The sequence below is a fragment of the Mirounga angustirostris genome, unplaced genomic scaffold, assembly GCF_029215605.1.
Source record: "Mirounga angustirostris isolate CCGP_5_RB_7025 unplaced genomic scaffold, mMirAng1.0.hap1 SCAF_6, whole genome shotgun sequence".
In the NCBI taxonomy this organism is placed as follows: Eukaryota; Metazoa; Chordata; class Mammalia; order Carnivora; family Phocidae; genus Mirounga; species Mirounga angustirostris.
Genome location: NW_026991714.1, coordinates 130063940 through 130178922, shown reverse-complemented (window position 1 = coordinate 130178922; position 114983 = coordinate 130063940). Strand labels below are relative to the sequence as shown.

General features: G+C 44.5%; 2 protein-coding genes across 4 annotated transcripts; one reads left to right on the top strand and one right to left on the bottom strand.

Moving 5' to 3' along the window:
- The first annotated feature begins 1448 nt into the window (after positions 1-1448).
- Positions 1449-52619, top strand: COL17A1 (collagen type XVII alpha 1 chain). Of its 2 annotated transcripts, XM_064595243.1 has the most exons (57): positions 1449-1720; positions 7100-7162; positions 9337-9381; positions 10804-10908; positions 11904-12035; positions 15493-15540; positions 16684-16719; positions 17817-17864; positions 19238-19381; positions 20672-20830; positions 21420-21491; positions 23043-23114; positions 23843-23911; positions 24979-25140; positions 25505-25585; positions 26674-26718; positions 27626-27814; positions 28333-28554; positions 28837-28866; positions 29051-29077; positions 30459-30485; positions 30587-30649; positions 31431-31535; positions 32238-32300; positions 32931-32966; positions 33516-33569; positions 33819-33854; positions 34325-34360; positions 35045-35107; positions 36304-36339; positions 36601-36672; positions 37452-37478; positions 38358-38393; positions 40367-40402; positions 40598-40678; positions 41744-41779; positions 42306-42383; positions 43262-43315; positions 43453-43494; positions 43649-43702; positions 44353-44412; positions 44747-44773; positions 45052-45084; positions 45172-45225; positions 45518-45568; positions 46061-46186; positions 46908-47045; positions 47757-47822; positions 48169-48273; positions 48573-48662; positions 48763-48873; positions 49285-49431; positions 49642-49998; positions 50696-50833; positions 51074-51136; positions 51300-51380; positions 51721-52619. In XM_064595243.1, the coding sequence occupies exons 2-57, from the start codon at positions 7111-7113 to the stop codon at positions 51771-51773; spliced, it is 4473 nt and encodes a 1490-aa protein (XP_064451313.1). In that variant the 5' UTR covers positions 1449-1720; positions 7100-7110; the 3' UTR covers positions 51774-52619. The 2 variants fall into 2 exon arrangements, with proteins under 2 accessions (XP_064451313.1, XP_064451314.1); XM_064595244.1 differs by lacking the exon at positions 41744-41779.
- Positions 52620-54331: 1712 nt separating this feature from the next.
- On the bottom strand, positions 54332-114348 carry SLK (STE20 like kinase). 2 transcript variants are annotated; one of them, XM_045878769.2, is made up of 19 exons: positions 113587-114348; positions 93045-93209; positions 91283-91331; positions 90599-90748; positions 84365-84437; positions 84007-84201; positions 83120-83201; positions 81607-81735; positions 79889-81262; positions 77810-77940; positions 77455-77578; positions 74955-75134; positions 72490-72582; positions 65099-65228; positions 64279-64403; positions 63146-63334; positions 62466-62591; positions 61196-61309; positions 54332-58004 (listed from the first exon to the last, which is right to left on the bottom strand). In XM_045878769.2, exons 1-19 carry the CDS (start codon positions 113734-113736, stop codon positions 57858-57860), a joined length of 3726 nt encoding a protein of 1241 aa, XP_045734725.1. In that variant the 5' UTR covers positions 113737-114348; the 3' UTR covers positions 54332-57857. The 2 variants fall into 2 exon arrangements, with proteins under 2 accessions (XP_045734725.1, XP_045734724.1); XM_045878768.2 differs by lacking the exon at positions 72490-72582 and having other exon boundaries at positions 113587-114347.
- Between the last annotated feature and the right edge of the window lie 635 nt (positions 114349-114983).

Genomic DNA, 114983 nt, shown 5'->3' with positions numbered 1-114983 from the left:
TTTCACAACTGAACTCTCAACATACAGTTGAACGCCTGGCTCCGAGCAGGAGCCAACATGTTTTTGTGTAATTCATGAATTAGTGAGTGAATGAATGAATGATGCAGGCTTATGTCAATTTTATGCTGAAAGCTCCCCCTCTTCTAGATTCCCAGTGCTCTTCTCCTAGGAGATTGACAGCAGATATGTTGAGTAAGTATTTACTTGGGGTAGGCAGGAACATCCCAGAAAGCAAGGACCCAGTAGTGTCCCATTCTAGGTCATCAAAAGGCTTCTGAAGTGCGCGACTTCAGTGCAGAATGTTGGGGGCTTCGGAGTGAGACTCCTACAGGTGGTGCTCGGTGGTCCGCTGCCCTTGCACGTGGGGCGAGTGCCCACAGGAGCAGGGCGCAGACACACATTAGTGCTACACTGCAGGAATCCTACAGCTCCCCTCTGGACTGGGAATACCACCAAAGTGAGTTCCAGGGTCAGACTCCCCATATTACCAATACCAAGAGTCTCAAGCTAGTCTCTAGGGGTCCTAGAAAGCCAGATCCTAAGCAGGTATTCATTGGTGTAAATCGACCCTTTAGGGAAGACTAATGGCTCCAGGGAATGAGCTGAGGCTAGAGAGTTTCTGGGAGTCCACACATGTCTTTGGGTGTATGGAGACTGTGTTTGCCTGATTTGAACGGCAAAAAGGTCCTTAACCCTCCTCAGCAGTATCTCTCCGTTACATGGTGGCTAAGCGCCTAAAATCTTGTCACTAACACATCCCTCTTTGGAGTCAACATCACTGTATCTGGCTGCCCCTTTTAAAAAAATGAATCCCTGGGGTGCCTGGGTGGCTCAGTCGTTAAGCGTCTGCCTTCGGCTCAGGTCATGATCCCAGGGTCCTGGGATCGAGCCCCGTGTCGGGCTCCCTGCTCAGTGGAGAGCCTGCTTCTCCCTCTCCCTCTGCTTGTGCTATCTCTCTGTCAAATAAATAAAATCTTTAAAAAAAAAAAAAATGAATCCCTGTGCCATCAATTGTCCCGCATTTTCAGTCACTAACATCTTATTCTGAATGAGTTCACCCCTTTCCTCCAGGCGGGTTTGACCTGGCCTGAGTCAGAATGAAGGAACGAGGGCAAAGGCATGTGTAGGAGAAACAGGTCTTGAATGTAAATCCTGCCAACTTCACAGTTTTTCTAGGAATCGAACACTCTGACCACGGGCCCCCCACAAGCCTGGCCACACCATGAATCATGCACCTTAGGATTTTTACTATTCTCTGGCCACAAGGAAAGGGAATACCACGTTGTGGCAGCTCTCTGGTTATGAAAGATAAGGAAAAGTCCTCAAAGGCATTTCCTTTACCTTTGTTCATTTATCACCACGGACCCATAAATGGTTAATGGGCCTACCCTGATTGGAGAGACATTCTGCTTCCTGTAAAGTTTTGATTCCTGGAGGCAGATCTTTTCTAAATGCTGCAAGTGTCCAATAATTGGAAGGGTGGAGTAACTGTAAACCCGACACACCTTTGTCAGGACTTGTTAGGGAGCAAAGAACTGAGAGAAACAAGGGGGAGAGCAGGAGAAGTGAACATTTTTGGAAGATCACTCAGCTCTAACACACCTGGGCTGGGTCTGGATAAAAAAAGTGGGGCCTGCAAACATCTTGGAGAAAACATCAGGAGGAGAGAAAGGGGGGTTTATTCGAAGTTGTTTCCAGTCCCTTCCAAATCTCAAAGAAGGTAAGTTACAGGAAGGATTTGTCCTTTTTCTCCCTTCCTCTGGGATTTTGACTTGGCATTTGCTATTTGGAATTTGTTTGTTGGAGAAAATAAGATGAAATTGTTATGGTTCAAGCCTTGCGGTAGCAGCGGTTAATTGATCGCAAAAGGTTACTTTGCTTTCTGCATTCTGCTTAGGGCAGGTCTTTTAAAGGAACAGTAAGAAAGATTCATCTGTGGGAAGGAGAAGAAAAAGGCCGGTTAAGATAAATTGGGCTCTAGTGGCCAGTTGGGTTTTCTTTTTTGGTATTAGTTTCAGTATTGTAAAATGGCTTGTGTTAAATTGTTTTATTTAGAATAAGATAGAATTATGATTTCTTGAATCTCAGTCTCTTGCTCTCGCTCTCCCCCCTCCCTCAAAGGCAGAGACCAGCTCAGAGGTGAAGTTACAGCGTGGGTAAGTGGGGGCTGGGAGAAACAGCCCCTGAGCACCAAGAGCTGAGTTGCCACCAGGGCTCTGCATCAGCAGGTCCCGATTAAGCTTGAGAGGATGGATGCACATTGTTGTTTACCACGCTCTCAAAATACTGCCTCTAATCGAAAGTAAAGTGTAATATCTGAAATGATATAATTAATCCAGGAATTTCCTGGAGTCAAATTTAGAGCAAGAAAAAAAGAGGGGGGCGGGAATGTTTTGCCTGTGTACACACGTTTACTGGCAAGTTTTGCCCCCTCTCCCCAAATCATTTTGGGGTGAGAATGACCAACTTCAGTATCTCACTGGACAGCCTTAAGTGCTCCATTACAAATGACCACACGTTGCTTTTTGAAGTGTAGGCAAAGGGTCTGGCACATCGCTTCATGTGAGTAGCAGTTAATCAGTAGCTAATGGCTGGATTTGTTAATGTCCATAAAATATAGTGAGGTTTTTAAAAGATAGTCATTTGAAAAGCAGAACCGCTTCTCCTCTCCCCTGTCTGCTGTGTCTTTCTTAGACGTAAGGCACAGGTCTCAGTCAGCTCCTGATGGCTGCCCTTCAGAGAATCAGAGGCACCAGCTTTACTCTGAGCCCCTTCAAAACACCCACACACATCTGACCAGCATTTACCTGGGGACAGTAAACAGAGTCTTGCTTCAAACTTGGATAGAAACTCAGATTCGTGAAACTGACCCCACCTAAGAACCAGCCTCATTCTCAGATTATGCTTGACCAAAAGAAGACTAGGTTTGTGTGATTGGGCTCATTTGCTATTATTAACGGCAGCAGGGCTTCAAGAAACAGGGCTGTGAACAAGAGGCAGAATCATAAAGCCGGTGCCCAAACTACCCCAACCCTAAGCTATGGAAATCAAAGATGCCAAATGTAGCTAGGGGCACACCCACTGTCGAGGTTTGTAGAGACAAAAGCCTCTGAGACAATCCACCCTAGGGCGCTGGTTTTCCTGGCCCTCAAGCTGCTTGCCCTATCTGTGTTAACGGATGAGTAGTGCATGGTTTTCTCGCACTGTGACCATTTTGTTGTTTTGTTTTAAAATTTGGAAGCATACAGAGATGGGAGTAATAGAAGTTGTAAAAATTCTTGCGGTTCCTTAGCAGAGACTTGGGAGATGAATTCTTAAAATAGGAACTAGAAAACATTTAGCTTCTCCATCCCCTTCCTTACTGAAGACCAAGTGTTTCATGGGTCATTGTTTTTTTTATAAAGATTTTTATTTTATTTTATTTATTTATTTGAGAGAGGGAGAGAGATAGCAACATAGATAGTGAGAGAGCACACGAGAGGGGAGGATAGGGAGAAGCAGGCTCCCCTCTGAGCAGGGTTAGATCTCAGGACCCTGGGATCATGACCTGAGCTGAACCACCCAGGCGCCCCTCATGGGACATTAGATAAGGTCAGTGTGAGAGCTGACTATCCCTAACAGCAGTTTGTCCTTGTGTGTGTGCCATCATCGGAATAGTTTTAGGTGAATGTGACATCATTTAAATGCAGTGGAAAGAAAAGAAAATTCAAAAGAGTAGAAAAATGATTTTGAATTGTGTCTTCCTGCATAAGAAAATATCATGGGATCATTTTTTCTACATCTTCTAAAGCACATTAACTATGAATAACCATGAAGCAGCCCCTTAGCACCATGGATGGAAATTAGCATTATTCTGGAATTGAGAACCTCGAAACCTGCTCTTCCTTGGTTCTAGAGAAATGGCCTAAACATCAAAGAAGTTAAAATTAAAAAGTTAAACATTATGCTACTTGACAGTGCTTCCATTAAGTAGTGTTTTGGGAGGAGAGCACGAGGGTGAGCTTGGCGGGGAGAGGCAGGCTCGGGCATGTGCCCGGGCTTGTAACTTTCCTTTCCCTAATGTTATACTTCTTAAAACAATCCGCACCGAGAATGTTTAAAAAGGAAGTCCTGCAGGAATACCATAGGTCCTATGGGATGATCCCAGTCCAGGTTTGTACCTCAACCCATCACTTTCCTTTAGATGACTCACTTAAAAAAGTTTTCATCTTAATGTTTGGTTTAAACGAATCCGCCTCCCAGCACAACCCTGCCTATCAGACTATCAGTGGCAAAGTCAACAGAACTCTGGCCTGGGTATTCCGGGCCCAGGAAATCATTCTGCACAGCCTGGGACTCAGCCATCTCAGCGGCTTCAGGCTGAAAGAGAGGCAGAGGCCCATCTACCTGCCCCAGGCTCAGGCCCATTCTCTCCCTGAGCACCTTCTAGTAAGGAGCCCCCAGGCCCTGGAGGAGGGTATCTGATTTCTTAGCAGATGGTCCCTCTCCTTGTGCCTGCTGGAAGTTGGGGAACCCTTGGCATTTTGCTGTACACCTCAAAGCTCCATCATTACGACTTGAGAAAAAGATTGGGAGTGCCTAGAATAGTGGGTTATTTTTCTGGGTACAGAAAGAACAAGAAAACACTCACTAGGTTTGCTGCCTGGACACAGAGACCCTTATCAGTGGGAGCTATCATCAGCCTGCCTTGATGGCTACAAGTAAAAGAAACCCAGCTGAACCCAAATGTATGGTTTCTGGCTGCAGCTTTCTTTAAAGGATCAAAACACACAATAACGTGCAGGAAGTCAAAGCCTCCATTGCCTGTTATAAACAGTTCCTTTCAGGATAGTGTTTCACATCAGTTCAGGTACCACTGTAGGTGGCTCCCCACTAGCAGCCAGGTGCATTTGAGTGTTTAGGTTCCAAAATGCCTCCTGGTCCACAGCTAACGACCAATTAAAAAAAAAAAAAAAAAAAAAGCAGAGGGGCTTCAGAGGTACCAAAGGCAATTACTGCTTAAACAAAAGATTTCAAAGAGGGTGTCTGGTGGCATGTAGGTTTGCTTGCCAGTAGTCACGCAGGTTAGAGGCCGAATGCAGACACAGACACAGGCCAGGTTTGGCCTTCTAAAGAGGCTGGACTCCCTCGTGAAATGGTTTATGGAGCCCCTCTTCTTTGGCTCTGGGAAACATACCAGAGCCAAAGCCACCTTCTGTGGCTTCTCAGATCCAGTCACGAGTTTTTCCATGATGCCTCATTCCTTGCCTAAAGCTGCATTTAAGAAACTCCAATGAGCAAGAAGTTGGCACATTCGACCAGGCCCGGAAGCTAACTGTGCCGATCTCGGTTCATTCCACCAGCTAGCTGAGCAGCCAGTCTCCTGTGGTCTTGGTTTTCAGTGGGGAAGTCACTCAGGGCCACATTATGACTTTCGTGGGCTCTAGTTGCTTTTGCTTTTGTGGACCGCTTCTTTCATTTAAAAAAAAAAAAAAACTTAAAAAATTGTATTTTATAACTGCATTGAAAGAATACAAACCAGGTTGGATTGTGTTCATTTCTCCTTCTGATTTTAAAGATTTTCTTTTTAAGATTTATTTATTTATTTGAGAGAGAGAGAAAGAGAGAGTGTGCGTGAGTGGGGAGAGGGGCAGAGAGAGAGAATCCTCAAGCAGATTCCCCACTCAGCACAGAGCCTGATGCGGGGCTAGATTCCAAGACCCCAAGATCGTGACCGGAGCCAAGATCAAGAGTCATACGCTTAACCGGGTGCCCCATTTCTCCATCCGATTTTAAATTTGTTTAATTTTTATTTATTTATTTGAGAGAGAAAGAGAGTATGAGCAGGAGGGAGGGGCAGAGGGAGAAGCAGGCTTCCCACTCAGAGTAGAGCCTGATGCAGGGCTCGATCCAGGACCCGGAGATCATGCCCTGAGCTGAAGGCAGATGCTTAACTGACTGAGTCACCCAGGCACCCCTCTCCTTCTGACTGTAAAGAGAAATTAAAACACTTTCGTGGGCCCCCAAAAGTATGATAGGATTAGGCATTGTGCCTATTGAGAAGTCGACCCTGAAGTCACCAAGCAGGTAAAAACGTCTGAAAGGAGAAATCTTCAAGCAAGAGGTATCCTGGGCAGAAATGGCTTGCCCAGAATTCTAGAATCCAATTTGAACTGCATCCAAAAGAGGAAGGGAAGGTTAGGGGGAGGAGGGAGAACCACAGGAAAAGCCAGATTTCAAGTCCTCCCAGACGTGGGACTGGGAAGCACAGCAAGAACCCAGTTGGGATGGGGACTCCTGTTGTGCTCTTCTGTGTGTTTAAGCCTCACCCCCCACCCAGCCTCTTCTGTCAGATGGCCTCAGTCCATCTACACTTCAGGACACAGTGCACAAGATCTTAATGGTTTTCCCTTCCGGAAGCAATGAGTGAAGGGAGAACATAGATAACATACAAATATGCCTTTCCTACATATTTCTGTAGATTTTACACATTTTCTTCATATATTTTTCCTACTCGTGTCTGAAAATAAGCATAGTGGGGCTAGCTTGTTATGAAGGGAAAGTTCCATATTGTGAGAAGTGTTAAGTGCCATACAGTACCAACAGTACAATAATTTTTTTTCCGAGTTAAGTCCATCAAATGTCATTCTCCATCTAAACTCTAAATGATGAAGCATGAATGTCTTCTATTTATCCAGTTCCCTATAGAACACTGAACATTACGGGATGCAACAAAATGAGTTCGTTAAAAGCACCAAGTGCCTTGACAGATACCCTTCAGCTGTCTGTTACTTTGGCAAAGAATGGAAGTTTTACAAAGGTCAGGGCACCACTTCTTCCATGTAATCCTGTTAATGCTCAGCAGGGGGCAGCCTGGTCAATGAGATCCTGAAAAATGAGCTCTCCATACAGAATAGAATCCAAAGTGGAACTATTAGATGACTACCTCATAACTGAATCAAGTGGGAAGGACTCTGTAAAAAATATGCACGAGAAAGAATTATGCCTTGAATTCTGGGAGTCAAGTGTTTTTGGTTCTCAGCTTGCACAGTAGGGACCTATGCTTCCTAAAAGTGATGGTCAGAGTCATGGCTGATCATGGTTTCTGGATTTTCTTCAGGTGGCTATGGTATGGATGTAACCAAGAAAAACAAGCGAGATGGCACCGAAGTCACTGAAAGAAGTAAGAGCATGAGACATATCATTATAAAAGTAATAAAAAAAATGGAAAAGAGTAAATAATTCATGCCTGATTCCATCACAACTACTGTATCATTTCTAAATTATAGTTTTTCTTGTTTTTTTTTTTTGCTTTTTTTCACTGTGTTATTTAAAATGTTTTCCTAAGTAGACTTTAATCCTTCCCATAAGATAGTTTTTGTTGATTTTTATTTTAACATACTTGTAATCAAAATGTGTTCTACTTTTTCTCAAAAATGAAAATTACCATTTTGACATAGTTTTCATAATTAGCACTTTTAATAGCTGCATAATATTCTGTGGAATGAATCTGCCAAAGGCGTTTAACCATTTCTCTATTTAGAAGACAGGGCAACAGAAATCCGAAAGAATAACATCCTACTTACTGCAGGGACAAAATTAGAGTAACACTGGTGTCACAGTTGCAATCTACACTGAAACTGAAAACAGACACATTTCTTTTGTGAAACTGCCCAAATGATAAATTCAGAGACATTTAAACTGTCCCCGAAACAGTTCTGACTCTTTCATTCATCCTGTGACTTTCATGTATCTCTAATAAAAAAATCCTGGCTTCACAGACTTGGAACGTTAGATTAAGAAATAATTTATTTTTATGTGTCCAAGAATCCCAAAGGTCCACACAATGAGAGATTTAGTGAAGGCTGAAGGATTGTTATTCAAATTAAGCTGCCATTTTAGTCTGAAAAACCATTTCCTGTTATGCATGGAATGCAGTTTCTGCCACAGTTGTCACCCCAGGTTCCTGCCAGGACACGGAAATCAATTAGGAAAATACCCTGTGAGGAAGGAAAAGGGTGGGGACAGCAAGACTGGTGCGGGATGGAGCAGTGTCGTGCAGGACGGCTTAAATTGGCACAAACGATCCTGCACCTTTTCTCCTTTCACCACCCCTACCAACACACATGCGCACATGCGCACACATGCACATATACCCAGGCATGTGCACATACGCACCACACGTACACATACGCCTGGGCATGCGCACGCGCACATATACCCGGGCATGCGCACATACGCACCACACGTACACATACGCCTGGGCATGCGCACGCGCACATATACCCGGGCATGCGCACATACGCACCACACGTACACATACGCCTGGGCATGCGCACGCGCACATATACCCGGGCATGCGCACATACGCACCACACGTACACATACGCCTGGGCATGCGCACGCGCACATATACCCGGGCATGTGCACACCTGCGCACACCGCGCGAGTGTGCTATTAAAGATCCATGACCCGATCTAGGTTGCTGCTCCTTTATGTCCCACACAGAGGGCGGTGGTGCTGACGGTCACCGTCAGAGAACAGCGTGGGCCTCACTGTGGTTTTAGGAATCCGCGCACCTCCCCGTGTTGCTGCAGGGGAGAAAGCGGTTCAGGAAGGCAACAGGTCTTTCTTCTAACCGGTATTTAAAACATACTGGAAGCTTTTATTACCTCCATAGACTCACCGTCACTTGGGAGTCTAGAGAAACTCAATCTGGGGAGGCAGAGGCACTGGTTCTCCAAGTCTGTCTTCGATGTTCCTTTACCCCTGATTTCACCAAGCACCAAATGTCACTTACTAACCCCCGGCCTTCCTCCACCGCCCCGCACTCAGGGATGGCCCTGAAGATTTTAGAATGAATTATGTCCTTCAGACACCGCTAGTTGAAAAAGAAGCACAAAGTACTTATCCACTTCACAGTGAGATCAGCCAGGATGATGCACTGGCCCAGCCGGACTGGGTGACCACTCGGAAGGGGCAGTGCAGACAGACTGTGGCTCCACACACTTGAGGGTGACTTGAGGCCCTGGTCCTCCTTCAAAGGTGAATCCAGGCCTGGACTGGATCTAACTGTTAAATGAGAGACATGAATGCCAAGGTAAGTCATCCTTCTAATCAGTGGGTAATTCCATTTGGTTCCAAAAGGATATAAACGTATTTTACAGGTACATTAAACCCCATTGTTATTGCACATATGTTCATGTACAGAGGGTCAGAGCACATCCCTTAAAGCACAAGTATACAAAAATCCATGTTGAACCTAATTTAAGATGCTGAGCCCATGATAGATGTTAGACCTTGCCAAAATATAGGGAATTCGGTGTGTTAAGATATCTTTTTGTTGTCTTTTTCTAGTTATCACGGAAACAGTAACTACAAGACTTACATCCTTGCCGCCAAGTAAGTGACTATCAAGAGCTTTCTTCTCAGCAAGGCATGTGTGAAGGACTCCACATGTAACCTTTCCCATAGGCGCTTACTCTTCAGTTGAGCAAATCCAAAATATCTGAAATCTCTTGTTTAACAGCTATATAGACATTAATTTATATACCACAAAATTCACCAGTTTGAAGTATATATAATTCAATGGTTGTTAGTATTGTTAACCTTAAAAATAAAACTGCCCGTTATTTTACCAGCAAAATATGGGTTTATTTGGGAATAGCAAAGAATCACAGCCTGGAACAAGCAAGCTAAGACAGAACCATAGGCAAGTCCAACAAACAAAGGAGAGGAACATTATTTTATGGAGAAGAAAGAGGAAGCTGAGAGGTGTTGTTTAAATGAAAGACCATCAGAGAAAAGCAAGAGTTCAGGCTGTTGGATGGTTCCTCACTGGCCAAGTTGCAGGTGTAGTAGATTTCCTGTAGGAGATGCAATGTACACTTTCCCTGTACATTGGGGCCTGTAATTGATGACTCTTTCCTGTTGAGGATTCTTCTGTTATGTCTGTAATTGACATTAAGTGGCGTGGCTCCCCTTCCAACCTCCCCCTCCAGCATCAATTCACTTTAGCGAGGTTTCCTTTTATTAATTTTCACAGTATATTTACGGAGTTATGCAGCCATCGCAACAATCTAATTTTAGAACATTCCATCACCCCAAAAGGAAACTTCACGACCATTAGCTATTACCACCCCTCTCCCCAGCCCCCAAGAACCACGAATCTATTCTCTGTCTCTATATATTTACGTGATCGGACAGTCGTATCAAAAACCTTATCTAGCCTGAGCATGGAGGGTGGGAGAAGGGAACCAGTCAGGCTTCCGTCTGAGTCCACTTGTTTTCTGAGGGGGTCCTTAGGTTGAGTGGATTCTGTATTGGAGAACTGAGCCCTAAAGCTACCCCTGCACCTGCCAGGCAGCCTGGCTTACAGAGGATGGGGACGAGAGGTCAGAGCATGACAGGCCGCCATGCGCCATGAACACCAGCGACACAGAGCTGTCACCCCTTCAACAAGTCTAGTGGCTGCCATTGTCTGTGGCACTGACCAGGCAATTTCCACAAGTCAAGCCCAACCCACATCCTGGCCTTACAGAGCCTTTCATCACTCAGTTGCCTTTTCTAATACTTCAGTTTTCCTAATGAGCAACTTGCTATGCTCCATCCAGAAGACTTTCTTTATAAATGGGGTAGAATATTTGCTCTTGACATTTCTATCACAAACAAACAAATGAGAGTATGGCAGCTTGCACTTGCAAAGGGACCCCCAACCAGCAGGGTCATGGGTGGTAAGCCAGGGGTGGTCTCCACAGCGGAGGAGGAGAGGACCCCCTGGCCTGACTCCACCCATAAATTGTCACCTGCTTCTTGTTTGTGCAGAAGGGGGAACCAGCAACGGCTATGCTAAAACGGGCTCTCTAGGTGGAGGGAGCCGGCTGGAGAAGCACAGCCTGACCCATGGCAGCAGTGGTTACATAAACTCAAGTAAGTGGCTGCTGGTGGAGGGACTGGGAGAAAACAGATGGACAGGGCAGAGGGAGTCCTACAAGGACAGGGATGGTCACAACCGCTTGTCATCCTTTCCAAATGCCCCCAATTGTTTGTGTAACTGACACAAGATCCCAGCCAAGGTGATACTTTCGAATCCGCCGCATTTAAAGCCTCCTTACAATGGGGTCAATTTTCATTAAGTCCCCAATATAAATAACAATCCTCAAGAATGCTTTGTGGGGAGGTCGCTCTGTTCCCACTGAATCACTCCTTGCGGCCACTTCTTTTAGGGAAGGGTGTGTACACAAGAGGGTTTACAATTTGAATTAACAACAAAAACAAAAGAAACTTAACGACTGGGTTACTCTGCTCGAGGAGTCTAGCGATACACAATCCCGCACTGAGTTTCCACTGGGCAAGCATCCAGCACAGGCCCATTGTTCCCAATGAAACACTCTTTCACGGTGATAGCTTTCAAACCAAGACAGCAAGCAAGGCAAACAAAACAAAGAACAAGCACACATATAACCCCTGAGGCCGTTTAAACCATCTTGGATTGACACGGAAAAAGAAGACCCAAGACACACAAATAGCCAGGTTGACCAAGAGGCGTGGTTGGTTGCTGTGAGCTGTCAGGGAACACCTCGTCGGATTGTATTCTGGTCCATCCAGCAGTGAGCTGCAATTAAATGCCAGGTCCTCAAGAAAAATCCTGCCAGAGCCTCTCCATTGCCATGTGCAGCCATGTCCACAAAGGGCCCCCCCGCCTTCCTTCCATGGTTAGCTGGGCAAGGACACTGGTGATGATCCCACCTCCCATTTCTGAGCCGCCGCGGGAGTGCCCAGGTGGACCCCGTCAGCAGCGTTCTCAGAAGGTCCTCGGGGCCTTCCGGACGGCCCTCTTTTATCTTGAGCAGCCTGAGTGTAGTCAGTATAACTGCAGGCCAGTCTGAAGTGCTGTGAGAGTTGATGCTTTTCCCCACTCGCAGGTGGGAGCACGCGGGGCAATGCCTCCACATCCAGTTACAGGAGGGCTCACTCCCCGGCCTCCACTCTGCCCAACTCACCAGGCTCCACCTTTGAAAGGAAAACTCACGTCACCCGCCACGGAACATACGAAGGTATCAGTCCCATATATTTTATTTCATTTCATTTCATTTCATTTTAGAGAGCGAGAATAAGGGGGTGAGGGGCAGAAGGAGAGGGAGAGACAGAATCTTAAGCAGGCTCCACGCCCAGCGTGGAGCCCAATGCAGGGCTCCATCTAATGACCCTGAGATCATGACCTGAGCTGAAATCAAGGGTCCGATGCTTAACTGACTGAGCCACCCGGGCGCCCCTCAGTCCCACAGATTTTAGAACTACTCTCTCCGCCAAAAGAACTTCACTCATCCTTTGAGGATGGAATTATTGGCCACTCGTGTTTAGCTGTTTCTGCCCTCAACTTTCTCTTTACTTGTGTTTTGATGTGGTTTGGAGTGTTGGGGTCTGGAGCCAACAGCCAAGAAAGAATTCTCGAGATGCCTTTAGTGCAAAAAGTTTGTTTTATGATAGCTCAGGGACAGAACCATGGCAAGAAAGAGCTGCTGCCCTGGGATTGTGAGGAGCAACTGATTATATACTTTGGAGTTCGGGGGAGTAAAGACAAAGGGAAGTTCCAAAAGGGTTTTCATAATGCTGAAGAAGACTCACCGGATACTTGAGGCCTGGCTATTGTCAAGCTAAGGTTGTTTTTCTTTTTTTTTTTTAAGATTTTATTTATTTATTTGAAAGAGAGAGAGAGACAGCAAGAGAGGGAACACAAGCAGGGGGAGTGGAAGAGGGAGAAGCAGGCTCCCCGCTGAGCAGGGAGTCCGATGCGGGACTCGATCCCAGGACCCTGGGACCATGACCTGAGCCGAAGGCAGATGCTTAACTGACTGAGCCATCCAGACACCCCAAACTAAGGTTGTTTTTCCCTCTAGCACAGCACTGACAGTAAGACAGTTGAGAGCTTCCTGGAAGAATGTTATACTCTGCCCGCCTCAAGTATTTGTTAATGGGCTGCAGGTTATAAGGAAATTTAATTTCATCTACATTTCCTTCTGCCTTTGTTTCCCACATCAGTTTCCTTTCCTTTATGGACTCAAGTTGGAGATTTCATTGACTTACCCACCCCCTTATTCATTCATCCATTCAGTATTTTATCACATATCTACCATGTGTTTAACACTGTATGGAATGCCTTAGTGGACACCATAGGGGCCAAGGGCTGGCTGCCCCAAGACAGGCCACTCTGGCATGAACATTATTTTGAGTTAAAAGCAGTCAGAACCCAGCAGATTCAGGAAAAGCTTTCTACCTCCCCCTCAACTGCCTGCTTATACCAAGAAGAGAGCTATTAACAGATTCCCCTCCCCAAGACACTTACCTACATAAGGCAATCTTTGTTTCCAACCATCTCTCTCACCTTCCTGCTAATGGCCTTTCTGCCCTTTGTATCCTCAGACCCCTACCCCTCTCCTCAGCTCACACAAGCATCATGTTGCCTGTCTCTGGAATTTCCATGTCTGTGTGCATTCCCTGTATGTACAAAACTAAATTTGATTTTCTCCTTTCTCCTGTTAGTCTGTCTTATGTCAGTGTGATTCTTAGTCCCGCTCTAAAGATCTTGTAGGGCAGAGGGTACCCACCCTTCCTCTCCAACACTTAAATGAATTAGACGTGAGGCCATCTAGGGGGCGCAGTCGGTTAAGTGTCCGACTCTTGGTTTCGGCTCAGGTCATGATCTCAGAGTTGTGAGACTGAGCCCCCCATCTGGCTCCGTGCTCAGTGTAGAGTCTGCTGAAGTTTCTCTCCCTCTCCCCCTGTCCCTCTCCGCATGCACTCATTCTCGCATGCTCTCTCTATATATAAAATAAACAAATCTTTTAAAAAGGAGAAATGAATTAGACATGGATCTTGTCTTCAAGTTGCTTCTGGTCTAATAGATTAGCTAAGATGACAGGTAAAAACTATGATGTAAAGTTGAAGGGGCTGAGCGTTTCCAGCTGAGTGTTCAGGGAAGACTCTATGGAGAGGTGGCCTCTGAACGGGGCCTTCAGGATGTGTGACATTTGAGGCCTGGGTGGGGGGGCAGGGTGGGGCGCTCCAGCCTGCAGGGGGCGCACTCAGCACAGAGGGGCAGAAGTCAGGGCTGGGCAGCAGGCCGCTTGGTCCTGATGTGAAGAGAGCTGGAGGGGCTCAGATTCAGGGCTGGCCTGTGATGTCTGGACTCTATCCTGCAACACTAAGAAGCCACTGGGATTTTTGAGTAGAGAGTCGATCCTCTTTGAGGGCCAGGACTAGAACTCCGGAAGCCATGTACAGGAAGAACAGGGAGGAAAGAGGCTGAACATGGTGACAAGTTAGAAGATGCTTATAGTCAAGGGCAAACTTGGCTGGGATTAGGGCGGTGGCAATGGGAGAGGAAACAAGGAGCGGGAGATGGAATTGATGTTTGACAATTGATTAAATACGAGGGGAGAGGGAGGAAAAGGGAGTCCGGGCCACTGAGATTCAAGCACAGGTGGCTGGGTCCACAGTGGTGCCAGCGACTGAGAGAGGGGCGCTGGAGGCAGACCCCCATGTGGACGAGCTCAGTAATGCTCCCAGGTGGGGCTCCCAAGCAGGGAGTGGGAGCGGGGCGCACAGCACGTGAGCTCAGGGAAGCGGTCGGGCAGGATACCCAGTTTGGAGTCATTTACAAAGAGATGTTAGTAGAAGATGGAAGACTAAGGAATCAGCCAAGGAAGGGAACAGGAAAGCAGAAGGGAGCAAAGAAAGATAAAAGTGGGGATGAAACGGAAGGAAGAGCCAGAGGACACAGGAGGAAGAGGAGTCTGGGGGGGTGGGGAGAGCAGGACCCCGATAGAGACATGGAAGTCAGTGCAGGAACGCACTCAGGGTCAAGAAGCAGGAGGCGGGCGGAGGACATCTGGGTTCGGCTCCTAAAGTCCCCTCAGTGCCTGGTGACTGCAGAAGCCGGTTTGGTGGGAAACAGATGAGCCAGGCAGCAGGGGGTCTGACCGGGACTGGAGATGGGTCCTGGTGCTGGAGAAGCAGGACTGAGGGATGGGTTCGCCAGTATGTGATTTAAGACCCAGAGCTGTCAGGGGGTCTGGTGGGGGGGCGAAATCCAGGCTTGTGTCACCACAGTGCCGTGTGATGTGAGGCCTGCCTGGGGCCTTCATTGTACCGTCCGCGTTCGGGACGAGCTTCACAAGGTCAGTGACGCTCCCATGCTGACAGCACATTTACTTGACCAACACTGGTACAGGGGAAACCCAGTCAAGAGCTTAAAAACAAAAAAAGAAAAGCAAACCTGCTTTCCTGTGTTCCAACCCTTCGCCGTCTGAAGTAGATCTGTGATCAGGATGAATCTCGGCAGCTGGGTCCAGCAGGCGTGTCCTATTTCAAGAGCGAGCCCGCTGCCGAGCACCTACATCCTCCTGACCCAGGGCTGCCGAGGCTCAGAAGGGGGCACCCGGCACACCTTCCCCCCTCCGAAGCCCCCCGGCTCACGTGGCCATGGGTACTAAGTGTTTTCTCGCCCTGCAGGGAGCTCCAGTGGCAACTCTTCTCCGGAGTACCCTCGGAAGGAATTCGGTAGGTCCTTTCCTTATTTTCTGAAGGCACGGTCGGATGCGCTAGGGAAATGCCTGGGGTCAGGGGTGGGGGGTGGGGGGACACGGAGTTCAGTGGATTCTTCTAAAGGACTTTGACCCTTGCTGATCAGTTTTTCCCTTGCTCTTTATCCTGAAGCATCTTCAGGCCACAGTCAGCCACGTTAACTTGCTGCCATTAGCCATTGCTCCTGAAACTACCGAAATGGCAAGTTGGTCACACAAGGCTCAGACTTGGACAGAGAAGCCCCTAAGGCCAGGCAACAATTGTAGGGTGTGTCCTTCCGCAGGATGCACAGGGACCTCCCAGCAAAGAGCAGCAGGGGTTCGAATGCACACACACCACAAACATCGTAGCCCCCCCTCCCCCCCCAGGCTACAGCGGGCGGCAAAGGGGCACATTTATATGCCACGTGAAACCCTAGGCTGTCTCTTCACTTGGCCTTAAGTTTGTGGTCCATGTTCTTGGATTCTCATAGTGCATATGAATTGATATGATCATTGTACAGTGATTATAATTTTACTGCTTTGCTTACATCAGGAAGACCAAGATCTGGCCATTTTTTTGAATACATTTGGTCAGTGTAGACAGCCAGCCCCAATGACTAGGCTTCCAAATGATTACCTTAGTTAACACCCTAAGTGTGAGCCAATTTAACATCATTTCACTAACGCCCTAAATGCATCGGAGCCTTGCAGAACTCGCTCTGCCCTTGGGCTATGAGGTCATCATTATTAAGCGTCCACCATCGAACTCAGGTGCTTTGGGTTCACTGTGGGGCTAATGATTGAACTAGGGAAGCCAGGTGGACGCCTCCATGTGGACATGTTCCATCACCTCGTCCTGAAGCGGAGCTGTCTGGGCAGGGCTCCCAGGGAGGAAGTGGGATGCACAGGGCTTGAGCTCCGAGAAGAAGGCAGGGCAAGATACTCAGTTTGGAGTCCTTTACAAAGACTTTACACAGTATTAGTAGAGACCCAGAGGATGGCTCCCATCTGGATATAAAGTCACAATGAAAATAATCCTCCCCCCCCCCCGCCCCGCTCAAACAGATCTCCTTCCAGGTCAAAAATATCTAGTGTGCCACCTCTTCTGTGCCTAAGATTACTTTTCTTTGTTCCTCAGCATCTTCTTCAACCAGAGGAAGGAGCCAAACACGAGGTGAGCTCTGTGGCTGGGTTCAGTTCAGTTCATTCAACAAGTTTTTTCTGAGCATCTAATGTGCGTGCTCAGATTTGAGCCAGAAAATGGGAGGAGTAGAGAAGCCTAAATAAGGCGTGGTTCCTGCTCTCAAGGAGCCTACAGCGTCCTGGGACTCTTCGGCTGGCCCCATCAGGATGCGAAGGGTAGTTTGGGGCACCGATCTAACATGGAAGTGGAAGTAAGGGTACAAACACCCGGTAACCACCTGGGGACTAGTTTGTTCTGTGGATTATGAAGATGCTAGTGCCACATCTGGTTTCTCTTGGAGTCTCCTGGTTGACCTCAACAAGATGCACTGTAATTGCCTTTACGTAGCGAGAAATGAACAAAAGCCCTTCTTTTTCAAGTTAGTCCAGGGGACAGAGGGCTCCGTGACAGCTTTTCGTTCTGCAAGTCTGCCCATGGATAAGGCTCTAGGAGGGAAATGGGCTCCTGGGGAGGGCTGGCCCAGATGCATCTGGTGACAGTGGGGGCCGGGGGGGGGGGTGTCCGGGCTGTGCTGAAGGCAAAATTTTCACGGGCTCTGGTAGCTCTCCGTGATCACTCTAGACTTCCAGGGACTTTATTGCATCAGTAACTCGAAAGTTAGGAACACACAAACCACCCACAACTTTAGGCTAATAGTTGAAAGATGTCAATGGCCCACCTGAAGCTAACTGATAATGTCAAACCCAGAGGTGGCTCAAGTGACTAAGTAAAAGGTATGGGTTTTAGAATTCCGTCTCCTGCATCAGAAACCCAGGAGGCAGGAGAACAGCTTGGTTTGAGCAGCTAGGAGACGGGCACCAGGAAGGGGGTCGGTCATTGCTGGTGGTGATCCAGGCTCCTGCTCAGCCTGCGATCTCATCAGAGCATGTCCAGGTGCTGGGAGGTATGCAGTGGGCTGGTTAGGGTGTGGGGAGAGGATCCCTCCTTTTCAGCAGCACTCATTCTGGGCACACTTAGGTTTTCTGTTCCCAGGACAGATCTCAGAGCAGCCTACATTTCTTTCTGCTGCTCAGAGCTCAGGGTCGGGCTCCTTCATTTATACCTTCTTCATCTCTTCCCTTGTACAGAGAGTGAAATCCGAGTCCGACTGCAGAGCGCATCCCCATCTACCCGATGTAAGTGGTCACTGTCTGAAAACAAAGGATCCAGGAATCCAGGGTCACCATGGCGTGCATGCATGTGTGCGTGCATGGGTGTATGTGTGTGGTCAGTCACTCAATCATAATACATGTCGAAGGGCCTTCTGTGAGAGGGACCCTGGCTGAGGTGTCAGGGGTCAGGAGCTGAGAAACTCCTGTTCCCTGCTGCTGATAGGGAGATAGAAAACCATCCCACCATGACCTCTCAGGGAGCTGAAGGAGCAGGGAGCCAAAGAAACCCTCCTGGGTCAGCGTCCCTTAAAAGGAGACGGAAGGCTCCATGGGATGAGCTGGCATGAGACCCTTGAGGAACATAAGCTCAGACATTGGAGGAATGTTCAGTGTGGCCAAAGGAAAAGGAGCAGGAGGGGACCTTAAGGTTGGAGGAGAGTCAGAAGTAAGTGGAGTGTGAGAGTTTGAAGTTTATTTCGCATGTCTGGGATGCCCCAGTCCCTGTCCATTGACTCTGTTAGACTCCTGCTCTTGTTAGAAGGGACTGGACATTTTGAAATGAACCCAACTGATAGGACGGGAGCCAAGTACAAAGAGTAGGAGGAGAAAGAGGTTGGTTGACCCAGGAATCAGAGACTGGGGCTGGCCCAGAAAGCTCCGCACCCCGGGCCCTGGGGTCCAATGCTGTCTCCCCAGAGTCCTTCCAGGCTGGGCAGGGCTGAGCCAAGGTTGGAGCTTTCAGGGAAGGGGGTGCCTGGGCAGTCCTCCAGCACGTGTTGTGTGCAAACCTGTCTCTTAAGCACTGCCCTTGCATGATGCCTCCCTCCTCTCCTAACTTGCCCTGTTGGGAGGCACAGGGAGCTTGCATGTGACCTTGCTACAGGTAATAGTGGCCAAATGAACTTGAACTCACACAAAAGCAGCATACTGTTAAGAAGTTATGGGCCACAAATTCCTGTGACACTCCAGAGCATACAAGGTCAGGGACCTAGTATTCAAGGTGTCCTGGCAGGGGATGAGACCACTGTTGAACCATTTGTTTCAAGGGATCTGGTTCTCACTGCTTTGGGTGTAAATCCTCGAATCTCCCAATCTAGGATGACAGGGCCTTCTAGCCACAGAATTCTCCCTGTGGTGCCTGATGAGGGAATCTATACTGAGGACCTCCCCATGGAGGCGCTGTATTTATGAGGCCATTAATATTACAAAATGCGAGCTTGATAAGTGCTATAAATTGACAAAATGCAAAAATTAAAAGGCTGACCAAAACTATCCCAGCATGTGAAGCAGATGCCATCCCCCCCTCATATTCTGGATACCATTAATGTTCCTGCCACTGCGGTTGGACTCAGGAAAGAATCCTGGGCCCAATGGAAAATGCGGGGATTACCTTACAGGGACAGAATTGGATGATGTTAAGCGTTTGCTCAAGGGGAGCCGATCAGCAAGCGTGAGCCCTACCCGGAACTCCTCCAACACCCTCCCCATCCCCAAGAAAGGCACGGTGGAGACCAAGATGGTGACGGCGAGCTCCCAGTCAGGTCAGTCCCGGGGCCCCGGCTGCCGTGGAGGGAAGGGAACGAGGGGGCAGAGTTACCCCAGCCCAGGGTCTCAGCCGTGCCCCAGCAGGCCTTCCAGGTTGTGGCAGAGACCTCACAAGGCACTGAGCGTCCACGCTGCGTGCTGTGTGACCACGTGGGCTGCACCCTGTTGGCTCCACCATCCCGTGAGCGTGTGGCTGGGCTCCAGATCCTAGAGATTCTCTCCCAGGACCTTCTTGACCTCTCTCGGGAATGTGTTGGCCAGGTTCCCCAAATGAAGACTATTGGGGACACTTGTAGTATTATCCTTCATTTATTCAGTGAATATTCTGTGGCTCCTCTATGCCGAGGACCAGGCACTGAGGAGAAGCAACAAAGGAGACCCAGCCCCTCGTGGGGGCGAGGGCCTCTGGGGAAGCCAGACCAATAGCCAGGAGCTCGTAGTCAAGTAGGATGAGTGTTGTGGAACCCTCCGAGATCACATGCCTACCAAGTGGGCCGGGGTGGAGGAGGGCAGAACAATGAATAAGCAGATCCTCGGAGGGAGAGGAGGAAAGCAGCCAGCTGTACTGTGATGTGAAGCTTTCTTTCACTCCTGGAAAGGAAAAAAAACCCTTGAGATCATGACCAGGTCGTGACCTGTCTCTTGTTTTGTAAATATAACACCAAACCTCAGGGCAGTTTTTATGACCTGCATGGCCAGCTCCCCCCAGGGTAGTGAAGAGGCAGAATTGGCTTCAGATCTGAAGGAGCACCAAAGCCCCCTCCCAGGGGCAGAGTGGCCCTTGGGTCTGGTGGGCACGTAGGAATGTTTACGGGACGCTTACTGGGGAAGATGCCCTCAGCGCAGGATGGTCGCAGAGCCAGGCCTTTGCTGTCTGTGCCTGCTGCGTGCCTGGAAGTTGGCGTGGGATTTGCTGTTCCCGGGCATCTGTGGGAACAGAAGGTGGAATCAGCAAGAGACGGAGAGACCATTGGTCCCCACCACACCAGCACCCCGAGAGGTGGGGAGGGGATCTTGGAAAAATGGGCAGACCCCAGAGCAAAACTGACCTACTTGAGATTTCACCAAGAGCCAGCAAGCATTTCTAACACAAGAGACCAAGGTTTTACCAGCTCCAGGGTTTCGGATGGAAGTGGGCTGACCAACTTCCCTGGACTGAGGGAGTTCCCAGACATGGGACCTTCAGGACTAAACCCAACTGCGCTACACCGACCCGAGTGGGTTACCCCAGCACGGAGTGCCAGTTTATCTTTCACTGGGGTGTGGGCGTGCCTGTCTGGTTCCAGTGTCCGGCACTTATGATACCACCATCCTGGACGCCAACCTTCCATCCCACATGTGGTCTTCCACCTTGCCAGCGGGGTCCTCCATGGGGACCTATCACAACAACGTGACAACCCAGAGCTCGTCCCTCCTCAACACCAACGCCTATTCTGCAGGATCAGGTACGTGGTACAGGGCACTTCCCTTCCCGCCCCTGGGCCCCTTGCACCTTTACTGGCCCTGAGGGACCCCTCTGGTATTGACTCTCACCGCGGGTTCCCTGAGGGATTTTCTGTAGCCCCATGTCCCACGATTTTCCCAGCTCAGTTCAGTCTCCAGGTGTTTCTTTTGGTGGGTCCCCTCTGAGAAGGACTATAGCACAGTGTATCAGAAAAAAAATGTCATGAGAAAGAACACGAAAACAAATCTAAAGAGCCTAGTTTCACTCCACATGGATAAACTGTGCCCTTGGGTACATCAGTTAACTTCTCTGGGCTTCAGACGCCTTCTCTGCGAAGTGGTGACTCACCAGAGGGGCTTTGGCTGGACCCCGTGTCCACTCGATGACCCAAGGACCGTCCCTTGGCTAGGACCCAAGGCACACCACAGATGATTGGGTTCTCTGGTGCAAGGCAAGCGCCCAAGATTTTCCTAAAACCAGCAATGTAACAAGACCTAAAAATGCAGCTCTGCCCCTCCTCCCGGGGCTTCCGTACCCCTGCCTCTTCTGGGCCCAACATCCCTCTCACTGGTCTTCCTCCTCCCCTGCAGTCTTTGGAGTTCCAAATAACATGGCACCCTGCTCTCCCACGCTGCACCCGGGGGTCAGCACCTGCTCCTCAGGTCAGTGCTCGCCAGCTTGCATCGCCTTTTCTCGGAATGTCTGCTTAAAAAATTAGGGATGCTCCCTCCTGCTGAGGAGAACAGTGGTTTCCGCAGAAATGTCCTTTCTGCCCCCGAGCCTGAGGACTTCCATCAGTGCACACGGGGACGCAGGTGCAGGGCCCAAGGGGTGCCTGCCTGCAGTCGTAGGTAGAGCTCGGCCCCCAGGGCCAAGGCCTAAGGTGGAAGGGCCAGAAGCCTCACCTACCTGCTAGTCCTGTGTTGGTCCCTTTCTCTTCTGTGAGTGGTAGAGAAATGGGGGCAAAGGGGCTGAGTCAGCGCTCTGGCCATTTTCAGGTAGAAAGTATTGTTAGGTTAGAAGGATCTGACTTTAGAAATTTTTTTTTGAAGATTTTATTTATCTGACAGAGAGATCTGGGATCGTGACCCGAGCCGAAGGCAGGCACCCAACCGACTGAGCCACCCAGGTGCCCGAGGATCTGACTTTAGATCTTTTTATAAATACTGTAGTTCATTGGGGGCTCAACCAGGGTTACTGCTTAGTTCCCAGTGCAAACATGACCATTTTAAAGAAACATGTATTCACTCTATTTCCACATAACTGCCTGTTATGTAAATGTTACCAGCCCCCATATTTTTTTTTTTTTTTAAGGACTCTGCCTTCTCTCTCTGTTACTGTGATTAATAAATAAAATGATGTGGGCCTTCTTTATTTACTTGCCTGGTATATCCACAAGTGTGTGTGTAGCATTTTCGTTTCCACACCTCCATTTGACTAGAGCCCCACCAAACCCAGAAGACAGCGGGTTCACATTTCATTCCTTCTGCCTTTACCCTTCTGAGGAAGGTGGGCTGATCTTGGACCCAGGATCTGTGCCCCAAACACTAGAGACAATGGAATAAGGGAAGCTGTTAACTGGGGAGGAATAAGCTTCTGCACGTTATTTAAAGACCAACAATCATCCTCTGAGATCATAATGGGGGCTAGGGGAGTTGTATGTGTTTAAGTCTCGAGGAGGAAGTGTTCAAGGGAAAAGCAGGGGTATGCTAGGCCAGCCCTCCTGTGTCTGCGTCCCATGCCCACAGTTCCACACTGTGCACCAGGGCGCCCCAGCAAACAGGGACCCCTGGGATATTTTTAAGTAGGCTCCACACCCAGTGCAGAGCCCAGCTAGGGGCTTGAACTCATGACCCTGAGATCAAGACCTGTGAGCTGAGACCAAGAGTCAGACACTTAACTGAGGGAGCCATCCAGGTGCCCGGACCCCTGGGATGTTTTTGAATGTGCTGGGATACAGCGACATCTGTCAGACCCTGTGCAAATGACCACTCTTCAGTTGTGTGCGCTCACTACCCAGTGCTTGGAACTGCTGGTAGCTTTTGGCCTGCAGTGGGGGACCCCCGTGTCACTCGCAGTGTGAGAACTGAGCATGCTGGGCAAGGTGTCCTGTGCAAAGGCTTTCATCGTGGAAGTGATTTGGGGGGTCCAGGGGCTGCCTCAAGCTAAGGGCCCCCCAACCTGCGCTCACCTGCCCCCCCTTGCTTTCGCAGTGTTTGGCATGCAGAACAACCTGGCACCCAGCTCATCCGCCCTGTCCCACGGCACGGCCACCGCCTCCACAGGTCTGTATCCCAAGTGTGGCGCCCCCGGGCCCCGGGCAGTGACGCCTCTCGGCAGCTCTAACTCACAATCCCTTTTCAGTAACTGAATCGGAGGCACCAAAATGTCTCTCAAACTCCGTCAACCTTTCCCACCAAAGTAACAGCCCCCCACCTCCCAACCTAGAGATGCCAACTTCTGTCATGCGCTGGCTCGGACATGAGGGGAACCACGGGGGAGCCAGTACTGTGGCCACATGTATGGCCCGGTCTCACTGCACATTGATCACCTGGCTGATTTCCTGGGGCACCCCCTGTGCAGGCCTGGGGAGGGGGAGCAGAAGAGGTGTGACCCTTAGCCTTAGCCCTCAACTTGCTTACTGTTTACTTGGAGTAGAGAGTCTAATACACGTGAAACAACTGGGCATCCTATAAGACAACATGAATCCAGCTATGCAGAGCAGGTGTTTGGGTTGTAGGAGTTCCGAAGGGAAGGAATCCTAGGAGGACTTCATGGAGGAGGAGGAATTTTGGAACAGTCCTAAAAGGATGAGGATTAGACCAAAGAAAGTTCATCTATACTCATTGCTGCCCCTGTGGCTGGAGAGAGTTGCCTTCATTATTACTGTTCATTTTATTTATTATTCTTACTGTCCTCTTCTCACCTGGGGGGGCTGGTCAGGCTGCTTCTGAGCTTCGTGGAGCTGCCCTCTCACACTGGCCCCGCTCACTCAGCAGTTCCTTTCTTGCAGCGTATGGTGTGAAGAAGAACCTGCCGCAGAGCCCCGCTGTCGTGAGCACTGGCACGTCCACCTCTGCCGGTGAGCGCTATCCCCAGCTGCCGAGGGCAGGTTTGTGCAGGGCTCTACGGTGACACCCGCTATATGCGAGGAGATCGAACCCATTGCTGGTCTGAGGTCTGCAAACGTGACTCGCGCCAGAGTCCCCCCAGTTGCCAGGACAGAGCAGAGATGGGTGTGCCCCTGACCCTACCTGGGCCTTCCCGTTCAAGGGGTGGGGCAGGGAGCTCCACCCTCCACAGCTGCCTAGGGTCAGGCATTTGCACCCCAGCCCCCAGCAGTGTCTGGAAGCCCCCGGCCTGCTCCTGCTACGTGTTCCCCAGTGTAAGACCTAGGGAGCCCCTCAGAAGGTACCACCCCACCACACACACTTCCGATAGGATCTTTATCAACTTGGGCTCACCGCAGCTGGTGGGTTCTTTCCTCCTTTGCTCTGATCCTGTTGCTTCCTTCCATTCAACAATTTGTTGATTCAAAAAAGATTTACTGAGCACCTGCTTTGTATGAGACGCTGTTCTCAGGGCCCAAGCAGAGGCGTGAACAAGGCGGACTAGATTCCCACCTCACCAGGCTGACCGCTGCAGTGGAGGAGGCAGGTAGACAGGGAGACCAAGTATAGGAGAGGATGACCGAAAATAACACCCACTGGAAGAAATAGGTGGCTCGCTAGAGACGGGAGTGTGTGTACCTTAGATCGGGTGGTCCGGAAGGGCTCCCCCCAACCCAGGACGGGAACCCGTGAGGCCGAAGGTTAGAAATGAACCCACCATGTTAATTAAAGAAGTGCCTGCCTGACAAGGGGACTGTGGCCCTTTCGCTAAAGATCCTATAACGTCCAGGTGGGGAGGCAGCTTCAAAGGTCAGGCGCCCAGCGCCTCTGGCGTTGACCTCCGATGGCCAGGCCCAGCCGGGCAGGGGAGGGTGCCTTGGGTCCTGAGGAGGCTTCTTAGTAACCACTGTCGGTGAGAGCAGGAGGCCCGCAGACGTACCCGTTGATCTCTCCCTTTCCCTCCTTGCTCTTCTCTTCCTCCTTCTTCCTCTTCTGCTCATTTCTTCCCTCTCCCTTGGCCGGCTCCTCTGCTCCCCAGCCTGCACCACAAATGTCCAGAGTGATGATCTCCTGCACAAGGACTGTAAATTCCTGATCCTGGAGAAAGACAACACACCGGCCAAGAAGGAGATGGAGCTGCTGATCATGACCAAGGACAGCGGGAAGGTCTTCACTGCCTCCCCGGCCAGCATCACTGCAAGTACGAGGGGGCCCACACTATGCAGGTTTCAGAAGAAAGGCAGACCCTGTAGGAGGCCAAATGTCCCAGCAAGGTGGTTTGAGACATTTTAATAAGAAAACCACAGTCACCCCATTCAAATAGCCTGCCTGAATAGGGTGTTCCAGGGTCTGCCTTGAATGTAGATTAACATTCAGGAAAATCCTGGCAAAAGGCTCCCAGAGGGGTCTTTGGGCAATGGGAAGTCTAAGCACAAACACAGATGTGGGAGATTAACTAAGGAAAGCTGGGCCCTCTTGCTACCCGGTATCCACGCAGGAGTGGCTCTGGGGCAGGCAGGGAGCGAGGACAGAATACCCCGGATGATCATGGGTTGTGCGCACAGCATCTTTTTCAGATGACACCCTCAAGAAAGAAAAACAAGCTGCCTACGCTGCGGACACCTGCCTGATTTCAGAAGCTAATGGTGAGAGGAAATCTGAGACTGTCCCTCTGACTTCGGTCTGTCTGCATCTCATTTATTTATATTCTGAGACCTTGCTACTCAAGAGTGCGGCCTCCGGCCCAGCGGTGCGGGCGCCACCCAGGAGCCTATTAGAAATGCAGAGTGCCAGGCCCTGGCCCCACAGCTCCGCAGTGGTCTCGTGTGTGCGTGCGTGTGACTGCAGCGGATGCCTTCCCGGGGTGCGTCTGACGTCTACGGCAGGATTGTTTTTCTCCGCTTACTCCCTGTCCCATAATTTTCAGAACTACTAGAAAATGCTTCGCAAAGCACTTGCTACGTTTTTTTTTTTTTTTCTTCTCAAATATTTGGATTCTGTCCCAGATAACTGCATTTCTCTGCATGCTCTGGGCCCTGTAGACTCTCCCCAGATCACTGATTTCAGGGAGGTCAGTAAAGGAAAAGTTGGGTCCCAGAACATCTTTTCAAAATGCAAATGCAGTCCGTTACAGTCTTCGGCAGGCCTGACTCTAAGGAAATGCTTACTTTGAAGTCATATATTTTAGGGTTGGAAATGGGGCTGTGGAGACAAAGATTGCCAGATCTGATGAAAGCTGTAAACAGTATTCCCAGAAAACTTCATATGTGCCCACAAACACTCAGTGGTCCAATAGCAGGAGGGACTCCTGCGCTAGCCCTCCGCCCCTCTGTCCCTCCGCCCCAGGTGAGGAACGTGTTCGGAGTTCCTGAACCAAGAAATCAAGAGTCCTTTCTCATAAGCACATATATCGTTTGAATGCAAATGTCACCCCTAACGTGGAACTCCAAAAATGTCCTGGGCTTGAAAGATTTAAGGTCACAAGAAGGTTAAGACCCTGCTTTCTCCCTTGACAAGTGCTTGTCAAAAGCCATGTCTCTCTCGATGGAATTGTTGCAAGTACGCCATCAGCGAGGACTGAGGGAGGGAGGGTCCCCGCCCGGTGGCTCCTCCGCAGGCTCGGTCGGCATGTTTCCCTCAAGCTCTGCCCACAGTCCACTCATGGGCTGTCCTGTGGGCTCCTGTCATTGAAAAGCTTGGGTTCAAACCTGTGTCCTTGGTGTTTGCCTTCCAGGAGACGTGAAGACCGTGTCCACCAAGGGCAAGGCCGCCTCCGCAGGTGAGTGATGACAGCAGGTCCTGTGGGGACAGGGGGACAGGAGCTGACGGGGCTGGTGGTGATGGATGGAACAGATGACCCCCCCTCGCCTGCAGCTGGGGCACACAGGAGTATTTCCCTGAAGGCCCGAAGGCAGCAGGATGGAGGGCCAGGGGGTGCAGGCTGGGGGCTGGAGCAGGGCTGCCGCAGGAGCTCAGCTCGGGGGTGGGGCTCACAGGCCGTCCAGGGTCCCCCAGCCTCAGGAACCCCCTGCCTGGGCTTCCGAGGCCCCTGAGACCACATGCACATCTCCAGCCCTTTACACTTAGCTCCCTTGTTTCCACAGTCTTGTGAGAGTTAGGGTTATCAGGTTATCAGGGTTATCAGCCCATTTTAGTCAGAAAAACCCTTTTCACTTTAAAAAGAAAAAAGCTGGCCACCCCCATAGGTGCGGAGTGTAATTCCGGGCGCCGCAGGGGTTACAAAGAAGGAGCAGTGGGAATGGAGACGGGGAGCTGGGGACACTTTGGGTTTGGCCATAATCAAATGCGGAGCTGGTAGCAAATCAGCGGTCATCGAGATGTTTAAGCTCCGGGCCACGCGCTGAGTCCTGAGCTCACTGCCTTGCGTGCCTTATCGCCCTCATTCGGCAACCATCCTAAGAGGGAGGCAAGCTTTTAACCCCATTCTGTAAGAAAGGGAATGGAGGGGAAGGGACCCCCTGCGGGCCGCACACCCGGGCTGCTCTGGCTCTTCCCCAGCCCGGGGCCCTATGTTCCGTCCAGGAGCCAGCCGCCGCCTCTGTGGAGTCGCCAGCCCCGACCAGCATTCACTCAGGCCCCGAGCAAGGCCCCCAAACCCGGAGAATTCGGAGGGAAGAGGGCGCAAGCCTGCTGCATGCACCTTACCCTTCCTCTGTCTTCCGCAGAAATCCACAACTACAGCCACCGCGGTGGGGGCGGCGGCGGGGGAGGCGGAGGCGGCGGCGGCGGCCCGTGGGGGGCGGCGCCGGCCTGGTGCCCCTGCGGCTCCTGCTGCAGCTGGTGGAAGTGGCTGCTGGGCCTGCTGCTCACCTGGCTACTGCTGCTGGGGCTACTCTTCGGCCTCATTGCTCTGGGTACGTGACAGCAAGGGGCCCGGCGACAGGCCCCACTGCCCGTGCGGACGGCAGGAGTCGGCCCGGCCCAAGGATGGAGGGACCAGAGCGGGTGGGTGCAGACCCCTTGTTACTGCAGATGAGCACACTGAGGCTCCGGAGGCGGCCGAGCTGGGGTGCCCGTGTGGCTCCCAGCCCCGGGGCCCTCTGTCCCTGGAACAGCCTGCTAAGCAAGCCTTTGGCTGCCCTTACTAGCCAGGCCAGGCCTTGCCGTAGCCCCATGGCTTTTCCCCTCTCCCACGCCCCGTATGGGTCTCTGTGTGGCCCCCCGCACCCATGCCCCGGGAGAAGGGCCCCCCCGCGCTGTCGCCACTGCGCACCAGGCTGGCTCCCAGGCCGGGTTGTGTCGCCGCCCCCGCGTGCGGATTGCAGCGAGATGTCCCTAGAGTCCCAGGTGGGGCCCACACTGAGGCGAACCCGCCCAGCTGAGCGGCCTGCGCGCCCCTCTCCCCCCCCCTCCCCCCCCCCCCCCCCCGCAGCGGAGGAGGTGAGGGCGCTGAAGGCGCGGGTGGCCGCGCTGGAGCAGAGCCCGGACGCCGTGCTGCTTTACAAGGAGAAGGCGGAGCGCGCCAGCAAGGACAGGCTGCATGGCGCCGTGCCGGGCGTGGGAGCAGGCGCGGGGAGACTGGGGCTCGACGGCCACAGTCAGGAGGTGCTCTGGCTGTTCGTGAGGGACAAGCTGATGGCTGAACAGGAAAGCGGTGAGCGTGGCGCAGAGCCCTGCCCTCCCACGCTCCTCGTTCGCCCCTGCCCAGGAGCCGGGAGGGGGGGCCCGGCATTGCCATCCCATCTGACTGCTGGGAACACTGAGTGAGGCCCGGCAGGAACTGCCCCAGGTCACAGGGCTAGCACACCTTAGAGTCTGGGTGCCAGTCCCCGCCTCCGTTTCTTTCCCCATACCGCGGCGACCCCCTTGTGTGTGCGCGTGTGTGTAACACACACGCAAGATGTGCCGCTCACTCCACGTGTACCTTCCTTTGTAGGAAATCTCCGAGGAAGCCCCGGCCCGAAAGGTACTGGGTAGACTGAGCCCTGACCCTGCTCTCTTTTCCTGCCCTTGGACTGGGGTTTCTGGTTGGAAATTTTCCCAATTGAAGGATGAGCTTTGGAAAGATCTTACGGTATCTGTTGGGAGGGTTGAGAATGGCCCTGGGGTTCTCACCCCATCTCATAGTTTTCGTATCTTTCTGATTTTAGGTGACATGGGAAGTCAAGGCCCTAAAGGTAAATTAAGCGTGGCGATTTTAACCTGGAATATTAGTAAGGGTTGGTTTAAGGCAATCGGCCAGGGTCTGATTCCCGCACACCCCGTCATCCTGGCTAGCTCTCCTTGTGTAAGACCTGCAGACGCTTGGGCTTTTGGGGTCAGGGCGCTTAGTGACAGAGCAGGGCTCTGTGTCTCTGGGGCAACACTGTCCCTCGTCCCTCCTCACAGTTCTCAGGACTTCCCCAACAAGGACTCTGAATGCATCAGAGGCCTGCATCTCCCTCCGCTCCAAAGGGCAGCCCAGGGGCCTGCTACTCTACACAATCCTTAGGGAGATTTCTAGAAATACAGATTCCTGGGCCCTGCCAGGCATCAGATCCTCTGGGACTGGATCCCTGCTTCCCCCAGGTTAATTACGATGACCCAGGTCAGGGACGCCACTGCAGGTGAGTAGTCTGCTCCCAGGGGTCTTAGTTGGGGGAGGCTGGAGGTGACCCCCAGCAGTCAGAAACAGGGTTCCTGTGGGGGAATCCAGTAGGGGCAACACCACCTGCCTTTAGAGAGAGGGCAGTGTAGCAGGGAGGCAGGACATATTCACAGGAAAAGGGGCCCCACCGTGTTAGTTGGGCAACAGTCATGTGCTATCTTGTGTGACACATTCATGTGCCATAGGAAATATATTTCCTCAGAAAAGTGGTTTGACAGGCTCATGGGCAGAAGAGTTTTCCAATCCCAGTTGACCACAGCAGCACCCCTCGACCTAGCGGAGTGGGGTTCGCGAACTTCAGTATGTAGGAGAATTGCCAGAAGATGCTGGGCCCTGTTCCCAGACCTCTGATTTAGCAGGTGTGGATGGCACCCAGAGTTAGGGTCTTGCTCACCCGGGTAGTTCTGAGGCCAGGGGTGCGCGGACCACTCTGAGAACCACTGTTCAAGATGACAGGGCTGGCCCTCCATCCCCAGCTTTACCTCCCTTCCCAAGAGAGCCCAGTGCAGGAATGGGGGTTCCTCCACCTGATGGCCTTCTACTTCTCTTCCGGACTCCCTGACCCCCCCACCCCCAGCTTGGGTCACTGCATGAGCCCCCTTCCTGAAAGCTCCAGCTTGCAGGCCACACACCCCTTCTGACCACGCTAGACATGAGGATGCTTGGTCCTGGAGTCTCTGACTCTCTGGTTGCCATAAAATACAAGACATTAAATTTGAATTGCAGATACATCATTTTTCACTATGTCGCAAATAATTGTGTTAAACGTACTTAGACTACAAATGTACTCAGTGTTTATCTGCATCCTGTATATTTGCTAAGTTTGGCAATCCTACTTGAGTTCTACAGTGGCTCTTTGAGGTAATGGGCACGAGTCCTCTGACTTCTCGCTTTTCTCTCTGTCCCCACAGGCGACCGAGGGCTCCCTGGGACTCCAGGTGTGTAACCTCTGATGGCGTGGCTGGTGTCACGGGCGGCTCGGCCCTGGCTCCCGGTTCTAGGGGGAAAACAGGGCTGAGGTATTCTTGTATCTCCACAGGCATCCCTGGGCTCTTGGGCCACCCGGGTCCAGAAGGACCAAAGGGACAAAAAGGCAGTGTGGGTAAGAGCCTCTTGGTCCATTCTTTCATTTCCTTATTCATTCATTGATTCAATAGATATTGATTAAGTGCCCGCTGTGTGCCAGGCTCTGTTTTAGGAGCTGGGGAGACATTGGTGAACAGACCAGAACCCCCCGCTCATCTTTGGGTTGGGGAGAGAGACCACAGACATGACAAATAAGCAAAGTACAGAGCAGTGTTGGAGGTGGATCGTGAAATGAGAAAGACAGACCCTGGCAGGGCCCTGGGAGCGCGAGGGGGTAAATTTAAATATGGCTGTCAGGGAAGGCCTCACTGGGAAGGTGCCATTTGAACAGACTTGGATAGACTTGAAGGGGGTGAGGGAGCCAGGCATGGGGAGATGGGCGGTGGGGGCGGGGGGACACTCCAGCCAGAGGGAGCAGCCCTGGGCCCTGGGGCAAGGGTGTGCTGTGGCAAGGAGCAGGGAGGGGGTGGAGGGGAGGCCTGGCTGGAGCCAACCAGAAGACTGAGGTGGGCCTCTTGATCGTGGGGGGCCTTGGAGGCTGTGGCAGCCCTTCAGCATTTACTGCCAGTGAGTTAAGAAGCCATTTGCAGGTTTGGGGCAGAAGCGGGTTGTGATCCACTTGCATTTTCTAAGGGTCACTCTAGCTTCTGGGTTGAGCCTGGGCTATAGGGGTAAGGAGAGAAGGGGGAGACCAGTGTGGAGGCTCCAGGCAGGTGTTCTGCTGGTGAGATGCTGGCGCTGGAGCCCTGAGCCAGGGCACTGGGTCCTAACTCGGAGCTGGCTGTTTGTTTCTTTAGGAGATCCGGGCCTGGAGGGACCCATGGGCCAGAGAGGAAGAGAAGGCCCCATGGGACCTCGTGGTGAGCCAGGGCCTCCTGGGTTTGGAGAGAAAGGGGACAGAGGTAAGAGGCTCTTCCTCCTTCATTTCACTCCCCTTTGCTGAGCACCTACCTCAAGCCGGGCTTTGTGCCGGGCCCTGCAAAGACCATGCTCTAATGAGGGGATGAGGGCTGGGCTGAGGGTTCAGGGGTGAAGCTAAGAACCCTGCAGTGCTTGGAATCTGCAAAGAATTTGGTAACGGGGAGAAAGGGTCTTCCCAGGTGGGCAGTGCAGGGTCAAGGCTGAAGTGAAGAGCTCAGGGCAGAGCAGGGCCTGGCTGAAGGCCGAGTAGAGCGTAGGTCCTTGAGCCTCTCAGGGCTGGAACTAGGCAGGGAAGGAGACACAGGCCCAACCCTGGAGAGGTGGGGAAGATTTTACATTAGATTCTCAACGATGAGTCTGCTTTTATCAGGGTAAACCAAGCACAGACACCAGAAATGCTCAAAATGCCAAAAGATCATGGGCAAGAAGTTTATTTTTAGCTTCATTTTCCCTTAAAAATATTGTTTAACCAGGCAACAAAGATTGCCTACCTACCGGGTACCAGAGCTCATGGACTATAAATAAAGGCTCTGGGGGCAGAAGCTGAAGGTGTTCTGCAGATTCGTGGCCTCAAGGAGGTATCAGATGGATCAGAGACCACCAGCAGCCTGGGCAGTGTCCCCCAAATGACACTGCCTGACTGGGTGGGCAACCAAACTGAGGGGCCTCACCTTTCTCCCCAGGGGTTGCTGGTGAACCCGGTGTTCAGGGCCCACCCGGCGTCCCAGGTTCTGTGGGTCCCAAAGGTAAGTCAGGTGCCAGGACAGTACCCAGATTTGCCACGTCCAGGACGAGGATGGATCACAGAGGTCCGGGCACTGGGAATCCTGGCAGGCCTGACCTACTGCCCCAGACCTATGCAGGGACAGTGGGCCCAGAGAGTGTCCCCCCACAAAGGAGTCCCGGGGGAGGGGTCAGGACTGGGGCTCTATTTTTGGCTTCATGGAAATTTGGGACCGTCTTTGCATCTCTCTTCAGTGGTCCCGTTATATGGCCCCTAAGTGGGTGGATGGGTCAGGAAGTCCACAGTCAGATAAGTTCCTCACCCGACTGCTGCCCAGAAGCGCTCGTTCAAGAGCAACATGTCTGGACAGCTCGGGGCGAATAGGGCCTTCTCAGTTCGACGCCCATCTGGCCAACTGTCCTCCCTCCTGCCGCCGGGGCCCAGATGTTTTACTCTGACCGGGGAGGAGCAGGGGTCTCTCGATCCCACCAGCTGCAGCTGCCTCCCTAAGGAGAACTTTGCACAGGGGTCACCCTCCGATCCACTGACTTGGGGTCAGCTGGGAGTGAGCCCCCCCGCCCTTCACCGTGGGGTTGGACGTCCCTGGCCTGTGCCTTGCCCCTGATGGTGGTTGTCTCCTCTTCCTTCTCAGGTTCCAATGGCTCCCCTGGCCCACGGGGTCTCCCAGGTCAGTGTGCTGCGTACATCAATACGTGCTATTTCTGGGGAAAGGAAAGGAATGCCTAAGGGAAGAACATGTTTAAAGCAAAAGAAGTAGTTATAAACTGAGCCTTCGAGAGACCCCAAACTCCCGTTCTTCCGCGCGTCCCCTGAAGCCGAGGTCAGCTTCCCAGTGGGTCCAGTGAGATCCGTTGCGATCTGGCTCTGGCAGCTTCAGCAGCAGGCAGCCCCCGTCCCGCTGCGCCTGAGCGGAGTCCCTGCACCATCTCCTCCCGGGGGCCAGAGCCCCTCTGCCACCGCGGGCCTGGAGCTGCAGGCCATGCCGTGCCACAGGCCATTGTCTCTGCTCGTGGCCCACACGGTGTCCCCACCCCCAGGCCTGGTAACACAGGCAAGGAGCTGGCCTGAGACGAGGGAGCAGGGACATGGGGAGGCATCTGTAGAGCGCAGCCCTTGACTTTGCCCAGGGTGTGTGTGCACATGGGTCACATGTACACGCCCCTCAGCCCCAGGGCTGGGGCCACTCATCTGCCCGTGTGGTTTCCTTCGCTTGCAGGCCCTATAGGTCCCCAGGGGCTCCGAGGGGACGTTGGACTCCCTGGTATCAAAGGTAAGCTTGGGAGAGGGCTTGGGGGAAGGGGATGTCACCCTGTAGATGCTCCTCGCTCAAGGAGGAGGTCTTGGGGGCAGGGAGCACCTGACAGGTGTGACCAGAGGCCCATGCAGGCTGACAGGTACGGGAGCAGAGGGGAGGTCAGGATGGCGGGAGAGCCTGTCTGCACACACAGACCCTGCCCTTGCTTGGTCGTCCCCCCCCCCGCCCCAAGGTTCTTTATAGAGTTGTCTATTACCTTTCCAGGTGACAAAGGACCTCTGGGGTCACCAGGACCCAAAGGTACGTTGCTGCTCCTCAGACATCCCCATCATTGCCTGAGTCCTAGGAACCCAGCTAGGACCCCTGCCTCAGAGTCTGGGGGTGTATGTGAGAGCTCGTTCTAGCCTGGTCTCCCACCTGGGGACACTCGGGCAGGAATCAGGGAAACAGCAACCACATCACAGCGCTGTGGTTGGGTGGTCTGCAGGAGGGCCGGGACACCCCTCTAGCCTGGTTCTCCTGGAACCCGTGGCGCCCACTTGAGTGACAGCAAGGGGCTGGGGTCGGTCTGTGGGTGACCCTGGGGGAGGGCAGGCGTGCTCCTCGGTCCACCAATTCTCGCCCAGTTCTCACCAACCTCCTCCTGACCGTGGCTTGTGGGCACAGTGACAACTACTCGCAGCTGGGGGTCCCTCTCGCTGAGTGAGGGGGTTTTCCTGGCTCCCGACTGACGCTTCCTGCCTCTCTGCCCTGTCCCGTGTTTGTTGCAGGTGACCAGGGAGAGAAAGGACCCCGAGGCCTCACAGGTCAGTCCTGCACAAGCATCTGCAGTGATCCGTTAAAGACTATCTAGTAAATCCACTGGGCCCTGGAGGTGGAAAGAAATACAGAAGTGTGAGACAGACTTTCTGTCTAAAAACCTCCAGAAAACTTGTAATCTAAAAAAAAAACAAAGCAAAACAACAAAAAAACAAAAGCACAAGATAAAACAGTGAAGGGAGTGGAAGCCAGCATCAAAATGTATGTATAGTCCAGATGGTAAATGTTTGGAACAGAAAAGGGAGTTTCTGATTGTCTTAGATTATCTGGGGGGAATCCAGTTGGGAAAATGAAGCTCTTCCCAAAGTAGTGGAGCATTCATGCTCCTTGTGAGCCTCTCATCCACTTAACCTCCTGCCAGCTTGAAGGACTGAAGACGGAATCCGGAGCACCAGGGCGTTGGCTACAAGGGGCAGCCGTGTGGGGCCAGGGAGTAAGAATCAGGCCCGCTTCCCTTCGGTCCTGGTGTGGCTCTGGGCCCGTCCGTGCACGCTGCCTGGGGACGCTGACCGTAGCCACTAAGAGGCTGTGTCCCCAACCTCTGTCACCTCAAGCTCTCTGGTTGGGCAGATGGCAGTCTTGGGGGTGGGTGGGAAGGGAGGAGCATTCTCTTAGGTGTCAAACACGCATATCTTGGAGGCCTCCAGGCAGCTAGCCCGTTTCCTTTGCAGGTGAGCCAGGCTTGAGAGGCTTGCCTGGTGCTGTGGGTGAGCCCGGAGCTAAAGGAGCAGTAGGTGAGTGTTGCAAAGGAATGGATGCGGTAGGTCTGCCCCCGCCAGTCGTCATGGCCCGAGAGCTGAGAGCCTGCTTCTAGAGCTGCCTCTCCTGTTCTCCAGTCTGCCGGCCCCTGGCCAAGGGCCTGTGTGCATGGCTGGGCCTGGACAGTCGTCTCTGGGTTTCTCACTGCTGGGGGGGGGGGGTCGGTTGGTGGCCTATCCATGCTGGTCCCTGCCTCTGAGCCACTTGGGCCCATGGGGAGGACAGATGAGCATCGAGGTCCTTTGGGCCCTGCAGTGTTGCAGGCCCAGGCCTGGTACTCCAGAGCTGACGTCCCAGCCAGACCCAGGTTTAAGTATTTTGCTGATGCTTAGCATGGTGCTTGCCCAGCAGGACATGAAAGCTGGCCAGAGACCCTCTGAGGGTCGAGCATTTAGCACCAATTCCCAAAAGGGTCTAAGTACCACCAATGGGGATTAGGTATATTCACTTTCTCATTCATTTAACAGAGCAAGGAAGCTCTGGATGTACACAGGATGCCATGTGGGGCAAGTCAGATGCTTTACCTCTGAAAGGGGAGATAAAGCTCGTATAAGGTGACAGGTGCCCTGAAAGGTACAGAGTGCTATGAGGACACAGCAGAGAGAGAGTCCTTCCAACTAGAGGGATGAAGGAGGGGGCATTTCATCTGGCCTTAGAAAGTAAGGAAGATTGCATCGTGGTCAGTTTGGAAAATTCCACAGAGACAAAATGAGTGAGGAAAGACAAAGGGGGGGGGGCGCAGAGAAAGCGAGACATGGTCCCAGGAGGACACCCCTTCGGACAGAGGTTAGCGTAATGCCCAGAGCAGAGGAGATGAGAGCTTGGAGGACCTTGACTCCCAGGACCTTGAGTGAACAAGGCGGACACATACTGAGCATCTCGTGTGTGTGGAGTCTCACAGTAGGCCCTGGGGATGCAGTGAGGAGTTGCTGACCTGTTAATTCTCTGCAGGAAAATACACAATTCCTGGTTGAGGGGAAGAGGCCAGGGAGAAAGTGCCATCCAGAGGGGGTCCCAACGACGGGGCTTCTTCCGTGGTTGGTGGCTGTGGGAGGGGCCACCCGGGCTCCCCACTGGGAGATGACCTGCCGAGAGGCTGCAGGGCATTTGAGGGGGGCAGGCCCAAAGTCGCTCCTGGGGTAACTGATGAGCCGTGGTTCGGTTTTCCTAGGACCCGCTGGCCCCGATGGACACCAAGGCCCAAGAGGTGGGTCACTGCCCTGCTGTCCTCACACTCACTGCCGGGCCTGCCCCGCCCACGTCCCAGCAGGCAGGGCCCTGTCCCCTGAATCCTAAAGCCAGCAGGGCACACATCACGTGGACCCTGCGATGCCCAGGTCTGACTCCCCTTCTCCTTTCCACCTGCCCGCAAGTTACTCAGGAAACCCCCAAGAACAGAGGCTCAGAGGTGCTGGCTGGTTCAGCTTTCCTAAAAGGAAAACGTTTCTGTGTTGCTGGTGCTCTCTAGGTGAACAAGGGCTAATGGGGATGCCTGGAACCCGCGGCCCACAGGGGCCTTCTGGAGACCCCGGAAAGCCAGGTAACGGAGTGGGAAGAGGGAAGCACAGCCGTGCGTGCGTGTGCATGCATGTGCGTGCGTGTGCGTGTGTTTACACGCCAGTGCGTGTGCCTCATCCCATCTTCCTCCAGCATCTCAGCTGCTGCAAGGGCTGGCTTGCGCTGTGTACGGTGACCGCAGGTCCTGACGCCTCTGAGTCACCCATTCTGGTGATCTGGTGGCAGAAATTGACAACAGATTAACAGAGAGCGAGTTTTAGAAAGGAACAAGGAATGTCTTAAAAACTGCAAAGTCTAAGGCGATTGCCATACCTTGCCCCGTCCATCTCCCCTCTGGCCATCCCTGGACCCTCACCGAATGCCCCCCCCATCTGAGAAGAGGGGCCACTGTGGGGGTTTCCTCTCAAGGCCCACCAGGAGCCAGGCCACAGGGCCACGGGGTGAGACCAGAGCAAGCTGAGAGAGCTGCGAGGGCAAGGTGGCGATCATCAAGGGGCCTGCTCAGAGCGGGGGCCCCTGTTCCTTCAGTGCGTGCTCAGATAGGGAGCACCAAGGGAGGGAGTCTTGGGGGGCAGCACTGGGGGTCCATGAGTGTATGAGCTTGCTGGCTTCCTGGCTGTCAGATGCCGAAGGGTGTGACCCCAAGCAGGCTGCCAACCATCGCCTGATAGAGCAGTGGTCATGTCACTGCAAAGTCCAAAGAAATCTTTGTCCGGTGCTGGGAGGACCCTCGGCTGAGGGTGTGGCTCCTCAGCCCTTCGTCCATGTCTCTCTCTCTCTCTCTCATATTCTTTTCTGTAGGTCTCACAGGACCCCAAGGACCTCAGGGTGAGTCATGGGGCCCCTCCCACCTCCAGACGACAGCTGCCCAGCCGCCTCCTTCCGGCAAATGCCTCACCAGTCACCTTGGCGTTTCCTCTCCTCCCTGCACTACTGCGCCCCCCCCAACCCCACACACAGATGGGTTCAGGTCCTTTCACTGTGAGTCTTAAGAAACATCTGAGGAAGGAAAAATACAGAAAATCTAAAAAGACCTGAAGTTAAACCATGTGCCAATTCAGTCTGCCTGTCCCGGGGCGCAGGAGCCCCGAGAGGAAGCTCCAGGCCCAGGAGCTGCACTGGCCCCACAGAGACCCCCAGGGTAGGAGAGGGGGCTCCCCTCATGCAAGGGCCCAGTCTCCCTGGGACAGCTTCAGCGGCAGGGTCTGTCCTACAGTTGCACTAGCGTTTACCCCTTTGTTTTTGAGAAGCTGTCACCATGCCCACCCCCAACTCCTAAAGGAAATTGGGTAAAGATGTGAAATGAAGTCAAGCCGCAGGTCTCCCCCCAGGAGTTGAGTGCACGGGGCCTCCTTCTTCTCCTGGTAGAACTCAGCCACAAAGCCAAGGTGGGAAGCAGCAGCCCAGCCCCTACTCCCCTCCACTGCGGCAGGCGTATTGGGGGGCTCATAACCAGACCGACTGGGACCCCCCAAAGCTGTGTCCATGGGCCTCTGCCTCCCTCAAGCCCAGCGGTTGCCCCGTTTCCCAGAGAGGGAGATGGGCTCAGAGCAAGAGCTCCCCGAGGGAGGCAAGCAGGAGGCAAAGCCAGGTGGCCCTGCAGGTGGCACTGGGGGCTGTGCCCAGGGACGGAGCACAGTTACTGCCACAGGGGTCTGGAATTGCTGGCCCTCCATCATCCCCACTGACTTGTTTTAATCTCATCAGGACTTCCTGGTACCCCCGGCCGACCAGGAGCTAAAGGTAAGTGATTTTCCAATTCAGATATTCCTTCTTTTTACTAGCCATTTTTGTGGGAGGGGAGAGACTAGCAGGAGGGAGCCCCTCTCTGGCCAGACTCTGGATCAACAGTGGCATCTAGTGGCTTCAGCAGAAGGCAGTGAAGCTGGGGAGCCAGGGATTTGTTCTGATCCGCTGAGCCCTGAATCCTTGCTCCCCGCCCCCCCCCCCACACCTCTGGCCCCCATAGTCCTGAGCCTGGCCTGGTACCAGATGTCTCCAGGCCATTGTTGGAGGAGGAGCTGCAAGGGGGTGCTGCCTTGCAGAGCCTGTCCATCTCCTGGCTTGCCTCTAGAACATCCCTGTTCATGCTCTGTCTCCCTGGCTTAGACTTGGTCCCCCCCAGCGTGACCCTTCCCGGGGACAGGGACCACCTTCGTCCTTTTCGTTCACGCAGGCCTCCGTGTGCCTGCACACCCCACAACCTTCTCTGGCGGGGGCTCTGACAGGTGGGGAGGAGCACCTCGATGCCCCTCAGAGCACAAAGTCGAAGTTCCAAGAGGGAAGTCCTCTGCAAGGGTCTGGCCAGGGGAGGGGACACTCTCGTCCTGCTCCGGTCCTCTGCCATTGTCCAGTTCTGCAACCCCTAGATAGCAACCCCAGGCCAGTCCAGGGGTCAGCAGTGCTCAGGGACAGTTTTTCTCCTGTTCCAGTGACTCCACATTCCCGAATCCTGACATTCCGTGGAGCTATGCTGTCGTGAGCAGTCACGATCAACTTGGGGAGACTCTAGGAATGGAGTTACTACTTTCCAGAAACTATTCCCAGTGACTAGTTGGGCCAGGGAATTCTTTTGGGACAAATACATGTAATTCCAAAATAATAACTGAGTTCCTATATCCCAGGCAGACTAACCTCTGAGGCTATAGATCTGTTCATGGATTGATAGCACCTTTAGGAAGAGACTCCTAGGTTTGGGGATCCCTGAGGATACCAGACACCCTCTCCTTCTCCAGGGCCTGTGACTTCCTGTCCAAGAGGGGTTTCAGGCCCTTCCTGGGAGTGTGCGCAGGTGGTGGACAGCTCACCTAACGCCGTGTTGTGTTCCAGGAAAACAAACACCAGTGCTTTCTCCTCTTGACCTTGACCCCAGGGAATGGCAGATAGCAAGCAGAGAGCCGCCCTCTACTTCCTCCAAGGGGGAGTCATCCTCTCCGTCGTGGTGTGGGTGATGGACTTGCCCCCAGATCATGGGAAATGACAGAAGAGGCCCCCGAGGAGCCCCCAGGGGAGGGCTTTTCTGTCCTCCACTCTGTTCACTCAGTTCCCCAGAGTCCGTGCATTTCTAGTCCTGAGAGATGCCTCAGGCAGCGTCCAGTGGTCCTTAAGTTCAGGGAAGTGTGAACCCGAATCCCCTCGTTGGAAGTCCTCCACCCACATTTGCATTTTCGACCCTCTCAGACAGAGGCAGGAAAGAAATCTGTCAACCTCTGTGTAACTCAGGCTCTCCCACACTTACCAGCCACGGCCCCCCTTTCTACTCTGGTTACTCTCTACTACTGTCCCAGGAATTAGCATCCTGAGGGGCACTCCGGGGACCAGGCTCTCCGCCTCTGTCCTTTGGCCTCTTGGGACTCTTCCAACTGAGGCAGTTCCCAGCAGAAGCCTGGGAGGCCCAGCATGGGAGTGGGGATGACTCCTGGCCAGCCTGGAGAGGGAGACTCTCCCGCCTCCTCAGAGGAAGGCCCTCCTCGGAGTGCTGGCTGCTTCCAAGAGCTAACGGGGGCCAGGAAGCCGGAGGTGGCCCCAGGGTCTCTGGCCCAGAGACTGGTGCTTCCTGCATCCTGGGTGCTCCCCTGCGGTTCATTAAAATGCCTTTAGCCCAAGGGCTGGAGGCGCAGGAGTGGTTCTCAAACTCCATCAGAAGCCTTGGAGGTGATTGATGGAGCCGCTAATTGACCCTGGGAATAACCGTTCTCCTTCGCCTCCCCTCCCAGGTGAACCTGGAGCTTCAGGCCGGATCATGACCACAGGTAGGCAGGCCCGGGAGGGCGGACATCTGCCCCGGCTCTGCCTTGGGACCCTCGGGCAGTGCCAGTCGGGGCTTCTGGCAGCAGGGGGCAGGGCTCTCGGGTCAGAGGTCATGGGGAAACACCTGCCTGGCCTGGGTTCGCAGCGCCTCTGAGCAAGAAGAGTGAGGGTCCCTGTTCCGTGTGCTTTGTTTTCAGAGGGATCATCGACGATCACTGTCCCAGGCCCCCCGGGGCCTCCTGGAGCCATGGGACCACCGGGACCTCCAGGTGCCCCAGGTCAGTCGTTCTCTTGCTTTACTCTGAGGTTGCATTTAAGGACAGCAGTGTTTGCTCAAATCCTCAACCCCAGGGAGGAGCCCCCTCCGGCCCAGCCTAGTGAGCGCCCATCACACCCCAGCAGATACCCCAAGCACCTGGGAGGCATCGCCTCACTAGGCCCCCACAGCCCCCCGGGGAGCCTCAGACAGGTGCATGACTCCCCTGCGGTCACTCGGCTGAGCGGCCGCAGGGGCAGAATTTGGCCCAGCTCCTTCCCCCTCTGGAGCCTGTGTGTGACTTCAGTTTGTTGCCTTTTGGAAAACAATTTGATAAAATGCATTAAGGGCAACAAAAATGCTAGGAATCTGTTTGGAGAAACCGTCTCCACATGGTCCAACCGCAATGAGACGGCTACAGAATCACAGAGACTCCAAGCCGTTACTGAGAAGTGCGTGTCTTCTGAAGCTGCACCTGTGTTTTTACAAGATGAGGAAAAAAACATGCTGTAAGAAAACAAAATGCTTACAAATTAAAGGATTATAGGTGATACTTTTTCTATTTTTCCAAATACCTGTGATTTTGTTATATCTATTTTTTTCAGTTTTTTTTTTTTTTTTTTTAATAATTTCTACACCCAACGTGGGGCTGGAACTCATGACCCCGAGATCCAGGGTCACATGCTCTTCCGACTAAGCCGGCCAGGTGCCCCTATTTTTTAATTTAAAAAATTTTATGTATAAGTGAAGTAGGTGATTTAATACAACCAACGCAAATATGGGATCAGCCTTCTGTCCTGATGCACTCCAGCAAGAAGGGGATCCTGAGGGTGCTGAGAAGTCCCTAACCAGGGGGCGCAGAGAGGGCAGCCCTGCCTATCCCAAAGCACCGGGGTTCAGGAGAGGAACTCTCATGGGATGGACCACAGGGCTGGTCTCAAACGCTTATTGCTCTCAAGTGAGCCACTGGTCCATGCCTTGGGAGGCAGCTACGTGTCTCCCCGGTCACCTGCCCTTCCTTCAGTTCTTTCTAGAACTGTGACCCTAGATGTGTGGTAAAGCCTTTTCTTCTTGACTCCATGTCCAGGTCCTGTGGGCCCAGCTGGTCTGCCTGGACAGCAAGGTATGTCAGTCCTACAGGAGCCTAGGACCGTGGGCTCAGTGGGGAAGGCTTCCTTCCCAGGCTGGACTTGGGACCCCATCTTTAAGTGAGGTGACAACTTGCATTTGGGGAAGGGAGCTGAGGGGGTGACCCGGTGCTTCACCAAGGGCCTCGCAAGGCTTCAACTGCAAGGGGAAACACTTCTCCTCCTTCCCATGTTTCTGAGAAGATAGGAGTCCTCCAGACAGGGGGCCGAGGCTCTGTGGCCCCCTGGCCAGGGTCAAGCTTGGCTGTTTCATAAATGTCACGCCTCTTGTGACCAGACCCCAATCATTGTGCCACTGTCCCATGATTTATCCAAGCACCAAAACACGGGCTTAGGAAAAATTGGTCCAGTTGCTCCTGGGCTGTTGGGGCTGCGAACAGGAACGTTCACAGCCGGCTCTCCGCCCCGGCCCATACCCTGCGGGGCTCCAGGCCCTCTGGACAGAAAGCAGGTTGGGGTCGCTGCACATGGTGCCCAGCTGACCCTGTGTCCTTCTCACAGGCCCACGCGGGGAGCGAGGACTTGCTGGCGAGTCGTTCATGGGTAGCCACAGCTCCATCTCCGAGGTCCTCTCTGCCCGTGAGTGCCCCCGTGTTCTCTGGGGCGAGGTGACACCGGGGCGGGAGCGGGGCGGACGGCAATGCACTGGGGCCCCGCGGCAGCTGTCCCAGTGCGTCATCCTGGGCCCCGATGTGAGCAGGGATGACAAGTTGCTCTGAAAGGCAATGCCAGCCTCGAAGCAACAGCAGGGCTTTTGTCGCTCTGGGGGGTGAGTCACTGGTATGGGGCAGCTGTCAGAGGTTCTTGGGATTCTAGGGGGACTGGGGTCAAGTGGGGCCTCTGAAGTGAGCTGGGCACCAGAAGAATGGCTGGCAGGAGTCCTGCATCCCCCACTTGGAGCAGGGACCTGGGTCTGTGGGTTCTCGGCCATAGGCCCGGCCTGGGAGGGTGAGTTCTGGGTTCTTCTGTTCCTAGAGTCCTTTAAAGAGCCCACGCAGACATGCTGCTGGGCCTCCCCCGTAGACACCTGAATGGCGAAGACCACAGCCAAGCCTGGTCCAACAGTCACCATGTGCTAGACATGTGTCGTGGGACCTCCCTGGGTCTACACAGTGCTCCTGTGACCTAGGTCTTATGCCTCTGGTTTAGAGAAGAGCCAACAGAGGCCAAAAGAGATAAGAACTTGCCCAAAGTCACCAGCTGGAAGGAGCAGAGCAGGAGTTTGAACTGAGGCTGACAGCAAAGCCACGTCCTTAGCTGTCGGGGAGTTTGCTGGCAGCCCTGCCCTGCCTCGCTTGTGAGCAAGGAGCACCCCTAGCAGAGGGGGTCCAGAGCTGGCCTCTGGGGTGGGAGTGTAGCCCGGGTCCCTGGCACTGATGATCCTAATGAGGGGTGACACTGGCAGAGAACAGCCTCACGATAGTTTTTGCTCATTTCTGCATTTTTTCCCTCCACAGAAGGTCTTGATTTACGAGGTCCCCCAGGCCCACCTGGACCACCAGGGCCTCCAGGTGAGCATCTCAGGAATCATTGGAAGGTGGGGAATTGTGGGAGACAGGGCACTTAGTGAGGAAGCCGAAATCCTGATCACAGGGCAGGCCGGTTCCCTGCTGGTTCAGCATGGCCTCTTGCTTGCTCTCTTCTGTAGGACCTTCCATTCCAGGCCCGCCAGGACCCCGAGGCCCAGCAGGTGAGAGCTGAGCTCCCCGGTGAGAGACATAAGACCAAGGCGCCCAGAGCCCAGGCCTGGCTCTTAGGAAAGCGCTTCCCTGCCACCTCTCCCGGGCAGAGGGGTCTTGGCCCATAGCTTGGCTTTACAAAGTCTTGGTGGTTCTTTTATCTAGGAGAAGGCCTGCCAGGCCCACCAGGCCCACCGGGATCTTTCCTGACCAACTCAGGTAATGTTATAGAGTCAAGTCCCACCTGTTTTCCACCTCAGCCCTAGCTCCAGGACGTGCTGTGGTCACAGGCATGTGGTCTTCCTGACCTGCTCACCATGCTTCCTCCTTGGGACCCTCCACCACAGTGTGTTTGCATAAACTCCATAGAACGTAGAACGGGAGTTCTGCAGGTAGAACAGGAAAAATTGAGATCATCCCAGCCCAAGCACCCTGATAGCCCCTGCTAACCTAGTCGGAGGGAGGGAGCCGGTTCTGCTCTTGGAGAGCTTCTGGACTGACTGGTTTGTGACTGGGGACCTGGTTTCCATCCTTGGGAAGCCCAGGTCTGATAAGTAGGTGGGACACACACACATGAAAGGAGATAAATGTTGACTGTACAACATGGAAACATACGGAGATAACTTCAGAGCAAACATTAGCCCAGAACTTGCCCCTTGTGGAAAATCCACCCACCCATTTATTCGTCCATCCATTTGTTAGGTTTCTCTCTCATTTATATCTCTACCCAACCTTCCAACTATCCATCCATCCATTTATCCACCCGTTTGATGAGTGTGGATGGAGCATCTGCCGTGGGCCAGCCTCTCACAGATGGTGCTGCTCTCTCACAAATACCATGTCCACACTCAAAACTTTTTCCTCTGCAGAGACCTTCTTCTCTGGCCCCCCAGGCCCCCCTGGCCCCCCAGGCCCCAAGGGAGACCAAGGTGAGTAACGTCTGAGGGCACAGAAGGCTGTGCGTCCCTGCTTGCCCAAGGGGCCAGGAGGCTGGGCGAGGCTGGATGACCTGCGGCATTTGTGTGTCCTCCTGCCCTATCGCATTAGGGGCTCGGCAGTCTGGGGTGGGGAGCGGGGCGCACAGTGGCTAGAAGCTCCACAAGGAGTCCCCGCCTCCGCGCTGGCCTACTAGGAGGGGAGGCACGAGGAAGCCCGCGCCCTGGGTCCGCTCCATCACAGGAGCCCATCCCTCCCCCATGGGCCCCTTGAAGCCAGAGCACCTAGTAGGTGTGCATCTCACAACTGTCTGTCTGCTTCCCTCAGGCCCCCCAGGCCCCCGAGGACACCAAGGTACAGGAGAGCTGGCATCAAACAAAATGTGGGGTGGGGGGGGTGGGGCTGGCAAAAGCTGACCTTCTGGGAGCCTGGAGCTTCCTGTAAATGCATTTTGTCCAGACGAGCGTGGGTGGATCAGTGTGGGTGTCTGAATGGTTGGGACTGCGTGTGTGCACGCGCGTGTGGCAGCTTGAGGTTGGGGGGCCTTGGGAGGGAAGGTGGGTGAGGGCCTGGGGGGGAGGAGGAGGAGGAGGGGCGCGCCGCTGACTGACCCCTCTCGGTGTGTCCCTCAGGCGAGCAAGGCCTCCCAGGGTTCTCAGCCTCGGGTAAGTGCTAAGCCCCCGCCCCCACTGCTGGCTCTGGCCAGAGCCCCGGAGCCCTGGCTGATGGCTGTGTGTGTGGTTGGCTTCCAGGTGGATTCAACCTGCAGGGACCACCTGGCCCCCGGGGACCCAAGGGGGACAAAGGTCAGTGAGGGGAGCAGCCAAGAAGACAGGCCTGAGAGCAGGAATGGCTCCCAGAGTCTGAATAGAAGGCAGGCAGTGCTTGTGCCAAGGCTGGGGAGGAAGGAGGGGCTGCAGGGAGAGCGGGGAGGACGTGAGGACAGCCTCTGCCCGAAGGGAGCTCATGGTAGCCCTGCAGAAACGGAGGGACTTGGGACAACTGTTGAGTCATCTGCGGATAAACATAGTTGGGCTTAACCAGGGAAGGGTTCCTGGAGGAGGTGATGCCAACAGGGCTTCTCGTTTTGGATTCCAGGTGATCCTGGGGTCCCAGGGGCTCATGGCATTCCTGGTGGTCTCTCTCAAGGTAAGAACCAAAGGTGACCAAAGTCCTTCTCCCCCAGTTCAAGCAAGGACACTGATTCACTCATCAGTCCACCCACCCACGATTCCGTGTTGATCAGGTTGCTTCTCCACGAGCTAGGCCTCAGGGCGGCCCTTACGGTGGTTCTAAGTTGGTGGGGGTGGGAGGGAAGGACCCTGCGCAGTAAAGGTGGTTAACGATGCAAAATGATGGCGAACAGAACAGACCTGGGGGTCAGGGGCACGGGGGTGGTGAGCAGGTTGCTGGAGGGAGGGTCTGGCCTGGGCAAGCTCAACTCTGAGCCCCTTTCAGACAGTGGCTGCTCCAGGCACTCCCTTCCTCTCCTTTTGGAGGGACCCTCCTCTTTGCCACCATCTTCTTTCTCCCACTAAGAAAGGCCCTTCCTCCTCGGGCTGTGGAAGCAGGTGTCAGGGCCCTTCTTTGACCCTCGGGTGGGCTTCTCCTAGTAGACTCAGAAGGCTTTCCTTCCTGCAGGGGGATCGTCGTCGAGCACCATGTTCATGCCAGGCCCCCCGGGTCCCCCGGGCCCCCCAGGGCCTCCGGGCTCCATCAGCAGCTCTGGCCGGGAGATCCAGCAGTACATCTCTGAGTACATGCAGAGTGAGTGATGGGGTCTGTGTGTGTGTGCGTGTGCGTGTGTGTGTGTGTGTGCATGTATGTGTGCGTGCGTGCGTGTGTCTGCTCTGGCTCTGGCATCTCCAGTGCTTTCTGCAGCTCGGCTATTTCAGGAAGCCTCCAGTCTCCTCCTCCTTATGTAAATAAACAGGACAGATCCCATTGCCTGTACCAGTGGGGGCCGGTGGGGGAGGCTCTGGGAGTGGGTGGGAGCCGGAGGCGGCGGGCAGGGCCAGAGGGCTGTGCTTGCGTGTGCGTGAGTGCGTGCGGCAGGGGACAGCGGTCTGCAGGCCAGGCCTAGATCAGAAATCCACCCCTGGAGCCAGGATGCGTGTCATGCACGCCCCTCACTGAACCCACCTTCTCGCGGCTCCCCACACAGGCTGGTCCTCACCCGCACACGCACAGTCACACGAGTGTACACCCCCGACCTCCTCCCGTACCCCCCATACATGTGAGGGTGTGATTTGCAGGAATGTGGGCACAGAGCTTTGTCAAATGGGTGGCTGACTAGAGCCTTGTTGGTCCCCGGTCTTCGAGGAGCCCCTGACCCGGCACAGGCCTTGGCCTCAGTTTCCGTCTGTAACCAGGAGTCTAGGCTCCCTGCTGGCCCCGTCTTGGGCCACGGAGGTGGTGGGGAAGGCATCTCTGGGGGGAGGACATGCCCTCTCAGGGACAGGCTTGACTTTGCTTTCTTTGTTGGCAGGCGACAGCATTCGGTCCTATCTCTCTGGAGTTCAGGGTCCCCCTGGACCACCTGGTCCCCCAGGGCCTGTCACCACCATCGCAGGGGAGACTTTCGACTACTCAGAGCTGGCAAGCCGCGTCGGGAGCTACTTACAGAGTAAGCCTCGCCATCCCCCCCCCCACCCCTTAATGACCCCTTCCTCCCACCATCACTTTGTTCCAGAGCATTCTCACTTACTTTGCCCTTCTGGATGTGGAGTTCAGTTCTGGACTCATGGCTCTCCAGCCACTGGGTTCTGGCTTCCAGAAGGCGTTGCTCAGATTAAGAACAGAGGCCACACTGTAGAGCTACGCTGACCGAGCCTTCTTGCCATTGACAGATGTGTCCTAAGGGTGTGAAAAGGGAGCGAGATGGGCGAGATCTGGCAGGAGTTAGGCTAAAGCATACTCTGGAAAACAAACTGCATTTCTTTTTTTTTTTTTAAGATTTTATTTATTTATTTGACAAAGAGCGAGAGAGCGCGAGAGAGGGAACACAAGCAGGGGGAGTGGGAGAGGGAGAAGCAGGCTTCCCACTGAGCAGGGAGCCCGATGCGGGGCTCGATCCCAGGACCCTGGGATCATGACCTGAGCCGAAGGCAGACGCTTAACGACTGAGCCACCCAGGCGCCTCAACAAACTGCATTTCTTACCAAACAAAACAAACACAAAACCACCTTTATTTTTTCACGCCTTCACAATAGCTCCTCACACCCCCGTTCGCTCATTTCGGCAAGGGAACGGCCAGCCGGGTCCTGGTGGTGCAGCGGTGGGGAGGCTCTTGCTTCGGTCTTGCTAAGCACGTCACACAAGGTTTCCTTCCCCACAGCCTCGGGGTACAGCATCAGCTCCTCCACCTCCATCTCTGCTGAGGACATCGTGGCTGTGCTGAAGCGTGAGTGGCCGCGGCGGGCTGGAGGGTGGGAGCTCTGGAGGCCCAGCTCGTCCCCCATCTGAGCCCGGTGAGGGCTGCAGGGAGGGGGCGCCCCTCCTCCTTCCCGGCCACTTGTGAGTCCGGACTCACTGGAAAGGGGGCAGCAGATCTCCCCATCCCCAGGGCCAGGTAACCGGGCAGGTGCCTTGTTAGGTACCTGGAAGCTTGCTGATTCCCCCTGTGGACTGAGAACCCAGAACCTGGAGTGGGGGCAGCCTGTGGGGGCAGACCTAACTGTGGCCAGCTATGGTGGTGCGGGAGCCCTGGGGCCTGGGTGGGCCCACTCCAGCGCATCCTGTCCTCATAGGGGACGACGTGAGACAGTATCTGCGTCAGCATCTCATTGGAGATTGGACCCTCCAGTCTTTGGACTACGCCGAGCTGAGCAGCCGCATTCTCAGCTACATGTCCAGTGAGTGTCTGCCCTCCTGGCCTGCCCACTGCAGGCAGGGGGTCAGCAGGGCCCCAGAGGAGGGGGTGGGGGCTGAGCTTGCCTGCACCGGCCCCCGATGCTCCCCTGCCAGGTGGCACCAAGCCCAGAGGGAGTGAGCTGTGTTCAGAGCCATTCACATCGATGGCCCCAGAACAGGTGGCTGAGCCTGGCCAGGGAGGGCACGAGCGTCTGGGGCACTGTCCTGTATGGAGTTAACACACAACTTGCATACACATATGCAGTGTCAGTCTGTCGCAACTTGGGGTTTTGTTCCTCAGGCTCTGGAATCAGCATTGGGCTTCCTGGCCCCCCAGGACCCCCCGGCTTGCCAGGAACATCCTATGAAGAGCTACTCTCCTTGCTTCAGGGTAAGGCTGGTCAGGGGCCATCTGCCCATGTGGCTTGGGGTGGAAGGAGAAGGCCCTTGACCCGGGCCCCCACTGACTCCGTGCTCTTTGGGTGTCTCAGGGTCTGAATACAGAGGCATCGTTGGGCCCCCAGGTCCCCCTGGGCCCCCAGGGATCCCAGGCAACGTGTGGTCCAGCATCAGCTTGGAGGACCTCTCTTCTTACCTGCACAGTAAGGCACAGGGCAGCCATGGAGAGTTAAACTATTGGACCAGTCACCCAGTCCCCCTGAAGACATACAGGGCTAGGCCCTGGAGAGGAACACCCTTGTTCTTGAGGTGCTTTCAGCGATGACAGGGGGACTGGTTGGGAGAGACAGTGCTCCCAAGTGCAGCCGCTGGAGAAGTCCTGAGCAGGGTGTGATCCTGTGGCAGGAGAACGGGGGAAGGGGATGGGATTTGGGCTGAGTGAGGGTCCGGACTGGGAGCCGAGTAGTGCCTCCAGGGTGATGCCAGGAGCTGGGCCCCCGGTATTCCCTCCTCCCCTTCTTGCAAAGAGGAGCTGCACCCGAGGGCAGGCTGGGAACTCCGCTTTCCCAGCTGGGCCATCCCTAACCTTTCTCTTTCTCTGGCCTCCCATTCAGCTGCCGGTGTGTCCTCCATCCCCGGCCCTCCAGGCCCTCCTGGTCCTCCAGGCCCTCGAGGGCCTCCCGGGGTCTCGGGAGCTCTGGCAACATATGCAGCCGAAAACAGCGACAGCTTCCGGAGTGAACTGATTAGCTACCTCACAAGTAGGTGCCCCCTTCCCAGACCTTGCTCCTCTGAGAGGGCAGCTGGTGCTTGAAGGAACCCGGGCGGCCAAATATGTGAGCCCTGCTAGCGGGGAGAGCCCAGGTTCCTCCTTGCCGGCACTCCTACTCCAGTGCAAGTGTCCTGAGGTTCGCACCCTGCCTCTCCATCCCCAGACCTGAGCCCCACCTAATGCAGCCTCCTTCCTGCAGGCCCGGATGTGCGGAGCTTCATCGTGGGCCCCCCAGGCCCTCCAGGGCCGCAGGGGCCACCCGGGGACAGCCGCCTCATGTCCATGGACGGCTCCTACAGCCGGGGCAGCAGGTCCTCTCACAGCGAGTCGGCCAGTCGGAGCTCCTCCTACAGCTCTTCCATGGGCATCGGAGGGTCCAGTGGAGGCTCCCTCGGTGAAGGCGGGGCCTTTGGCCTGGACATGGGCCTGGGCCGAGGCTACGGGGGAGCGGTAGAAGGCGGTATGCACGGTGGTGAAGGTGGACCGTTCGGGGCTGGCTTCGCCGGAGGTCTGGACTACAATGAGCTGGCTGTTCGGGTATCTGAGAGCTTGCAGCGTAAGTCCTGACCCTTGGGCCTTGGTGCTGTGGGGAGGTTGCAGGCGGGGAGTCCGTGAGCAGCTCAAATTATAGACTCCAGAAATTCACCCTCTCGTTTTCAGAATGCCTAGGCTGTGGGGACAGCACCTCTAGAATCAAATGGGCGGGGACTGAAGGCAAGAGGCCCAGACCCAATTCACAGCCTAGTTCAGGAGCCCCAGTCAGGACAGGGCCTCTGTTGCAGGGAAAGGGCATGTTGGGGTCTTCGGACTTTGCGTCCCCAGCTAACCAGCTGTGGGTCTGAGAGGTCTTTATGACAATGATGGTTTCACGTGGGGCTGAGGGCGGGCTGTTGGTTAAGACACACCGGCAGCTGAATGGGAGGCCAGAGAAAGAGAAAGGTTAGGGATGGCCCAGCTGGGAAAGCGGGAGTTCCCAGCCTGCCCTCGGGTGCAGCTCCTCTTTGCTCCTCTCTCCCCGCAGCTTCTCAGCTCGGCTCTGCCGTCAGCAAGCCTCTGATGAAAGGCCACGGCGGCAGAGGCGCGGGGCCGGTTGGCGGTGTGGGGGTCGGGGGCAGGCTGACAAAGGAAGCCGGCGGGGCTTCTCCCTTGCTGCCACCTCATCTAGTGGGGTGTCTGGCAATCCAAGGGCTCTGTTCTGTGAAGAGGGGGCTGGGGGACTCTGCTGCCTGTGCCCACACCCTGGTGCTTCACAGGTCAGGGCCTGCTGCAAGGGATGGCCTACACAGTCCAGGGCCCCCCGGGCCGGCCAGGGCCCCAGGGCCCCCCCGGCATCAGCAAGGTCTTCTCTGCCTACAGCAACGTGACTGAGGACCTCATGGACTTTTTCCGAAGTAAGGGCAGCTCCCTGGTCGCTTTCCCGACACTTTGCTGCACGGTCTCACATGCGAGAAACCAGTCTCCCAAAAAACCTTGGGTTATTAACACTTGAGAGGCTGAAAAGCTGATAAATTCTGAACTCTGTTTTGGGTCCCAACTCTACCACTCTCTTCCTGTGCTTCTCTGAACAAATCCCTTTGCCTCCCAAGCTCCAGAGTAACCTCTTGTCTGAGGCCAGTCTTCTCCCCCTGCAGCTTATGGAGCCATTCCAGGCCCCCCTGGGCAGAAAGGAGAGGTGGGCGCCCCAGGACCCAAAGGTAAGTGGTGGCAGGGAAATAGCCAGCAGGATCCTATATAACCACGCCCTCTTGCTGGGAAGCCACCCCCTTGCCAGTGCTGTCTTGGGGGTGGGGGGTGTGTGTGTCCTCTCCAGACCCCAAGCTCCCACTTGACTGAGCACAGCCCTCTCTGTACTCCCAGGTGAAAGGGGCCCCGCAGGACCACCAGGTCGGCCTGGGCCACCCGGCCCTCAAGGGCACAAAGGAGAAAAAGGAGACACAGGTAAGCCTTGGCTGCCAGGTTCTGCAGTGCTGGGAGGCTGACGCTCAGGGTAGGAGGCAATTTACTCCCTGAAAAATTAAGGCAGATGCTGCCACTGACATCATTTGCATAACAACGAAACGACCAGCTAGGGAAAAAGGAAAGAGACTGCCAATGCGTGCAGGAAAAGAGAACCACTCGGTGATGAAATAGGGTAAACAATTTAAATAAATTGATAGTCTTACAAAAGAGTTCATCTTTCAAGCCCGTTTTGCAGTTGTCACAGTTGCTATATAATTGCCCAAGCTGAAGGCCACAGGCCACAAGGTATTTAACTTCCTCCTCCTCTTCTAACTTCCAGGTGACCAAGTCTACGCGGGGCGGAGAAAGAGAAGCATCGCCGTCAAGCCATGAGCTTGGAGGAACAGCCTCTGGCTGTTCTTGCCATGGCTTATGGTGCTCATGTCAAAAATCTCTCCAGAGGGCGGAAACTGGAGGCTCACTTCCTACTGACACAGCACAGCTAAACAGTTAAATAGAACACCTGTTTTAGTCTGGAACAATCTCTCTATACATGTATCATCCAGTCGAACCACACAACCTGAACCCCTGCACGGGGTGACGCTCCAGCAGCCACGGCTGTGGAACAGGACTGGCTGCTCGGCTGGCTCGCCCTGAGCCCCTTGGCTTCTTTAGCTCTCAGCTCCGGCCACAACCCAGGACAGCCCGTTACACAGAAGCTGGCTTAGGAATCCTTGAGCTTTGCCTAAAAATGAGCCAGAAAAGGGAAGACAGGGATGGGGTGTGTTCTGGTTATCACTGCAAGGCTCTGCTGTCTGCTCCTTCCTCCCTGTTGGTTCTGCATTCTCTAGTCATAGAAAGGACTTGGCTAAGAAGCAATTCTTGCAACTGAAAAAATTAATTCACTTCCCCTGAAGGTGGTGACAGGGTTTCTAATAGTCATTTCTCACCACATATCCTATTCTCACTTGCTTAGAAAGTCTGTCTGATTGTACCTATGGTCTGTTTCTACGGGGCATGCTAGCATTTAGAGAGGTATTCTACTGAACTAGACCACAGCAAGGGGGAGAAGAAGGGCAGTGGGGAAGGAGGGAAAATAGAAAACTCGATGCTGGGAAATGGCACGGGGGACTGGGCACAGTTGGTTTTTAAGCACTTCTCAGTATCTAAAACAAACATGTATGTTAGATGAAAGGTCATTTCAATTGCAAAATTTAGAATTAAAGTTTTTTCTTAATATTATGTGTAGTGTGATCCATCTAACCAAAGTGAGAGAAAGAATGAAAAAGAAAAAGGGAGGAACGGGGAGGGAGACAAAGTAAGAAAGAAATGGGGGATGCAGAGGGAAATAGGACAGAAGGAAAGACAAGAAGGAGACAGAAGGGAATGAAAAAGAAAAATGAAAGAAAAAAGAGGAAGAGAGAGAGGTGGGAAAAGACAGGGAGAGGGAGACAGACAAGGAGAGAATGAAAAATGGAGACAAGAATGAAAAAGGAAAGAAAGGGCAAAAAAGGGAAAGGTAAGAGGGGGGAAGGCTGGGGTCAGCCATATGCTGTGAACTCTTCACACTACCACCACCACAAAAAAGAAAGACTACTGTCATTAAGTTCTGTGATGACGCAGTGTTTTCCCAAGTACCCTACCCTCACCTCCACCCCCCACACCCCCATTAGCCTAGCACCTTGGTGCCAGTAGAGTAAGTGGAAAGGAGTACTATGGGATGCAAGAAGCTACTGGCCCAGAAGGGACAAACATTTGGAACCCAAATAGGATTTCCTCTCAAGTTAGGAGTTGCATCTACAGTCTACCTTCTGCAAGTCTGGATAGTTTACTTTCCAGGTGGGCTCTCCTGAGTACCGCACATGTGATCCTGGGAAAAACCTACCATTCGGTGAACTGCTAGCAGCAACACCAAGGGCGCACCAAGCATTCTGTGTGGTCCGCGGGCCTCCTGTTTCACAACCTGACCACTACCTGCTGTGAATCATCATGGGAATTCTGAACAAGGAGTTCGTAAGGCCTTCAGAATTTCAAACTTTTCACTACGTAATGAAAACTTCTTGGGTAAAATGAATGACTGCATCACACCTTTTAAAGTGTTTAACCTAAAAGCTGAATCAAGTTATTTTTGTAATAGTAGCTTCAGGGGCTCAAGTATCAGATCCCCTTTAATGGCTCTTACCTTTATTAATCAGACTTGATCCAAGTGTTCCTTAGTTACTACATTTGCCTCTCCAAGCTATCCGGAGTCTTCAGAGTCCTATGCGCAACTGAATTAGGATAAAAGTCCAAACCTGCTACCTTCTCTGGACAGAATCAGAAAGGGGATGGGCAGGCATGAGACATATCCTCAGCTGGATGGCAATGGGTCTGAGCCTGTTTCACTTAAAAAAAAAAAAAAAAGTCAAGAATGAGCTTGATAGTTGTGATGCTCCTGGGTTAGAAAAGGATACACTGTGCCTCCCTCCAGCCAAGCTGAACACTTGCCAAATGACGATGCCTAGTGTCTACTGACTCTTTCATGAACATACCAATGATGAAAAGGTTATTTTTAGCAGAAGTGAGGTCATATGGTTAAGTGAAATGTTTGGTGAGAAAAATAATCCATCCCAAGGGAAGAAAAATTAAAAGTATATCTATTTTTAATATATATTACATACATAATACATATATGTAATATATATATATACTTAATATATATATTAAATTATATACCCCACCCACAGGAGGGGTTTGTATGCTGAAAGACACCGCCCTCCGAGTTACCAGTAAAAACTACATTCTTGTGTGTGGTGATGAGTCAGGTAGGAACACAGGCAAGTCTGGAAGGGTCCGAAGGCCTGGAGGACTGTGAGGGTTAAAAATGAAACGAGGACCAAAAAATGCTGCAAAATGTTCTCATGAAGGACAACCCAGTATCAAAGATTCTAAATAAAAGACTGCTTCTCAGAGTAGATTAAGAAATAACTTTATTTTTCATTTGTCAATCCCATGATTGAAAAGACATGTTGCTCCCAAATAGACAAGAGGCATAATCAGAAACAAGTCTTCCTGAAAATTTAGCTCATGAAGTTATTACACTGCAAAAATCAGCAAAGAATCACCAAAAGCTGCAGCCAACATTTAAAACTGGTGTAACATTCTACTCAAGCTTAGCAGAAATTTTAAAGCCATATTGAAACCACGTCAGCCACAGACTAGCAACAATGGAGGCATTAACTGTTGTGCCTTCAAGAAAAGCATTTAAAATATCCCATTTCCTATAAAAGATCATCTCCCCAAAAAGAGTGATTTATTTCATCGGCAGACTCTCAGAACTGGTAAGTAACTCTCCTCTTCCACCCCAGTTCTAGGCTTTCCTTTAATCAACAATATCTAGAACTCATCTTGGACAGAATTTGGCTTCTCAGAAGAGTCTCTGTCATGTAAGCACAGTGTGGAATGGGAGAAAGTGTGTAGTTACCAGGGAACTAACAAGAGTACAAAAGACAGTCACTTCTGAACTCGCTGATGCTCAAGAAATCAGAGACCCTCCATTAAAGAGGGTCTCATATGCCTGAGAGCTTTGTGCTTGAGGAAACACTACTTAGAGGTAGCTCTGGTTCTGGTTTATATTTAATTACAATTTGCTGTATCCTGTCACAGGAAAGTTCTAATATTTTCAACAAAGTATAAGCACTCTCAATTTTCTCTTTATCCCCACCCCCCATAGCTTCCCCATTGAAAAGGGTAGGAAAAAGCTTAATTGTGACTCCATAAAGAATAGCAGCTAACTCAGCAATTCACACCCAACTACGACTGACAGGACAAGGAAAGGCAACCTGGTGCGACCAGCTCTGCGAGCTAGGCCTGCAGAAGTGCAGTGAGTGCTGTGTTCACAGCATGCGGGGAGAAGAGGGAGGATGTTGTCGGGCGCACATGGAGAATTTCTTTTGTGTGTTTCATAGCACATTCTGCCACAGCAACAAAACCACCACATCAGCAATGGATCCGATTGTACTCTTTCAAAGAAGTCTGTGCCCCTCCCCAACTCCCCACCTACACTTCATGCAAGATTAAAAAAAAAAAAAAAGAACAAATGATCACTATTATCTATTTGAATATAGGGCCCAAAAGAAGTGAGCAGAGATGGGTAAAAACAGCATATTCTGTAACAAAACACTTTTTGAAAAGATTTGTGTAACTTTAAACATTAAAATGAATGTTTCACCTCTACACATGTATCAGTTTGCAGTCCTGCCCCCACATGAATATGGTCATATTTGAAAGAGAACTCCAGCATGAACACTGAATCCAAAAGGCAGTTTTAAGGGTTTTCCAAGATTTGCTAATAAACTTACCAGAGTGTCAACCGTTCTACTCTGAGCCTCTTTTCTTTATTCAATGCTCTCATGTCAAGTTGAAAGGAATAAAAAGAATCAAATATTCAGACCAAATTAATTATGTGCCACAAACTAAGACACAGGATTATCCTTTAAAAGATCCTGAAAAAGTGTACACTACCTGAAATAATTTTTTTATAAAAGCCAATGAACTGAAAATTTCAAAGGAGAGATTGGTATGAGAACCTTCCTCCTCTCTCCCTCTGTATATAAATCATTAAATACATTGGGTAACATTATACTGTCATTTTTATCATAACAATATAAACAATTTCCATCATCATCCTGAATATTACTTTATAAAGATATATACTTTAAAAGGCTTTCAAAACATTTTCAACCCAGCATTTGAGAATAAAGCATTAAGAGTTTTGTATACAGTAACACATTCAATGTGATAAGTGTATGAATTTACAACCATATATTTTATATATATATATATATATATGTATATATATGTATATAAAAAACAAACTTGGCCAGAAGTTAAGGCTACCTACAGAGTTGTCCAAGAAATTATGCTTGTCAAAACAATTACAAAATTAAAATCACATGCATTTTCAGATCACCTAAATCACTGACAAAATAAGGTTTGCATTCAAAATTTTCAAATTAACTGCAAGAAAGTGCTACAGATATTTACATTTTCTTAATATGAATCAGTGTTCCCACAAAATTACACTTAAATTTTTCGCCAGCCTCAAATGTCAAATAACTAAAAACTGAAACGTCTACAGTTTGGTACTTAGTACTCTTAAAAGAGAACAGGTTGAAAATGGCAAACAGCAAGCATCATTTACAAATGGGCCATCTATTCAGCCACCAAAGTACATTGCATAATACTGTATGACCTGACTAGGACTTGGAATTCTGAGTCACAAGAGGGACCAAGAGTGAACATTTCATTAATAATTACATGTATCAGCAACCACATGATAAAGGTTTCAGGCTTTTCCCACTCAAATCAAAGTAAATAATTTAAACATGGGACTAAATAAAACCAAAATACAAATGACTTTCAACAACAACAAAGTCATTTCTGACATTGCCTAAATATTTTATTTAAATGCTTTTTTAAAAAGTATTCTGAACAAATGACTCTTTTAAGATTAATTTCAGAAAATACATTTATAAGTATAACAGAGCCTGCAGGCCTCAGGCAGAGTTTTCAATGAACAAAATGTGCTAGGATGGGAGAGGTCACTGAACCAGATCATGGATTATTTTAGGCAATAAGCTAGGAACCTAAGTCTATACTTCTTTTAATTTGGTGAGTGTTATATTTCCAATTTCAATATCTAAAAACTACTTTTTTAAATCTTTTCAACTTTGTACAACATATTTTTAGGATGAAAATCTCTATCAAATGGTAGCAAGATTTAAAACACAATAATGCTTAATGCTAAGGATGTTTGTCCCTGTTGAATCAAAAAAGGAAATCCTACTTTAGACTCAATTGAAATTTAGTGTTTTAGGCACTATTTTAATAAAATTAGCACCCTTATTAACTCATGACTAAACAGGTTATTAGACAAATTATTTCAATAATGTTTCTTTTTTAAAAGAGTCTGTTGCTATTTAAAGACAAAATAGATTTATTTATTCAATCAATATGGTATTTTGAGCAACTCAGAGCTTTGTCTTGAGAGCTGATTCACCAAAAGGAAATTATTCCAACTCTCTACAGCAGAGTTGCAGCTATAGAATTTAGGCATCACTGAGAAGTTAGGCCAGGTAAAAAGATATTCACTAATACTCAGTGGCCTAACAGCTTTAAAAAAAAAAAAAAAAACTTCAGACATCATACTAACAGTTTTTCAGGTAACAGTGTCTAAAGAACACAATTTTTAAGATTAATATACAAAATCACCTTAGGGAATTACTGCAAGATGCCACTTTGCCAACATGGCCCAGCATCTGTCTTGGTTCCTTTCATCTTTGCTAAACAAACAAACAAAATAAACAAACAAAACACCTAGAAGGTGAGGCAGGTGATTGTCTTCATAAGCTCTCTGATATAGATTGTGGCAGAAGATGAAGAGAACAGAATGACATATTTAAAAAGCCAAACCCAATCACAGAATGTTTCCTATTGTTACGACCCAGTGGAATGCAAGCTAGGAATAGGATAGAACTTGGAAATCCGGCTCTGTGTTGATGGGTTAAGGCATTCAGACTCCCCAGTCATTTTAAAGAACACCTCCTGTTCCTGCAGTTTCCTGGCAAACTCTTCTTCCAGTGTCTTAAAAAGGAAGGGAAAAAGAAATTATGTGCTAGTATTTCAAACAGAATTTACTCTGACAGCCAAGAATAAAACTATTTGCTCAAAACGCTCTCTCTGTATGCTATCCTAAGGAAGACCAGAGTGCTCAACAGTTAGATTAGGCTGTGCACAGCCCTAGATTGAAGCCTTTGGCTCAGCCATACGAATGTATAACTTGGGTCAATGACTTAACTTCTATTACAGAATCACCTCATTTTTCTGTTATAAAATAGGTAGAGTATCACCTACCTCACTGGGTTGCTACGTGAGGATTAAATCATGATGTACTTAACACCTACCAGGCACTCAATAGATGACACCGATTATTAACTACTACCTTTCTCTCCCACATGGCACTTTCCATTTTCTGTTTATTTTCATTTTTGATGTGCATGTCTTTTCTTTCACACTGAACTATAAGCTGTTTGAAGGTAAGCCCTAAACCAGATTCAGCTTTACACCCCCACAATACAGATGGCATATAGTAAGTGCTGGATAAACACTTGTATCAGTGATTTTACAGACAAGTGATTCAGGGATGCTGCAGAGGCACAAAGTACAGCAGAGGACTGAAAGATACAGGAGTGTTTCTCAGAAGAGGTGAAACATGAGCTCAGTCTTAAAGGAAAGAAAAGAATTTGATAGACAGGATGCAGATGGCATGCCAGACAGAGGGGGCTGAAACAATGCACACAGGCAGGAAACCACAGACGTGGTGTGCGTAATGGTGATTATATCCAATATCAGAATATGACCAGGGAACAAAGTGGCTTGTGGGAGATACTGCTAGAAAGTCTGACTGTGGCCAATGTACGGCACTATGACAGCCACAAAGTCAAACTGAGGCATTTCCACTTTATTCTGATAGAACTGAAGATTTATTAACACCACAATGCCAGTACCAGAGATGTTCCTGAATATAAATACTCTGGTGATGGCAGACAAGCAGGAAGAAAGGAGAAGGAACTTGAGATCAGAAGGCCCATTAGGACATTACTGAACATTTTTAAGCAGTAGAATGATAGTAATGGGAAAGAGAAATATTATAAAAAGAGAGTTAAAATTATTTGTCATCTCACTGAAATGGGATGTGATAGAAATGAAAGACAATTCAGGTTGTTAGACTAGATGTCAATTAGATGGACAGGGATGTCGGGAAGCACACTGATGGTGGGTGGGACACATGGGGGGAACAAAGTGAGATGGGGATGATGGAGAAAGGCTGTGAAGTTCAGTTTTATCTCCACTGAGCTTACAATCTTTAGTCAATATTCAATAGGTATGTATTGATCGTTACAATATGCCAGGAACTATTCTAGAAGCTGACATATACCAGTGAACTGAGAGATAACGCTCCTGCTTTCAAGGAGCATACATTCTTGTGGGAAAAGACAGACAATAAACAACTGTGTCTGGTGGTGAAGAATGTTATGAAGGAAAACAAAGGTGATGGGATAGGGAATGTCTGAGGTGGGTATGGAAGCTATTATATATATATATAATCATCAGAAAAAGGAACCTTTGGTGAGATGATGTTGGAACAAAGGCCCAAATGAAGTAAGAAGGAATGGAACATCCAGGTGGGAAATGGGTGCTTAAAGCACGAACCAATAATAACAAAACTAGAAACAGTAATAGCAATGGTAACTACTCACTGAACCCTGACTACAGCTCAGGTATTAGGAAGTGCTATAGATACACATCACTTCTTTTAGGTCTTAAAAACCCCAATTGGGTACCTAGTGTCATCTTTGTTTTACAAATGAGTAAAACTGGGCTTGGGAATGTTAAGTGACAAAATTAATCATGTCAGCACTGAGATCTGAGCCCAGATCTGTAGGACTTCAGAATTTGTACTTTATACAACCCCTACTGTACAAGTGCTGGGACTGTCCTTAAATATGCAGCAGATGAAGCCATGACTAGGCACAGGATCATCAAGGGTGTAAAGCTGTGAGATGTCTAATGTTTCAGGTGACTGGAAGACAAAGGAAAAGTGATAAAGAGCACAGAGAAGGAAGAGTTAGGTCATAAAAGTCGGATGAGAAGAGAATTTTTTTTTATAGATTTTATTTATTTATTTATTTGAGAGTGAGAGAGAGCACAAGCAGGGGGAGTGGCAGAGGGAGAAGCAGGATCCCCACTGAGGAGAAAGCCCGATGTGGGGCTCAATCCCAGGACCCCAAGATCATGACCTGAGCCGAAGGCAGACACTCAACCGAATGAGCCACCCAGGTGCCCTGAGAAGAGAATTTTAAGAAACAAGATTTCTAATGACAACAGTTAGATAATACCATAGGATCTGGCTGTTAGCAATTCATACTGTCAGTGAGTTCAACTGGGGAGTCTGAGGTGAAAGCTAGACTTCAAAGAGTTAAAGAAACCGGGAAAAGGCCCTTCTGTACCTTTTGAATTCCAATCCAATCCAGGAAGGCCAAGAGAAAATAAAGGTTTGAGTTTGAGAGCTAGCAAAGGGAGAGGATCACATAGTCATAGAAAAAAAAAAAAAAGAGTTGAAGTGGTTGACCAATTGGACCAGGCCAGCAGGGAGTCAAAAAGGAAGTACAAAATAGAAAGATGGCTGATAGCTAGATGGGGGGAAGGGAGACTTTCCTATTTTACTATCATACGAGAGCCTTATAATCTGGCTCCTGTCAACTTGTCCAGACTAAGCTGTCCTCCCTTCCTTCCCTCTCTCCCTCCTTAATGCCTACACACAGGCACACTCCCCCAGTGCCCCAATGGCAGGGAGCTACTTGCAATCCTGTACACATTATTTTCACCCATTCTCTTCTCTGTACTTACATTTCCCATCACACCCTAACCTGTCTGTATGCCTAGCAAGCTGTTACTCATCCTGAAGTCTCACTTGGCTTATAAGGCATCTTCTCTGTAAAGCCTCCCTAACTTCCCAGGCAGACTGAAGCACTCCTCGTCCTTGGCCTCAACACTGTGCTCCTGTCTCCTATCCTTACCTCCCTCACAGCAGTGTTCCTACTGAACTGTAATTGCTTGTCACTACATTCTGAACCTTTGGGGGAGAGGGACTTTGTCTCTTCATCTCTTATTTCCTATCTCTGACACTGTACCTGCCACATATTAAACAGCCAATAACTGGGTGGACAAATGGATGAACACAAATGTATTTTATCTAAAGCTTTTAAAATTACCTTTTTCCTGGGTCTCAATTTCTCTCTCCATTCCTTTAATTCTTGGCTGTGTTCCTCATCCAACTCCTTCAGTTTCTGAGTCTCATGCTCAACCAATAGGTGGCATTTTTCATTCTGAAAATAAAATTTGGATTAAAAATTTTCAGATCAACTAAGCAATTTTTCACAAATGTAATTATCTTCCAATAATAAAGCATTCATTAAACATCAAACTATTTTTTTTTTGGTTTAGATTTTATTTATTTTTTGAGAGAGAGAGAGATAGCGAGAGAGAAAACAAAAGCAGGGGGAGTGGCAGAGGGAGAAGCAGGCTTCCCGCTGAGCAGGGAGCCTGATGCAGGGCTCGATCCCAGGACCCTGGGATCATGACCTGAGCCAAAGGCAGACACTTAACGACTGAGCCACCCAGGCACCCCTAAACATCAAACTATTACTGAGGTTCAGGCTCTCCTCTGAAAACCAAGGGCTCAAATGAGTTATAGCTTCATTTCTGCAGGTTTAGAAGCTAGATCTCTTACCTACCATATGAAAAGAACTTAAATAGAATTAGTTTGATCCTGTTTTTCCTTTCTAAGAAGGTTTGCTCATAAAATTGACACTTCAAAGGACACCTTATATGGATTTTACCCACTGGTACTAGAATGTGGGATTAGGAACTATTCTACTCTAGTAAATTAAGCAAATATGTAGAGTATCCATAATGTTTACACTATCCATAGTATAATGGATAATAATGTTTACACTATTCTGAAATTTTAAACATTTTAGGCTATATAATAGATGGGCTGCATACTCTAGGTAAGGCCCCAAAACAGTCCCCCCTAAAGTAACCTTTAAATTTCTTAGGAGAAAGATTCTCATATATTTAGTTTATCACTTTTTTCAAACACCTAGAAGAAAATGAACTATTTCTCCCTAAATAAAATTTTAAATTCAGAATCTGATAACAAAACCATCTACCTCATTTTGAAAATTTTGTTCATTTTCTTCGCAAAAGAGACTAAAAATACTCAATACTGCTTCTGAAAGATTCAACTTCTTAGGCTATAATTTAGCCTGTTTATATTAACCATGGTTATATAAAAGCTAAATAAGTGCCTATGATACTAACCTGATCTTTATTTGGATCTATACGGAAAACAAAACCTCTCAATCCCAGCATTTTCATGAGTAAAGTACAGTTTATTTTGGTTAGCTACTGTTCTCCCCAAACCAGCCACTCATGCTGCCCCGTTGCCACAAGCTCAGTTTTCATGATCCTGTATCTGACCTGCAGCTGATGCAACTCGCGGACGTTGGCTTCACACTGCAACTGAAGATCCCGCATTTGATTTTCGTGTTTCTGATGCTGAGCCATTCTCTCATTTTTCTGCCTCTTTTCTTCTTGAGCAGCAAACTATAAATTAAAGAAAATATGGTTAACAAGCAATGTAATTTCTGCATCTTCCAAAGGAGTAATTAAGGAATTTAACAAGACTTAAAGTACAATAAACTAAAGTTGCAAGTAATAATAATATACTGTGACTTGAGCTGGAGTCTACATTATGGCTTCGGTGGGGAGAGAGGGTGCTTCTGATTAAAACCTTGTTCCTCCCATCTGCTTAGTGACCGTCGTTCATTTGTGTGTGGGACCTATGACTATAGAAGCAAAGTGAAGCCCTATGCTTTTCAAAAGTTGTCCAAGTCACCTAATTCCCAGGACTGGTCTTAGGACCAGTCTAGCCCAAGATCTGGTGTAGGGCATGGGGCGGAGGGCTTTGCCCTCTGTGGCCACCAACCTAGGAACACTAAGTTGGTATATGCCACATATCTAGCCCCAGCCCATAAAGCCAAAGAGAACATCAACAAGCCCAAGATGGCTTGAAATGTTTACAACATAATAAGTGACATTTCTAAAGGACATTCACATTTTTTAAATCTAAAAAAGAAGAGATTAACTGGCTTATTTACCTGTTTAATTTTGTCACGGTCCTGATCTGGTGTAGCCGTTGAGTTAATTCTCAAGCTTTTCTTAAACATGGCCATTCGAGTCTTGGCTTCACTGCGCTGAATCTTAGGCAGTCTTGCTCTTTCTTGAGTCTGTCTGTTTTTTAATTCCTCAATAAGTCGTTGATTGTAACGCTGCATTTGTTCTGTTTCCTAAGAAAGTATCAGAGGCCAGTGATGTAGATATAATTTATTTTATTTTTATTATTTTTTTAAAGATTTTATTTATTTATTTGAGAGAGAAAGAATGAGAAACAGAGAGCATGAGAGGGAGGAGGGTCAGAGGGAGAAGCAGACTGCCTGCTGAGCAGGGAGCCCGATGTGGGACTCGATCCCAGGACTCCAGGATCATGACTTGAGCTGAAGGCAGTCACTTAACCAACTGAGCCACCCAGGCACCCCGATGTAGATATAATTTAATACTCAGTACTCACATGTATGCTCAAACATGTCATTTTGTTGTTTCTCAAAATTGCTCTTTCCCTTGTTGCATTATCAACCAGCAAACTTTTACTCAAAATATAATTTATAATAAAAATATAGCTTTTAGTAATAAGAATCTTTTTTTTTTTAAGATTTATCTATTTATATTAGAGAAAGAGAGCACAAGTGGGAGGGGCAGAGGGAGAGGGAGAAAGAATCTCAAGCAGACTCCACGCTGAGTGCAGGAGCCCGACATGGGGCTTGATCCCACAACACCGAGATCACCATCCACAGACCTGAGATCAGGATCGGTCACCCAACCAACTGTGCCACCCAGGTGCCCATAATGAGTCTTATATTAAAATTCTTTTACTAAGTCAGGGAGTCCACATTTTTAAGATATATGAACCATAAATGGAGCCACAATAGCTACCTTTGAGAAACAGGATGAAAATTATAATGTAGAAGAGAACTTAAAGCACTGTACTAGTCACCTTCCATGAAATTCACAGAAAGAAGTTTGCAGTCATGATAGGATACAATTAATTACTCCAAACTTCCCAAATAAATTTTAGGGTTAAAAAAATATATATAAAATTCATTCTCTAAGAAATAGTTTCAGAAATAACTCTATAAACTTGAACAAAAAGTAAACCAATTTTCCTTTCATTAACCTTCTCATGACGCTTAAGTAGCTGATGTCTTTGCATGAAATACTGATCTTTAAGTTGCTGTTTGAGCAGCTGGTGTTTTTCTTGTAAGTGTCGTTCTTCAAGCTCCCAAATTGCAGCTTCTCGAGCTAGAAGAAGAAAGCAATTTTCAAAACGTCACTGTGTTCTTTTTACACATGTACTTTGGTCTTCATTTTAATATTTACATTAAAAGTGTTCTATATACACTAACTTATACACACAATGACATTCTGAACTATAAATGAAATACTACCAGTGCACAGGTAATATTCATCACCACTTACCATTCTGTTCTAATGTCTTATAAACAGAGAGTGTCCCACCCCGAACACCAAAATTCCTTTTAATCATCTTAATGATAAAGAAAAAAATCTTAGCTTTTTATTAAGGAAAATAAGTGTTTAAAATCCCATTCCATTGTGTAGCCATTAAGTATACCAACAATTATAAGGCACAATGAGTATACCAAAACTATTCAGGTAAAGTTCTAGCATCATCTGAACAAAAAGATGTTTTAAGAATTATATGTTTTTTTGTTTACTTCTCCTGTCATAAAGGCATTTATTCGATGTCTTACAGCATTTAACTTTATAAAGAATTTTAAAATTTTAAGTTCTTAAAATTTAACATAGTTTTTCCTCTTATTAACCTCAACTTTATCTTTCTACCACTCTAGCAAAGGAGAGCATTCAAATAATTTCCAACTATTTGATATTATGGGTATTAGATATATCCATATATCTCAGCAATGTTCTTCAGGTACCATTTTATATACACACATATGCTGCATAATTTCATATACCTCTCATGAGTTGCTGTTTGTTATTCAGGCACTCTCTTTCAATATTGGCTAGCTCTGCCTTCTGCTGTTGGATGATCTTTTTCAGAGAGCCATCTAATTCTTGTTGTTGCTTCTGAACAAATTCCTGTTCCTATTAGACACAGTTAACCATCAGTTAATAAGCATCTACTGAGTGAAACATCCATTTATCTATATGACTATATTAGTGGTTAACAAGATTTCTAAGCCAAGTTTCTAAAAAAAAAATCACCAATTATATAGCATATATAATATAAATGTATTAGTAACTCAATTCAAGCCCAGAAAAAAAAGTACGAGAATACAATAAACTCACTATTAAAAACAACACACAGAGGTAACCCCCTCAGGTACCCCCCCCCTTCAGGAGCTCTGTACTATCACTCAATAAACCTTATTAAGCTCTCAAACTTTGCTGCCCACCAGAGGAAAAAAAAATACACACAAAAGACTACAATTCACTCATAATTAAAATGCCTTATTACATGAACAGCTTTAGGAAAATAACAAATTTAGAGCTTCAAAAACTGACAATTCATTACACTATGGTGTGGATAAAACAAGAATAAACAAGAAATGCCTTTTAGGAAAAAGAGAATAAAGAGCAAATAAGTAAATCACATATCAGAATTTTAAATATCTCTATTTTTCCAAGAAATAAAGAGTTAGGAAGAAATACCATGGCTACACTAACAGAGAAAGATAGTTTCTATATCTAGTATTTGCCTAAAAATAACAATAGTTTGTAGACAATGAGAAATAGTACATTGCTAGAGAAATGTGAACTAAGAAGAGTAAAGTGAGTTACGTTTTATAAATATATATATAAAATTCCTTATAATCAGAGAATTCTACCAACATGTTTGGGATTCACTCGTTCATTCAACAAATATTTATTGAATACATACTATTTGCCCAAGTGCCAAATTTATGCTTAAAAAAAAAAAATCCTTCAATAACTGTGTAAGGAAATGTTAAAGTGACTTATGGTCTTTGTGCTAGATCACACATTTACAGAAGGAAGAAATACTATCCAAATTGAAGAAATATGTTGAAATAATACGGAAAAATAAGTTTTGCCAGTAAACATTTGGCTCTCCATCCCTCTTGGCAGTTACAGCAGTCTGTGATTAGCAAAACGGATATTCTGATCAATGTGAGTGTGGATTTAGAGCTTTAGGACTGAAGCAGCACTCCACCTATAATCCCTCCTCCTGCACATCCTAGAGAAGATAAAAGTCCAAGATCCATTTGGATCTATTCTTTGTGCCTTGGGCAGAGTCTGACAGGATCTGGATCACTACCAGCCTGGTTTTCAATACATGAAGAGTGAGTCTAGCTGTGTTCCTCAAGGTGCTTGCCTTACTACTATATCTCTGGAGGCGAGAATCAGGTTTTATCATTCGTGATGTCCTGTTAAAGTAATCTGGAGCTATAAATACTGCTGTCTCATCTGTGTCAAAGTTTGTACTTTAGCATAAATACAAATATACACTAGCAGAAAGACTAATGAATTACCTCTATAAAATACAACTGTGAATTGACTACAGTCACCTACATAACTTTATCACAGAAAAAAAAACCCACAATGAATATTTAATTTCAACTATTTAGAATAAGGCCTTTTGAGTTTTAAAGAGATGCAAAATCTCCATGCCTATCTTGTAAGCAACTATAACAAAGAAAGTTGCTTAAGCTTTATATTTTCCTACAGTAAATATCACCTATAATAAAAATTACATTGTTTCTCTAACTTCATGTAAAATTTCTATATGCAAACTTGTATAATAAACTTAATATAATCTGCAGCTATATCAAAGGGTTTTCTTTTGTTCAACATTTGTACCATTAATTTGCATAAAGGACTTTTAAAAAATATCTGTGTCGACAGAAACAATGGGCCCAATATTTAATTACTCTTAATATAAATATTACATTTAGACTCAAATCAAATGCAAAAGTGTAAGATGGGGGTGAATATATATTTATGTGAAAATTAAAAAGGGTAAATATAAGCCAGTGCCACTAAAAAAGTGAATGCAATTTCTTGTCAATTCAATTCTTGGTTATATTACTATAATATATGTATGTCTAGATTAAGCAAGATAAGAGCTGGGTTCAAAGAAAACCTTTACTAAGTACTTAGTAAATGTTGGATACTGTACTAGTTATGAGGTTACTAAAATTAAAAAAAGACAGTATTGCCTTTAAGGAGCTTCTAGTAGTTCCAAATTGGTTTTGTCTGTCCATATAGAGAGCGGTGGGCCCCTTCCCTTAGTATCACATTTTCAAAAGTTCAAAAGTAAACCATAGAAAACCAAAAGCTGGAATACAGGGTCTAGAAACCATGCCACACAATGAGCAATGGAAAGAACTACAGAAGTATGCAGCAGCTAATACATAAGGGGAAAAGAAGAGCTGAGACTATTATATAGAAGGAGGCAGAATTAGCATGTGCTGGTCCAGAAAGTAAAATAAGGATTAATAAGTAAGAGTCAAGGTAGGCTTCTGTATGCAAGTGCTTCCAACAGTGAGAGTTAGCAAAGACAGCAGTTGTCTTACAGAGTCACAGACTTAAATGATTAAGCAGAGTCTGGATAATTACATAGTCAAAAATACTGTGCAAATAATTTTTTCTCTTTCTTTCCTTCCTTCCTTCCTTCACTTATTCATTTATTTAAGTAATCTCTACACCCAACGTGGGCTCAAATTCACAACCCCAAGATCAAGAGCTGCACGCTCTTCCAACTGAGCCAGCCAGGTACCTCAAATAATTTTTTTTTTTTAAGATTTTTATTTATTTGACAGAGAGAGACACAGCAAGAGAGGGAACACAAGTAGGGGGAGTGGGAGAGGGAGAAGCAGACTCCCCGCAGAGCGGGGAGCCCGATGCGGGGCTCAATCCCAGGACCCTGGGATCATGACCTGAGCCGAAGGCAGACGCTTAACGACTGAGCCACCCAGGCGCCCCATAATTTTCTTTATTAAAGCTAAAATTTACCTGAAAGGTCCAGGTCCCTCACATACTAATTCATATATTTTATTACCTCAAAAGAAATGAAAGTTTAATATTATTGAGCTTTCATTAAATTTCCTAAATTTCATTAAGTTTCCTAACAAAAGCCAAGTACAATATATTCACGTTGGAATTTTTCATTAGAAATTACTTTTAGGATCTAAAAGGAAAGTGATCTTATATTCCAAAAAGATTGAACAAATCACATTTACCCTAAAAAAAAAAAAAAAAAAAGATGTAGTTGATCACTAAAAGTAACAAATAATTTTAAATGAACACATAAACTGTAAAATGAGCACCCTTTCAAAGTACAAGTTTAAATGCTGGTGAGAAATTTTATCATATTAATCAGATAACTACAAACATTAAAAATACAACTTTGGGTTCTAGAAAACTATAGGAAAGGTTTATGATATACTGGGCTATTTGTACAAAATTTGATTCTAACTCAAAAGAAAAGCTAAAAATGGTAATGATCAGAAAAGTGATCGTAATTCATAATTTCTCCCTCTCGTTAAAAAAAAATTAATGTTTTGCCTACTTTTTAGAAAACTATAGAGCCCAGCAGCTGCCAATAATAAAAAAAAAAGTTAAGTCTAATTTCAGGAGAGGGGAAGGGAGGAGTTGAAATCAAGCTGTATTCTATCTACTCCAGTTGTGTATATCAAACATCACAAACAAAAATTACAGTTAAATAAGCTAGTCACTTCCCTATAGAAACTGTGAGAAAGAATACAGCCTGGAATTCCAGACTTAATTTAAAACTACAGCAAGGAGAAGAGCAACTCACTATTCATTATGGACAATTTGAATAGTGAAAACTAGAGTTAAATGGAACTACAATCACTACTTTTAATATGGCTTTTCTGACCATATCCATAATTAAAACATATATGTAAACATAAATGCAATCAAAATGTCACTTCACACAAAGATAAAAATCTAATCACAGCATTCAATTTCTCACATGTGCAAAGCTTATAAAATACTACTGGGAAGGTATTTCTTGAAAAAGATGAAAATCTCAAAATTTGTGGTGAGGGTAGACAGAAAAAAGAACACTATTATAAATATTCTAATTCCAGCTCTACCATTAATGTCTTTTTTGACTTTAAGTAGACCACTTAGTCTTCTGTGCCTTGATTTCCTTGCCTGTAAAATGGACACACTCCATCCCTGTATTAGGGTGGTGGCAGTGTGAATCAAATGTGAAAACTCTTTGAAGAATACTATACTATAAAAAGTTCGTTTCAGGTTATTACTGTATTGTCATTACTGACATTATCATCCATCAATCTTCTAGATTTTAACAAATGAAGTGAACAATGAAAAGGCACATGTGAGCTGAAGAAAAAGCAGATAAAACAAGAGAAGGCAAGGCATCCTCCCACAGACACGTGAGACTTACGTCCTGCAACTGGGCCTTGAAGACTGCACAAGATGACAACTGAAAAGACTGAATCATGACCTGAGCGATACCCTGTGGATTAGAATACAATGCACCGCCCAGGTGAGAATATAGCTGATGACTTTTTGTAAATGGAAAGAATAATTATACAAATGTTGAGTTTCAGGAGGTGTAGAACAAGTTACTTAACAGAGAGGTCTCTTTCTCATCTATAAAAGGAAGGTTTTGAACTAGATCAGTGGTTTCTGAACTCTAGTTTGTATTGCTGCTTTTTAAACCAGTCAAATCCTCTTTTAAAAAATGTACCATAAAATTTATGAAACAGATGAAACATCGTGCTGCGTGACATGAAGCAGAAGCAGGGCCCTAAAGCCCTACAGTCCTCTCTTTCTGAAGGATTCTCGAGGTGCTTCTTCCAAACTCAAGAGCTCCTGGGAGTACAGCTTAAAAACCACTGAACTAGTTGATCAAATACATTCTGGCCCCATGACTATATAACTATTATTCACAAATTCTCAAAAAGTTTAAAATAGACTCTGCAAAGTTACTGTTTTAGCACCTTCACGAAAAGCAGTAGCAAAAGAGAAATACTTTTTAATTTGTTAGATTACTAAATTCTTCATTAAATTTACAAAAAGAAATTTACTATTGCTTTCAGCTTTAGTTGAAAATATAGGCTAGTTCCCAAAATTTTATGAAAAATCACCAATAAAGGTTTTTTTTTTTTTTGAAGATTTTATTTTTTGAAACAGAGAGAGAGAGAGACACAGCAAGAGAGGGAACACAAGCAGGGGGAGTGGGAGAGGGAGAAGCAGGCCTCCCACCGAGCAGGGAGCCCGACAAAGGGCTCGATCCCAGGACCCGGGATCATGACCTGAGCCGAAGGCAGACGCTTAACCGACTGAGCCACCCAGGCGCCCCACCAACAAAGTTTTATTAAAGCATAGGATCACCTAACTCCTTCAACACTAAATTCTCAATTTCAACTCTAGCATCTGAAACATTACCTTTTGGAATTTAAAAAGTCTGTATTTCTATAGGAGGAAAACTCATTATTGTTCTTGTTTGAAATCCAAGTTATCCAAAATTAGATGTGTGGCAAGTAAGGACTTCCTCTTCAATTACTCACAACATGACCAACAACCACTGGACTAAGCTGACAGGAGTTTAGATTAAACACAGAAATAACAGTTTAGACATGAGAGGCAGTACAGTGTGGTGGTTCACGTGTGCTCTCATTTCCTCCCCTGAAGAACAGAGGTAGTAAGAGTAACTACCCTCATATGTTGTGAAGTTAAATGAGTTCATGCAGGTGAAGTACTCAGAATAGTGCTTGACACATGGTAAATGCTGTGTTTGCTATTATCACTTTATTTTTTTTTTAAGATTTTTAAAGATTTTATTTATTTGACAGAGAGAGAGAGAGCAAGAGAGAAGCCGGCTTCCCCCTGAGCAGAGAACCCAACACAGGGCTCTATCCCAGGACCCTGGGATCATGACCTGAGCCGAAGGCAGACACTTAACCATGTGAGCCACCCAGGCACCCCTTACTTTAACTAGTAATCCCCACACTAGGCCAAGACAAAATTTTTCACTGGCTCAAACCAAAAAAAAAAGTACTCAATTTATTCAAATAAGCTAGTTTTGTTAAAATTTTAAATTCCAAAATATTTTCTTTATTTTTCATGGTGTTAAAATATTCTCTCCTTTAAAATGATGGTGACAAGTAAACAGCACTTTAAAATATCCTTCTGAAAATAAAATATCCTCTGGACAAAAAGAAAAAATTTTTTAAATGTTATTCCATTTGTCATGGTCCCCAGTGGTTTTTGTTTCTTCTATCTTTTTTCACAGGTCCGTAAAAGTTTGGGAACCACTTTTTAATCACATAAAACCACATTAAAATGATAATGGAAAACAGTCATTAACATATAATCCATGTCTCTTCTTCCTTTGACATATGTAACTACAAATCGAGCTCGCTTCTCTCTGCTTCCAAACTGAGTGCAAACTTAATTAAAAGAAAAATGATTCCTAGTATAAATGACCTTGCAGAGTCATATGAGATAATTCTAGAAAAATCTGCTTAAAATACTATCTTGTCTAGTTTTATAAAGAATTCACCCATCTTAATAGGCCCAGCCTTATCATAACCTAGAATCAAGTTTATACAGGCAGTATTTTTTAACTGCTGGATTCTGAATCAAAAAGAAAAAAACAACATACTTAATATTCAAAATCTGGTTTTAAGGTACTTACGTTGTTAATAGTAATAAACATTAGATCTCCATTTAACATTACCATTTACCACTGTTCTTTTAACTTCCAACTATATAAAAATAATGGTCTTTTAAATAGGCATTCTTTTTTTTTTTTTTTAAAGATTTTATTTATTTATTTGAGACAGAATGAGAGAGAGCACATGAGAGGGGGGAGGGTCAGAGGGAGAGGCAGACTCCCCGCCGAGCAGGGAGCCCGATGCGGGACTCGATCCAGGGACTCCAGGATCATGACCTGAGCCGAAGGCAGTCGCTTAACCAACTGAGCCACCCAGGCGCCCTTAAATAGGCATTCTTGTCATATGCACAAAGCCGATACACTCATCCTCTGTATTTTGTCATAAAGTCTTCTACCAAACACTGACTACTTAAAAATATAAGCTTCCATATGATTATAATAAGAATACAGTGGATTATACATTAACATACTTGTTCATTTCATCTGGAGTCAGCTTTCCAAACCTTCCACTTAATTTCATATTAGCAACTTAAATGTCACCATTAGTGTGATTTTAGTTTTATATAAAGAATGCCCTGGGAACCTTTGTATGAGCAGAAGTCAACATCATATAGTAAGTACAGCAGGAGTTTGCCCTTTCAACCATGGTTTACTGAGCTGCGAGAATAATGCTGCTTTCTGTTTTTAGTAGCATTAAGCTGCTGCTGTTACCTGAGCATGCTGGTTTTGTGCAAGCTCCTCTTTCCTGCGTTTCATGAGCTCTTTTCTCAGCTCTTTGGGTGCTTTCTCCACTTCATTTATAACCTACAGTGTATAAGCATGCAGGAGGTGGGGAAATAATACTTTCTCCACAGCAAGCATTTATGTGAGCAGACAGACTACAAGTCAAAGATTAGAGCTGTTAAAAAGTTCCTTTCAACATGCAATAGCGTAGGTGTTAGCTCGGTGAAAAAGAATGAAAGGACAGAACATGCTTAATCTCAGTGCAGAAAGGGACATCACACCATATAAAGGTTAATCAGATGCTTAATTATCCCTACATATTATTCTCTCTTAAAGATCCAAAGCAATCAGTAAAGGATTACTAGCAGCACTGATTATGAACTAAAGATGATAAATTCAACTGACCTTCTTGAAAGATCATAAAACTATAAACATATCTATTGACATTGTTTGAAACGCTGAAAATAAGGAAAGTTAATGCCATTTATAAAAGTGCAAAATTTCATAATTGGCTTGATAAGACCAAAGAAATAACTCTACATTCATTTAATGAGACCAAAAAAAAAGAAAAGGAGAAATAAATGGATACTATGTTTTCTCATAAAACACACCATGGTGTGATAAAAATGAACACATTTGATGATTTTGTGTTGGATCAGAACAACACTCTCCTTTGCTGACAATTTAAGCCAAACTTAATTGTCAATGTCAGTATTATAAGCACTCACAAAGTAACAGTTCAGTATGCTAGGATTTATTACACCAGATAAAGTATATAAGATGAAGTATAATTTAAAGCTCCTTCTTTTAATCATTTCAAAATCCTAGATATGTATTCCACCTAAGCAGATCTGTAGTCCAACTATGAAAAACAATCATGTGTTTACAAGTAGAAGCACCAAAAGCAATCAGATTCCAAATCACCACATGCTACTGATGGTCTGTGAAAGAGACTGATTTTGATTGAAGAGAGTGTATTTAAAATTCCCCATCAGTAATCCCTCATGAAACCAAATCACCATTAAAAGGAAGAGATTCCCCAAATGCAAGAAATTTAGCGACAGAGAAGGAAATACATTAATTATTTAAAATATGCATATCACGATTCAAACATGTTCACCAGCTAAAAATCTCCAAACCCAAAACAGTAAAAATAACTACAGACTTTTATATATTTAGGATTAAATCATATATTTACCTATAAATTTTTAAAAATTTAATCTGATATTAAAAAATAACCTCTCAGTAAAAACTATCCATAGTTTCAAGAAAACTGACATGGAGCCTCAGTCAAGTCATACATCATGGTATACAGAGCAACCCTACATAAAATATTCAACAGTAAGAAAACTAATTTTTAGAAATGGTAGCTACATCAAATAAAATTATATACCATTTCATTATTTACCTAAAAAAATTATAGAATGCATTGTATTAATGTTAGATCCTATGCTTTTAAAGTAGATCCTCAAGTTCAGCAATATCATTTCAGTTTTAAGCATAATTAAATGTTAAAGCCAACACGAACCTGGGTATTTTAGATGTACAACAAAAGTGAAAATGCATTTGTAGGTTTGGTTGAGATTTTTATTCCAATTCTAGTAGAACTAATCATACTTATTGTCCCTGGGGTCTTTTGTATCATGAAAAGGTAAATTCTTCCCCCACACCTTTAGTGTATTAGTATAAATCATAAAATCATACTTGCTAATATGTATAAAACTTTTATTTTAATGTGGGGGAGAAAAAGACATTAATACAATATACATATCCTCTTTCTGAATCAATGACAATCTTTCACAGTAAATAATAGCACAGATTCTATAACAAAATGGAACAGTTTCAGGAAAAATTTAAAAATTCATTGTAAAGAAACCACTTTACACAGATATTTTCCACATGTGATTCTTTAAGTATCTCTCAATTTGATGAATTTACAGATATAATTTCAAATTTCAGGGTACTCGGCTTTTATTTTGGCACAATGTTCAAGAAAGGCAATCAAGCTAACCAAGAAAAATAATTTAAGTATGAATTAAATATTACAAATAAATAATAAGATGAATTATTGTTGCCACCGGCAAACACAACATAGTTTTCTTCAAAGAAGCAATTTCTACAGAGGCCTTAACTATTGCATTAATAAAGGAAAAATGGTAGACTGGAAGGAAAATGAATTAGACTTAATTTGAAGACTTGGTTCAAGGTTTAGCTGGACATTTAATGGTAGTTTGTGAACTTGAACAGACCATTAAAAACCTCTTCTATTGCAGTCTTCTTGACAGTAAAATGGGTAACACCTGACCTTACTACTACCCTACATAACTGCTGGGAAGACCGAAATAAAGAATAAATGAGCACTATTTAACTCTCAAGTATTATTCCTAATTCTGTAGTTTTAAGTGTACATTAAAAAAACAGCTGTCGTAATTAAAAGCAGTAGTTACACTTACCTCCTTCTTTCGATTCTTTAACATATTCTGGAATTTGGACAACTCTTTCTCTTGTTCTCCTTTAATGCGTTTGGCTTCATCTCGTAAGCGATTTGTGTGTTCTTGTTCTAGACGTTCAATAGTCTGTTTCTGCTGTTTTTCTAGATTCTCAATTTCTTGATCATATTGTCGCTTTTTGCTCTGTAAAACAATGTTGCTCAATATCATTTAACTTTTCTATCATTCATATTAACTCATTATAATGATGATGTTTACTAAGAGTACATAACCAGCATTTAAATTTAGTGATGTGACACACAACATTTGCAATACCGAAAAAGTTGAATGCACTAAAATACATTATGGAATTTTTTTAAAAGGTGAGCATTTTGGGGCGCCTGAGTGGCTCAGTCGGTTAAGCATCTGCCTTCAGCTCAGATCATGATTCCAGGGTCCTGGGATTAAGCCATGCATCAGGGTCCCTGCTCAGCAGGGAGTCTGCTTCTCCCTCTCCCTCTGCCCCTTCCCCCACTCATGCATTCTCTCTCTCTTGCTCTTGCTCTCTCTCTCAAATAAATAAAATCTTTAAAAAATGAGCATTTCATTTTTTTCTAACACAGAAAATACTTCTTTCTATTATACAAGTAGAATGTTCAAAATTTTTAAACCATCGAGACAATATCCAGTTGCTATGAAGTACTAAAGTTAGAAAAATTTCAGTATTTATCCAATAAATGTTTGATAAATCAAAGGTCTTATCCAAAGTATACTTTAATAATGTACCATTATTTATCATATTCAGATTTACTCTTCCTCATTAAGATTCTTCTTTTTTAAAGATTTTATTTATTTGCAAGAGAGAGACAGAGAGACAGAGTGAGCAAGAGCACAAGTGGGGGAGGCAGACAGAGAGGGAGAAGCAGACTCCCCACTGAGCAGAGAGCCCAGCACAGGGCTCAATCCCAAGACCCTGAGATCATGACCTGAACTGAAGGCAGACACTTAACCAATGGAGCTACCCAGGTGCCCTACCGCCTCACATTAAGATTCTTAAACATCCTATTTCACTGAGACAAATCTTTTGAAATCATAAATCTGCTCTTTCAACAAAAGATTCCTACTTATTTTATACTTGAGTATAATTTTGGATATAGGTAAAGCTAAATATTTATAAAGGTATTTTAAAAACATAAGTAAAGGGGCACCTGGGAGGCTCAGTTGTTTAATCATCTGATTCTTGATTTTGGCACAGGTCACAATCTCAGGGTTGTGAGATTAAGCTCCACATCGGGCTCTGTGCTAGGCATGAAGCCTGCTTAAGATTCTCTCTCCCTCTCCCCCTACCCCTCCCTTCAGCTCTAAAAACTAAAAATAAAAAATAAAAAAATAAAAAGCAAAACATTTCAGAAAATATTTGGGGGGAAAAGAGATGCAATTTTTATAAGGTTCCTGAAAATAGAATGTTGAGTACTATAAAATCAATCAATGAGAACAAAAGTTCAGTATTTTCTTAAGAATTCTCAGTTATGGGGGTGCCTGGGTGGTTCAGTCATTCAGTGTCTGCCTTTGGCTCAGGTCATGATCCCGGGGTCCTGGGATCGAGCCCCACATGGGGCTCCCTGCTCCGCGGGAAGCCTGCTTCTCCCTCTCCCACTCCCCCTGCTGGTGTTCCCTCTCTCACAGTGTCTCTCTTCATCAAATAAATAAATAAAATCTTCAAAAAAAAAAAAAAAAAGGAATTCTCAGTTATGATCCAACAAATGTAATCAACAATGCCACACTTCACAGAAAACAATCCTTACTACTTACAATTATAAGAACAGCAAAAGAACTATAGTCAAAACATGAATACTATAACATCTGAAATGATCTTTTTTCTAACCTTCATTAAGCTAGATGTTTCAATAAATTACTAAAATTTTATAACACGTTACTTATTCCTTTTCCAACTTTGGACCCAAGGTAAAAATTGAAAGACTCTATGACAAGTACCCTTGGCTAGTCGGCACCAATTTCTCTAGCAGCTGTGAATAGGGATGTGGAAGCTTAACTGTAGGAGCCAGAGAAGCAAGCATGTTTTGAACAAGCCCCAAGTAGTTCTAATATTCAGACAGGCTTGAAGACAACTATTCTAGACTGCCTTAAAATCCTGGATCCTAAATATGAGAGGTCAAATTGTAACACTGAAAAATTATCCAGAAATAGGCACACCTAAGAACTTTACAGACCATCTACTGGCTTCATGATCCAGGTTTTCATGATAAATTTTAATCAAAGAAAACTGGAAGACACCCATCACACTGTAAGTCAGTGACAGGAAGACTGAGATAGAAGATCCTTTCATGCAAAAGGAAAAAAGACATACTAGAACACCAAACAGATAAAGGCCAGAAATACTAACAAAGCCAGAGAAAATCTTGTAATCAAAGAACCAGTTCTAAAGGTGGGGTTTTTTTTAAAGCACTAAATTTCAGTACTAACAAAATGGTACAAAATCTAAGACTTTACCATCATTTCTTACCATCATTTCTTGCTCAAAGCGCCGGAAAATTTGTTCTCGCTGTTGTTGCAGCTTGCTATTGAGCTGTTGTTGGGCTCTTTGCTCTTCTTTTTGAAGGAATCTTAACTCCCGAAGCTCCTGACGTCTGATAAAATTTAACAGCAATAATAATAGGGGAAGACAGCAAAAATTACACCTTTGAAGTAATGCTTTTTAAGAAAAAAAAAAACTTTAACAATAACAGTATTTTCAAATGATAAAGTAATAAAAATAATCCAAAATTAGCCAAGACTTTAGTCTTGTTTCTCTATTCTTCATACTTTGCAGAGACTGAAAGGAAGTCACAAAACCAGTTTTAATTATGTTCTCTACTCACCTAAGAAACCTCAACTCTTCAGTTTTGGAATCACTATCTGTAACTATCTTTGACGTTGTTACACTCACTTCTACACCATCAACAACAAATTTGCGTGTTTTCTTCAATGTCTTCTTTTGTCTTCTTGTTTCCTGAGTGAGATTTTATTTTAGTTAGGCTTTATAAGGAAAATACTGGAGACAGAAAACATTTTCTTCTTAACAAAACACAACACAGAACACAGAACTGTGCATGTATAATTTTTATGATACCACATCATAATTAGGCACAAGTGGTAAACCATTCACATAAATGTCTAATTAGTATAACTTTTACACGTTAATCATTTTTCTTCCTCTTTTGACCTTAAGTTCTCAGATACCTCTGCTTTTCAGTTTTAGAACCACTGACAAAACACTTAAAAATAAATGCCTGGGGCTCATCCCTTAAAGAATCTAAATTAATAGGGTGGCTGAGAATTTGCATTCTAGAAAGGCTCCCGAGGTAATTTTTACACACTACCAGGACTGGGAATCAAAATCCATTTCATCAGCAACAATAATATCAACAGCCCTCCTCCATCTCAGAAACAGAGGTGGACTTGTGATTTTAGAGTTATTAGAAAGATAACACTTCTACTGCTTGATAGCTATTGCCTACCATTCTCTATCAAGACCAAATTCCATTCCTCAGCTGGTATCCAAATGCTTTTTAAATCTAAATAGAAATAATAGAAATATAACATGCCAAAAAATACAGCTGGAATACCTAAGTATTGAGAATAATTACTTGGTTTTGATATGGGGGGAAGGGTCTGAAAGCAGAGGGAGCAAAAGTGGAATATGAAAATACTAAATTCAAAATGCATTAGGATTTTAGTTTGTCTCTGGCACTTTCCAATCACCTTTCTGCAACCTCTTAGTGTTCGACTCTCCAGGCTGCCAGTATACTCATGCTTCTCTTCCTAAGTCCTGGACTATGGCACCCTATCTAGCCAGGCTTCCCCTAAAATCTAAGGTGCGCATGCCACCCTGTAAATCCAAACTTTCTATTTCTTCAGTTCCTACTCAAGTATCTACAATTAATATCACCTTAATCCTCAAAAAAAGTATTTGGATTTTTTTAAAAGGCTATTAAGTCAGTTCAAATTAACGGAATTTAACTGAAGACAATCTAGGCAGTATGTGTAATAATTTGGTACAGACAGGCAGACTCATCAGTCATGCCCTGGAGTCTTGTTCCTAAGGTCAGTTTCCTAAGTTGTTCCTGCTTTGTACAGTCTTCTCTCCTGCTATCAACCCAGAGTATCTAAGTAGTCTGTGGCTCACCTGTATCAGAATTCCATGGGATCTTCTGTTACAAATATTGATTCTTGGGCCCTACCCCAGACCTCAACATAGCTCTCCCTGAAACTCCTTTTCAAAATAATTTATTCATGCTGAGTATACTTGACATATAATAAATAGTATATTAGTTTCAGGTGTACAACGTAAAGATTCAACATTTGCATGTGTTGGTAAATGATCACCATTAGCACCATTAAGTCTCGTTTATACCCCTGATCATGTAGACCCCTGGTAACTCTTCAGTACATTCAGGTTTGAGAATGGCTCTAAAGGCTCCAAGTGTTCTGTGTTCTAGTTTTTGATTTTTTGTTTGTTCTCCCACAGTGGTTCTCATGGCAGTATTAACTACGGCTGAGGAGGCAACAATGTATGGGCCACTGGTAAATCAAGGACCATTTATACTCTAAATGTGCTTAAAAAGAGATCATTCTTTCAATTCCTCAATTCTTTTATATATATGGATTCTTCCTAAAATATATCTAAATATGTGCAATAAGAGAACGCAAACAAAGTAACTTCCACTGTTTACATCAAGTTGGCAAAAATAGATAGGTATTGCCAAAAAATTGAAAGACTATATCCAGCACCTCTCTCCTTGATTCTTTATAGTTGATTGCCTTCATAGGCCTTAAGAATTTTATAGGGTTAGTACTACACTGATTTAGTGCTGTTTTATTTTCAAAATATCTGTTTCACATATACTGTAAATTGCCAAAACGATGAAAAACGCAAACAAGGACCCACATATACTTACTTGCAAAGATATTGATCCACTGTCTTTAGTTTTGCTTAAGAAGCTAGAAATGGATAAATTCAAGTCAATGCTGCTATTATCAGCAGTGGAACCAGTGCCTGAATCAGTATCATTTTCCTTTTGATTCTCGGATTCTGGAAGCAGCATGGTTTCAGTTCTTGATAAAACACCTATTTCCCCTTTATTTTCTGCATCTTCAGAGTTGATATTAATACTGGGTATTGGAACAGGCTGAGGTTCACTGGGCTGTGAAGAGGGAGTCACTTGAGGTTCTGTTTTAATTGGCACTTCACATGGGATTGCTTTTTGCTCTGTATCTATCTGAGCAGTGGCTTCTTGAGTATCCCGAGTTTCACTTCCTAAAGCCTTCTGGTCAGGATGAGTTACTACACGTCTAACCTCTCCTTCTTCAGTGCTACTGGACTCAGTAATTTCCTCACCTTCATTTGTCCCAGATTCCTCATTGGTCTTCACTATGTTCTCCAAACTGTTGATTAATTGTTCCTCATCTTTACCCTCCACAGATTTCTGATCTATCTCATTAGTTTCTACTACGTCTTTAATAGGAACTTTCTCAGTACCACCAGCCTCAGGACCCTCTGTGGGCTTACTTACTAATTTCTGGTCTACTTCAACCACTTCTTTCCCATCATTACTCTGAGCATCCTCAGCATTGTTTTCAACTGCCTTCTGAGCAACATCTCCTGCCTCATCTGTTCCTATCAAATGGCTTGTATCACTGATCACATCTTCTAGAATTTTGTCATCTTTTCCCAATTTCTCTTGGGTGTCTTCCTTTGTAAGCGCAACTTCATTTTCAACTGGCTGAATGTCTGCCTCTTTTTCTCCAGTCTCTTGAGAAACTAAATCCATTGTTTGAAGAGTGTCTTTAATTTCTTCAGATTTCATAATCTTATTTTCAAATATCTGTTTATTTTCCTGATCCCCTTCTTCTGCAGGTTTCAGAATCTGTTCAATATCTGTTTCTAAAGTCATCATTATGTTATTCTCTTTTCCTTCACTAACTGAATTAATGTCCACTGTTTCTTGGTCTTCTGTGTCAGGCAAATTTTCAAGCTTGGGTCTCTTCTCCTCTCTCCCATTTTCCTCAATTACTGTTGTTCTATTATGAAGTTCAGCCATAGCTTCTAAGTGAACATCATTAATATGTTCATTAATACCCTCTGCAGCTTTTTCAGGTTCATCAGTGATGAGTTTTTCATTAAGAACTTTGCTGTTAAATTTATCTTCAGAAGCATTACGTTCTGTTTTTTCTGAGACAGATTCCAAAATACAAGCATTCTGTGAAAGTTTATCTTCTTCAGAGCTGGCAATACTGAGGTCAGACGAGGCACGCTTACTTGCAGGTATTGGCTAAAAAAGATTTTATACAATTTTAGTGTTAAAACATAACTTCAAGATGGGGATCAAAACAATATATATGTTGTATCTAGATAAATATATGATTTAAATAATATATAATGATTTAGTATCTTAATTAAAATTTGATGAGGTTATAAAAATAATTTAAAGAACTGACAAATCTTCAAATAAATACGACAAAAATGGACAGCAAAGGGCAAACTTGTTAATCTTCACCCTTAAAATTAAATATTTTATACTGCTACCTCCCAATTAATCTTTAGACACAGGTGCAATTCCACCTCAAAACCTGACTCTAAATATTACCTAAATAAATTTCCTTTCTAAATACTGACCAAAGAATTTTCTGTTTCTTCATCATCATCTTCCTCTTTGCCATCTTCAACTTCTTCTGTTACTTCAGCCTTTGCCTCTGCAATCAGCTCTCGAATTGGTTTGTTGGAATCAACCGTAACAAAGGGATGCTGTTTGATCATTAAGAGCATACTTAATATCAGCTGAAATGCTTGCTTATAAAATTTCAAACACATAATACACATGTCATTATGTGGTAAAAATATAAACATGTGGGTAACAAAAATATAAACAACTTCAAATAATGTTACATCTGGGCAAGGAAGGAGGAGAAGGGGACTGAGCAGGAATAAGGCTGCCTGCAACTATGTACTTTTTAAGAATCTGAAGGAAATATGTCAAAAATGGTAACACATTTCTGGGTAGTAGGTATATGTACTTTTCTGTATGTTTGAAATTTCATAATCTAAATTAAATTTTAAAGCAAGTTTCAAATTGACACAGTTTTAGTTCTTAAAAAGTAACAACAATATATATAAATCCTGGATAAAGCCTCAATAAAAGAATTATACAAAGCTTTAGAGTTCTGTTAAAAGTGTCTGCAAATAAGGGCACCTGGGTGGCTCAGTCGGTTAAGCATCTGTCTTCAGTTCAGGTCATGATCCCAGGGTCCTGAGATCGAGTCCTGCATCGGGCTACCCGCTGAGCGGGGGGGCCTGCTTCTCCCTCTCCCTCTCCCCCTTGCTCATGCTCTCTCTCTCTCAAATAAATAAAATCTTTAAAAAAACAAAAAAGTGTCTGCAAATAACTGTTTTGACAAGGTTCTAATATTCTTAAGAATAAGAAGTCATTTTATTCATTTTTGTACACTCAGCAGCCTTGTCACAGACTAAGATCTTCTAAAGGAGGGGGTAATAAAATAATAAGAGAAAGTGTGTTCTAGGGATGTACCTCTTGCAGAGAGCAAGGCAATTTTTTCTGCTTTCTTCTGTGATAAACAGATCAACCTAAAATACTACAATGCAGGAGTTACAAAGTAACTCAATCTAACAGGTAACTGCCTCAAGATTTGTCATTCTGTTTGTCTACCTGTAATATTATTTAACAAATTTCTCTTTCAGATATTACAAATAGGTCCTGCTATAAAACAAAATTATCCAATCACTTTAACACCATTTTTCAAAAAAAAGTCAGCAGTATTTACTGAATATTTATCCTCACTGTAAGAGATATAAAAAAAAATGAATTAGCTCATGACCCCTGCCCCCAAGGGGCTTGCTATCTAGTAACTGGAGAGACAAACTGGAAATAACTAACAGAATAAAAAGAATACAATTAAACTGAATCAAAAAAGCACAAAAGCAATGCCTTAGAAGCTAAATGCCTTTTGGTAATGGCAGCATGTATGTTTGTAAAGCAAATGTTTACTACTACAATATATTCTGAGTTTCCACAGGGAAACTCAAGTGAAGAGAATACACTGAAATTGTATTCTTCTTAATGAGATGTTAAAACAATTACATGGTCACTGTCGTCATATTACTCTTCTCTTACCTGCAGTAGCTGAGATGTACTCCACCTAGAATCCACATTCTTTTCCAAGCATTTCTTTAGAAAGTCCTTAAAATTTGAAGACCTTCAAAATAAAATTTTAACAATGACATTTCTATTTTATTTCCTGTTATTAAAAATCAAACAACTCTGATAAGTTATGGTTGTGTTTTATTATGTATGTTAATACTATTCAACATAAGAAAACTAGTTAATGAGACTACTAAGATTTCATAATAATAAGATGAATATTAAGATATCATCTGTAAACACAAAATTAAATATATATGTATGTAGAGTCATAGTTTTAGACATTGAGAGACATAGTCATATATTCACAAGTATGCAAAAACTCACAGAAACTCTTCTACTAAATTCCACAAATATAAATCAATCACATATATACCTCACTTTCTTACAGTACAGAAAATACTGTATTATATACAGTTGTTTCATGTAGACCTCAAATCACTGATACTTTCAAATTTATGGGAAAAGTTAGTTATAAGAGATTATATGGTCCGTAAGTCTTAAAAAAAAATTACCAAAAATCAGTTTTCTACTCATACAGTCTTTGTACCATGTAACTAAATTTAAATACCCTTGAAAAGCTGGGAGAATAAAACATCAAGTTTTGCTTCGTAAAAGGCTTCATTTAGAATATTTTACCATTTTGGGGCGCCTGGGTGGCTCAGTTGGTTAAGCGACTGCCTTCGGCTCAGGTCATGATCCTGGAGTCCCAGGATCGAGTCCCGCATCGGGCTCCCTGCTCGGCAGGAAGTCTGCTTCTCCTTCTGACCCTCCTCCCTCTCATGCTTTCTGTCTCTCATTCTCTCTCTCTCAAATAAATAAAAATAAAATCTTTAAAAAAAAAAAAAAGAATATTTTACCATTTTGATGGCTGTGCTAATGTAGGGGGCTCTGATTTTGCTATTTTTAGCAGCACTCGCATTGGATTTAATTCATGATGAGGTGGTTCTATCTCAGCCATTTCTATTAAAGTGATACCCAGGGACCAAACATCAGCTTTGTAGTCATAGGGTCTGTCCTTAGATGTTTCACACATGACTACTTCAGGAGCCATCCTATGAAGACAAAGAATTAAAAGTTAAGATGTTTAACTTAAGAATAACGATTGCAAGCCACATCAAAGACAGTATAATCAATTATGTGGACAAAATTAATGCGTAATAGGTGATAAGAGCTTCTGACATAATACTATAAATCCATAAAAAGCTGAATACATACCAATATGGTGTGCCAATAAAGGAATCTCTTCTTTGAATTGTCCTTGTGTTTTTAGCTGATACTCCGAAATCCGCTTGAAATAAGCAATCATACAAAAGTATTAATAGTTTTTTAGCAAAGTTCACTGTATTTAACATAGGGAAAAGCATTTCAAGTCTTTAACAAGGCCACTCTTATTAAAACGTAAACAAAACAGAAAGAGTAACTTCTCTACCATCCTAATTTTGAACACACTCTTTCTACCACAACCCCCCCTCCAAAAAAACTGCCAAAGAAAATATCCTATCATTAATACACTTAATACTACCATCTTTATACATATTCAGATCATGAATTTTTCAGAATTGATAAAAAAAAATAGTAACTTTAAAACAGACCAGTCTACCCACTTTAAAACAAATGCCAACTAGTGATACATGCTATAATTAAATTGATAGACATAAACATTTTTTTCTGTAGTGTGAAAAGCAGAAATTACAAAGTAGCCTTTATGACAGCATATGTCTTGCTAATTTCTTCATAAAATTATATTACAAAGAAAAAAACCATATTTTCTGATTTAAATTATAGAGAACAACAACATTATAGCTTTATCAGTTGTCAACCCCACCTTTTCAGCTTAGAGAACAATTAATAGCAACACAAATTTGCTCTTGCTGCATAATTACCTCATACCATTTATACGTAACTTTTAGGTTTCACGTTTGACATGCCGTAATTCTCAAAATGAATAAATATCAAAAATCCAATATTTGATGCTCAAACCACAAGAAGTGGCACAGAATATATACTCAATAAATGGTAGCTACTATTAGTAGCCATATCTATAATTTTAACCTTTGTGCTCTTTTGTTGGTAGAACTCTTAAAGCTCATAAAATCCTGACTGTATTCTAATTATTTGTGTCTATTATATGGTGGGGGTTTTTTTTGGACCACATAATTCTCCTACTTAAAAGATAGTGGTAGCTACCTATTGCCTGTGGAATGAATTTTAAGCTTCCTAATGTGGTGTACAAAGTCCTTTATTACATATTTCAGTAATGTTTTATAATGAAATTCATAAATGAGTAAGCAAATAAAACATACTAAACTTGGAAGATATATTTGTGGAAGATACAGTGTAAATAGATTTATTCAGGACTCTTCACCACTATCCATCCCCACCAACCCCCAACCTCCTCAACTTAAAAGCTTCTCATGTTTTGGGGAGGAAGGACTTGAAACAATTTAAATTCCTGCCAGAAGAGGTTCCGTACTCAGGTAAATTCAGCTCAGTACTTATTCTAGTGTTTTTCTAGAGCCTATTAATGCTCTTTTCAACTCTCTCCCCTCAGAATATGACTGGGGAAGAGAGGTCCAGAAACAGGCCTAAACAACAACTGTCCCTTGTCTACATTCTTATCTCTCTAAGCACCCGAGGTAAACTAAAGATGGACAAAAAGGCACCTTAATTGCTGTGCAAAGGGGAAAATTAAGGTTGCTATGTGCTTTGTAGTTCTACATATAATGATGCAGCATGTATATGTTGGTCTGTTTAAATAGCATTTTACACATTTATTTCCATTTGCAACAATATGACCTGATAAAATCATCATAAAAATTTTGTTACTGTAGTATATTAAATAGTTCTTGAGGATAGTATGGTTCTTTACAGCTGTGTACATGTAACAGGGTATCACAGAAATAGAAGGTTCTCTAAGTATTTACAAATTAATAAAACAAAAATTGCAACTGTCAACCAAGTCAAGACTATTTTGGCATTCCTAAATCTTCAATAATTTACTTACTTTTAAAGGTATGCACTATTTTACACAAAAGTATGTTCCTATATAGAAGATTCTAAATACATTTACAGAAAAACGTGCACCAGAATGGATCAAAATGATAATGTACTATTTTTAAATGAGCTACCAGAGTTTAAAAAATGATATAAAACATAAAAGAGTTAACATACATCAGAATTACAAAACTCAACTATGAGGTAACAGAACTCAAGAAAAATTAGAAAAAATCATTTTAGAAACAAAGACTAAACTAGGAGAAATGCAAGAGCAAATAAACAACAAATTCACACCCATTACCACTTTACATTCATTAGGATGGCTATCATCAAAAATACAGAAAATGACAAGTGTTGACAAGGATGTGGAGAAATTGGAACCCTTGTGCATTGCTGATGGGAATGTAAAATGGTACAACTACTATGGAAAATGGTAGTTCCTCAAAAAATTAAATACAGAATTACCACATGATCCAGCAATTCCATTTCCAGAACACCCAAAAGAATTGAAAGCAGGGAGTCAAATAGGTATTTGTATACCCATGTTCATAGCAGCATTATTCACAAGAGCCAAAAGGTAGAAGGTAAAGTGTCTGTCAATGGATGAATGGATAAACAAAATGTGGTACATGTAAGTAAAAGAACATTGTTCAGCCTTTAAAAGACCATTCATGGTCTTTAAAGCTACATAAATACAACATGGTTGAACCTTGAAGACATTATGCTAAGTAAAATAAGCCAGTCATAAAAAGACAAATATTGTATGATTCCACTTACATGAGGTACCTAGAGTAGTCAAATTCATAGAGACAGAAAGTAGAATGGTAGTTGCCAGGAGCTGGGGGGAGGGAGGAATTGGGAGTTAGTGTTTAATGGGTACAGAGTGTCAATTGGGAAAGATGAAAAAAGTTCTAGAGATGGATAGTGGTGATGGTTGCATAATGATGGGAATATACTTAATGCTACAGAACTGTACACTTAAAAATAGCTGAAACAGTAAACTTCAAGTATATTTCACCACAATTGTTTTTAAATGAAGAAAGATAAAAAGAATCTGGAAGAAAGTTTTTAAATATTGATGACTGGAAAAGCCAACAAACAAAAAAGTCCCTAAAAATGATAGTCAATGCAAGGGAACAGAACAAATACTCAAACCTCTAATTCCAGAAACCTTCCTGGAAAAAAAAAAAAAAAAGCCTTGAATATTATAAGAACGTATTAGAGAAAAGTCTAGTCAAATTATTGGTCCCTGAAGAAAAAAAATTCTTTGGCATCTAGGCAAATGAGCACATGACTTGAAAGAGAAAGAAAAGCAGATTATCATCAGACTTTTCAACAACAACACTTTATAACAGAAGAAAACAGAGTAACATATTTCAGATACTCAAGGAAAGAAATGTTAGCCAAGGATTTTCTATCCAGCAAAACTGACCTTCAAAGTATAAATATGGGTAGAACTGTTATCATTAGATAAGAACTCAGAGAGCCCCTCCAGAGTTATCTACCAGAGAATAAACTTCAGACAACCAACATGACCAAAGAGATAGCAACATAAGGACTAGTGGTGAGCATTAAATATAGAAAAGGGAACTAAAGTGAGTAATTATGGGATGTTCTAAATCTATCATCAATGTCCTTGAGAACCAGGACTCTCAGGATAGAAGGAGATACACATGTAATACCGAAGAGGTTAGGTTAAAAACAAAAACAAAAACAAACATCCTGAATTTGATTAGGAAATACATAGGAACTCATGAGAACCTAGCTCTGTCCTCTGGAAAGGCCTAGAATGATGGCCAATCCAGAAACTGTTAATCACTTCTAAATTCAGATGTAGTCTTGAAATACCATATCCTACTAAAAGAAACTAGGGCTTCTTAAAGAAATGGCTAAATTACAGGTTGGAGGCAGGAAATATATAAGATAAGCCTGAAACACCGCAACCTAATATATAGTAACAAAGAAGCTATCAAAGGTTACTAAAGTCATGTCAAAAGGATTAACATACCAACTTGAAGAGGCTCCCATTGATCAAAGATGGTATAATGTGAGCTTTAATAAGGATAAAAATTATAGATTTCAAATCTATAAAATTAAATTAAATTCATGAATTAATAATATTTTAAAAATACCGGTTACCAACTGAGGATGAGAGAGAACCAATTCATGGTCTTTAAAGCTACATAAATAAAAAGAAGGAATCAAGCATTTTTCCTCTCTTGTCCATTTGAACTATACTCCTGAGTAACCAAACAGTTGAAGGGAGGTGTCATCTTATATAATTATTCCTAATTTTACAATGATAAATAAAAATAATGAAATAATTGGCAAATAATTACATCAAAATTATAATCAAAAAAATAAATGAAAACAAAGTGATAGAATTCATTTTGCAACTCAAACCAAAGAACAGATCTAGGCATTAAGCATCAACAGCTGTAAACAAAAAAAACAAAAAAAAAAAAGGAAAAGGCAGACATGTGTCTCCCCAGTGAAAGGACACAAAACCACCTAAATATAGTCTGGCCAAAGAATCAAATTTGAGACTGATGAGGCCTTTGCATTTATCTGCAAATCTGAAGGAAATAAAATGATCATGAGTATGCAATTAGCAAAATGCAGGTTGAGGGAAACTCTACGGGTCCAACACCCAGGTCTCATAGTTCAGTGCTTCTCAATGTTTTTTTCATCATCATTCCCCAAGGAGCCTCTTTAGACATTTTTTCCTAATCCTCCCGTCCCCCATGAAATTTTAACACCACAGATATACTATCTGTTTGTGTACTGTGGGCCTTTGGAGGATTATTAAACACTGTAATATCTAAGACCTTTTTTGCCCCCTACGAACCAATTTTGGCCCCCATGAAAATGCATGCCATAAATAAAATGTAAAGAAAAGAAAGAAATGGGGGGAACCTATAAATTAAGAGACTTAGAAGAAAAATCAGGTTTTAAATATGGGAAAGTCTAAACTCTAAAGTCAAGAGATGAACACTGGATGATAGAGACATAAAGAAATGCAAGAAAAAAAAAAACTCAAAGAAGTGATCACTATAAAGGTCAGGATAAAGGTTACCTGTGGAGAAGAGAGGGACAGTGATTAAGATGGGACACATGGAAGAGCCGCTAGTTCTATTTCTTGACCTAGGGGGTAGTTACAAAGCTATCATCTACAAAGCTACGAAATCACTAAGCTACACAATTACTTGTGTGGTTTTCTATAACTATATTATTTCACAACAAAAAGGTTAAAATTTAGTATATCAAATTATACCTGTTTATTTTTTTTAAAGGTTTTATTTATTTATTTGTCAGAGAGAGAGAGCACAAGCAGGGGGAGCAGCAGGCAGAGGGAGAAGCAAGCTCCCTGCTGAGCAAGGAGCCCAATGAGGGACCCTATCCCAGAACCCTGGGATCATGACCTGAGCTGTGAAGGCAGACACTTAACTGACTGAGCCACCCAGGCATCCCAATTATACCTGTTTAGATGTCATGAAAAAAAATGAAATGATTATGATCAATGGTATCACAAGATGGCCTGTGAATATATTTTATCTTTTCATCCTTCCAAATTACAAAAATTTATTTATTTTTAAGATTTTATTCATTTATTTGTCAGAGAGAGAGCGTAAGCAGGGGAAGTGGCAGGCAGAGGGAGAAGCAGGCTCCCCAGTGAGCAAGGAGCCCGATGTGGGACTCGATCCCAGGACCCTGGGATCATGACCCTGGGATCAGACGCTTAACCGACTGGGACACCCAGGCGTCCCAACAAATTTAGACTTCATCACCAAATTTTTTTTAAAAATTCTTGTCTTGGATACACTTAAAGAGGACTGTATCTTCCATTTGTATGTGTACATTGGAAATTAATCAGTTTTCCATCTAAAATCTTTATCTATTTGCTCCTTATGAAGTTATCATTTATTTCCTCAGTATAAAAAACAAAATTAAAAATTCTAGTCCTTTATACTTATTTTAGACATCCTTTTCAGGCCCACTTTGTTAGTTTAGCCAGATACCATATTTATAAAATGGAGTATAAAACTAAACATGGGAAAAGAAAAGCACTAGACATGAGTTTTGGAAATGAAGATAAAACTAAGTTAGCTTTTTTATGTATTATCTCATTCTAAATGTATTACAAGTATTGAGTCTATATACAAAAATTTAGGAGTAAAAAGAATTAACCGGTCTTTCTAAAGCTTGTCTTTTTGAAAATGAAATCTATCCTTTCTTACCTTCTTTTTAAAGTGTCTTTATATTAGTTGCCTCTACTTGGGAATTCTGGGAGTTAATGAATTATTTATCCAAGGCAGTATTTTAAAAATTAACATGGAGTAATTTCTCCATGTTTTACACATTTGAGTCATAACAAAACAATATTAAGTCACATACATACAGGGGAAAATCTCAGCACAAATTCAAATGTTTTACTTAAGGGAAGAAACTTACCCAACTTAATATCTCCATCTAAGGTAAAAAGAATGTTGCCAGCCTTTAGATCTCTGTGGATTATTTTATTATCATGCAAGTAGTTCAAGGCCTCTAGAGTCTGTTTACAAACTACTTGTATTTGGGACTCAGTTAATGGTCTCTCGAGTTCTATAAGGAAAAGAGTAAACAAATATGCATTGTTATACTGTGAAAACACATCAGCAAGATGTATACCTTTATCATCAATGTCAAAGATCACATTTAGTGAATTATTTTAGAAGAACTAAATATCGACAAAGATTACTTTCTTCACATATTATTTTTTTTTAAGATTTTTATTTATTTATTTGAGAGAGAGAATGAGATAGAGAGCATGAGAGGGGGGAGGGTCAGAGGGAGAAGCAGACTCCCTGCTGAGCAGGGATCCCGTCGATCCCAGGACTCCAGGATCATGACCTGAGCCGAAGGCAGTCGCTTAACCAACTGAGCCACCCAGGCGCCCTCTTCACATATTATATTCAACATTTCATTTTAGAATTCTGTTACAATTATCTAAGAATATAAAATGTAATTAGGCTGATTTCTTAATTTATTGAGCTTCACCCAAGATACCTATTCAAGATATATATATAAGGTTAAATGTTTGAAATCCTTTGATTAAGTATAATTTAAGATACAAACAAAGAACAAAAACATGTTTACCAAGCATCACAGCATCCACTGCTCCACCTGCACAAAATTCAATGAGGATCTGCAAGCAAACAAAAAAAGCATGTGTCTAACATGACACTGAGTTTGAGTATTTTTTCTTCAATTTAGCAAAAAAGCTAAAGGAATCACTAGGCTATGGAAACAATATTATGCTGATATCCTTACGCCATAAAGATTTTCTGTCAAAAGAGTTAAGAGTCTTAATGATACACATTTTGAGAAAGCACAAAGAGAACACATTGTAGACATATGTGCATTTTTTAATCACCATTTTTAGTGTCCCTGCTTCTCTAAAATTACTAGGTACACAATTTTTATTGAGGACAGTATCACATATCCATTTCATCACCACCTAAAGATTTTATTGCACTCATTTTTAATGTAACTACTAGGATTTAAGTGACCAAATCTGTTTTTTAACTTTACTAATAGGAATAAATCCTCAAAACACTTAGACTTCTTTTAGTTAAAATACACACACCCCACACACAAAAGCTTCAGATCCTAGCTCAATTATCACATTCTGATGGATGCCCTCCCGGATCTCCCTGGGGCAAACCACCATGTACTTTTCCATCTTACCCCATCACAGCTGTAATTTTATATATATAATTCCTTGAAGTATTAATTATAGATAATTAATTCTACATCTCTCACTAGCCTGTCCCTCACAGATGTCCAACCTTTTATTTTGCAACAATTTCAAGTAAAGATCTTACCTGTTTACTGTCCAGGAGTTCACTTTCATTATAATCTCTGAGAACACTCTACTAGACCCCTGAACAACTATATTAGAGGACACCACACAAAAATAATTATTAAAAATTACTTGTCAAATTATATAGCTTGCTGCTTTTTTCCCCTTTGTATATACTCTATTTTTTATAGGTGCTTGTCAATTACAAATTATTTTCAAATTCATTATATCATTTGGAAAATAATTTGGAAGGTAGATCACTCATCTTATAGATGAGTAAACAGACTCAGAGGTTAACTGACTTATTCAAGCTCCTACCTAGTAGCACCAGGATCAAAAAATATAGGGCTTTCAATTTCCAAAGTATTACTTGCACTACACTACCTACTCTTCTCTCCTAACACTTCCATCATAACACTTTTCTTCAAGGAGAAAAACAAAAACTCCCATTTCAGGAAGGCGTCTTGGTTAAATTAGTGTCAGCAGAGAGCAAGTGACTGACCAGTTATAATAAATATGATTTTATCTCTATATGTATTTGTGCCTAATATTTTCTACAAATGAACAAAATTTATACATGCAGACTTAGCCACTCTATCATGCACCAAAGGTGAGTCTGATAATATAGAAGATAAATATTTAACATTTCTAGTAAGTATTCTATACTTTATTACATGATTTACAAAGAGTTTAGGGTAAGAAATTATAAACAATTTCTAAGAAAACAAAAGAAATTTCCAAAAAATTTTTAAGTAAATGCCTAAATTTAAATTACAAACAAGACCATTTAATTTCATAATTTAGGAAATTTAATATTCTTAACCAAGTTCTTCCATTTGGGTCCAATGTCAATCATGAAATACTGTAAAACTGGAAATACACATCGGAACATCTGTTGAAGCTAAGGATAATTATGTTGTTAATGACCCTCTCATCAGATAAATTCAAGTAACATAAGTAATTAAACAGAAGAAGTAACAGGTTTTCACAACTTAATAAACCTCTTTCAGACAATTAACTCATTTTGGCTCTTACAGATCAACAGAAAATAGTTACCCAAAGATTGTTCTCGTAATAGAAGGCATCCAGAAGTTTGACTATATTTGGGTGATCACAAGATGCTAATATATCAATCTCAACCATGTAATCTTCAAGTTCTTCTTCAGATTTTGTGTCAATCACCTTTGCAGCAGCTAAAACATTGGTCTCTTTATTCTGGGCCTAAAAATGAAAGCATCACAAGTGTCACACAATGCATACTTGATTTTTAAAATTTTATTTTCCATTTTTTTAAATAAACTTTATTTTTTTAGAGTAGTTTCAGGTTCACAACAAAGCTGAGCAGAAAGTACAGTGTTCTCATATGGTCCCAGCCCCTGCACATGCACAGCCTCTCCCACTATCAACATTCTGTACCTTAGTAGTATGCCTGCTACAACTGATGAATCTATAATGACACATCATCCCCAAAGACCATGGTTTTCATTAGGATTTACTCTTGGAGCTTACTCTATGGGTTTTGACAAATGTATGACATGTATCTACCGTTATATCATACAGAATAGTTTCACTGCCCTAAATATTCTCTATGCTCAGCCTATTCATCCCTCCCTTTTTCCTAAACCCTAGCAACCACTGATCTTGTTACTGCATCCATAGTTTAGCTTTTCCAGAACTCATATAACTGGAATCATACAGTATATAGCCTTTCCAGATTGGCTTCTTTCACTTAGTAACGTGCATTTAAGCTTCCTCCATGTTTTATCATGGTTTGATAGTTCATTTCTTTTTGGGACTGAAGTGTCCATCACATATAGATGTGCCACAGTTTATCCATTCATCTACTGAAGGCATCTTGGTTATTTCCAAGTTTTAGAAATTCTGAATAAAGCTGCTATAAACATCCATGTGTGGGTTTTTGTATAGATTTAAGTTTTCAACTTCTCTGGGTAAATACCAAGGAACACAATTACTAGATCATATGGTAAAAGTATGTTTAGTTTTGTAAGAAACTGCCAAACTGTCTTCCAAACTGCTATGCCATTTTGTATTCCCACCAGCAATGAATGAGAGTTCCTGTTGTTCCACATCCTCACATGCATTTCGTATTGTCAGTATGAATTTTTTTGTCATTCTAATAGGTGTATAGTGGTATCTCCTCTTTTAATTTGCCATTTTCTAATAACATATGATGTCAAGCATCTTTTCTTGTGCTTACTGGACACCTATATATCTTCTTTGGTATCTGTCCAGATATTTGGCTCATTTTTTAAATGAAATTGTTGATTTTCTAACTGCTGTGTTTTAAGAATTCTTCATATATTTTGAGTGACTGTCCTTTATCAGATATGTTTTGGCAAATATTTTCTCCCAATCAGTGGCTTCTCTTCTCATTCTCTTGACGTACTTATTCTTAAAAGATAGCCTAAACATATATATATTAACTAATAAATGCTATGCACTGTGGTAAGTGCTTTATATGCACATAGAATAGTGTTTCAAATTGCAGGCTCTACCGGGTCAGACTGTTAAGATTCAAACTGTAGTTCTACCACTTAATAACTGTGTTGCCTGGGGCAACTTACAAAATCTTTTAGTTTCCTCATAATAAGACATATTAGCATCTCACAAGTTTGTGAGAACTAAGATATTATTAGCTGAGTGAAAAAAATACATATAAATATTTAATAAAATGCTTGCCATAGACAGTAAAGATTCAGTAATATTAGATATAATTATTACTATTACTTAATCCTCACAACAACTACATGATATATTATTATCCTTAAAAGAGGATATACAAACTTGGAGAGGTTAAAAAGCTACCCCAAGGTCATGTAGTAAGAGACAGAATCAGGATTCAAATCCAGGTTTGTTTCCAAACCCCTTTCTTTATCTGAATCATTACCCTTTCCAGCTTTCCTACACTTCCATCAGTTATTATTTTTCTTTGCACTTAGTACTTTAACTTTTCCATTTTCTTTCTTTGGTAAATAACTTCTCATTTCCATTTATTATAAATGAAAGGCTTCCAAATACACTGTAGGAGCCAAGACCATTTGTTAAAAAGTTAAGAATCAGATCTTAAAAATACTAATTAGGTTTTTAAAAGACATTTCAATATTTTATGTTATCATCGTTTCAGCAAAACTGCATCTAATACCTTAAAAAAAGAAAAAATACCAAACTCTTAAAACCTAGTAAAAGTTTCAATAAATAAATTAATGTCCAAATTCCACTTTTAAGAATTTATCATAAGAAGAGGCACCTAGGTGGTGCAGTCAGTTAAGTCTCTGATTCTTGGTTTCAGCTCAGGTCATGATCTCAGGGTTGTGAGATTTAAGCCCTGCATCAGCTCCGAGCACAGTGTGGAGTCTACTTGAGATTCTCCCTCTCCCTTTGCCCCTCCCCCTGCTTGTGCTCTCTCTCTCTCTGAAATAAATAAAAAATCTTTAAAAAAAAAAAAACAATTTATCATGAGATAATTATACAAAATTAAAAATATGCATACACAAAATTATTCATCAAAGCATTATTTATAATAAGGAAAACTGAATGAACCTAAATATCCATTAGCAGGAACCTGCTTAAATAATCAGCACATTTCTACAATGGAAAATGATACAGCCATTAAAATCAATAACTAATCAATTAATATTTAAGATGGAACAGTAGCTGTAACACAACACTGAATGGAATAAAAGGCAACTTACTAAACACAAGAAGTATGTAATTTTACAAAAACCACACATCTACTTTCACACATGAAAAGCTGCATGAGAAGTATCTGGAAAGACATCATCACCCCTGAGAATAGTGGAATTTCAGGTACTTTTGACTTTTTCTGTATTTTTTGTATTGTTTGAATTTTTTAAATGAACTTATTTTTATAGAAGCAGTAAAGTACTAAAAAATATCAGCGTATGGGAGATTTCTTAGGGACCTATTATCTAACCTTGGAAGTGATGAAAAGAATAAACAAAGCAGGTATCAGCCTGTATACAGAATTTTCCTAAGTAGACTGTTATGTTTTACTTCCTTAAGAAAAAACAAAAGGGCGCCTGGGTGGCTCAGTTGGTTAAGCAACTGCCTTCGGCTCAGGTCATGATCCCGGAGTCCTGGGATCGAGTCCCGCGTCGGGCTCCCGGCTCAGCGGGGAGTCTGCCTCTCCCTCTGACCCTATTCCCTCTCATGCTGCTTCTCTCTCTCTCAAATAAATAAATAAATAAAATCTTAAAAAAAAAAAAAAAGAAAAAACAAAAGTAAAAAGTAATACTAATTACTAATTAAGTAATTAAGTAACTCTCATGTTTAGGGTTCAGAAAATATGTTTTGGATAAAAAGATAACTTTATACTGTTCATTGCTACCACTCCAGAAGAATATTCTGATCTACCACATTTTGTCAACTCTAGGATGCACTACTATTGGGGCACCTGGGTGGCTCAGTTGGTTAAAAGTCTGCCTCTGGCTTCAGTCATGATCCCAGGGTCCTGGGATGGAGACCCACGGCAGGTATCTGCTCAGCAGGGAGCCTGTTTCTCCCTCTCCCTCTACCTGCCGCTCCCCCTGCTAGTACTGTCTCTCTCTCTGTGTCAAATAAATAAAATTTTTTTAAAAAATGCATCATTTTATGTTCCACTCAGGAAGGAAAAATGCCAATTAAACTACAAGGTTTTATCATTTTGAATTCTTATGTTATATCTTATTTATTTTTTTAAAGATTTTATTTATTTGAAATAGAGAGAGAATGAGCGAGAGCACAAGCTGGGGGGGAGGGGAAGAAGGAGAGGGAGAAGCAGACTCCGCACTGAGCAGGGAGCCTGATGCACGGCTCCATCCCAGGACACCAGGATCATGACCTGGGCCAAAGGCAGACACTTAACAGACCGAGCCACTCAGCCCCATGTTATACCTTTTTAAAGAGCTCATTTGGACACATTTAGACAAGGATTGTTTAGACAACTATTACTGGACACATTTAGACAAGGATTGTTATTGTATATCTATTCTCCTTGTGCACAAATAAGAGGTTAAATACTTAAAAATTTGACTCTTCTGAATCACTTTTTCACTCAGAGTTACCTAATGTCTGTGTTTTTCCACAGGATATCATTCTCTGGCCATTAAAAGCTTTGGTAAAAGACTGCTTCTCTACGACCGTCACCAAGAGTTTCTTTGAAACGTATTTTCTTGATCTTAACCAAGGTGCTAAAAGATTTTTAGGTAACAACCAGGTCTCACATTCTTTCTTCAAAAGGTACTTAAATAGTTTATTGATTGAAACATCAAGGGGCTGAAACTATATGACACTAAGGATACACCTAAGTTCACAATGCACAGGCAATGACAGATATATCACAACTGCCCCCTCGGCCAACAATACTAAAACATCTATGGATAAAAGACATATCCCAATTTCAGAGATGTTAAAATGTAAAAACTGTCATAACTAGTGAAACATGGTATCAAGTCTGTCTCTCAAAGAAAGAGACTACAGTTGAGCCAACAATAATTAGAACCCACCCTCTCCTGAGTCAGAGGAAATAAGCCAGTGAAAGATAAAGCTATTCTCTCACCATTTTAATGTAACACTTTGGGAGGAAAAAGACCAGAGGAACTGTCCTTGAAGAGGAACACTATAAAATATGAGCCTTGGTAAGAGACCAAGTGGGGTTAAAAGTCATCCTGCTTCTGCATGCTTCTACTGATGTCCTTGGAGATTTTTAAGATATGTCATGTAAATGGATGACATAAAGGGGAAAAAATAATTAACACTAGATAATCTCTAAAGTACTTTACAGTGACAAACTCCATTATTCTAGTCCTCTGGATATAATGATTAAACCAACAACGGTACCATTTGGTTACTCTAAGTAATAAATAAAAGTTACATTAGAAAATATAATGCCGGGGCGCCTGGCTCAGTCATTAAGCGTCTGCCTTCAGCTCAGGTCATAATCCAAGGGTCCTGGGATTGAGCCCCACATGGGGCTCTCTGCTCAGCAGGAAGCCTGCTTCTCCCTCTCCCCTTCCCCCTGCTTGTATTCCCTCTCTCCCTGTGTGTCTCTCTGTGTCGAATAAATAAATAAAATCTTAAAAAAAAAAATATATATATATATATATATATATAGTGCCTTTTATATAATTGCTTGAAAATGACTTGATTACTCTTCAGGATCTGGTTCTAGAGAACTCTGAAAATCAAAACTGAAATAAATATTGGCAACTGTGTGAAAATATCCTTTGAACAAATATAAAATGTTAAAAAAGAAATAGCTTCATCTATCTACTACCTAAAAGCACGAAAATTCTTCACATAAAGATTTAATGAAATAACTAAACAAATGGAATAGTGAATATTGATTTAAAGAAGATATAACTTCTATTGATAAAGTTTTCAAAGATCAATCATGATCACCTAAAAATCAATGTTTTTTCTTTTTCTTTTTTCTTTTCTTAACGATTTCATTTATTTATTTGACACACAGAGAGAGAGAGCACAAGCAGGGGGAGTGGCAGAGGGAAAGGGAGAAGCAGGCTCCCTGCCAAGCAGAGAGCCCGATGTGGGGCTGGATCCCAGGACCCTGGGATCACGACCAGAGCCAAAGGCAGACACTTAACCGACGAGCCACCCAGGCACCCTTCAATGTTTTTATTCTCATGAATCATGAATAGAGTGTGGCCACATTACTACAGGGAAACATAACTTATCTGAGTTTCCTGAACTGGTTTCATGTTCTAAAAGAAAAACTATATCCTCTTATATTACTCTTGTTTTAACAGTTTATTTCCTGGGTGGTGAGAATATGAGTAATTTTTAAATCTTTATTTTCTTCCTACATTTCTATATTTTCTAAGACTAGACTATAGACTAAGACTAAGACTATATTTCTAAGAAATATATTTTAATAAAATTGTGAGCTGGAAATTGAAACACCAGCACAGAAAATATAGATGACTTCTTTAGTACCGGAGAGATGTTAGTTAATCAAAATGGGAAGGCCAAAGGAAAAAAAAAAAAGATAAATACAGAAAGAATCTAAAAGACAAAGAATAAAAAGAGAAAGAGAAGAATTCAACCACTTTGATAATCACTGAGATTGATTCTACTGATTTGGATGATTTGAACGAAAAGGTTGAGAACTCAAAGGTATTCCTCCTACCACCAAGACAAGAGATAAGACCCTAACTGTCCAGTGCATAAGGACATGCAACCATAACAAAATATAAAAACTAAACAATCCAAATCACAGTTAATGTTAATCAACTACCTACAGACATTGGTCAGAGCTGTAGAAACACAAACACAGCACTCCACAAAAATCTGTACATGCAGTATACAAATCTACTAAAGTGTGTTCAAGAGTTGATCTGCTAAAATTAATTCATTCTTTCAATACTTATTGAGTGCCTTTTATGTCAGACACTGTTCCAGATGCTGACAATGTAAAGAATATACAAAATCTCTCTGCCCTCATGGCACTTAAATTGTGGGGAGAGGACAGTCAATAGGCAAATAAAGAGTATATTAGTAATTAGTACTATGGAAAAAATAAGGTAATAAGATGAGGAGATAGTCGAGCGGGCACAGGAAAGAGGTTACAATTCAAATAGGGTAGTTAAGTTAGACCTCACTAAGAAGGTGATATTTGAGCATATCGATATTAATGTGATTATGTTTTTTGAGCTATGTAAACTGGAAATTTTAGTATTTTGCAAAGGCTATAAAAATCCCAAGTTCTTTCAAGTATGCTAGTCTATATAATAATATCCACTAAGCTATTAGATGTTTTTAATTGAGCAATTACCTTGCACCAAACACTGTTCTCTGCACTCTCCATTTATTATTTAATCTTTGTACCAGAAAAGGCCCAGCTACAGAAAGAAATCAATGTATTTTAACAGAACTCAATATCATTATTAACTATGTTGGTATGTAGGTAACTAAAAAGATAAAGAACATGAGAGACAAGGGAGGTAACAAGTGCAGGGAGAAGCTACCACCCATAGGACCAGAGGAGCCAAGGTAAAAGACTGGAATTATTAAAACCTCAAGGCTTGCAGGGAAGGTTCTACACCACTGAAACTCAGATCCCTAAGGAAAGAGTGCTGCTTGGCTGGTGCCAACATCTCTGATTTTGGAAGAGGGGGTCCTGTTGAACTTGGGTGTCTTTAAAGGAGGAGCGGACTGGCCAAATATAGCCGGTGTTATGAAAGGCACTGATGAGGCCAGCTCTTGAGTACTAGAAAACTACAAACTGGATTCAACTGCTGCCTCAGAGAGAAACCACTGTTGCTGGGGTGAAGAACTCCCCTAGGATGGTGGTCACACTAACACAAAAGCAGAGAGACAAGGAGCCCACAGGCGACAAAGAGAAAGTCTGTGCAAGCCCCTTCTTCCTCCTCCTCCCTGCAGCCTCCCTCTAGCGCCCTGTATATGTGAAACCTAAAAGTGAGCAGCTGACAAGGCAGAAATGTGGTTTGCAAAATCTTAGAACAGCATTATAAAGCAAAGCAGAGAAGGGTGTGTTTGGAGCTGAAAGACAGTAACTTAATAGTTGTTGGCATAATCCTTCTAAAACTGACGAGGATAACAGATGAGAGAAGGAACGAACAGAGTAGTATGAAGTATTTGGGTAAAAAATACCCAGAGTTCCAAAGAGCTGTCAAGTGACAAGAAAGGGAACAGCACTGAAGGAAGCATATACTTTTAGACTATTGACACTGCTGTTACCTGTTTCCGTGATCTCTTCAGAGTCCTAATAAGATTTTGGCAGGAACAAGTGTCAGAATTAGAGTAAAATTACTAAACATGACTTAGTAAAGATATGCAGTTGATTTTCATTATTTGTGGTAGTTATGTTCTATAAAGTCACTGCAAACACTGAATTAGCAAATACTGACCCACTGCCCCTAGAGAAACATGTACACAAACATATATATCTCATATAGATTATAATCCTGTATCCTAAACACAACTCATTCTGGTAGATTCTATCCTTTTTATTGTACAAAAGAGAAAATGAGGTTCAAACGTATTACGTGCCTTACTTGAGGCTGCCCCAAAGTAGGTACCAGAGTTTGGGATTCAAATCCTATCCAACTGGTACCAAAGCCAGACTTTTACACTACACTGCACTGCCCTCTACTGTCTCCCATCTTCCAGTCAAGTCCGTGTGAGGGCTGAAAGAAGACAGAGCGTCAGTTTGTTCCATCTCAGCTGGGAACGTGCAGGTCTAGGGACTCAATTTCCCCAACTCTGCACATATATGCAAATGAATGAAAGCACGGAGTACAGACTTTAGAGCCACAAATAAATTTTAACAAGTAGACAAATTCACAAATACAGAATCTGCAAATAATGAGGACTGTACACGCTCTTTCTAAAGTTTCTACAAAATATTACAGAAATCCTTTCTTAAAAAATCATTTTCATATTTTCTCAATTCTGCAGAAGTAAAAGGAATATACTTTATATTCTCTTTATATTCCAAAACACTATTTTATTTATAGTGTTCTGGTTACTCATTCAAAACTTAGTCATTGATCAGTCAAGATAACCACCAACAAAATTATGTCAATAATGAGTTAACATTGGCTAAATCTGCACTTTCCAAAATGTTTTACCAATTATCAGATCACACAGTCCTCCCACTTACTTCAAGGACTTGCTGACTCTGAGGAGCACGAATAAACTAAAACATAATTGACAACTGTGTGATAGATAAGCTGATGGAATTTGCACAGATCCCACAGTTGAAAAGATGGAAAACTAGAACACAAAAAGACAATTACAAAAAAATATTTAAAAGACAAAGATGTACTACTTCTGAAGAGTCATTCAAGAAAAATAAAGGTGTTTAGATGGTAAAGAAGATCATTTCCACACAAATATTCTCAACACTAAAATTATAAAGGACCAAAATGCACAACTGTTAAGAAACTCACCATGAATTTTACAAGGAAAGAAAAAAAAAAGCCAGCATGTTAAAGTTATTTTTATAGTTCAAAGTTTCAGCTACCTCTTTAAAACATAAAGGTATATGTGCTAGGAATTTGGACTTCATGTGGTATCGAATACAAAGCATAATATTTAATAAATGCCAAATAACTTTAACAGTATAATACAGAAATAGTCACCTGCCTGAAAGGAGACTCTCTCCTTTCATAGAAAAAGAGAGAAAAAAAATGAATGAGTATATGGAGAGAAAAAAAATGTGAAAAGGAGAATTGTTAAGTGAAATAACAGTGCAGAGTATTTAAAAATATGACCCAGAATATGGGGTCATACTTTTTGTGACATTTGTGACAACATAGATGGACCCTGAAGGCATTATGCTAAGTGAAATAAGTCAGACAGATAAAGACAAATACCGTATGATCTCACTTACATGCAGAATCTAAAAACAAAAACAAAAAACCAAGCTCATAGATACAGACAATAGACTCTGGTGATTGCCAGAGGCAGGGGGTAAGGGGTGGGAAAAATGGGTGAAGGAGGTCAAAAGTACCAAACTACCAGTGATGGAATATACTGCATGGTGACTATAGTTAACAATGCTGTACTGCATATTTATTTATTTATTTTAAAGATTTTATTTACTTACTTGACAAAGAGAGAGAGCACAAGCATGGGGAACAGCAGACGGAGAGGAAAAAGCAGGCTCCCTGCCGAGTAGGGAGCCCGACTCAGGGCCTGATCCCAGGAGAACCAGAACCGAAGGCAGACGCTTAACTAACTGAGCCAACCAGGTGCCCCTGTACTGCGTATTTAAAAGTTGCTAAGAGACTAGATCTTAAAAGTTCTCATCACAAGAAAAAAAAATTTTTTTGTAACTATGTAAGGTAACAAATGTTAACTAGACTTACTGTGATCACTTTACAATATATACACATATGGAATAATTGTGTTGTACACCTGAAACTAATATAATGTTATATGTCAATTATATCTCAATTTAAAATTGTTAATACAAGTATGACCCCTTACTTTATTTTGAAATATTCAAACCTACAGAGAAAGTGAATGAACTGAACAGTGAACGCTCATATACCTATACCCCTCACCTGTCACCAGTTATTAACATTTTGTCACATCTGATACTCTCGCTCTCATATACACACACAAGCATACATACACGTATATTTTACATATAGATATGTACACACAAACATACACATACGGGCATTTCCTTTTTATTATACCATTTGGAAAGTAAACTGCACTTCAATTCCCAAAACTTCAGCATGTGTCCACCAAGAACAAAGATACTCTCAACAAACCACAATTATCATGCCCAAAGAATTTAACATTGATATATCTAATATGTACTCCATATTCAAATGTCTTCAAATGTCTTTTTTTTTTTTTAAGATTTATTTATATTAAAGAGAGAGAGAAAGAGTGAGAGCACGCATGAGGGGTAGGGCAGAGGGAGAGAATCTTTCAAACAGACTCCCCACTGAGCAGGGAGACCAATAACAGGGGGCTTGACCCCACGACCCATGAGATTATGACCTGAGCCGAAACCAAGAGTCGGATGCTCAACTGACTGAGAAACCCAAGTGTCCCTCTTCAAATGTCTTTTAAAAATCCTTTATTGTTTACATTTTTTAAAAGATTTTATTTATTTGAGAGAGATTGTGATTGAGAGAGAGATTTATTTGAGAGAGATTATTTATGGAGTGAGCAAGAGCGAGAGCACGAATGGGGCAGAGGGAGAAGCAGAATCCCCTGCTGAGCAGGGAGCCCAACAGGGCTAGATCCCAGGACCCTGGGATTGTGACCTGGGCAGAAGCCAAGCACTTAACCAACTGATCCACCCAGGCACCCCTACTGCTTATTTAAAAGCCCAAAACATTTATCTATAGAATGTCCCATTATCTGGATTTGTCTTTATATTAGATTCAAGTTAACTATTTTTGACAAGAATACTACATTAGGTGATTATATATTTCCCATCGAATTACATCAGAAAACACATAATGACAGTTCATCCTATTACTGGTGATTAACCTTATTTGATCACTTAAGACAGTACCCACCAGACCTCTCTACTGTAAAAAGTACCCTTATAGGGTGATACTTTCAAACCATGTAAATAAATCCTGTTCCTCCAAAACTTTTCACACAATGATCTTAGCATCTATCAATAATCTTTGCCTGAATTATTATCGTATGGTTGCAAAATAGTGGTTTTTCTAATTTTATCAATCTATATGTATTAACTACCATTCTTCTATTAAGTTACTATTTTGTCACTGATACTTTTGTTCAAACTATCCTTAATCTTTGGCCTGTCCCCATTAGTTTTTGAGCATGTCCTTGCTTTCTGGCATATTCCAGACTCTTTTGGGAAAAAAAGGACTATTGAAAGGCTTTCACTTTTCAATTTTATCATTTCTGTACTTTCCTACCCTAGACCTGGATGAGCCATTTCAATGTGCTCTGGTTCTTTTTAGTGGGGAATGGGATTTAGAAGCCAAGAACTGGGAATACTAGTGATAGTATAATTATTTGTAGGCCATTTCAGAGAGAATGGAAATGTGTGTGTGTGTATTTACTATCTGAATAACTGAAACTGCTAATTCAAAAATCAACATCACAGAGTTCTTTCTCATCTTTTCCCTATTCCAACTTTCTAACTCCTTTCTCCCAGAACTTCAACCCTAGTTTCTAAAACATCAATATATCATCTCATTTGCTCCATCCTATACTATATATACAAAGGTAGTTTCAAAATTATATTAATATAACTACTAGTAACAAACCTATTTAAACAAGAATTCTTTCCCATTTGGGAAAAAGAACTGGTGGGGAAGACTTTCATTTTTTAATCTTATCATTTTTGTACTGCTCAAATATCTAACCATATTAATATCCCCTTGAGTTTTTTAAAAAACTGCTAACAAGGGCACCCAGGTGGCTCAGTCGGTTAAGTGGCTGCCTTTGGCTCAGGTCATGATCCCAGAGTCCCGGGATCGAGCCCCACGCTGGGCTCTCTGCTCAGCAGGGAGCTACTTCTCCCCCTCCCTCTGCCTCTGCCTGCAGCTCCCCCTGCTTGTGCTCTCTCTCTCTGTCAAATCAATAAATAAAATCTTTTAAAAAATAAAATAAAATAAAAAATAAAAAACTGCTAACAACGTTATCTACATGGTAAAATTATTTTTATATATTCTTTATACTTTGCTCTATTTTCAAAACAATAGCATTTAAATTTCTGGAAATGATAAACTATACATTTTGGTTTTTTGGGTAGAAATAAAGCCTCATATCAATCCAAACAGAAAATTAAATTCCAGATGAATTAGAATTCCTTATAACTGAACTATTAAAAAGTCAAAAAGAATGTATAAATATTTAACTAATTTCTGGGTAGGGAAGGTTTATCTAAGCATGAAAGCAAAGAAAAAACAACAACAAAGTAACTCATTGACAGATTTTGCAGAATAAAGAATACTGTATGTCTTTTTATCAGAAAAACAACATAAACTAATAAGGTAACTATAAACTAACTGCAGCATCTATGATAAAGTGTTCATTTCCATAGTACATAAAAAGTACTTTCAGGGGTGCCTGGGTGGCTCAGTCGGTTAAGTGTCTGCTTTCAGCTCAAGTCATGATCCCGGGGTCCTGGAATCAAGCCAAGTCAGGCTCCCTGCTCAGTGGGAAGTCTGCTTGTCCCTCTCCCTCTGCCTCTCCCCCCACAAGTGCTCCTCCCTCTCTCAAATAAATAAACCTTTAAAAACATAATAATAAAGTATGCTCAAATCAACAACACTCTATTAGAATATGGATAATTAGATTATTTTTTAAAATGTGTAATCTCTCTAGAAATCAAAGAAATGTAAAATGAAATAAACTGGGTGCCTGGGTGGCTCAGTTGGTTAAGCAACTGCCTTCGGCTCAGGTCATGATCCTGGAGTCCTGGGATCGAGTCCCGCATCGGGCTCCCTGCTCCGCAGGGAGCCTGCTTCTCCCTCTGACCCTCCCCCCTCTCGTGTGCTCTCTGTCTCTCTCATTCTGTCTCAGACAAATAAATAAAATCTTTAAAAAAATAAAATAAAATAAAATAAAATAAAATGAAATAAACTGATACTTTTGCCCATTGAAAAAGCAAATACCTTTTTTTAAAGGATAAGAACTAACACTGAGGGGCGCCTGGGTGGCTCAGTTGGTTAAGCGACTGCCTTCGGCTCAGGTCATGATCCTGGAGTCCCGGGATCGAGTCCCGCATCGGGCTCCCTGCTCAGCGGGGAGTCTGCTTCTCCCTCTGACCCTCCTCCCTCTCATGCTCTCTTTCATTCTCTCTCTCTCAAATAAATAATAAAATTAAAAAAATCTTAAAAAAAAGAAAAAAACTAACACTGAATTCAGGTTAAGGAACAAAGGCACAGATATAGACCACTGTTGGGTTGTCTTAACAGGTAGAACTCATGTACAGATATAAAAGTACATATAAAAATAATCTGGAAACATATACATAAAACTGATAATAATAGGTACAACTACGGATATAAAAGAAGGAAAAGTAATTGGAGTAATGGTCAAGAAGACTAACTTTATTTCTAGTAAGTTAATTTTTACAATAAATATTCTTTAATTATTTGTATAATTAAAAATTGAAAAATAAATTTGCACAACCTTTCCAGGGTAATTTCACAGTACGCATTAATAAATGATCTTTATTTTGTCCTAACAATTCTACTTTTAGGAATCTGTCCTATAGAAATAATATATACCATGTATATGAACATTTGATATATGATGGAGGCACTGCAAAAGCAGTAAGGAAAGGATGGTCTTTTCAGTAAATGGTGCCAGGATAACTGGGTATCTATACAGAAGAAATGAAACTGTTGAGCAAAAGAAGGTAGACACAAAAGAACACATATATGATTACATTTATATGAAGCTCAAAACACACCAATAACTTGTAGTAGTCTAGGTAAGAGGTAATGGCAATTTTGACTAGTATTGCGACAGTGAAGAAATATTTAATAGGTAGAATTAACAGGCCTTGGTAATTACACTGGGTTTTGTGGGTAAGGAAGCAGAAGGTGTTAAGAATGACCTCCAGGTCTCTGGCCTATGTAACTGGTAGACAGAGATGTCAATTACTGAATGAAGAACGTAAGAGAAGCAAATATGAGGCTGACATCAAGAGATCAATTAGTTCGTGTTTTGGACTTGTTGTTTAAGAAAACTGTGAGATATCCAAGTGGAAATCTCTAATAGATACTTAGATGCATGCGTCTGGAATTCAAAAGGGAGGTCTTGGAGTAGAGACATAAATTGCATTTAGACTGTAATTGAAGCCATGGGAGAAGATGGACTCTTATTGGAAAAGAAAAAGAAAACAGGGCCTACACCCAAGTCCTGTGGAATCCAACACTTAAAAGTCAAAAAAGGAAGAAAAGCCAGCAAAAGTCTGAGGAGTGGACACAGAAATGGGAAAAATATCAAGAGTGTGGTGATCTAAAAACTAAAAGATGAGCTTTTTAAAGAAAAGGATTGGTCAAATGTATCAAATGCTCCTGAGAATATAAGTATGGTGTAAGTATCCACTGAATTTAGAAACATGGGAAATCCTGAGGCCACAGCAAGAACAACTGCCTAGGAGGTTGGTCCAAATAAATAATACATAAAAATGTCACAGAACCAAAGGATACCGGTTTGGGGATTGAAAGGACTAACCAAGAGGCCAGCAAAATGAAAAGCACAGGGAAAACTTGTATCAAAGTTCATCACCATGAAAAGGGAGGGGATTAAAAGAAATCTTAAAAGCTATGAAAAGAAAAAGATCACAAAGAATCACAAAACAAAATGGCATGGGGCTTTTTTTTACTTACCATTTTATTTATTTCTTTGTCAGAAAGAGAGAGAGAGAGAGAGAGCACAAGCAGGGGGAGGGGCAGAGGACGAGGGAGAAGCAGGCTCCCCACTGAGCAGGGAGCCCGATGCCGGACTCAATCCCAGGACCCCAGGATCATGACCTGAGCTGAAGGCAGACGCTTAACTGACTGAGCCACCCAGGCTCCCGGCATGGGACTCTTAATAGCAACACTTGAAGATAAAAGGCAATGAATGGGAAAAGTCTATAAAATTCACAAAAAAACTTATTTTTTAAATATTTTATTTATTTGAGACAGAGAGAGAGCACGAATGTACAAGCAGGGAGGAGGGTCAGAGGGAGAGGGAGAAGCAGACTCTCCACTGAGCAGGAAGCCCGATGTGGGGTTCGACTCCAGGACCCTGAGATCATGACCTGAGCCAAAGGCAGACGCTTAACCGACTGAGCCACCCAGGCGCCCCAGAAAAACTTATCTTTGAACTAGAATTCTATAACCAAACTATACATCAAATATGACATTATAATAAAGATATATTCAGACAGGCAATGTACCTTCCATGGATCCTTTCTCAGAAGACTTACTGAAAACTGTATACAACCAAAACAAGTTGGAAACTCCAACAGGAAACACAAAGCATTTAAGACACTCTTGAAGTGCCTGGGTGGCTCGGTAGGTTGTGTCTGACTCTTGATTTCAGCTCAGGTCGTATCTCAGTGCTGTGAGTTGGGGCTATGTCAGGCTCTGTGCTCAGTGGGGAGTCTACTTGAGATTCTCTCCCTCTCCCTCTGCCCCTCCCCGTACTCATGCTCTGTCTCTTGTCCTCTTTCTCTCTCTCCGCCCCCCCAAATAAATAAATCTTAAAAAAAAAAGGGGGGGGGGCTCCTGGGGGGCTCAGTCGTTAAGCGTCTGCCTTCAGCTCAGGTCATGATCCCAGCATCCTGGGATCGAGCCCAGCATCAGGTACCCTGCTCCGCGGGAAGCCTGTTTCTCCCTCTCCCACTCCCCCTGCTTGTGTTCCCTCTCTCACTGTGTCTCTCTCTGTCAAATAAATAAATAAAATCTTCAAAAAAAATTAAAAAAAAAAAAAAAAGACACTCTAGAAGCAGTTTGAACTCCCAAGACTTCTAGGGAGAAAAATTATAATCCATTATTGAGAAATACTAAAAAAGGCCTAGAGGTAAAACATATGCATAAATAGGAAGACTCAGTATCAGAGGTGTTAATTTTTTCAAAACTGATTTATAAATTTAATAAAATCCCTCCAAAAAAACACAGCAGGGTTTTGTGGAACTTAAGCCAATTCTACAATGTACACGCAAGCACAATAAGCCAAGGATATACTAGATACTGTTAATGAAGAACATGGGGAAGCTGTACTCTAGCAGAGATTTATTTTAAGGCTTTCCTAATTAAGACAGTTAAAAAAATGGTACAGGAACAGAAACACATCAATGGAAAAAAGAAATCAAGATCACAAAAACAGGTATGTTATATAATAGACAGGGCCCTGTAACGCAGTGAGAAAAAAGTTTACCCCCGATGATGGGTTCTGGGATAATCAGGCATTCGGATGAGGAAAAAAATGAAATTAGACCCTTACCTCAAACCATTTACAAAAACCTATTCTAGGTGGATTAGAAACCTAACTTAAAGGCAAAATCATAAAGACTTTAGAAGATAATACCAGGCATTATCTTCATCTCAGGTTAGGAAATAATTTCTTAAAACACAATACAAAAAGTATTAACTGAAAGGAAGAAACTGACAAATTGCACCACATTAAAATCAAGAACTTCCTGTTCATAGAGAGACACCATAAAGAAAATAAAAAGACAAGTCACAGAATGAGAATATATTTAGTAAATGGTTAAAATCCAGAATACACTACAAATAAACAAGAAAAGGACATCCAATAGGAACATGAATAAAAAACTTGAACACAAAAGAGGAAATCCATTACCAAAAAAACTGATAAAAAGAATTACTTAGCAGTCAGAGAAAGATGAATTAAAACCATAATGAAAGGGCGCCTGGGTGGCTCAGTTGGTTAAGCGACTGCCTTCAGCTCAGGTCATGATCCTGGAGTCCCTGAATCGAGTCCCGCATCGGGCTCCCTGCTCAGCAGGGGGTCTGCTTCTCCCTCTGCCCTCTTCCTTCTCGTGCTCTCTGTCTCTCATTCTCTCTCTCTCAAATAAATAAATAAAATCTTAAAAAAAAAAAAAAACCATAATGAAAAACGTAACATAAGATTGTCAAAAATTAAAAATTCTGACAATACCAAATGTTTGTTGAAAAAAAGATGCAGAGCAAGGAAATTCTCATACACCTCTTGTAGGAACGTTGATAGTTTGGTATCACTAGTGAAATTAAAGTTACACTACTCTATAACCCAGCAATTCTACTCCTGAGTTAAGTCTCAGCAAAACTTATGCATAAATACACCAGAACTGGGTATAACAGCCCAAAACTGGAAATGAATGATATATCCATTAATAGTACAATGGTAAATAATGGTGATATAATCATAAAATGGAATTCCATGCAACAATGGAAATAAACTACAGCTCTAGGTGATAAACATGAACCTCACATACATATTTCACTATTTTTTTTAAAAAGGCACATGCCCATCAGGGCCATAGGAAGAATCACTTTCATCCAGCACACAGTCAGGAATTCACTTTCTATTCAATACATGATTTTATGTCATTCTTTTTTTGTTAAAAGCAACAAAAACCCAAACATAAAAAACCGTGAGAGATATTACATATCTTTGTTCATAAGTCAAATAATACTACATTTAAAAGAGAAAATAAAACAGTGAAGATTTTTCAGGCAAGAAAGTAACTGTTACAGAGGTGTATAGTGCTGAACCAAGTGGAAGGAATATAACTGTATGATAGAAAAATGTTTCAAATAAACTAAATATATACATGAGATGGTTGCCTATTTACCATTTAATCTTTGTAACAATTACTAATTTTTACAAACAAATTAGAGTCAATTTTAGAAACAGTTTTCTACTGCATACTACTACATACAATATTAAGGTTTGCTAGCTTGTTCCTCCACGAAGAGGAAGTCTATATATTTAAAATTTCTAGAGATCTTGGAAAACAAAAAAACTTTTAGGAAAAAGGCAAAACAGGCCAGGTAAGCTTAAATTTTAAGTTTTCTTTTTTTTTTTTTTAAAGATTTTATTTATTTATTTGACAGAGAGAGAGCACAAGCAGGAGCAGCGGCAGGCAGAGGGAGAAGCAGGCTCCCCACCGAGCAGGGAGCCCGACGCGGGCAGAGGCTCCGTCCCAGGACCCTGGGATCATGACCTGAGCCGAAGGCAGATGCTTAATGACTGAGCCACCCAGACGCCCCTTAAATTTTCTTTAAAAAAAAAAATCTCAGAGCCCATTCCTTGGAAGCACAGAATAGTGAAATGAAAAAGTAAAATGCAAAGAACTCATGCTTTTCAAATATCACCCTAAAATAATTATCAAGCTCACAAATATTACCTTTGACACAATTTTATAGTGTTCAACTACATGGAGTCTCTTATTTTTCAGAAAAATTTCAATTTATGTTTCACTATAGGAAGTATATGTTACATTTTGTAGAAAGTGTCATTAAAAAATGAAATCCCCACAACCTGCCTGTGCCATGGGAAAACAAGAAAATGGTTTACTATCTTCGTAGGCCCCCTTTCCTGTCCCATCCCATATTTTGCTTCTGAGCTCTAAATGGAGTAACAGTAATCTCTACCACTCGCTGAGCCCTTTCCACATGCCTTACATTTATTCCTTCAATTCCCACACACTGAGGACCAAGTCTTACTGATGAGAAAAGTGAGACATGAACAGTTAAGTAACTTGCCCAAGGTCACAGGCTGCTATTGAGAGAGCCCAGATATAGTCCAACTCCAGAGCCAGGGTCTTAATACTACACTGTTTCTATTTGATAAAACATGTATACCATGAAAAGTGCCCATAATCACCTACTGCCTTCTAACTACCGGATTCCAGATGCCCTGAGGATTTATTTTTGCCCTTCTTAAATAACTGCATACTCACAGTACAATAATGAGTGAAGGAATCTAAACAAATGTTCAGGGAAATGCAGAATTTTTCAGCTAAGAAAACGAAGATCCAGAGAAGTGAAGTGTTCTGTTCAAGACCACAAAGCTGGTTTGTGACAGCCAGCAGTAAGACAATTCTTGACTCCCAAAAGTGATCTTCCCACAGCACTAAAAGCTCTTCCCACCTTACACTGTACTGTAAGTTCTTGCTGCAACCCATACTCTACCCTCCACACAAACAATGAAGTTTATTTTGCCAACTTTGACAGCATACGATAGCTTCAATAGCATTCACCTGCAGGTAACAAACGTTCTTTCAATTCAACAGAGAGAGAGATGTACTATGTGCTCAGGCAATAGATGAACCCAAACATATAGCACAATCCAGGGCCCTAGTTTTATAATTAACTACAATATGTAACAAGTGCTATGGTAGCCATGTGACAATGTGTTTTGAAAGAACACAGAGAGGAGTGGCTATTCCATCCGGAGTGAAAAAACGAGGGCTGGGAGCTGTGACATGCATCTGAGGCAGGGCAAAGGCAAAAGTGTGATGATACTTAGGAGAAATATGCTGTCATTTCCACCAAAAGACATTAAGTGAAAAACGATAGCAAATACAGGGTCGGAAGACTAGAGTTCAAATCTGTGACTTAAGTGACTTTGAAAATTTTCTGAGTCTCAGTGTCCTCATCTGTGAAATGCAGATATTACTGACCTGCCTACCTCACAGGCTTTTTTTTGGGGGGGGGGGTTGGGATTACGTGAAAGTGACTTAAAAACTGCAAAATCCTGGATAAACATAAGTTATTTATGTTTTCACTTCTAGGCAACCTTGTGGGTCCTTCCCCCGAACTGTGTCTCATAAAAACCTCACCCTTCAGGATGAAAACATCCCAATGACATCATTCATATACTGCTTAAGAAATATAAACAGTTAACATTAATCCTTCATGTTGAGACATCAAAACTCTACTGAAATATATATAAAAATATGTCTGCATATATGGGTTTTTTTTTTTAAATTTCTTAAGCACTAGTAGCGACTTCTAGTCAGCGCTTGCTGTAATTATATTTAGAAACTAGTACCAGATGCAGGTTTTCTTCTGGAAAATTTCTATCAGAAATTCCATTCCGTTTTATAGTATGTTGTCAAGCAACCAACTGAAGAATAGCCTGCAAGTAGCAATCACTTTGCTCTCATCCCAGAAGACTGGTTATATATTAGCCATAAATAAAACCAAATACATGCCCTGGACCCTAAAAAGGGAACCGCTTTAGTACAAGCACGCATAAATGAATGCACACAGCTAGTAGACGAATATAAATCCACTGAAAAGCACACTGAGTTTCTGATTTTAAAACCAGACCCCTCCTTTAAATTAACGAGCACCCTCATTTCCTTTAAAGTTTGACAGAGGAGACTCTATAACCCTGCTTCCCTTTAGCTATCAGTCTAAACTACACGCAGGCCCCATTTTGTTCAACCTTACACTCATGGTCTTAGCTACTCCTTGGAGGATAACCTAAATAAAGTTCTGATGTACCTTTACGAAGTCAGAAGAAGGGGCAAGAGACGGGAAGGCGACAAGGGGAGCAAGAAATCCTCGTGCCACCCAGACCAGTGGCTGTTTTACCTTACAAGTGCAACTTCCCGTTTTCTCCTTCTTACCTTGTACACTTTCCCAAAGGCTCCGTCCCCCAATTCTCCTATAATTTCCCAAAACTCCTCGGGGTTCAGATCCCTCTTCACATGTTCGTATTGCTTCTTCTTCTTGTCACTCCCCAACTTGAAGATCTTACGGAAATTGAAGAAGGACATTTTTCCTCCCGGCAGAGTTCCTGCACTTAAGGACCAAAAGCAACAATGAAAGGCGAAGTTTCTCCTCCCTCTTCTCCGCGCGAGCCCGGCGGGCGGGCGGCGACGGCGGGCGCGGGCTTTCCCGGCTCCCGCCGCTCCAGCCGGGCCGTGCCCGGGGAGGGCGGGGCGCGACTCGGGCTCCGGCCCTCGGGACGAGCGGGGTGCGGTGGCGGGCTGCACGGGCTGCCCCTCGGCTGAGCCCGGGTCGCGGGCCGCGCCAGTGGGCGCTGGGCGCCCGGCCGGCCCTCAGGGGGCGGCACCTGCCCGGACGCTAGTCCCCACCCGGCCCGGCCCGACGGGTCCGAGAGGTCCGGACGTCCGCAGCGCCGCGGCTTAGGCCCGTGTCACGGCGAATCTCCTGGGGCGGCGGCCACTTCGGGCGAGGGACGCGGCGGCGGCCCCTGAACCGGGCAGTCGACAGGCCGAGCTCTCTCGCCTCGGGCCGCGAGCCCAGGGTGTCCCCGCAGCCGTCTGCTCCCGAGGCTCCAGGCCCGCGCGTCCCTTCAGCTCTGAGGCGCCACTGCCGCCTCGCTCGCTCCCCAGCCCACACAGCCTCGTCCTGGAGCGCGCGCAGACGCCGACGCCGCAACGCGCCCGCGCTCCCTCGGCCGCGCGCCCCGCTCACCGCGCGCTCGCGCGGGGGCGGCCCCTCTAGCCCTGCGCACGCGCGTTGAGCTCTGCTTGCTGGCGGCCGGGAGGGGCTTGTAGGCAGCCCGGAGGGGCGTGCGATACGGGCGCCAGAGCTCTTTGCTCCTGACGGTCGCTCCCGGCTTGCCCTCCAAGCCCCAAATCCTTGGCCCACCGCTCTGGTGGCGTTGCCGGGTGGGCACGACCCTGCTGGTAGTGCTAGCTGATGTTGCCTCCGTTCTGGATCTGGAAAATTTGTAGAGAGTGAAAGCTGAGCTGACGTTTGGAGCCCGAAAGTGGAACTTTTCTCTCTAAGCGATCCCAGAGTATTGTGAGAAGGGAGTATGTTTTGTGGCTGGGAACTTTGGAGCCAGAGCTTGACAGCTTTGTGACCTTGGGCGGGTAACCTCTCCGAGCTTTAGTTTCTTCATGGTGAAATGCAGACCTGGGGGAGTTGTGGCGAAGAATAAATGAGGCAATAGATGTTAGCCCTTAACAGGCTGCCTGCGCAAGTAAACGCTCAATTTTAGTTCTTGCTGTTGGTACTCGTGTGCAGGTAAGAGAGGCAGAAATATATAAAT

Excerpts from the sequence above, each read along its gene's own strand:
- SLK (XM_045878769.2), bottom strand. The coding sequence starts at position 113,736 with ATGTCCTTCTTCAATTTCCGTAAGATCTTCAAGTTGGGGAGTGACAAG. Across the intron at positions 81,263-81,606 it reads AAGAAACAGAAAATTCTTTG|CCAATACCTGCAAGTAAGCG; the intron begins GTCAGTATTTAG and ends AATCTTTTTTAG. Across the intron at positions 75,135-77,454 it reads GCTTTGAGCAAGAAATGATG|AGCAAAAAGCGACAATATGA; the intron begins GTAAGAAATGAT and ends ATTGTTTTACAG.
- COL17A1 (XM_064595243.1), top strand. The coding sequence starts at position 7,111 with ATGGATGTAACCAAGAAAAACAAGCGAGATGGCACCGAAGTCACTGAA. Across the intron at positions 28,867-29,050 it reads AGGAAGCCCCGGCCCGAAAG|GTGACATGGGAAGTCAAGGC; the intron begins GTACTGGGTAGA and ends TTCTGATTTTAG. Across the intron at positions 44,774-45,051 it reads AGGCCCCCGAGGACACCAAG|GCGAGCAAGGCCTCCCAGGG; the intron begins GTACAGGAGAGC and ends TGTGTCCCTCAG.